The sequence below is a fragment of the Gymnoscopelus microlampas genome, assembly GCF_963454915.1.
Source record: "Gymnoscopelus microlampas genome assembly, chromosome: 15".
Taxonomy (NCBI): Eukaryota; Metazoa; Chordata; class Actinopteri; order Myctophiformes; family Myctophidae; genus Gymnoscopelus; species Gymnoscopelus microlampas.
The window spans coordinates 29,142,190-29,286,368 of NC_139952.1; the positions used below are offsets into that span (position 1 = coordinate 29,142,190).

General features: G+C 42.3%; 6 protein-coding genes across 8 annotated transcripts; 3 read left to right on the forward strand and 3 right to left on the reverse strand.

Annotated features, from left to right (window-relative positions):
• Positions 1-864: 864 nt before the first annotated feature.
• LOC311062040 (hippocalcin-like protein 1) lies at positions 865-45,695 on the forward strand. The gene is made up of 5 exons (XM_084080800.1): positions 865-1,207; positions 29,900-30,077; positions 41,857-42,138; positions 44,616-44,721; positions 45,059-45,695. Exons 2-5 carry the CDS (start codon positions 29,982-29,984, stop codon positions 45,154-45,156), a joined length of 582 nt encoding a protein of 193 aa, XP_083936926.1. The 5' UTR covers positions 865-1,207; positions 29,900-29,981; the 3' UTR covers positions 45,157-45,695.
• Positions 45,696-47,864: 2,169 nt separating this feature from the next.
• Positions 47,865-60,213, reverse strand: tmem54b (transmembrane protein 54b). The gene is made up of 6 exons (XM_084080741.1): positions 60,077-60,213; positions 57,974-58,164; positions 56,135-56,194; positions 54,525-54,716; positions 51,375-51,521; positions 47,865-49,084 (listed from the first exon to the last, which is right to left on the reverse strand). The coding sequence occupies exons 1-6, from the start codon at positions 60,087-60,089 to the stop codon at positions 48,854-48,856; spliced, it is 834 nt and encodes a 277-aa protein (XP_083936867.1). The 5' UTR covers positions 60,090-60,213; the 3' UTR covers positions 47,865-48,853.
• A 1,082-nt stretch (positions 60,214-61,295) lies between these two features.
• On the reverse strand, positions 61,296-63,550 carry LOC311062106 (gap junction beta-3 protein-like). Its single transcript, XM_084080912.1, has 2 exons — positions 63,449-63,550; positions 61,296-62,552 (listed from the first exon to the last, which is right to left on the reverse strand). Exon 2 carries the CDS (start codon positions 62,483-62,485, stop codon positions 61,802-61,804), a length of 684 nt encoding a protein of 227 aa, XP_083937038.1. The 5' UTR covers positions 62,486-62,552; positions 63,449-63,550; the 3' UTR covers positions 61,296-61,801.
• A 2,440-nt stretch (positions 63,551-65,990) lies between these two features.
• LOC311061725 (gap junction beta-4 protein-like) lies at positions 65,991-66,988 on the reverse strand (the record flags this gene model as incomplete). Its single annotated transcript, XM_084080415.1, has 2 exons — positions 65,991-66,273; positions 66,453-66,988. The coding sequence occupies 2 exons, from the start codon at positions 66,986-66,988 to the stop codon at positions 65,991-65,993; spliced, it is 819 nt and encodes a 272-aa protein (XP_083936541.1).
• A 3,266-nt stretch (positions 66,989-70,254) lies between these two features.
• On the forward strand, positions 70,255-81,642 carry LOC311061958 (homeobox-containing protein 1). Its single transcript, XM_084080683.1, has 10 exons — positions 70,255-70,748; positions 71,283-71,727; positions 72,628-72,713; positions 73,414-73,524; positions 75,019-75,267; positions 75,608-75,764; positions 77,804-77,886; positions 78,301-78,396; positions 78,643-78,755; positions 79,460-81,642. Exons 1-10 carry the CDS (start codon positions 70,664-70,666, stop codon positions 79,604-79,606), a joined length of 1,572 nt encoding a protein of 523 aa, XP_083936809.1. The 5' UTR covers positions 70,255-70,663; the 3' UTR covers positions 79,607-81,642.
• Positions 81,643-104,154: 22,512 nt separating this feature from the next.
• khdrbs1b (KH domain containing, RNA binding, signal transduction associated 1b) lies at positions 104,155-121,537 on the forward strand. Of its 3 annotated transcripts, XR_014602419.1 has the most exons (13): positions 104,155-104,623; positions 108,454-108,578; positions 110,572-110,688; positions 111,513-111,659; positions 113,659-113,792; positions 114,010-114,241; positions 114,681-114,748; positions 115,076-115,134; positions 115,822-116,008; positions 117,370-117,446; positions 117,551-117,659; positions 118,176-118,243; positions 119,460-121,537. XR_014602419.1 is itself a non-coding variant. In XM_084080548.1 (9 exons), exons 1-9 carry the CDS (start codon positions 104,515-104,517, stop codon positions 115,926-115,928), a joined length of 1,098 nt encoding a protein of 365 aa, XP_083936674.1. In that variant the 5' UTR covers positions 104,155-104,514; the 3' UTR covers positions 115,929-117,325. The 3 variants fall into 3 exon arrangements, 1 of the variants encoding a protein (XP_083936674.1); XR_014602420.1 differs by lacking the exons at positions 117,370-117,446; positions 117,551-117,659; XM_084080548.1 differs by lacking the exons at positions 117,370-117,446; positions 117,551-117,659; positions 118,176-118,243; positions 119,460-121,537 and having other exon boundaries at positions 115,822-117,325.
• Positions 121,538-144,179: the final 22,642 nt, after the last annotated feature.

Below are 144,179 nucleotides of genomic sequence, written 5' to 3' on the forward strand. Positions count from 1 at the left end.
ATTCTCTGATGATTGCCTCAGATCTTTTCTTGTGCTCAACAGGGAGTAACCTTCCATACAAGACTCTCATCCCCCCCATTACCACCAAGTGAAAAAGGGGATGTGCTGCGGTATATTTCAGAATAAAGAGATAATGGTGCTCATATAGCCTATTTTTTTCCTCTCCCATTATATCTAATGAGAGTGGACATTGCCTCTTGCCTCAGGACAGCTGTAGGGAGAGAGAGAGAGAGAGAGATAGAATAAGGGGAGGAGGCATGGTTGTGTCCCAATAGGCGACGCGCTATCTAGTCCCGGTGACAACGATCACCCCCCACCCTCCCCCCTTTAAACCAATGTTGCCATGTGGCGCATATTATAAGCGACTTTGGGCTTCTTTTTCTGTAAAGTTGCTTGTAAAAATTGGTAGTTGCGGGTTGCGGTTTTTAGGGCTTGTTTCTAAAGTGTACTTGTTTATTTAGGCTTGCTTCCATTTTTTTTAAATTATTATATAAACCAGTGGTTCTCAATTATTTTCACGAACATGTATTGTGCCCAGGGGAGCATTTGTGTTGTTAAAATGTAAACTGTAAATGTAAAATAATAAGTTAAAATCCAAATATCGCAGCGCATTGTGAGCTTATCGGCCATTTACAAATAGCCGGTCTAAAGAGCTCATGTGGCCTAGTTGCTTCTTTTGGCCTTGTTTTCATAGACCTGGTTGCTTGTTTCTCTCACAACGTATGGCAACACTGCCTGTTAAAACACACTCTCTCCTCTCCTCCTCCTCCAGCCCCTGCAGTTCCATTATCTCCTCTCCTCGTTCATTCGTATGTGTTCGTGTGCGGGCCGGGACAGACTGCACGGTAGTATCATCATGGTTTTCGGGGCTTTTCAGTAAAACAAAAAAAAAGCCCATTTCTTGGCTAGCAAGTCGGACGGACGGTCGGAGTGTCTAAACAAGAACGTATGACATAGATGTCAAGTTGGAGTGGTGACAGTAAAAAAAAAAAGCCCATTTATAGGCCAGCAAGTCGGACGGTCGGACTGTGTCTCCTATAGGCCAACATCGGGGGACGCAACGGAACGCAGGCATCCAGAAGAGAACATACACCGAGCATCTCTCTCTCCCATCTCTCTCTCCCCCCCAACCCAACACCAACAGCACTGCACATCACATCAGCCCCGGGTGGATCACACCGCAGCGGACCCTCTTCCCTTGGATCGGGTAAGATTCTAAAAGCAATCTGTCAACAGATAGCTTAAATATTTAGCAGAGCAGCGCTGAATTGTTAATAATAGGCTGGAGACGAGCGGATGGCTTTGACAGCGACGCTGCAGAGCCGGACTGTGGGGCACAATGTTGCTGCTGCTGCTGCCTGCAGTGTTGCCATGTCCGTTTATTATACGCGACTTTGGGCTTGTTTTTCCTGTAAAGTTGCTTGCAAATATTGGTAGTTGCGGGTTGCGTTTTTTTTGACTGTTTTTTAAGTGTAGTTGATTTTTTTTTATTATTGATTTAACAGTCCTCAAACATTTGCACGTCAGTATGTCTCCGCAGACCCCCATCAGAATGTTTTTCCGCCAAATATATATTCCAAATGTTATTTCACTTTTTCATTTCAAGAGCAGTTTTAAATGTGAGCTTGTAGATCGGCTATTTTCAAATAGCCAATGTATGTGGCCCTAGTAATACTGCATTAGGTTTAAAGTGCTCGTGTAGCCTAGAGTCGCTTCTCTTGGGCTTGTTTTCATAGACCTGGCTGCTTATTTCTCTCACAAAATCTGGCAACGGTGGCTGCCTGCTGCTGTAGTGCTATTGTTTATCAGGACACTAGTGTTTCCACGGCAATGTGTGTGTGTGTGTGGGGGGGAGAAGCGACTAAATAGGCTACGCCGGTCAGTATAGAGGTGACACACAACCTGCACCAATTCAGTAGGCAGGTATTAGGCCTAGGCTATTATAGCTACCGTTAGGACAGTTTGTGTAAATAGTAAATACTATCCATGGCTATCACTTGGTTTGGTGACAGCAATTTGCCCCGTGGACCGTGTCATTTTTTTGGGGCACAAAATGGACGATAGTCAAAATGCATTGATTATAAAGTAAATCATTTGTCTATCGCAGATAACGGTCTAGTCGGACAGATATACAGTAGGTGTTTTTTTTATGAATGAAGCATCATGGTGCGTATATCCCTATGTGGGACATCATGATGGGGTGACAGATGCGCTTGGTGCGATCGTGCTTCATTCAACTCTGCTGTTCCTTCTTTCCTGACAAATCGATGCTTGAAAGAAAGAAAGAGAGAAAGAAAGAAAGAAAGAAAGCACACAGTCTGTCTGATCATTTGTTATTGTCCGCCAGAGAGTAAAGTGAAACGATGTTCCTGTTTCACTAGTACTACTGTGTAATGACGTGACAGTGCTCAGAGCGCGTCACTGTGCTAGTGCTGCTGCACCAGAAAGATCTGCCCTTGTCCCACAGACTCACAGTCCCTCGTTCATCGTGTCTCTATTTCTCGTGTCATGTGTCAAATCAAATGTGTCATTTATCATTTCATGTTTACCAGTGCTTCTCAAATCTTTTCATGTCAAGGACCCCAAAATTGATATATTTTTGGCCGTGAACCCCCACCTGAAGTGCCAGGGACCCCCAGAATGTTAAAAAAATATATCAACATCAACATTTTCAAAAATAGCAGATGTACGCTCATAGCGTGTCACAAAGGTTGTATATCTGCTATTTTTTAATAGCCAAAAGTATAAAATATGGTTAAAGTGGTTGAAATGATTGTGACGCTATAGGCCTATTAACACATTTTGCTGGGGACCCCCTGGTATCCCCCCAAGGACCCCTGGGGGTGCCCGGACCCCACTTTGAGAACCAATGATGTATACTACTGAAGATAAAGGCAGTGGAGTATGAGACCCGTTATTTATTGAGCCGGTAGACGGCGGCATACTGTATTTCAGCCGTCCATCAGTGTTTCAAAGGGATCATACCTTGTGGCCACAAGCAGGGGTGCATTGGTCTTGGGACGTGGTAACACGCCATGCAACCCCTTTTTTGAGCACGAGCACGCACACGCATCGATTTAAAACAACCCTTAATTCACACCTCAACAAAGAATACAAAGGCTCCCGACTGCTGTCCATTGTGTGACCTGTAGTGTAGGTGACGTCATTAAAATAGCATCCCACCACTAACAAAATCACCAATACAACACTGGCCACAAGGGTACGCTATATTAATTATAAGACGCTATTAAGGCCTTAAACAAATGAAGACAGACCTTTGCCTAACTTTCATAGCTTTAAGATAAGATTTAAACTATTATGATCCACAAAATCCAGGTGACTTTAAGCAGCAACAGCAGTAAGGGTGAAACACATGAGAGCTACTGGTAAGAACAGACATATAAGAATAAACATTAATTAAATTAAATTATTAAATAAACAGATTAGTGTCTAACACTAGACATGTCCACTTGGTCTGATGAGCTAACATATGTAGCTATATTATATCAGTAAATGTAGAATCTGAATATGCATCGATCACCAGTATGAATTGATATACTGTATGTACAGATTATCAACAGTGAATATGATTCTGATATAGGTACAGTGTCAATCAGAAGTTAGCAGTGAGTAGCTGGATAATGTATGTACAGTCTATCATCAGTGAATATGAATAAAATGAGTACATAGTCTGTCAACAATGAATATATGAGTGAATATAATTCTCACACCCGTTATCCTTAACAGGCACCAGTCGCGGTCCTGTAGTGTACATGTCATCCTGGTAGTTCAGTTACTTCCCATGCCAGCGTTGGCATTAGCCACTGAGACGTATTGATTTAGTAAAATTCTAAAGTCATTTGGGAGCTAAATAGCAGTTATAGGTCTAAAGCCACTATGGTCATTCTCTGATTGTCATTAGTGGCCCCATAATGAACGTAATGATGAGCATGGCAGTGTCGTGGTCATTATTGGTTCCTTCTGACCTAAGGTTAATGGGATCTTGGTGCCTGAGGAAAGGTGCTACACATTGATTAATATTTCATGCTGATTTTTCTAAGGCAGAAACGCTCTCTGCTTGAGTCGTTTGTGGCATGTGGTCTCGGAATAAGTAGTTTCTGTTAGTTAGTGATGTTTAGTTCCAGTGCCAGTGTTTACTCTTGCTAATGCTACCCAGGTTGTTACGTAAGAAGATAAACGGATGGTCTGGCGGCACCATCACTCTCTAAGTAACTCAGACACAACATACACACACGTGCCTTAATTGTGCATAACATGCATAGATAGACACATAGATACATGAACACACACACACACACACACACACACACACACACACACACACACACACACACACACACACACACACACACACACACACACACACAGAGTTTATAAACAGGTAGTATTCAGTGTCATATGCCATTCAGTTCAGCTAAGGGCTGAGAGAGAGAGAGAGAGAGAGATTTGAAGACTCTTGATATTTTACAACTAAGCTTTTAATGCCAACAATGCAGTCAGACTCGGCTGTAGTTGTTATGGGGTGACGAGCAACTTGTCAAAGTCCTCTGTTATATGACATGACATGAAGGACCTGGACATGACATGAAGTCCCTCCAGGTCAAGTCCACCATTCCTTCCAGTCCTAGGATCTTGACTCAACTTTTAGCAACACTTAACCTGATCTACAAGCTCACACCGCATGGCGATGCGACGCGTTGTGCTCGCAGATCGGCTAGTTTTGCTATTCGTCCTACTACGAAGTATATAGGGCTTAAGTGGTTAAGTGCACAAAATGAGTTAGAGCAGACGAAAGTGCACGTGAGAGCGCATGCCAACAGACGCACAGCTTGACGACATAAATCCCAACATAGGTCTGTTCATCATTGGTGATTCATAAACAGAAAAAAACTAAACATTCATTTGATATTCTTTGACAACAATCATAGAATAATTTTATAACCTCCGGGTAGACACAATATAAAAAGAGTTTTCGATTAACTAAGTTATTAGTTCCGGATTTGACTGTGTACTGCAGTATTATGCCTTGCCAACACAGAATGCACATAGCAGTGACCTTTTTCCATTTGATATTCTTTTATAACAATCATAGAATAATGTTATAACCTCCGGGAAGGGCCTCCGGGTAGACACAATATAAAAAGAGATTTCGATTAACTAAGTTATTAGTTCCGGATTTGACTGTGTACTGCAGTAATATGCCTTTCCAACACAGAATGCACATGGCAGTGACCTTTTTCTGTTGTGATGCTGCTGATGTCTGTCCTCCTGACTGCATGTATAGACAGAATACATTAGCCATGCAAATGGCCTTCATGTCACTTTGAATTAGGGCTTCTGTACATTAACATGGATGCAGGAGAGCGATAGGTGTGGGAAGGTGAATTAGACTTGCAAAAACACCCACACACACGCACACACGCTTACACAGTGGCTCATCATCATTCAGCTTCTCTAAGTCAAGACACTGGTTCTCACAGTGGGGTCCGGGAACCCACAGGGGCCCTTCAGGTGGTTCCATGGGGTCCCCAGCAAAATGAGGAACAATTTACACACTTAAACCCCACGCTCTATTTTATTTCTCGGCTATTTGAAGCCGAGAATAGTTGATCTACATGCTCACAAAGCATCGCAATGCAATGTGTTGTGAGCTTGTAATAATGTTGAAATGTTTTAATTAGGGATGTCCGATATTATCGGCCTCCCGATATTATCGGCCGATATTAGCATAAAAATTGATATCGGGAAAATATCGGTATCGGTTTTTGAAAAAAACTGCTTTATAAATAAGTTACAGAAGTTCTTACTGTATATGGTGTGTGTGATATGAAATTTGAGCTTACCCTAATCACAATAATCCCCGCATATATCGGTATCGGTTGATATCGGTATCGGTAATTAAGAGTTGGACAATATCGGTATATCGGTTATCGGTAAAAAAGCCAATATCGGACAACCCTAGTTTTAATAACACAAATCTTCTCTTATGCGGGTCCCTGGCAGAAAAGCTTTTCAAATGGCGGTCCGCAGCAACATACACAACCTTGACAGTAAAATGTATGAGAACCACTGCTTTATCATAGACCTCCTCCTAGGGAGACAGGTGTGACCTTTGGGGCCCTTGGTGGGCTGAAGTGACAGGCAAGCAGGGCCACACCGGGGCGGGGATGACGCACCTCCCTCTACAGCTGTGGCCTGCTGTTTGTAAATCTTTTAATGGCATGATGGATACGGAGGGTCGTTTAAATAAAGAAGGACAAACTCTGAGGAGTTTATGGAAAAAGAGCGATAAGTCATTAAGCGGACAGCATCCGACACTTGGCTATAAACATTAGCCTTGGTTTTCAATGGCTTTTTGGCTTGGTATAAAACGGTAATATAGAGGAAATGGTGACGGTTATGCTTATCACATTATGGCTTTAGTGTTTTACAGTGCCATTAAAATGATCAGATACAATATTGTCTCTATCGGGCAGAAACCTTGTATCTCCATATTTCAACTTTAAAAATGTTCCACAAGTGAATACCCTATTTTGTCACACTGCGGTGTCACACAAAAGTAGCAAAATTAGCTATGTGTCACGTTGTGACTAGCTTGTAGATCTGCTATTTTTGATATTTTTGATTTTTTAAAAGTGAAAGTGCTTAAGTGTGTCTGTGGGTTTTATAAATATTGAACCAATGAAAGGTTTTAACAAGAGCTTGAGACTAAATAATAACTACATTGGATCCATTGAAACACAGGTGATTTATTTTTCCATTTCCTGAAATATGACATATGAGGTTCCCACCCGACACCGATGATATGCAGCTGCATAGCCATTAAATTACCTATCATAATTATCACCATGGTGACGATGGTTCATATTTCATTGTACAACAGATGTTAGAGCTGTGTCTACCTATCCGCTGTTTTTCTTAATTGTATTTCACTGTTATGAAATGGGTGGGTATGTAATATAAAACACCTGTAAAATTCCTAAACAATACTTTAGGTCAGACCCGATGAAGCTGTATGCAAAACGCAGTGTCGGCTGAGGCCTTTAACTTGCACTTGAAGCTGGAATAAAAGTCAGCCTTCTTGCGTGAGGCGAACTCCGTTTTAATTGCTCCTCTGATTTCTCCTGCCATCGCCTTCTACACCAAGAAGGAATAAGGGCCCTCAGCGCTGTGCAACCGGACATCAATTTGCTGAATGAGCCTAAAAGTGTGTATACTTTACAGTATGTGATTCCATATGGAAGGTGGGATGTGCTGTGCATATCATATGGAGCGTGGGGTGTGTATTCCTTATTCTACTGGGAGGGATATCTCCTGTTTGTCAGCAAACTTTGTGTATGCACATACATACACAAATAAATACTCTACAGAGTACATGGATAACCCATGTAGACACATATACCTATAGGCATTAATAAACATATATGACCCAGGAAGCTAGTTTTTCTACTTTACATGAACTGATGTAAAGGGCTTCCTAACCATGTTGTTGTTCTGACCAGTCTGAGGTGCTGCTGTCATGGGGTCAACAAATAAGTTGTTGGTAAGTTAAGATAAGAGTTGGTAAACATCTGAAAACATCTGATTGATCAAATATAGCCTATCATAAAATGTTATATAATGACCGGGCCAATCAGTGACTGCATTTCAACTGCTGTCTGTAAAACAGTGAATCTCATACTCTCTGCCTATGGGCCTAAGTCCAGACTGATACCGTGGAGGAACGTGTGAGTGAATCCACATCATCAGTCTGGCAATGCCAGGCTAGATCAATTAATAGTCATTGGGCTTGTTTGTTTTTGTTTGGCTACCCCCTCATGAGGAGGCCGAAGGCCAACTGATACATTTGCTCGCGGATCATTACAGACTTATCAGACAAAGATCGAGGGATATGAAAGATAAATTATAAATAAAACCGTCATTGTATGGGACGTTTCGGTTTAACCACTGTAAACCATGTCATATAGGCAAAAGTTTTCAGAAAATGTCAAGTTTAAAAAAAAAAAAGCAGATCTATAAGCTTGCGGTCCATTGTGAGCGTGTATATCTGCTATTTTCACTATTCGTCGTATGACAAAGTATATAGGGCTAATGTGATTGAAAGGCGTGTTCTCTTGTGAGAAAGGCAAACTTAGAATGCTAGTGTGGGTCTCCTCTCTCCTCCCCTCTACTCTCCTCTCTCCTCCAAGCTGAAAGGGAAGCCAATTACTCTCAGAACCCAGTGAGTTGTTGGGCTAATGAACTCAAGGGGAGCAAAGCATGTGTGTGTGTGTGTGTGTGTGTGTGTGTGTGTGTGTGTGTGTGTGTGTGTGTGTGTGTGTGTGTGTGTGTGTGTGTGTGTGTGTGTGTGTGTGTGTGTGTGTGTGTGTGTGTGTGTGTGTGTGTGTATACAAGACTTGTTGTTTTAGCATAAAGGCTCAACACCTCTCTACAGACAAGGCGGGGGAGCATGCTCTTTGTGCACTTCACTAATTAGCTCATTGTACATCATATCTCCTGCTTTTCCCCTCTTTTCATCGTGTCCGTCTCGTCTCTCTCTCTCTCTCTCTCTCTCTCTCTCTCTTTTGAAATAGGGCCTCTCTCCTCAGTGCACCCTCCATGGCGACGTTCTCCTTTGCTCCATTACTCTCACGACCATTAGATCTCCCCGGGCGTCCCTCCTCGATTTGTGCTCCACACACACACTTTACCGTACTTCCATCTTTCCTCATGCCATTTTATCCCCACTGCTCTCTCTCTCTCCTTCTTTCCATGCTTCCACCATAAAAGCTGGCTGAAGGAGAGAAGTGGCCATAATAACACACAACACCACCAAGCCCTTCACTCTAATAGTCTTGTATTATACTCTCAAGTCCCTGGGGATTCTCTCAATTTAGGTGCATCTGTTATTGCGTGAAGAGAATGCAGGCTTTTTCATGGAAGAATGGCCGGCAGCTATATCTATATTTTGGTGGTGTAAATGGAGTTTAGCGGTGGAGTACATTTTCTTCTTCTTTTTTCTAAGGATGGCCATGTCAATCACTTGCACTGCTCCATCACCTTCTGTCCCAAACAACATTTCTCTAAAACTATTGGCTGGATTGCTGTGGAATTTGCTGTACACATTGATTCAACTCTATTTGAGTGACCCCATAACCTTTCCTCTAGTCACGTGCATACTGCCTAGGGATGAGTTAGATTTTAAAAACCTTCATGACAGTGTTCAATATTGATTTTCATATTTCAAAATCGATCATCAACGTCATGCACACATACCCCCTAGCGCCTCACTCACCAAAATGTCAACTTTTCACACAAGATATCTCAACATCTAATGTTCAGATTGCATGGTGACCTGCATTTGTGACCCATGGTGATACTTTGTAGCTTTTTAATTATGGTTGTCTATTTTATTTAACTTTAAAGCTTATGCTGTTGTTTCACCCTTCAGGTGAATATTCAATATACTCCCCAGCTCTGGCACCGATAACAGTCTAAAACGTTTTCCACTTTTAGCCTCACTAGTGCGAGCACAGGGTTAAGTTCAAACCACTCTGGTCTGGTCGTTTGTAAGGAGCAGCACAGCCTCTAAGTGGTGCTAGTGAGGCTTTTAGACTCTTAGTCTTGTTCTTTTCTTGTCCCTTTCTGAAAGAGAAGAACAGCTGCGAGAACTGCAATGCCCTCAATAGCAGAGGCCCAATCAGAAATAGAAAAGTCGATCTGGTGCTGTGTGGCTCGGGTGCGTTTACAAGCAGCCGTGACAACTGCAGCCCTCGTTTCCCCTGCTGCTGCTGAAATCATACAGCAGCCTCTGGAGCAGCAATACACAATGGTCTTCAATCAAATCTGCCATCTGACTCTCCAGGGAAGGACATGATGTTGGTACGGCAAGAACCGCCACGGGTCTGGTGTGTTCTGTTTGATGCAGACTGTTGCGTTATTAGAGTATACATTTAGATACAGTATGACCCTTCCTTCAGTCCATATTTACCCAGGGAAAAAGTACACTGAAGGTAATTTAGATGATCTTTTCAGCAGCATTCTGCTTTTATGCACACAGTCCCCCGAGTGTTCCCTCTCGGTACTGGCCATTGAGCAGCTCTGCTGGATCATTTGTTGTTGGTGAGGTTCCTTGCTCAAGGGCACACTGAGGGAACGATGGGGGGGGGGGGGGGGGGTTCTCATTCATTTTCCCCACTTACAACCCTTCTGTTCACAAGCATGTATGCTTTCCTCACTGACTAATGCAGCAAACCAGAAACCACCCCCCCGATCATAGTCACTGGCTACGCTGTCCTACCTTCGGCTGGTTGGAAGTGACGTGCGCCCGCATGCATGTTTACCGTATGCTAGCTAGCTCGCCGCCCACAACAACAACTTGCCAACTCAGACACGGGTCGATGCACAAGCCCATCGGCTGATTGGTGAAGGCAAGGCACTCGCTCGCCCAGGGACTCGCTCGGTCTGCAGGCGTGCCCGACGAGTCTCAAGGCCTCGCTGTTGGTGTGCCTGCCTTGTTGTCAAGGGATCACAGTGAAAATCACAGCGATGTGGGGCGTGGTTTGCCGCATCTGTCAATGTTAAAAGCACTGACAGATGCTTGAGTACATTTGATAAGAGTTTTTACATGGCTCTAGTAGTGTTTTGATTGAAGGCTAGGTGAATGAAGGCGTCATTGCCTCGACAATCACCAGCAAACGTTTTTCTGCTAAATCCATCTGCCATGTGTTACAGCTCAACTACCACTCGTTTTTTTTTATCTTGCGCATTATGCAATATGAATGACAGAGAAAACAAAAGCAAGACATAACCTAAGAGAGAGGGAGTGAGGAACTGAAGGGAATTGGCGAGGAGGAGCGAGTCAGGAGACACAGAGAGAAAGAAAAGAGAGAGAGGTAGAAAGCGGTTGAGATAGTAGAAAGTAAGACGGAAGCAAAGTGAGTGGGCCGGGGGAAGGTAATGATCAGAGAGAATGTGTGAATCTCGCACCTCTTCACCAGGTTGATGTGTGAACTTTTACATGTGCGCCTGCACGATGCGAGGGGGAGGATGAGGGGGAGTGGGAGGAAGAGAAGTGAAGAGAAAATCGTCTGAAACGTGTGATGTGATTCAACTTAGCCCCAGAGGTAACCCTACCTACCAGCATGCACCGCACGAGCCGCAGCGTTGCATTGTGGGATTGAATCTGTCCCGACTGGCGGGGGGGGGGGGGGGGGGGGGGGGGGGTGCGACACGATCTGTATTAGTGAGTGAAGGGGAAATTCTTGCTGAGCTGGCCGCTGGCCTTCCTGACAGAAGTGGGGGTGCGCGTGTATTTTTAGACCCTTCCTCTCCCCTTTCGTCATCGGCACAGGAAATGGGAAAGCGAGACGTCTATAATGTGGCGAGTCGGCATGGCATACTTTTCCAATCATCCCTCTCTTTTTTACCCCCCCGTTTCCTGAGTCTTCAGAGTTAGGCTCATTCCCAAGCTTTTCCCTGCCTCCCACAATGTTGCTGGGTGGATGCCTCTGCCTTATTTGGGAATTTTGGGAGTTGTGAATGTATGCTTTAGACATAATGTCCCTCACACACACACACACACACACACACAGGAGTAACCACTGGACTGATCAGCGCCACATTTAGTGTGCATGCTGCCAGCACGCCATGTAAGTAGCTCCATGCATTTCAACTGTTTGAATACTTTTTGAAATGTTTATCTTCAGTTTTATAATGGATCAATGGCTGTCAGATCAGGCTGAAACCCAAATACAGAGTCATACCGCATAGATATGTCATAGGTGACTGACGTCATGGAATGGCCACAGGAAGTCAAGAGATCATTGGCAACCTCTTGATCCGGTCTCTCCCTTGAGCCGAATGCAGAGAGAACTGAACATGACATTAGATAAGCTAAATCTGAGTTAGATTATGGTTTTCAGAACACAAAGCGAAGGCACACATCCTTGTTGTGTAATTGCATTTCCATTTGCGAACAGTTTGGTTCGGAGCACTTTAATAACGTACAGTAGGTTGTATTCAATTATTGATTTTAGTCCCTGTGGGAAAGCAACACAAAAGAAAAGAAAATGAATGAATGAATATTTACTACTGCCAGACAGTTGAGGAGAGGCAACAATACATTTCTAAATCCACAACTATAGAAGTCTGCAGTCGCTGTCACCTACAATAGAAACTCAACTGCATGTTATCACATAGTTGATTACAGGCTATTCAGGTTAATAGCTCACCAGACGAAGGTTTGTTGTAAAATACAGACGAGAATCGGAACTCAGCAAAGCACCTTCATTCCAATGCGAAACAAGGTATCTGGTCAAGGCATATTTAACAAATGTCTAATGTCATTAGTGACATGCTACTGATTCCAGATACAGTGCAGTGGTAAACACAAATGATAACCGTTCAACCAACTGTGTCATGGATCAGTGCTGTGCAAACTCTTTTGGCCTCCGAACTGTCATCGAAAAGACTAATTACAGAGCATTGTCCTTTGCCTTATATTAATGCGAGGACTTTTCGACAAGGACTCCACTGCATCCATCCCCCATGCACACACACAAAACTGCAATGCAGAATGAACTGCAGTATCTTAACTTATTTATTTTCCTTTCACTCTCACCTTTGCCTCTGTGTTTCTAAGTCGTGCAGAGCTGTCTGCAATGAGACTTGAATTTCCCTCCAGGGATCGATAAAGGTTTATCTTATCTTAGAATCAGAGAAGTACTGAGTTTCAGCGTACTTTACAGGAGTGGTTCTCAAACATTTTCATGTGAAGGACCCCAAAAAGTATATGTATTAGGACCCCCATTTGAAAAAAGTTTGTGCCAGGCACCCCCATACGAGAAGATTTGCAAAAATAGCACATCTGTGAGCTTGTAGCTCGGCTACTTTTGAATAGCCTTAATATTATAAAATAGGGCTTTAACTGTTGCTCATTTTGCTGAGGACCCCTGGAACCCTCTTAGGACCCCTGGTGGACCCCAGACACCACTTTGAGAACCAGTGGCATACAGCACATCATGTACCCACACATTCAGTGCTGTACGAATAACAGGAACTCACATGAAGTGCAAAGAGGCACGCCACCCGAGACATGCTGGGGAAGAGAGATATACTACTCATTATATCACACTACATAGTACACACACTCTCTCAACATTCAGGATTCTATCGCTATATCGTCGCTGTCGGGTGGAAACCTCGTATTTACAAAACAGAAGGGCATTCGTTTATGAAGAAAATAAAACGTTGAAATATGGAGATACAGGGTTTCTGCCTGACCGCGACGACATGCAGTTCACATGCCCAGGCACACTCACGAACACACAAACACACACAATTACGAATGGCATAATCCCCCCTCCACCCCCACACACAAAGTCCTAATTATCATTACTATCATAATCAGTGGGGTAAAAAGTACTCAAATGTTTTACTTAAGTAAAAGTACCAAAAGTAGAAAGTACTCATTATGCAGTATGTCCCGTTTCACAAATTTTCAAATGTATAAAAACCTTTTGAAAATAGCAGATCTACAATTTCACAGTGCGTTGCATCGCATCGCGACGCACTGTGAGCTTGTAGATCGGCTATTTTCAAAAGGCCGAAATGTATAGGGCTGAAGTGGGTAATGTATGTGTTGTAATAATAATCAAAATCTACAAAGTAACTAGTAACTTAAGTTTTCAAATAATTGTAGTGGAGTAAAAGTACAATATTTGCCTCTGAGATGTAGTGGAGTTGGAAATACTCAAGTAAAGTACAAATACCTCAAAATTGTACTCAAGTACAGTACGTAAGTAAATGTACTTTCCACCACTGATCATAATCATTACTTCACAATTATCAAAGAAATGTGTGTGTGTGTGTGTGTGTGTGTGCGCGTGTGATAATATGTGAGGGCGAGAAGGCAGGCGGAACACGGTATCATCTCCTGCCAGAGCAGGTGGAAAAACAGAAATGGCCGCCGTGAGAGAGGTGGAGATCGACCGTGAAATAGGGGAAAAGCGAAAAAGGAAACGGAGAGGGATGAGAGGTGTGAGAGCCAGAGGGGTCGTACTGTAACCTTGTCATGAATGCATGTGCCAGCGAGCAGCTGGAACAGACCAAAGCGCCCTCAGAAGCGCCCACCCCTAACATCTCGCCTCCCGCATCCCCCATCTGCCCTTCAATCCACCACCACCACCTCTCCTTCACATGATAAGACCTCTGTCTCTCTCTCTTGCCGTCCGTCCATTGCACCCTGCATTCAGCAAGGTTATAATCTTGATAGGAGACTAGATATCGTCCGATATTTTCGATATTGTGATATGGCATTAATTTAAGCCCAATTTTATACTTTAAAAATGTTTCAATATTTTCCGAAAATAACCGATCTACAGTAGATCAGCTATTCTATTTCTTTTTTTTACCATTTGAAAATGTAGAAAATCAAAATACGATATTAACATCACAATATCGATATCGAGGTATTTGGTCAAAATATTGAATTATAAAATTGTGTCCATATTGCCAGCACCAATTTCCTCTTTCTGTTTTCGCTCTCGACTGCTCTCTCTCTCTCACTCTCTCCATCCATCCCTCTCCCCGATTGGTTTTTGTTTGCTTGGATTTTCTCTCCCCTTTTGTTGCCAGGTCCAATCTCTCTCATCAGTGTTCCGTTCGTTCTGTTCTGTCCTGGCTGTCCGTCCGACATGCTGGTGACGGTGCTTCTGTCTCTGCAACTACTCTCATCTCTCCGCCACTCAAGTTCTCCTTGACCTCAATAACTTCCATCGCCGCTGGCGGTGTGGGAAGGAAGTCGATGCTGTGAGAATAATTGCAAACTTCATCTGGGGAGGGATTTGTGTATGTGTGGCTGTGTGGCTGTGTGTGTGTGTGTGTGTGTGTGTGTGTGTGTGTGTGCACGTGCGCCTAACAATGCACACACATTGGTCTTTTAGGTTCTTGCCACTGTGCTAGTGTGGTCCCGATGCTCTGGGACGTGAGCTAAAATAATACGCTCTAATGCCTCGAAAGCCCTTCACCCAAGAGGCCTCTCACAATAAGGGATGTCCCGTTTTTAGAGTCCTCACAGACCTCAGAAAGCGGCACAATAACCCTTTCAGCGCTCCACTCGTGTGCGATCCAGTTCAAAGGCAACCGGATACTGTGGGCCAACTTGAAAGCTGAGAGTTTTTTTGATTCGGTGTCCTGTTTAACTTGTCCTTACACTATTGTTTTACTGACGTGTGCGTTCAAACTGGGGTACGGAATGGAGACACTGAGAAGTGTGAATTCTAAACATGAACTTCCTCGTGGATAACTGGATACCTCCAAGTGCATAATGCAAAACAGCCTCCACAGAGTGTTAACCACTTACATTATATCCTATACTTAGTTGACCATATTCCCAAAGGCTTTATACTATAGGCCCCCTCCTGTTTTCGCACTAACACATTGCTCTTAACTGAAATTGTGAGCTTGTAGATCTGCTATTTTCGCAGAATGTTAGCCCCAGAATAGAGATGCTAAAAGCCTGCATTCGTGCCAGAACTTGAGCACATCACGGAGACTCAAACACATTTGCACCAAGCAGTAATTGGCTCGTTCCTTCAAACGAGAGCACCGGGGATGTTCAAGAGTTGAACCTTGACCTGTCTGCACCGTGGTGACATACTTTCTTTTTATCAAGCGGATCAGACAGGCAGTGAAACCAGGACACCAGGACAGGACTCGCAGTGTCAGGCCAACACAGCGCGGGAACCTGAACCCACTTTTGGTAGTGGGTAATGAGGAACAGAGAGTGAGAGAGTCCAGAGGGAGAGCGAGTGAGTGAGAGCTTTGTGGACATCAGTGGTGGACACTGTATGGACAGTAATGAATTTACTTGAGTACTTAAGTCCATTTTTGTAGTATCTGTACTTGACTTTCACTCCATTACGTCTTTTTGTTGTTGCCCGTTATCCCTTTTTTCTCTCCAATTTAGTTGTTATGCCAATGTATTCCTCCCCACACACATTTATGTGTGTTGTCACTGCTGTTGTATCCAACTGACTCACCTGCCAGTGAGGAGCCCCCACCGGGAAGACGTAGAGCCTCTGTCCTACTCCTCCTGCCCAACACTCCCTGCTAAAACAGGTGCTCCCTGCCCCAGCCCGTAGGAATACATGATCACCCTCCCCGCCCGGCTTCCCTCCCCAGAACACGGGCCAATTGTGTTCTTATAGGCGGTCGACAAAGCAGGATGCACCGGGGTGGATTCGAACCCCCAGACTCCTTGGTCTCCATTACATTTCAGACAAATGCTTTTGACTCTCACTACATTTCTTGGAAGGGACCCTGGGACCCAAACGTACACCAATGATGAATTATGAATTAACCACTTAAGCACCATTTCACTGTTCCACAAGCTCACAACACACCACAATGTGAGCTTGTAGATCTGCTATTTTTGAATAACCAAAGTATAAAACAGGGCTTAAGTGGCCAATGTATGTTTTGTAATAACAATCTAAATCTGCAAAGTAACTAGTAACCAAAGTTTTCACATAATTGGAGTGGAGTCAAAAGTCACAATATTTGATGCTGAGATGTGGAGTAGAAGTAATCTTTTTTTTAAAGAAAAAAAAATGCAGTTACTGTAAGTACAGCACTTGAGTAAATGTACTTAGTTACCTTCCACCACTAAGAGAGAGAGAGAGAGAGAAAGAATGCAGTGGGAGACAGAGAGAGGAGGGAGGCATGGTTGTGTGCCAATCTAATCCCGGTGACGACGATCGAACCCCCCTCCCTATTTAAACCCGCTCCGCCAGACGAGAGAGAGAAAGAGCTTGCTGGCCAGAGGGCCATTAAACTATACAGGCCAGCGTTGCCAGTGTGTGGGTTGGCAGGTGCCGCGGCAAAGATCTGGAGCAGCGATACCAAGGGAGAGCGGGGCAAAAAGATGCAGCAGACAGAGCCCACAGCGTTTAGCAAAGATCACAACGGCTGTTTTCAAAAAAACGACGAGCTGACACCGGAGACGAGAGGCCGGGAGGAACAGAAAGTGATGGAAGGAGCAGGAGAGGAGAACAGAGAGGATAGGTTAAGATGGGCATTGCATGTCAGTGGATCGATTGCAGCTAAGGATAGAACAATATCAGGACTCTCCTCCCATCTTAGAATAGCCATGCCCCGACCGGCCCTGGGGAGAGTCTGTGGACAATATGGATTTAAGGGTCACTTTCAATGACATGGATTCAATTCATTGTTGTTTTTGTTTTATACAATGGAGACCTCGATCGAAAAATCATTTTAGTCCAGAAATAGTTGCGTGCCTGTCAAATGTTTCCCGAGAGACTTATCTAGTGAAGAAAAACACAAATGTCAAATATTGAGATTGAGCATATGTGGTGATCTCACCGATTTGCAACAATACTAATGTGAATATGCACCATTTAGATATGCAATTTACAATGCTACTCGCGTCCCTAATCTGGGGCTAACATTCAGTAGAAATCACGTTGCACGACGTTGCGACACATATTTATTGTAGACCTAAAACAGGATGGGCCTAGTATAGAGCCCTTGGGAATCCGGTCAACTAAGTATATGGTTCAAGTGGTTAATATAGGCTCCTTTGTGTACTAACATCTGTGCATGTATCATTTGAGAGAAGTGGTCTAATAATCTGGCTATAAGCTTTACTTTATCTACAGGATTATCTGCTGGCTTTACATTTGCCATAGCATTATGACAGGAAGCTAAATTAACTTACGTATGCATATTAAAGGTCGGATTATGAGTTTGTTTGGGTCAAAGATTGAAAGATTGTTTCTTTGTAACTACGGTGGGGTATTGATTTATTTATTCATTCCTGTGCCAGATATTTTTTTTACAATGCTCTCTCTATTTGCTGAATTATGCAAGTAAATTATTAGTTAAACCACAATGGGATGCAAAACTATTCTGAGGATTGCTTGTGCATATATGATGTAATTCTGTCTGCAAATCTGTCCACCAGAGGGTGTTGAGGCAGCTCAACTATGCACAGCTCTAGCTTGCCTCGTTTTTTGTGTAATAAGTAGTTGTATATAATACCAGTTATACATAACATCAATATGCACGCAATTAATTTCTTACCATACCACACCAGTCTGCCATGTTTAGCTTATTGACTATGACTCAAAGCATACTTGACATTTGGCTGGCCATTTTCCAAAGCAAAAAGGGGCTTCTCTTTGGTCTTCAGGAAGCCAATGTTTCCCTTTCATTTCAGTATGACATGAACATCAGCTTGCATGACTTGAAACTTGCTTCAAATAGTAAATGATATAAGTAATATAACTGTGACAGTTTTCAGTTAGTTTTTTATTTTATTTTATCAAAGTGACATTATTGTTGTGTTTGAATACATTTTAAAATGTAGATTGATTTGACAAATCTAGCTAAAAATAGTGCCTGGTTTGTAAACAAAATTGAAATGTCTGCACTCTGCAGCATAAATCAGTTTGTTTACAGAATGTAAACAAACTGATGACAACCGTGACATGAAACAAACTGTAGAACCTCTAACAATGAAACACTTAAAGACAAATGGTCTATGTTTATGCACAACATATGGTTGAGCTTGAGTCATATGGTTGAGCTTTGAGTCATATGGTTGAGCTTGAGTCATATGGTTGAGCTTGAGTCATATGGTTGAGCTTGAGTAAACAGTGATGTGTTTAGACTGGTATGGTCCTATAAGGAAATGCTAATAAGAGGAACGTTCCATGTTTCAATTTGACGCCTTCAAAGTTTTTTTAACAGACAGCCCTAGTACCCAATGTCCCATCTGCTCAGGGGATAATAAGCCTCCTGATTGAAGTTTCATGCAAGCAAGGCAGAAGAACGACATCATCTGTTGCAGCGTCGTGACTGTGGGTCGGATGCACTTGAATGCGAAGGAGTGGGAGTAGAAAATGACAGCTCTGGGTAGAAAGGATGTACAGATTAAAGGAATCTTTGCTCTTCAGCTGTGTCTCCCTCAGCGTCAGAGGTCAAGTTGCTTCTATGAGACAGAGAAGTTAACTCCCCTCCCGAGGGAAAGCTGGTTGGCTCGCTGCTACCTGGTAATGATAAGCCGTCTGAGTGCGAGGGCCGTGATTTGGCTTGTCAGCAGGCAAGCCCCCTGTCTTACTGTGCGCTCAGTATGGAGAAAACGGTATGGATTTTCATACATTATGAGCCTCAGAACGGCGCTAGGATTACAGACTCACAAAAGGTCACCGCACTAACAGACAGCAGATACTGGAACTAAATGGATGGAGGGTGGGAGAGAGAGGGAGGGAGAGAGGGAGGGGACATTAATTATCCATAACACTGTCCCTTGTTATTTTCGTTCCTTTTGCTTTTCCCGTTGAGCTGATCTACAGGATTCTGTTGGGCTTTCTCTTTCTGCTCCCATGTCCTTTCATCTTTATTTTCTTTGTTCTCTGTGTCCTCATGAAAAAATAAAAACCCTCATCCCTGCATTATACAACGCGCTGCGTAACCAACATTTTGAAAGAAGCACCTCTACCTCAGTGTCTCATACTTTGCAATCAACAAATGGCTCTGCCTTTGATGCTGCAACACACACACTTGAAGTCTATGCCTCTCCCACTCACCGTTCAACATGGCCTCAAAACAGAGGACTAAATATGTTTCCTGGGTTCATCGATTGAGTATTATTCTTGGCCTGGCCCCTAATTACATTTTTGAGTTATTATTACTTATATGAGCCTGTGTGCAGCCTGAGGTCCTCAGGCAGGAGCCTGCTGGTTGTTCCTGAGTCGAGGCTGAATGACAAAAGGGTGACTGTGCCTTTGATGTCTGGGCTCCTCGGCTCTGGAACCACCTGCCTGAGGAGCTCAGGCTTGATAGAGCCGTGTCTGCTTTTAAATAACTTCTTAGAAAGCACTGATATCGAAAGGCGTTTCCATCATTTAAAAGCTGTACGGTTTTACCATAATGTTTTCTTTCTCATTGCACTTTATATTTTATACAGTATCATATTTTCTTTAATTCCGTTTCTAATTTTATTTTATTTCTTCCGTTTTATGTAAATCACTTTGTAACCTTGTCTCGATAAGTGCTTTATAATTAACACATTAATCTGCTGCCTGTCTAAGCTATTAAACAAAATTAAGCGGAGAGATAGGCAATAAAATCACGATAGCTACAGCAGCATCACTCATACGTATTCTTAAATGCCCCCCCGCCGTCAATTTCACTCCTTGGTAGATTCTACCCTCACTGTGAAACAATGAGTATGTATGCAAATGTATGTGTACGTTGGGTGTGTGTGTGTGTGTGCCCGCGTGTTTGTTTGTGTGTTTTCTCACTGCTCAGTCACATGGCCTTGCTAAGTTTCCAATTCAATTGTGCTAAAGTTGTCAGATTGCTGTCCAATCATTTTAAGTGAAAGGAACAGAAGTGGTTCTTGGACAGATCCTAGCTGCCCCTGTCTTTCACTCAGCAGGAACAGGAGCAATGCTTCATTCATATGATAATTAGCCATACATTTACATATATATTTATATATTAAACGCAAATGTCCATGTGTGATTTGACACATCAATGCAATTATTGCTCATAACATGCAGAGGGGAAGATCCGCGGGGAAGCGAGCTGCTTGATGAAAAAAGGGTTCCCTGCTAGACATTGAATTTCATATTCTGACTGTGAAGATGAGCAATCCTGTGTAAATATTTCATGAGGTACAGCTCTGAACGCCCTCTACAAGTACGCCTGCCTGAAAACCATGTTCAAAATGAAATGGCATATTTTTCGTCATGGAATTTCACAGTCAAGTACAGTATAAATTTGCCCTCTCTGAAAGGCATATTAAAATACGCATGCAAGTGTGTGTGTGTGTGTGTGTGTGTGTGTGTGTGTGTGTGTGTGTGTGTGTGTGTGAGAGACCATGATCTTTTATTTCGATTGAAGTATTTAATAGCTAAAAAGGATTTTGAGGTAAACAAATCTACTTATCTACTAATTTTTCAGTTGAGACAAACTTCTAGGCTGATTGCATAGTAACTTTGAAGGTGTGCAGAATGCTTGGTGGTTTGAGAGATACGATCTTATGCGACCGACCAGATATATTCTTCAGGACATCTTTTTACATCTTTGCCAAGAGAATAAAATTCAGAGGGCTCCATGGCCACTAGGTCCTGACAGTCTTCAGAAATGATAGCACTGCTCAGTGCCAAGAAGGCTATTAGCTGTAACCGCCAACACTGTGTGGTGGTGCATTAGCTTTACCTTACTTCAACTTCAACTTTATTGTCACATCACAAGTTATTGAAACAATTTTCTGTACAAACTCCAATGATTTGGAGTTAGAAAATATAGTCATAAGACTATAAAGAAACAAGGGAAAAGTCAGAGAACAGGACCAAATATATAGGTTATAAGCTGTATGCAAAGAAATGAAGCAGTCACTTGTGCAAGTAAGAGAGGCTCTGTGTTGCATTGCATTGTAGTGCATTATCATTACCTTCCCTACCTTGCGCTCTGTGGTATCACTGTATTTGGGCTGTAATAGCTTTGTTTAAGTTGGTAATGTTTGTAGAAAATCAGACCTATATTGTGATTTATGATGGGATAAGAACGTTCCAAATAGCATTTGCCATCTACAAATCAAATTATTTCAGATTGTATGTGAATATAACCCTAATTTATGTTGAAAACTATCCCGTATTGGGCCTTTAAAGACAAATCAGTAGGCTACAATTAAGTGACTACAAATGGTGTACTAATACATATACATGACATATATCGCTCAACAGACATCGTATGGAATACACTGGGACATGACACTAGACTTAAGTCTATATTGTTGACTGTCAGGTAGGAAGCTATTAGATGCATAATTGTGCTATGTGTATTGGAAGTGTGACCTGTACATGAGTACAGATGTCCAAAGTAGTCATGTAGGCTACTGTATACAGTTAAGATATGATCTTAATACTGTACACAGCACCTTCTTCATACTTGGGACTAGGCCTGAACAATTCATCAACAACAAAACAAAGAAGTTGAACTATTGCGATATGCAATTCACAGAGGCTGCAATTCATTGTATATGAGAGAAGGCTCTTAAATGAACTTCTAAACCATCAAGTATTCTAGTGCTTTGGATAGCCTATTTCAGTGTTTCTTTAAGTGGGTGCCGTGACACAAGTCCAGGGGTGCCGCAGAATACTTTAATATTTGGAACTGATCAAAATCACTTCAGTTTAACCACTTTAACCATAACCCTCCATACTTGAGATGCTTGGTGCGCTCTTTTTCCATCTACACCAGATCTCTTCACCAAAAATAGCAGATCTACAAGCTCACAGCACGTCACAAAGTGATGCGTTGTGAGCTTGTAGATCGGCTATTTTTGGACGTTACCACAAGATTAGAGATGCTGGGGTTCAAGTGGATGTTTTCAATCTGTTTTCAATCTGTCCCGTAATATGACATAAATGTAAGGTGCCATAAAGTAACAATGTCATTCAGGGCTGCCGTGGATGAAAAAAATATATATTTACAGGGGTGCCGTGAGCCAAAAAGGTTTGACATTCATGAATCACTTAGAGTATGGTGAAACCTTTCATAATACAAAATTGCAATATTCTATAAAACAGTCGTTCCCAAACTTTGCCATGCCAAGGACCCCCAAATAGTCATTGACTCTGGCTGCGGCCTGCCTGTTGCAAAATGGCTGACCTACAAGTGCCTCTCAACTGCCACATGCTCACACGCTGCAGCCTGTTGAGTGCTTGTAAGTTGTTGTTTTCTCAAAAATCTATTTGAATAATAAAATATATAATTGTTTTTGTTTGTTTCAAGTGCTCCCCTCCTATAGAATGGAATACAAATAGATTTTTTTGTCATTATTGTTCAGTCCTACTTGAGAACTCATGACACCTGATGTCAGGCTATAAGACACTGGCAACGTGATGGCATTATGTGACAGCCAGCATCATGGCTTTGATCTTCCAGTCACGCTCACCTAATGATTGCTTTCAGCCTAGGAGGACGATATTCCCCGTCTGCGTGACCCAGATGAGAATAGCATGATGTTCCTAAAATGAGGTCGCTGTTCTGCGACCCTGACCCGCCGTCCTCCTAAATGGAGGGCTTGGCCTGGGTCCTTGTGTGTCCTTGTGTGTGTTCAAGTGTGTGTGTGTGTGTGTGTGTGTACCATTTAATTGGTCCTCGCAAAAGAAATGGTTGTTTTATGGTTAAAGAAAAAAGATTTGGGGAGTAAGGCTTACAATAAGGAAAAGGTTTAGGTTGGGGTTTAGGATTACACATTTAGAGTTTAGGTTTAGGGTTGGGGTTATGCCTGATTTATACTTGCATGCCGGTGCTGTGCAACACGTCACGACACATTGTGAGCTTGTAGATCTGCTATTTTCAGCTATTTTCACATTCTACAGGTGTGAAAAGTGGGTGACATTAGCTTTTGTGCCATCGTTTTTGTTAGAAAATAAAAAATGTGCAAGGGAAAAATTATTAAATCAGACACTTCAGGTACAGTATGTAGTGTGCATGAGGCACGAGGTGGCGACATATTCAGTAGGTCCACATTAGCAGCAGGTATGTACATGAGCTTTAGACATAATGTGCAAAAAGAGTATCAGCTCATTGCCGAGTTTACATAGGATGGTAGGCCACATAGGTTGATAACGTTCACAGGTAAAAATCTGCATGGTTGATCCAGAAGGAAAAGCAAAAGAAAGTCCATGGCCACATGGCCAGCCTGGTGACAGGCGGTGGTCTGAACTTTTTAAGCGCCATTCTAAAATGCAAATCTGTCTGCTGACAGTGGTGCGTGGTCCCGGACATTGTGGCTATTCAATGCACATTAGCCCTGGCATCCCTAAAATTCTCAAATAGCAGATCTACAAGCTCACAAGCTGTTCTTAGCTTAAGTGGTTAAAAATACATAGTCATGCACACACAAAATAGTACAGGTGTATCCTTTTGCAAATCCCACCCCTTGTGACAATCTCTACAATATCTTGTTTTCTCGAATTCATTGTATTTGCTCCATGTCAACAATCTCAACCTCACTTTAGCCAGCCGTACCACACCCCCTCTCTGAGTGAATACCACTAACCGTTTTGAACCTTTGCCTTATGCACTTACATAATTACACTTCTCTCTTTTATGTTTCATTTAGTTCCTTTCTCGCAACCACAGGCTTAAGGTCTTTGTACAGTAGTTTTCAACTGCTTTTCCACACCATACTGTGGCCAAACTGCTACTTGTGTGCATGTGTGTGTGTGTGCGTGTGCGTGTGCGTGTGTGTGTGTGTGTGTGTGTGTGTGTGTGTGTGTGTGTGTGTGTGTGTGTGTGTGTGTGTGTGTGTGTGTGTGTGTGTGTGTGTGTGTGTATGTATGTGTATAGAATTTATGCACAGTCACACACACTTGTGTATATCCGTGGATACGCACCTGTGTGTGTGTGTGTGTGTGTGTGTGTGTGTGTGTGTGTGTGTGTGTGTGTGTGTGTGTGTGCATGCACGCTTGCTTGCTTGCGTGCGTGCGTAAGTCAGCCCTTTTATGAGGTGTGTGCGTAGGTACGTGCTCCAACTATTTCACAACAACTGTGCGTATAGGTGCAAGTGCACCCATCCCTTTTTGTTTAGTTTTGTTCTCGTGACAGAGAGCTGAGCTCTATGACGCACTGTGACGCTTCTGGCTCCTGCAGGGGTTGCGGCCACACCAAGGACCAGACCTCATTCTTTATTTTTAAACACTCCTCCACAATCCTTCCTTTCCTACACTACACTGTAAGTCCTTGTCTCCTCCTCTTGCGTGCTACGCCCTCCTCATCAGTCATGCCACCGTCACCGCTACCGTCTCTGTTGCTCCATCACTGTCTCTCTCTCCGATGTCTCTCTCACTGTCTCTCTCCATTCCTCATATCGTGTTTTGCTGGTCAGGAGAAAAGGTCAGTAGGAAAATAGAGAAAGCAGAGGAAGGGTAGAGCAGCCACTCAATGATGGTGGTGGGGCGGCGAGGCAGAGAGACAGCGTCGACAGCTTTTGTTTTGCATAGGTGAAAGAATATAGCTAATTGCTGATCAGTGGTGGACACTGGACAGTAACAAAGTACATTTACTCGAGTACATTTTATGTACTTTACGTGAGTGTGTTTATTTGGACATTTTCACTCCACTACATTTCAAAGACAAATATTGTACTTTTGACTCTAGGATTTCTAGGAAGGGAAAGTTACATGAATTCTAGCCACTAAAGCTCTATTCCAAAAATAGTGAAAAAAATAGTGATCTACAAGCTCACAACACGTCGCATCGCTATGATATCCTGACAAATTTGACAACTTAGCCTAAAATAGGGTTGAGAGGGTTTATGTGGTTAACAATTTTTTTATTAAATTGTTAAACTATGATATTATCAATATCAAACATGTCAAAAATGCATCTATTTAAGTCAGTCTGACCAGAAGCAGGGATGCAACTTAGCCCCCCCCCCCCCCCCCCCCTCCACCCCCGCCATCCCCATGCCCCTCAGCAAATCCAGGAGTGGAGTGGAACAATGACAAACTGCATGGAAGGTGTGTGAGCCGTCGCAGGTGGCCGTCCGTCGCAGATTGCCACTCTTCCGTAAACAGCCGGGTGGGGGGGTAGGAGCACGACGACACTACAGTGAAGAGGCCAAATCAATACCGCCTGTCAGTCGTTTGATCCGTCGCTTTTTCTCATGGCTTGTTTGATTTCCTGAGTCATGCGGCTCACTAACTGCTCTCTCTTTCTCTCTCTGCTGACCCTTATCGCCAATCCTCCGCCCGCCTTCACGCCCACCCGCCCACCCACTCTCCTCTCTCTCTCGTTAATGAGTGGGCTGTTGGCATGGGAGATGAAGGAGGCACTTTCTCTCTTCCATACAGCACATGTAGTCACGATTTAAGGGGAAACGTGGGGTTTGACTCCTGGTTTCCATCCGTGAGTTTCTCTTCAACGCTTTCCACACGGTAGACATCAATGGACCCATTGGGGTTGATTTGGGTTCCTTTCTACACTTACACCAGTTAACCACTAACGGTAAGCCCTATACTACGTAGTACGACAAATTGCGCTATTTATTTGTCTATTTATTTTTTGCTTTTTTACCCCTTTTTCTCCCCAATTTAGTCATTATGCCAATTTATTCCTCCCCACACACATTTCTGTGTGTTGTCACTGCTGTTGTATCCTACTGGCTCACCTGCCAGTGAAGAGACCCCACTGGGAGGACATACATGTAGAGCCTTCGTGCTACTCCTCCCGCCCAACCAGCCCGTAGGAGTCCGTACAGTGACAAATACCGCCCTCCCCGTCCGGCTTCCCTTCCCCGAACACGGGCCAATTATGTTCGTATAGACGCTTGACAAAGCCGGATGCACCGCAGTGGATTTGAACCCCCAGTTGGTGGGCAGGCACTTTACCACTGCGCCACCCGAACGGCCTTTTTGACAATTTATGAAGATTTTCCGCCTATAATGACATGCCCAAAATGCACCAGGGTTAATTGGGGTTTTACTGTGCACCTGACTCAATTATTTCCTCCTTCCTCTGTATCAGTCTCGCTCTCTCTGGTTCTTTGTTGCGATATCATAACGTGTCATACTGTAGCATCTCTGTAGATCTCAGACCAACGCGGACCCTCCCGTCTCTAAAGAGCTCCGCTCCCGTCCTCCGTCAGCTCATTACAGTCCCTCGTTCCTCTTGCCCACAGCCTCCTCCAGGCCTTGCTTCTGCTCTTTTCCTCCACCAGTCGCTCCTCTCATCCTCTCCTGGTCCTCCTCTTGCTCCTTCCCGCTGTCATCTCACCCTTACCGCTGTGTCCTCGTCATCTCTCTTAGCTTTCATCTTATGGCACTGACTTCTGTCCGTGCCTCCACTGTGGGATGATTAGAAGCCCACATGTTGGTGGCTACAACAGATGTTCAAAGGGTGTTTTGGTAGCTAGAGAGAGTGTGTGTGTGTGTGTGTGTGTGTGTGTGTGTGTGTGTGTGTGTGTGTGTGTGTGTGTGTGTGTGTGTGTGTGTGTCTCCTTGCACATGAAAGATCTGGACATGAACAGACAACCAGGTTTTCAAAGTGGGGGCTACCAGGGGGGCCAAAGCCAATAATGAAAAATTTAAATTGAATTCGTAAGATTATTTTGCAAGTTTAACTAGTCAACCTGGCATGTCATTATTGGCAAGTTTGCATTGTAAAGTAACATTCAAAAATAATTATTGAATACAGCCAATCTACAAGCTCACAACGTGCAGCGCAACCAGAAGCTATGACTATTTGAGGGTCCTTGAAGCGGATAAATACACACACACACACACACACACAGACCCTTTCCTAGATGGCTCGGCCCCTAGGAAGTCGAGACATTTTTCTGTTTGTCAGACTGCTCCAGGGATGAAGTGGAGTGAGCGCTCACAGGTCACCGGCCCGGGCAAATAAAACAGAAAAAAGGAGCGGGGTGAACACAGCGAACGTTCGTTGAAAAGGTCACGCTGTTGGAAGTTGACAAAGTGGGCATTTGTTCTTTGGGTTGAAGCCGGAGAGTATTGTGACCTGGTCGGTTCTGTCCCTGCGCCACTCTGTTGGTATTTTGGGCTCTCAATCTTCGCTGTTGTGTTCCTTTTTTAATGATGGATATTTCGACATTTTCAACAATAGGCTACTATTGTTGAAAATCAATAAAATCTCATCAATAATAAACAAATATTGAACAACAATGACAAATCAATACTGCATCCAAATAACTAAATAATACAAGAAAATATGAATACAGGAACATTTATTTAACTTTTGTGTGTGTGTGTGGGGGGGGGGGGGGGGGGAGTGTAGATGCAGATGCTGGCAATATATGCACACAAGCATGCACACCCACCTTAAGCCAACCCACCCACCTCCAGCACTACAGTCAGTACCTGGCAACCACCACACACACACACACACGTATACTTATTGACTCATTTTCTTCCTCAAGCATGAGAAATGCACAAGTGAACAAACATGCTTTATTTAATCATTGCGCGTGAGAAGAGATTAGAGGTCAGATGGGCCGGCCAACTCTCATCAGGGAACGATCCGGCTGCACTGAAGCTGTAACTCATAACTCTGACAGAAACACACAACACCCAATACTGTGACCGAGAAAATGCCAATTAGTGGTCTTGAGCAAGCTAATTGTACCAAGGGGAAAAACATAGGTTTCTCTTTCTTCCATCCAGCGTATTCTATTTAATTTTTTACTTTCAATCTGTTGACTGACTGACTAAAATCCATTAATGCAGCGGTTCTCAACCTGTGGGCTAGGGACTACTGTTGGCCACGTGGGTATTGCAATTATTATTGCAATAATTGGCAGAACACTACGATTTTAATATATATATATATATATGTATATATATATACTGTATATATATATATATATATATATATATCGAATACATTACTATGAGCACTATGAGCTTGTAGATCTGCTATTTTTGAATAGCTAAAGAAATCTTAAATGACAGACGCGTTCCCAGTTTTAATGGGTTAATGCATTGGATCCCGTCCCTGGCCTACGACGCCGTGGCCAACACTCCAAACAACCTAGAATCTTCTACCTCGTCCTAGCTCCCAAGCTGTGCAATGACCTCCCGCCCTCAGTCAGGACTGCAGACTCACTCCCCATTTTACACCGCAGTATGTGGAGTACCTTAAGCCAACCCACCCACCTCCGACACTACCTGGCAAACTCCACACACACGTATACTTGTGCTATTATGTGTTTAATTCATATTTTATAATTTTATCAAATGTAAGAAAAGTATTGAATTAATAGGTGCAGTGTGGGATAAAAAACTTGAAATGAAATAATGACTGTTAAGGGACAATTGATATAATAAGGTTGCGCACAAAGATTGCAGATCTACTATTTTCGGTGAAGTTAAACAAGAAGTGAATGGAGCAGCAAATTTTCAAATCATATCTTGGGTTCTGAAAAAAATTTTCAAAAAAAAAACAACAACAATTTTATGACATCTTAGACGTCACGTGGCGCTCAGGGCTTAACAATGGCGATTTTTTTTAATGACGTTTTAAACGTCATGTGGCACTGAATGAGAATGGTAATGTTAAACATTAATTAACATTTTTATTTTTATGTTATACCTTCTTATATAATAAATACAATACAGTGTTGTGGGGTGCTGGAGTAGGGTCGTTCATGACGATTGTTCAAGATATGCTAGTGTCCAGTGCTCATAAAAGGTTGAGAAAAACTGCCAGTTAAAGTACTTTGTTCATTGTTTATCCTTGCGCTCTATTTATGTGACCATTTACTGTGTTGTTTGTTGACTAGGGTGGCTAAATTGTAAATTGGCTTCTCTCCATCATTGCATTACGTACTGTAGGGCGAGTGGGAGAACTTGTGTTTTATCCGTTCAGACAGGTCAGATGAGATGGGAGATTAGGGAATCTGGGCACTTGCAACCAGCCAACCGATCTGAACACAGCTGGCCAGATAAAACCCGTCAGAGGGGATCAAACTTGACGTCACAGGGCATGCGTTCGAGATTATTCATGTTTTCAAATTTTTTTTGCCGCATGCTACTGGATGCGATGCGACACTTTGGCGACTCGCCATATTGCATAACCCGCCATGTCACTGGGCTTGAACAGAGAGCCGTGACTGGGGTTTTGATTGGATTCTTCCAAAAAAAAAGGCAGAACATGGTCTTGATGACTGCCAGGTCAAGATGATGGTGTGTGATTGGCCAGGCGAGATAGGAGAATATTATGGAAAAGTTTGATTTCACTTGTCCTCGGTTCGCTGGGATTTGGTCACGACGTACCGTGCTATTATTATGAAAACCGTGTCATTTCTCACACTCTCCTCTTCTCTAATTGGCAGGTTTGAAAAGCGCCCTGGCTGGTGCCGTCACTGCTGTCGTTGCCGCCGTTGAGGAGACTGAGCCTCCTGTCCTGTTGTCGCCATGGGGAAACAGAACAGCAAGCTGCGGCCAGAGATGCTTCAAGACCTCCGGGAGAACACAGAGTTCTCTGACCACGAGCTGCAGGAGTGGTATAAGGTACAGCATATTCCGTACTCGGTTACCGTTAGCACACACACACACATATATCATGTTCTTTAGTTGAAAATCTGTTAATTTTAGCTACTGACCACATATAAATGAGGCTAGGGGTGTGAAACAGTTGCCAACCTTTTTGGGCACATTATTACTTTGCCGTTTGATAGTGATAACCACCATTGCTTTTACGTCTCATTATAGACAACTAATTAGAATAATAAAAGCACAGAATAAGTTAATAATTTTATAATAAAACCCCCAAAAATATTTAAAAAACAAAGAGTAAGTGATTCAATATGAATAACAAAGGTCAGATACATTCTATCTGAGAAGAAAGATCTTATGGACCTCAAACAATAATTGTTAATAATGGCAGTTTTTTATCAGCCCAATCTGATAACCTGGTACCACCCCTGACACCTGGTACCACCCCTGAATTAGGCTTTTCCCCTCAGACACACACACACAAAAGATTCTGCACCACCAGCCATCCTCCTCTATAAAAAAAAACGTTTATCGTCCTCACATCAACCCATGACATGGTTATACGACATGTCTTAAATGAGACAGTGTTTATCTCTCTCCAATGCAGCGTTCCGTTCAATCCCAGTCTGTTAATTCTAATGTTGAGACTGACACTGTGCCATATGCTCGTCATCGTTGAATTAACTTGGACACCGGGTTTGTTTTGCTATGGAGACTTTTCTGGACCAAATGTTGCCGTGATGAGGTGGCCCCTGAGCCACTTTCACCCTGACACCGTTAATTTGGGCAAGTGGGTGAAAATGTTTACATTTTTTCTAGATTTGTCCAAATTTTTTGGAAAATAGTCAAAGTATTTGTGATTGGCCAGTCTTCGCTTTGACTGGTAGTTCTGCCTTTGTGCCTTGGCAAATGCCAGGATGAAACTCATCGTCTCCCCTATACATAGTAATACAGTCAAGCCCCTAGCAGGGACCCCCCTGAGTCTATACATTTATGGAAGGATGATTGTTATTGCTTAAACATGTATAACTTTATAATTTTGTGGGACATAATATGCTATATAGTTGTAAAAAAGTTACGTAGTGCTTTAACCACATGAAACCTAGCATATCTTTTCTTGGCATGTCATAATAGGAGAGCATTCTGCAAAACTTGGAGAACATTCAGCGATAAATAGCTGATTTGCAAGCTCACAATGCTTGTGCTAGTAAGTAAGTAGCCTTGGGAAACAACAGTTCCTGAGCCATGTGGCCCATAGGTCAGGAGACTATCTTTGTGTTTTTGTAGCGTGAGGCAGGTTGATATGCACCCCCTGGACATAATGCTAGTGTGTCACAGGGACTTAACCCCAATCCAACCTGTGATGCTGAGTGCATGGGTACCATAGTATTTGGTACCTTCCAGTATCGGGGTGGAGTCAGACACTCAAACCACAAGGCCACGAGCTGGTGTTGTGAGCTTGTAGATCTGCTATTTTTGGCGAATAGATTTGGTGTAGATGCAAAAAAAGGAGGGGACCAAGTATAGACCCCTGGGGTTTAAGTTAATGGCAACATAAACATGTTTTTTTTGTGTGTGTGCGCTCGCGTGTGCGTGTACTGTATGAATGTGTGTAGTAGGATATGTGCATGTGTGTTTATGGATGTACGTGCATGTATGCATGTGTATCTGTCGGGGTGTGTGTGTATGTGTGAGTGTGTGTGTAATGCTTATAGGGCTTAATGAATGGATTAGAGCTATAGAACAGCTGGAGTTGCCGCATGTTGAACCATCACCTCTCTGACCGTTAACACTTAAGCTACTGGGTTGCAAGGTACAGTTCTTATCACACCGATAGTAATAACAGACCTACTGTAGATATGGATCACATGTTTGTAGACACTGTAGGTTTTCATACAGTACACAGCATAAAAGCGTACCTAACTTAAGTTGTTCACTTGAATATTTTCTTTTCGGCTCGAATACGCAATACAGTATGAATTAAGCTTTATCCAGAGCGACTTATGAAGTGCAAGGTCAGGGTAAGTGTCATGAACATTCGTCAAAACAACATCTGTTGTCTGAGCGTTCAAGGAATCAGAATGCTGGAAAACAAGGATATTCTTCAATGTAACTCTGTATCTCTCTATGTAACGATAGCAAGTACAATGACTTCCAGAGAGGGTAGACAGACAGTCGTGATTGAGGGACCATTGAATACTGTTCTGGTCAAAGTTCAGAGATGCCGCTAGCCTGGAAGAGAGGTGGAGATGTGGAGTCTGAAGAGATGGGTTAAAGGTGTGCCACAAATGGGTGCTTTGAATTGGTTGCCCACAAAATCAATTTTGGCTTGCCTATTAGCATATGTGCAAGAATGAAGGAGTCCTGCACGCTGCAGTAACTTCCAAACTTCTAGAATGTTTCCGTCATAGACCTTCATCAGAAATACAAAGGTCTAGCCTATAGCACATATCGATTTTAGCACATACTCGCACATACTCGTTTTTATACCAGTCAGCACCAATGTTGACCATCCCAACCTCTCTTGCAAGAGTCATTGTCATTTGAAAATCGAAATGTAATTTCCAGGCAAAGAATTTCAGCTCTCCTCTATGCACCTCAAGTCTTAGTAAATAATGAAGCCTGAAGGTACTGAAATCAGGTCAAAAACAGATCTGACTCATACCTTCTCTTTTCTCCTCACTTGGCACTTCATCGAAGTCTGGAATGCTTTCAAACGAGGCAGAGACTAGAACTGCTTTGAACTCAATTTTGTGCCCATGACCAAGTGCATTTTCAAAAGGTTCTTCAATCTTCTTGGGTTAAAGAGGCTGTAAGAATTACTGTATGTCATTTATTTATTTATTTTTAAGTTACATTTCTATATTCCGAGAGTAATCATTGTTATTGAGTGTTTGTTCAGTAACAGGGGTCTTCCCATCTCTACATCTCTTTAGTAAACAGAAAATGCATTTGTCAGACTGGGATACCAATTTCATCCAATCAAGACAAGAGAACCCCCCAAAGATAATTTATCAGCTTCGATTGTATTTTGTTCCAATATGTTCTGCTCAGTTTTGTTTTTGTTTAATCACTTATAATATCATCTGTTTTATCTATGAGTTCTCTCTCCTGATTGGATAAAATTGGTATTCCGACCTGAATATTAATTTTCCATTTACTAAAGAGCTGGAGATACCCCTGTTAATGAACAAACACTCGGAATATAGAGCTATTTAACACTTATTTTAATACAAAAAATATCAGTTACACCTCCGTTAACAAAACATATCAGTTACACCTCCGTTAACATCAACTATTTCTACCTAAATGGACTTGCCACATTTTGTCATGGAAATATGCTAAATCCCTCGTCAAGTCAGAGACTTAATTATCCCATCGTTGTAGATGTTGATGCACATTTTCATTCATAAAGCCACCAGTGGGCAACTAGCTATTTAAATTGCCTTTTAATTGGAAATCTAATTTACTATCCCTCGTCCGTCCACATAATTTGGGAGGATGGCTTTTAGTTTTCATGCTCCGTGGTCCTGGAATCGTCTCCAGAAAGACATTAAACTGGAACATTTCATCCCTTGATGATTTTAAAAGTTTACTTCAGATGTTAAAAACTGAAGGACAGCAGCTGTTTTTATAAATCAGTTTGTATCAATGAATTGTGTTATTGCTTTGTATAAAATCCCTGCTTTGCTTTCTCGGGACCCAAAAGAAGAAAAAATAAATAGAAAATATAGTTTGTTTGACTTTTTACCCCGTTTTCTCCCAAATGTATTCATTATGCCAATTAATTCCTCCCCACACACATTTCTATGTGTGTGGGGAGTACTACTGGCTCACTTGCCAGTGAGGAGCCCCACCAGGAGGATGTAGAGCATGTGTCCTACTCCCGCCCGACAGGTGCCACCCTAGCCCATAGGAGTACATGCAGTGACAAATATCACCCTCCCCGCCCGGCTTCCCTCCCCACAAAGATGGGCCAATTGTGTTCGTATAGACGCTCGACAAAGCCGGATGCACCACGGTGGATTTGAACCCCTAGACTCTGCAGTGGTGGGCAGGTACTTTACCACTGCGCCACCCAAGCGAAGCGCCTAGGTTTTGAGTCTTAATGATTTGGAAAGGCTTTACCAGGGTCGAGACAAGAACTGCCAACTAAAGTGGACACTTTCAAACAAAATGCTGAGCTGCAGGATAGAGAGTGGCTTATTTACTCTCAAAGACTGTTCAGATTACGGAGCATTTTCTGCACAAAAAGCCATTTCCTATGGAGGGACACAGTATCCGCATTCACTGCAGGCGGGCCGCACATTTTTCTGCAGTGTTCTTGATGGAAAGAGATATAATAGTTTGTCATAATCAGTGGCTAAACTCTTCACATCATTTCTCACTTTTCAAGAGACAACCAATTAAAATATGTAGGCCTGAACTTGGTGGACAAAGTACACAGCCCCATTACTTGAGTCGAAGTATAGATATAGTCAAATACTTTATTTAGTTTTAAGTACTGGAGTACTTTAACCTCGTAATTCTCTGAAAACACCTAAAGAATGCACTGACTTGCTTGTAGAACCACGAAAGCACACAAAGCCTATATAAATGCCTATAAAAACTTCAGCAAAGAAATCCATTCGAATCAACAACAATCGCTTCTAGCTTTAGATCTGCCCCAACAACACTGCTTTAAGCGTGACAAACTCAATAAAGATGTGTACGAATTCACAAGTAAGTTAAGCCTTCAAACAAGGAATTATTTATTTATTTATTTTCTTCTTCATTTTGAAGAAACTACCTCTCAGTTTTTAAAGGCAAAAAAGTGCACTTCTGCCCTTAATGTAAACAATTAGTTGGGAATGAATTGTACTGTACTGTCCATCTCAAATGAGGTGAAACTGGTCTCTGATGACAAGTGAGAATTCTGTGGCCAGTTGCATTTTAGGGGGGAAAAACATGAACTTTTACTACCCAAATAGGCTTGCCACGTTTCTTTTGCCTTGGAGACTTTTCTGGAGCAAATCTTTGTTAGTAGCTTTCATCTTTGTGTGTGTGTGTGTGTGTGTGTGTGTGTGTGTGTGTGTGTGTGTGTGTGTGTGTGTGTGTGTGTGTGTGTGTGTGTGTGTGTGTGTGTGTGTGTGTGGGGGGGGGGGGGGGGGGCTTATAGGGCTTTATGAATGGATTAGAGTTATTGGAACAGCTGGAGCTACCACATGTTGAACCAACACCTTTCTCAACTAGGACTTAAGGTATACTTCATCCCCAAAATTACTTTTTCTTCAATTACTCATTCTGTGAGCTTTGGATTAAAATTATGTCATGGATGAAGAATCTAAAAACAAAGCTAAAAACAGCTAATTAATGGCTCTTTAACAACAGCAAAACTATTATATTAAAAAAACTTAAAGTACTAGTGAGAATAGAAGCAGGCAATGGTGTGTGTGTGTGTGTGTGTGTGTGTGTGTGTGTGTGTGTGTGTGTGTGTGTGTGTGTGTGTGTGTGTGTGTGTGTGTGTGTGTGTGTGTGTGTGTGTGTGTGTGTGTGTGTGTGTGTGTGTGTAGAAACAGACCTTTGATATAGTTTTGCTGTTGTCAATTATTGTGGACTGCTATTTTTTAAAATTCATCAAGTATTCTCATTGGATTCTTCATTCACCGTGAAGGAATGTGACACAAACAAAACTTCTCCATCAATTCAAGGTTTCACGGGGTGAGTGGCGTAATTGATTGGAAAAATTTTGGGGTTGAAGTATTCCTTTAAGCATGGATTCCATCGGGCGTGAATCAATGACGTCGCGTCTGCAGCGCTGTTCTTTTCGGGGGTGGGTGATGATTACTTTTTCACCTCTCCTCCCTCTACCTCAAGTGTTTCTAAATAATAAAGCCTCTAGTGGTACTGACAGTCTTTTCTCTCGAGGCACAATTGCACTTCATCAGCTTCTGGACTGCTTTTAAAAGAGGCAGAGGCTAGAACGTCTTTGAATTTTGTGCCCATGCTCAAGTGCATTTTCAAAAGGTTCTTCTATCTTCTTGGGTTAACATGAATCTTTTCTGCCAAAATGGTAGCACATTTTGTCATGGAATTAGAAAATATAGGTTTAGATTCTTAAAGATTTGGAAAATCTTTACTCTGGTCGATTTTAATAAGGTTTCTGCTCTGTAGTCAGAGTGAGTTTGCCAATGCTTTTTATCTTCCACCTGAAAAATCAGAGGCCTGGGCCTTCAGCCAAAACGTTGATTGGGGCCAAGCATTATGGAAAAGTTATTAACGTTGATATTATTTTGAAAAGTTCAGTCAAAGAAAATTTGTGTTTGTTGTTGAAGGGCCACAGCAGTTCAGCTACGCTGTTCGACAGGAATAAACTAGCAGAATATTTCACCCAGAAAATGCCAGAACAAAATAATAGGGGATTATTAGTGCATCAGAGCATATTTACAGGGGAGACAAGAAACTCCACGCTTTTTCAGACGGATACAAAATGCTGAGCTGCAGGCTAGACAGGCTTATTTACTCTCAAAGGCAGTTCACATTAAAGAGCATTTTCTGCACCAGGAGTGTTTTATAATGAATGAGTGTTTTGTGTTTTATTTAGTTGAGAAAGAAAACGGTTAAAAAGCACATTTGAGAGGCCCTACTAGATGGCCTTTAAATCTCATTTAGATTAGGATAGGGACCTAAAGTAACAGTAATTTACATTATTGGCAGCACACTGTAACCCAAAACTCATTTTGGATCCGATGGGTACCTTGTCAGCTTGTGGTTACATGAGCCAATACATTTTATTCTCAATTAAAATAATCCAATCGATGATTCATTTAGTGGAGTTAAGATGTACCGTTTACTCCAAATGCTACACTGTTTGACATGTACAAACACAGCAACAGCTTTATCAGAAAATAATACTCCTGCAGTTATGTTATAAAATGCATTGGAGAAGGCGAGCCAAGGATGAACTTGACTGCCAGATCAAAACATCACCGCAACTGTAGATTCTGCAGATCTTGCTTTAACAAACATATAGGTGCAAGCTACCGAAATCATAGCCCTGCCAAACCATGACAGTCACAGAAGGTAATATTGTAATCATAAGCATAATGATAGGCTGTTAGGAGTTTGAGCCAGTGTCTTGCTCGAGGATGCTTGCCGTAAACCGGTTTGCCGGGATGCGAAAGGGTTCTTCTGACGGCCTCTCTACACACTCGCCCCATAACCTATAGCATATGCACAAGAATGAAGGAGTCCTCCACACTGCCGTAACTTGGCACATTTCCAGAATGTTAATTAATGTTTCAGTCATAGACCTTCATCAGACATATACAGTACAAAGGTCTGGCCTATACTGTAGCAAACATAGAGAACTAGTAATGATAGGGTATTTTTCTCTCCCCAACAGACAGCACCAATGTTGACCATCCCACCCTCCCTTGCAAGCTTCTTTGTTAGGATAATCAAAATGCAATTTCAAGCTTCAAAGCTCCCTCTACCTCAAGTGTTTTAAAAATAATGAAGGTACTGAAATTAGGTCAAAGACAGATGTGACTTGTTCCTTCTTTTCCCTTTCCTCCTCGGGCACAATGGCACTTTATAAATGTCTCGACTGCTTTTAAAAGAGGCAGAGGCTAGGACTGCTCCGAACTGAAATTGTGCCCATGACTAAGTGCATTCTCAAAAGGTTCTTCAATCTTCTTGGGTTCATATGTTCATTGGTGGTAGATGTATATTCATGCATATATTCACTGGTGATAGATTGCACACTGATAGAATATACATATCATTGCTCAACAGTTACTTTTCAGTAAATGGAAAAAATAACCCGAGTTCCAATGGATTCATTGGATCATCCAATGTAGTTATGCTCCATTGGATCATAACTACATTGGATCCGATCCAATGTAGTTATTTAGTCACAAGCTCTTATACTTTTTCATTGGTTCAACATTTATAAAAAAAACATTTTTGTTAAAAAATAGCAGACAATGCTATTCAATGTGTTGCATCGTGACTCGTTGTGAGCTTGTAGGTCGGCTATTTTTGCTACTTTTGTGTGACACTAGTATGAGGAAGTAGGACATTAAAAAAGAAAGAAGTGAAATATGTAGATACAAGGTTTCTGCCCGACAGCAACGAGATGTTAACTCAGTCAGACCAAGCATGGACGTCTAGTGTCAGTCTATTTTTATTATTTTTATTTTATCTTATTCTTATGTCTCTACTCTTACCTGTCCTGCACCTATCCTGTGTTTCATGTTGTATGCTACAAAACATGAATTTCCCCATGGGGATCATTAAAGGCCTATCTTACAGCATCTTAACATTAGCCTTTTCTACCAAAATGGGGTTGCCATGTTTTATCATGGAAATAGAGGTTTTGATTCTTAATGATTTGGAAAGGCTTTACTCGAGGTCGATCCTAATAAGGGTTCTGCTCTGGAGTCAGAATCAGTTTGTGAATTTCTTTGTCCCCTGCCCGAGAAGTCGGTGGAGGCCGACAAGGCCTGGGCTTGGGGCCAAAACTCTACATGGGGTCCAGAATTGGAAATGAAAAATATCATTATTCTTTTTAAATTCAGTCCAAGAAAATGTCACTCTGTCGTTGAAGGGATACAGGAGTGACCCTGTTCAATAGAAAGGAATGAACTAGCATTAGGGAACATTTCACCCAGAAAGTGCCAGACTAGAAGCCATTATTTCTGATTGAAGGACACACTGTCACAGTGTTATTCTGCAGCATTCCTGGTGGGAAGAGATGAGAATACATCAGTCGGTCGGCTCTTCACATCATGTATCACTTTTCAAGAGACAACCAATTCCAATATGAAGGCCTGAACTGAACTTGAAAAGAAAATGTACAGTAGGAAAAAACCTATAATTGCAGACAGTCTATGACTACCCTGAGCGTTATTCAGTAATCATTTATAATACAAAGCTTTAACCCATTAGGACCAGGAACGCATCTGCGTAATTTTTTAGATTTCTTTGGGCTATTCAAAAATAGCAGATATACAAGCTTGTATCGTGGCACCGAGTGCCGTGCTATGAGCTTATAGATCTGCTATTTTTGAAAAATTGTGAAAATGTGTGCAAATCTTTGAATATATATATTCTTTTAAAGCAAATATTTATAACTCAAATCTTTGCTTCTGGGGGGTCCCTGGAACAAAATATTTTCACATGGGGGTCCGTGGCCAAATACATATCATTTTGGGGGTCCTTGACATGAAAAAGTTTGAGCACCACTGATATATAGCAATTCTACATTTGTAGAATCCCCAGAAGCAATGAGATTTGAGTTACAAATGTTCGCTTTTATTCAAAGATTTGCACAAATATTCAAGATATTTCAAAAATAGCAGATCTACAAGCTCATAGCTCTACTTGGTGCTATGAGCTTTTATATCTGCTATTTTTTGAATAGCCAAAGAAATCAAAACAATTACACAGATGCTTTCCCCGGTCTTAATGGGTTAAACGAGCGCTGCCCGTTACCACCCTCGTTTCCACCACTTTGCTTTTTTGTAAAAATACATTGTAGGAAGACAGCTCACACAAAACGCTCCATGATGAGAACACTTCAGTCAGTAGCTCAAGAGGTAGAGCGGCTGTCTTGGAATAAGAAGGTTTGTGGTTCAATCCCCGGCTCCTCGAAATGTCCATGTGCAAGACATTTAACCACTTAAACCCTATATCCTTTATTGACTGGAGTCCCCCCAGGGGTCTAAACTATCTCCTTTTTCCCTCCTCACCAAATCTCTTGAATATTTTCCCCAGAATAGGAATGCTAGGATTCATGTGGTTAAGCACTTTGCTAAAATGTCCTATACAAATGCACCATTTACCATTTACAAGCTATTTGGCAAGAAATCAACTACCCTCACATCAGCATGCAATTAATTACTGGGGAAATATCACTTCCTTCGGTGTGAACACGAAAAATTCCCCATATCACCTCAAAATCTATTTTCTATGACAGATACAAATGCTAGAATTGATTGCGGTCTAGCTGACCAGGCAGAATGTGACAGATTATTGGAGACATTTTCTTAAGTGCAATGTCAGCAGCATTGTGCAATAGGTAAACTATTTAAGTTGACAAGTTTCTTTGCCAGAGCTGAGGACTTTAGTCACCTGATTCGGACTTGAGTCCGACTCAAGTCACAATTCTAGTAAGTTCCTATCGGACTTTACATGGGACTTGGCTTAGACTTGCATGTACTGTATCTGACTTGAGGTGGATGACTCAAAAAGCTTGTTTCCAAAAAAAATCCAAAAGGTTATGAGATGTACACACACAACTATCAAACAATACTCTAAATATCCTACTCTAATGGGAGATATTATGTTACTCAACCCTAACATTAGTTTAGTGTAACGCAAGAGCTAACATTAATCATGATTCTAAAAATAAAACCTCACAGATACAATATAGGGAGCCTACGCTCTTTGTGCTTGGCCCCCTAATGATCCCAAAAATGTTGAAAAAACTAAAACGGTCTGCAAAACATGTGCAACAAAAATATCAGACATGATTTCTACCAGGGGAGGTAGAGGAGGGAGGGGTGGTCTAGGGCCCACAAACAACAAGATCCGGCCCTAACAGGGAAAGAAACATGTCAGAGTGTTCATAAACGTTCTCTTATTTCACTTAAACATTTGAGGTCAGAAACAGGCAATGCAGTTTCATCATCTCGAGTCATATTTGATCTGCAATGCCAATATTTAACAAATGGAAACGTTACTTTGTTTCCCGTAAATAGCCCTAACCACAACAATGACCAAGAATAAATGGATCATTCTAATTTAGTTCCATTCACAACTGGATTAGCTAAATAAAGGCTATGTTAGAATCACCTTACTTGTTCAAAATAGTCTCACAGTATGATTGCTATCATGGATAGTTATCTCAACATCAGGGATCGTCCACAGTCCCCTTTTAGTTTTTGGAAAATGCTTGATTTTAAATGTGCTTTCAGAAATGTGCTTGAATTCTGAATATATTCCTGGAATTGCATTATTGGTGGTGGGGGACACGTGTTTACAATGTGCTTGTTTCAGAGCGTAACTTGTACAGTACATTCCTGTTATTAGCCGGCGACAGCCGTCATTCAAAGACAGGTCTAATAATGGTCTCTTCCCTGTGAATTTCTGACGTCGTATTGATGACACCATTCTTGGCCAAATATGGAGTTTGGTTCGGCCGATGCAAACCTTGCATGCATTTCCATCTTTGCATTGACTTTGCATGTAATTGAGGCACACACCTGTGAACCACTGATCCGACTGGTTCTTGAGATGTGTGGAGGACAGACATACTGTAGACACACACAGATGTGTGGGATTTATAGATAGATAAGGACTGATCTGCAACTATCAATTATTTTCTTAGCGATTATTCTATCAATAACTTGTGTTTTTTAAGTATGTATTCTTTTTACATAACAAATCGATTAACCACTTAAGCATATTTTTCTTATTAATGTTGGTCCCTTCCTTTCCTTATGTAAAGCTACTGTGGGTACTTAGAAAAGCGCTATATACATTTGAGCTATTATTATTATTATTCATTATTATTATTATTAGTTACACAACAAGCTCACAAGATATGTTGTGAGCTTGCAGATTTTAACTTTGTCAGTTTTTTTATTTATTTATTTTTTACATATTTTGAATGATAGATTATCAATAATGTTATTATAATTCGATTCAATCTTTGATTAATTGTTGATTAATTGTTGAACCCCAGACTGATCTTCATTTTCTGTCCTCCAACATTCCCTCCTATCCTCTCCTCCCCTCCTCCCCCCAGGGCTTCCTAAAGGATTGTCCAAGTGGAAACCTTAACGTGGAAGAGTTCAAAAAGATCTATGCCAACTTCTTCCCCTACGGCGATGCTTCCAAGTTCGCAGAGCACGTCTTCCGAACATTCGACACCAACGGCGACGGCACGATAGACTTCCGGGAGTTCATCATCGCCCTGAGTGTGACGTCGCGGGGGAAGTTGGAGCAGAAATTGAAATGGGCCTTCAGCATGTACGACCTGGACGGCAATGGATACATCAGCCGTGACGAGATGCTGGAAATTGTGCAGGTGAGAAGGTGGCTGATGGATAATTAAGGATTAATAATTAACTTCTGTAGGACAATGCCTGTTGGGAACGCGTTCCTCTCTGGTCATGCAGTACCCGTACTTCCTGTCAGAGTACTTGGTGCAGTACCTATTGGGTCGTCAGCGACACACAGGCCAAGTCTGAAGTCAATCGGTCGGACGGTGCCCGAGTCATGCCCGAGGCAGTCACACATACAGACAGGTTCATAGATTCTGGACAACCTCTTATCTGACCGACTTGCCACTTGGCAATGCAGGACACTCATGCCCAGACACACAGATATTCAGAGCATTAATAGTTGTTGGCCTTGGCCATGTCATTATTAAAAAATAAGACTTTCCAGAAATAGTGAAAATAGCTGATCTACAAGTTTACAATGCATCACATTGCTATAAGTTGTGAGCTTGTGGATCAGCTATTTTTGCTGTTCGCCATACAAAAAGTATATAGAGCTTAAAGGGTTAAGTTTGATAGTGCCCAAACTTAAAATTACATATTGTTTGCAAACCCACATGATTGCCTTGCAAATCATAACAAATATCAATTTGTTATGTCACAGGAACACAATCTGCATTGTAATTGTACACATTTAACATATGCAAACACACACTATACAATATATATACCATCCATAATATACATTGTTTTAAGCTACAAATTGCCAGATAGATACTAGATACAGCAGATATGACAGACAGATAGATATAATAGAGGCTGGCTTCCTTGTGACAGATTGGATTTCTCTTCATGTTGATTGAATCAAAGCCCAGGTCACAGGCTACAATTTCAAAGGGTTATTTCTAGGAAGTCCAAATGTTTAATTTTGAAAATGGGGATGGGGATTTGTACCATGCCATGTGTCCGGGAGAGAAAAGACCAAAAGCATAGTGCCAATTTACAGTATGTCCCCAAAAGGCCTATTTCACCAGATTGTATCACTGTTTTCGCAAACATACAGTAGCTTCACCGCATTTGCACAGATATTAGATTTACAGTTTAAGGTTTGGAAGTCTAAATATGTCATTCATTTAAGGTCAGAGTGCTTGCGGTCATTTGGTTACACAGCGCTGTCGTCATGCTATTTGATTTGCGGAACTAGCCTACTAAAAATTAACTGCAGCTGGTCACGGCAAGGCCAGCTAGCCAATCAAAAATGAGAATGTCCCCCATCTAAGTTCCAGCATAGGGAAAACATCTGGACATCAGCTCATTATTCATTTTCACTTTATTTCTCTTATCAAATGATAGATGGAATTATTATTATTATGTAATAATGTATGGATTACAGATATCTGCATGGAGGCTAAGCTGCTGGCATACAAAGGCATTAACTGGGTTAACACTAACCACAGTGCTGAGTCCATTGTTGAGTATGGGCATGTGAAGGCTACAGAGCACAATGCAAGTCTCTCGCCATCATCAAGCCAGTAATGAAACAAAATGTAAAGAGACCCACAGCCTCACAGACAAAGTATGTGAATAGATGCAACAGACTCCATGTATATGCCTCTGAATGTGTATGTGTGTTCTCTTGGATTAGTGAGTTAAATTTAACCAGAGTTTATCCCTGAGTGTGCAGAATACTGGGATTATCCTCAAGCTCGTTGAGGTTACGCACCGCTGGATGAAAGTAAAGGGAGCTATTGTATTATTGCATAGAGAGAGGGCAAGTGAGAGGGGGGGGGGGGTGAGAGAGAGCACAAAAGCAAGGTCTCCAATTTACTTCAATGATATTAGGCTGTGTGCAGACTTGTACGGTAACGAGGGGCACTTTCACATTCACACTACCGAGAGCTATTCATTGAGATCAGATGAGAAGCAAATGGTTTTCAAGGGCTGAAAGCCATTTGAAATCATTCCGCCTTGGTGTGCAGGCACCCGCTGCCTGTGATTTAGTCATAGCAGCGGAGCGATGGCGCAGAGGGCTCGTTTTATGTGAGCTAAGTTTCCCTCTGAGGAAGATGCTGTGAGAGTCCCAGACAATGATCTACAGTCAGCTTCACATCCCTCAACTCCTTCCGGAGAGGATTGAGTGGGCGCATAAGCTGCGCCTAAGACCGGCGAATACTTGGAGCTTCTCCGTTCACTCACAGAGGTTAATTTAGTACTATCAGGAGACAGAGGGAGGTCTTATCGGTCATAGATAAAGATATACGCGATCAATACGGTAAGCTCTGCTCGTAAACCCCCACCCCCTGCCACTCTGATCTCTGTCTGAGGCCAACTTTTGCTCGGTAGGAATTGTCTCATGTGGTCACTGACACGATTACTTGAAGACTTACCCAGGGAACGGCTCATGGCACAGGGAACACAAATGTCAAATGAACTAGATGAACATGCTAAAATCTGCATCCTAAAAGTATATGTAGCGTGGCTATTTTCTTTTCTTTTTCTGTCATTTGCATGCCACTGCCTGGCCTGAACTCAGCTTTTTTTCTCTATCGGCTCTCTCTCCCAGGCAATCTACAAGATGGTGTCAACTGTGATGAAGATGCCAGAGGATGAGTCCACACCGGAGAAGAGGACGGATAAGATATTCAGACAGATGGACCTCAACAACGATGGTGGGGGGAAGAGGAAACAATTATGTTAAAATGTTAAAGTTAAACTGAAATTCAATGTTGCATAGCTCAAGTTAAACTAAGTCAATGTCTAGCATTGGGCCCACTTTTTTATACCCATAGGGGGTTTTGCATAGTGTTACCTGATTTAGTTTAGAATGCTTATTAGCAAAAATGATGGAGTACCTTAAGAACAGGGCCATCAACTGTATTCCATTTGTATAACTGTTGCAATAAATGGTGAAATCTATTTATGTGATATTATTTTATGTATGTTCCTGACTGAAGTAATTTACTTAGTAACTGACCCTCCGTCTCTCCATCTTTCCCTCTCTTTCAGGTAAATTGTCTCTGGAAGAGTTCATCAAAGGTGCCAAAAGCGACCCTTCCATTGTGCGGCTACTTCAGTGCGACCCAAGCTCCGCCTCCCAGTTCTGAGGCTCTCGACTACCAACCCGCCCCCCTCGGCCCACCCCCTGTTGCTATGGAAAACAGTCACTCAAATCAATGCATGATGGTTCTCGTCTCTCTTATATTATCTTTTTTTTTGGCGTACAAAAATTTTGAGGGGAAAAAAGAAATTCACACATTGTATACACATAAAATTGTACTTTTTTGAAAGGGACACACGCATACTACGTAAGGTCAACTGAGATACAAACACACACAGTTGCCATGGCGTCCGCTACGTTCCCCCAATACCCGGGTTTCTGTCTCCGTGTGGCTGGCGGGATCCATGCAGCGAGCGCCTTGCTTCACCGGGTCGGGCCATTTTGACACAAGTCCGGATTTTCTTTTTTCTCTCTTTTATTATCATAGTTTTTGTGGGACGGGAACGTTTTCATCTTGAAAACCATGCATGGCTCCCGTTAAGTGTTCTGCACAGTCTCGTTCCAGTCTTCTCTTCCAAGGCACAGCTCCTCTTCCACTTTTATATCCATATATTTATGTGTATATATATATATAATGCTTATATATGTATATCATAAGATAAAATAGACAAGTATATTTGTTTTCATATACAGATTACACACTCTCTCGCGTTGAAAGGCAGTATTATGTAGCGTAGTTCTCTGAGATGGTTTGAATTCAGGATGGGGGCACACAGGGCAATCTAGATGAGGTCGTGTGTGTATGGGGGGGGGGGGGGGTCGGGATTTCACAAAGGGAACGAAGGCTGGTGATCCTGTTGGGTTTTTATTGATGTTGATACTTTTAATTTTTCATAATTTTTCTTTTGGTCATTATTTTTTCTTTTGTACATGGTATCGTTTTCCTCTTGATGTTGCTTTATTTATACATTTTTATTTTCTTTCTTTTTTTGTTTTAGTTATTAAATATGAACAGTGTGAAAGATACACTATTGAGACGGACCTCACTTGGATTTCAGAGAGTGTCGATATGAGGAGAATCGTCACCTTTCAGTATTGCAGGGGAAATTATTGATGGAGGGTAAATGTGTACCAGGTGAATCCATAATGCATTTGATCAATGACACCAGTAGTACATATCATTTGAGCCACCGTGTGTGTGCGTGTGTATGTGTGTGTGTGTGTGTGTGCGTGCGTGCGTGCTTGCGTGTGTGTGTGGGTGGGTGCGTGTGTAAAGCAAGGCTGCGTATTTGGTCTGAATGCACAGTAAGTGACAGTTTTGTGTGCATGTGAATATGCTGTGTCTGAGGCTACCTTTTACAGTATTATTATCATGATGTGTTTCTTAATTTGTAAGTATTTTAAAGTTCTCTCATTGGAGGAACAGTAAAGGCTTCAAGGCTCTTGTTGTTTTATCTCTCAGTGCGCTGCATGCTCCTGCAAAGACCACATAACCAAACCCAACAAATTAATAATAAATGCGCAGCAGCTGCTGTTCCATTTCGTAGCTCTGCATTTCCTCAGCATTGTACCAGACATACACACTGAAATAATAAAATATTGTCATGCTTTGGGATAAAACTGCCCCCCCCCTTCTCTCCCCCCTCCCTCCCTCTCTTCTTTCCTCTGGCAGACAGAGAACTCACTAAGGGCTCGTTCATCACTCTCTAGTCAAAATGCTTTTATAACCTCTTCAGTTTGTCTGCTCACCCAGCAGTTAAGATAAGATACATGAGATTTCCTTTAAGAGATGGAGACAAGTTACCACTAGTCAACGATTCCTGATCAGTGGCGTTTTTTGGCTTTCTGGGGAATACTAACCTGGTCAGAGATCAGTGACTTTTAGGCCAACTTCCACCAAACTAATAATGCAGGTAGCTTCCTAACCAGCTGCAACCTCTGCTTTGGGGATCTTATTATAGTGTCACTGCCCTCTGCTGGTAGGATATGGAACAACTGTTGCTACCCCACTGCTGATCTATATATAAAAATCCTTTTCTATTCTCACTGCCTCTGTTGGAACTGGTACCGTGCGTTGTATAAATTACTTCCTTTCTTTCTTCCTAACCTCACTTCCTTCTTTTCTGTTGCATGAAAACCTCGTGTGAGGATGTCATGTTTGTTAAGTTGGACCCGAAATCGATGACAAACAAAAATATACCTTATGTGTTTCAAACGCTGCACGTGTGGTGCCTTTTCTTAAAACAACTAGTCATATTATGACTGTTGAAGGATGTGGAAATGGAGACAATGTTTGTTCAGTGTTTACTCAGAAGAACTACCAGTACTTTTGAGGACAAGACTATTGTCTGTGTGTCTTTGGGATGACAGTATCCCATTACAGAAAAATACAAGTCTTTGTAATGTATCTGGTCAAGGTATTCCTCAGTTCTTCATTAAGCCTGATTTATACTACAGTGTCGCTCACAGAAAATAACCAATGTACAAGCTCACAATGTATTGCCAGATCTCCTATTTTCAATGAGCAAAAACATTGCAAGAGTATAAATTAAGCATTACCAAGAAGGTGGTTGGAAGTGTGTGTGAGTAAGAGAGAGAGAGAGAGAGAGAGAGAGAGAGAGAATAAGTCCTAGTCCTATCAGGTCACCGATTGCCAACATCATTGAGTATTAATTAAATTACAGAGTTACATTGATTTCATTATTAATTAAGGATTCAATTAAACATTGCAAGTTACACTGATTTGATAATTAATTACTAACTCAAATAAAAATGTCAAGTCAATGCCAAACACGGGGATAATAGATGTATCATCAATGTGATTTTTATTTAGAAATAAAATAAATATGCTCAAGCCAAGGCCATATCAAAGCACTAGTTCTAACTCAAAACGTATTTCTCTTGACCTTTACTCCGAAACAAAACACTCAAACATGATGGCAACCTTCTTTACACACGACATATTCAAACCAGAAAGAATGCCAGACAGGCTGGCTGAACCAGTTGAGACGCACGTACTGTACACAGTCACACACACAATATTTATGTGACTGGAATCCTGTGTGCTTGTTCAAACAACAATCTTGTCATTTAAGCTCCATAAATCACAGATTACCTCAAGTACTAGTTGTGCAAGTTGGCAAAAAAACTACAACAAAAAACAAGAACAGACATTTCCATTTGTAACGGTTTAGAGGCTGGTGGGTCACAGTTGACATAGAAATGGTAATGGGTATAATGTATGTGGAGCGGGGTTGTAGGTGCGATCCAAGCTCAATATTTACTTCATCGCAAGACAGTGTCACTTGCTGACAAGACCGGCTTTTCAAGCTAACGACACGTCGCATCAGTTCTTGTCGGCAAGAGAAACTATCACACTATGGAGGATAAATTAGGCTTTACTAATGTATGGTTAGACCATACATGTACGAGACAGATGTGTGATCTTAAGGGATAGTTCACCCCCAAAATGCCTTTTTTTCAAGCGATTAGACACCCCATGTTTTTGGTGCATTCCTAAGCCAAAGAGACAAAGAGTCTCCTTTGTGTCTCCTACCAGAACCGCTGCCTAACGGTCCGCTGGTCATCAAAGTATTGGCTTAGGAATGCGACAAAAACAAAATCCATGAATTCAAGTCTCCAAGGGATGACTAATCGATAGGAAAAAAAGTATATTTTTTGGGTGAACTATCCCTTTAAAGTCACGCATCCCTCTTCCTAATGTACGAGACACACACACGTGTGATTCTAATGTTATCTACTGTATATCCAGAAGACACATAAATGTGTGATCTTAACGTTATCTATACCCAGAAGCTGGACCTCTCCGTGGTACCTCTCTCCAGTAGTTGGTGATGCTCGGTGATGGTGGGTAAGGGCAAGGTGTTGCTTCCTCTGTGGGGCTGATTGAGAGGCTGCCTCTCAGACTGAGAATGACCATGGAACTGACGCTCCTGGTGATGGCGATGCTGCTGCATTGGAGGTGGAGCGTAGCGAGGAACTGCTGTGGTCTCCATGGGCTGCACTACGTTTACCTGGAGAGAGAGAGGGGGAAAAAAAAACGAGAGATGCGCATTGGAACCAGTTCACGTTTCACGATGTAAATGAAGCATCCAAGCTACAATGTGAGACTTACTTTAACCTATTAAGACCTGAAGCCGATTCTACATGTCTCCTAAATCCCAACAGTATTCTTAAAAACCTATGTTTCTATATCAGTGGTGCTCAATCTTTTTCATGTCAAAATTATATGTATTTGGCCGCGGACCCCCATCAAAATATGTTGTTCCAGGGACCCCCAGAAGCAACGATTTGAGTTAAAAATGTTCGCTATAAAAATATATATATTCAAAGATTTGCACACATTTTCACGATCTTTCAAAAATAGCAGATCTACAAGCTCGTAGCGCGGCACTCGGTGCCGCGCTATGAGCTTGTATATCTGCTATTTTTGAATAGCCCAAAGTGTAAAATAATGCTTTTTAGCTCAAATCTAAAAATGACACAGTTCCAGGTCTTAATGGGTTAATGAATAACCTTATTTTCATCAATCTGTATTAATAGTAGAGCATGTTAATACAATATAACTAATATACATGTGGTTGGAGATGGTCTTCCTACTCTTCCATTGAGCCATTAGACTAGGGTGTCAGCAGGTGCGTGCTTATGGATCCCACTGCCTTTCTAGGGAGACCTGCTGTGATTGGCCAGTAGTCGCTGTGATTGACAGTTCTTCCTTCCTAGCGTTTTTGCAACTATGCCTAAGCCTAACCTTAAAGGGATAGTTCACCCCCAAAATGACTTTTTTTCTATCGATTAGTCACCCCATGGAGACTTGAATTCATGGATATGTTTTAGTTTTTGTCGCATTCCTAAGGCAATAATTTGATGACCGGCAGTGGTTCCAGTAGGGGACACAAAGAGTCTCCTTTGTGTCTCTTACCGGAACCGCTGCCTACCGGTTCGATGGTCATCACATTATTGGCTTAGGAATGCCACAAAAACAAAAAAACTATCCCTTTAACCTCAGTAAAACTATGCCTGCCAGGACGCAGGTAAGGCGAGTCTATCCTATAACATTGGTGGAATCCATAATAACGTGTGTCAGGTAGGACACCTACTGGTTGACAATGTCAATAAAGTTATTTGAAGAAGACAGAGCACAGGATTGGACACTATATGCACCACCATCTTTATTGGACTTTAGATATCGCTGCAATTGCTTTCCTCCTTCAGGAGAGGGAGACAATGGACATAAACCTTAGGGAGCGTAGCTTCAAAAGGCTGATCCAGGAATTTATAAGGAAACACAGAAATTATTATCTGTATTGATCTAGAGCAGTGGTTCCCAAATTGGGGGTCGGGACCCCCAGGGGGGTCCCCAAAATATATTTTGGGGGGTCCCTAGATGATTAGCTTAAAGTGCAACATTGTTTTCTCACTCAACAGTAAATAAACCAACAGACAGTATAAGTGTACACAGGGGATCTGCGCATTTCTAACGTTACAATTTAATGACCTCTAAGACCTTTTTAATACCAAATTGGCCAAATTGTCATATACGACATAAGAAAGAGGCAAACATTGTGAAAATAGCCGATCTACAAGCTCACAACGCCTCGCGTTGCGAGGCGTTGTGAGCTTGTAGATCGGCTATTTTCACAATATTTATCTGTGGAACCGAGTCAAACTAAATGTAAATTCCTACAATTCCAAGTGCTTGTAAAGGTGGGGGGTCCCCAGTTCAATTATGATTATTTAGGGGGTCGCGGCCTGAAAAGTTAGGGAACCCTTGATGTAGACAGGGTGACAGAGACAGATACAGAACTGAAAAATGGGACATTATTTCACATTGTAACCTAATGATGAAAGATTTTTCTTTTATGTCTGCCGTCTCTCTCTCTCCCGATGGAGACAGGTAACTACAACACCACCAGTAGGTGTCCTACTAGTGTTGTCCTGGAGTACAGAGGCCACCTCCAACCACTGCAGACGTACTAGTTATATTGTATCAACATACTCTATCATACAGATTGGTTAAAGTCAAACTGCTGTGAGTCGAGTTTGAAAGGACACAGTACTTGTTGTTGCAGTCAGTCCAAAACATTTAGATTATAAATGTTACAGATCTAAAACAAATACCCAGTCTCCAATTTTGCACCTAAATCAAAAATAGTGAATATAGCAGATATACTGTACAAGCTTGTCTATTTGTGAAGACAATTTTAAAGGTTTTTAAACATTTTCGCCTATTGGCATGTCTAAAATAAAACCACACCAGGGTAAAAGTAGTTCATTACTCTGTGCATACTGGTCAACACTCACCACTGGCCTCCGACCTCTGGGCCTCTTGTGGCGATGACAGCAAGGGAGACCCAGGAATGTCAGACACACAGCGAAGCATCGTGTGGAAAACACCAGCTGGACGATGGATGTAACGATCAGAGGCACCCACAGGATCAGGGTGGTACTCTGGAGGTGAAGAGACAGGACAACAGACGTGTGAGCGAGTAGCCCAACCCTACCTGCCTGGACTGTGCAGAAATGCCATTACAGGCCAGAACACCCAACAGGCATTGCAGCAACTGGAGACACAGCACATCTGTGCCTGTGTGATGATACTAGAGTTTCAATTTTGGAGAGTGCCTGTGGAGTGTGAACAAAATGCATGTTTTGAAGCAAAAAGAAAAAAACGTGTGTTTTCATTTCCGCTGGGGAGCGGGCCAATGTCACGGGGAAAATTGAGGGGCAGAAAAAACTATTTAAAGAACCCCCAAAACAATTTCACAAGCAGGCTCTTCGGTTAGAAGATTCTGACTTCATGCAGGCCTCATGTGGAACGAAACATTATTCATGATGAAATACCCCAGGATACTGCAGAGGCAATATCTCACGCTGCGTTGCATTTTTATGTACTGAAATATGTTGCTGTGTTGGAAGTCTGTGTTTATGTGTTGACTGGGCTGTGAAAACAAATCCCCTCTGGGACAATAATGTCTAATACATAAGTATATCCTGTATACTGTATATTAGTGTTCATTTCGTCGACTAAAACTATGGCAAAAACTAAGCTATGATGACTGCACTGCCACCCAGGTTTGGAATGGTCTAACCCCATCCCTCAAAAAATGCAGTTCGCTGGGCTCATTTAAAAGAGCCTTAAAAAAATCACCTTTCAGGAGAGGAGGAGGTAGAGGAGGTAGTACCATTTTCCCGTTAGACAGCCGACCCCCCCCCTGTTCTTGTACATATCTTTCCCCCCTTTTTTATTCCTTTGGTTGTACATAGTGTTATATATATATATACTTTTTTTTGCTGTTTTATTTTTTATTTCTTTGTGTAATGATATTCGAACTGTGGTGCCACTATATATGTCTATGAATTGAATACCAAGGCCCTCATTGGAAACAAGTCCGCAAGGACTTTTATGAACGGACCTGTTAGACAAAGTATTTTAAATGTAAATGTGTTGTTTTACATTCTTTTGCCTAATAAAATATTCAATCAATCAATGACTGAGTAAATATGTTGACAATTTCGTCAACAAGACTAGTGGAGAAGAGATCCAGTAGAAGTCATTTTATGCTTTGTCGCGCGTGGGTGTGACACTACGAAAATAGCCGATCTACAAGCTCACAGCGCGACGCATTGGGAGCTTGTAGATCGACAATTTTTGGCATGCAGCTAAATATAAATCATGCATTGCAACGGCACTACGGACCGACAAAAATAAAACTAAAAAAATAAAGGTCATAAGCTGATGAGTGGATGGAGCAGAGAGAGAGAGAGAGAGAGAGAGAGAGAGAGAGAGAGAGAGAGAGAGAGAGAGAGAGAGAGAGAGAGAGAAGAGAGAGAGAGAGAGAGAGAGAGAGAGAGAGAGAGAGGAGAGAGAGAGAGAGAGAGAGAGAGAGAGAGAGAGAGAGAGAGAGAGAGAGAGAGAGATGAGAGAGAGAGAGAGAGAGAGAGAGAGAGAGAGAGAGAGAGAGAGAGAGAGAGAGAGAGAGAGAGATGAGAGAGAAGAGAGGAGAGAGAGAGAGAGAGAGAGAGAGAGAGAGAGAGAGAGAGGAGAGAGAGAGAGAGAGAGAGAGAGAGAGAGAGGAGAGAGAGAGAGAGAGAGAGAGAGAGAAAAAAAGGCTGTCGGGATCGGGACCCGAACCCACGACACGCTTTCAGGCTACACTGAGCCTAGGTCCAAGGCAAAGCAGGCTTGACCAGCCATCCGTTAGCCCACCTCTGACACAGTGGTTCTCAACCTTTTCAGGCTGTGACGCCCCCCAAAATAATCCTGTTTGAACTGGGGGAACCCCCCCCCCCCCCCCCCACCCTGACAAACATTTGGAATGAATATTGTGAAAATAGCAGGTAGATAGGCTATTTTAACAATTTGTGCCTCTTTCTTATATTATTTGACAATTTGGCCTAATGTTTGACCAGTTTTTATACTATAGTTTGTTTTGATGCAGTTATGGGTATTAAAAAGGTCTAAAGGACACAGTTATCTGGGGAGCCCCCCAAAATCACCCCCTGGGGGTTCCGACCCTCAGGTTGAGAACCACTGCTCTAACAGGACATACCCAGAGGTGGGGGTCAGCTGTCCTGCTCTCCACCAAGGTGCCTGCAATTAACTTTTTGTGTCCTATCCGCATAAGAGATGTTTACCGCTCATCCAAGAGGCAACCCCCGATTGGTCGGAGGAGATATTGCGCTAATGCACTTCAGGCAGATCTACTAGTCAACCAGTATGTGTCCTATACCCAAAAACCAGGGTCTACATTTCTCAATGGCAGAGCAGGGAGACCACCTCCATCCACTGTAGTAACACATTCTACCATACAGATTGATTAACATAACATTCTATTCATTAATCCATTAATACCGGGAAAGCATCTGTGTCATTTAAAGATTTCTTTGGCTATTCAAAAATAGAAGATATACAAGCTCATAGACGCGCTATGAGCTTATAGATCTGCTACTTTTTGAGATAAAGCAATTGTGCAAATCTTTGAATATATATACATTTTTAAAGGGAACATTTTTAACTCCAATATTTGGACCCTGGAACAAAATGTTTTGAGATGGGTCCGCAGCCAAATACATATCATTTTCAAAATATTTTGTTCCAGGGACGACCCCGGAAGCAAAGTTTGAGTTACAAATGTTCGCTTCAAAAGAATATATATAATCAAAGATTTTCAAAATGTTTCACAACTTTAAAAAAAATAGCAGATCTACAAGCTCGTATATCTGCTATTTTTGAATAGACATCCTACCCAGGATTCGAACCTGGTGCTCCCCCGCATAAGAGATGTTTACCACTCATCCAACAGGCAACCCTGATTGGTCGGGGGAGATATAGCCAATAAAATGGATATAGCTAAAATCTAAAATGACACAGATGCGTTCCAGGTCTTAATGGCTTAAAGTGAAATTGCAGCTTTAAGTCTCAATGTTATACACATACACACACAAACTTACATAGATGCGTGTAGGGTCGAACGGGCACTCATTGGTGATGCTGGAATAGCCAATGGCGTCGGGGAAACGACAGTGAGTAAGAAGACTGCGTCCGCCGTGCACGACGGCCCTCACCACGGCAACCATCAGACCAACGGCAGAGGCCGTGGCCATCAGTCCAGACACCAGGCTGACCAGGAAGAATGACCACGTCTGATCAACAAACAGAAGCAACACATACACATAATTAAATGAGTCACAGACCGGGAAAGCCTATACGTTGTTATACCTTGAAAACCGGAAAAGCATCGGTGTCATTTTAGATGTTGCTATGTATATTTTAATAGATTCTTTTCAATTTTTTTAAACTTAGATTAGGATTTAGAAGGCGTCAGGCCTCGGGTCTAAATGGGTTAACAACTTAAATCCTATATACTTAGTTGACTGGAGTCTCCCAGGACTCTACACAGCCTCTTTGCTGAAAGTAGCTAATATACAAGCGCACGTGTTTGCAGCACTATTTTCACCGGATGTTCGCCCAAGAATAGGGAATAGGGACGCTAGGGTTCAAGTACTATTAACTTACATGATTAATAAATCGGGAGATTAGATTACCTCGGGAAATCAACTCCTGATTAGAACACCGATACTCTAGATAAAAGTATTGTATGCAGCCAAGGGAGTGTGATAACAAAATGTGTCAGGGTTTCAGAAGGTGTGGTTCTCACTACTATAAGGTGGGATCAAGTTATTCACTCCCACTGACGTTTATAAGGTTACAACACTTATTTATTTATGCGAAAGTGCATGCACTTAACCACTTCAGCCCTACATACTTTGATGTACAACGAATAGTGAAAATAGCAGATCTGCAAGCTCACAACACATCGCAATACGTTGTGAGCTTGGAGATTGGCTATTTCTGCTATTATTGGTTTCTAATAGTCTTTTTGCCTGCTGAATAATTACATGCCCTAAATAGGGATGCCAGGTTTAAAGTGATTAAACTACTGCTAGTCCATTATTCAGCCCTGCCTTGGTTCTGTGGTCACAAACAAAGGCAATGGGAGTGGTGCTCCAGGTACTGTAAGTAAAGAGAAGCTCTGTGCAGCTCATTGACTCGCCGGTCTCGTCCGAGCAGCCCCGACAGCTGATTAAATAAACAGAGGAGGGCCGTGGTACGTGACCAGAGGCGATAAAACAACAAGGGGAAGATAGAAAGCGCACTCCAAGCTCAGATGGGACTCAAACTGTGACTGATGTGTTTCGGCGGTGCCCGCAGCCAGAAGTAGGACTTCAAAAAGGCTTCTGTCTAGTTCTGACTGGTGAGGCAGACAGCGGCTGAGAATAACGATCTGTAGTACACACGCGCATACAACTTTGAGTGCGAGCGGAACACAACCTGAACAGAATGGGAGTGGAGAGAGATCAAAATAGACGCGAGATGCCACTAGAAATGGCAACGGCGCACACAGTGCTGGTGCCTGTCATTTCATCAAGAGGCTGACATACGTAAGGAGAAAAGGAACAAATAAATAAATAACAGTGGGTAAAACCTTGGGGAGTAACTATTTCTGATATCTCTTGCTTTCTCCCCCCAGAACTTTTCATATTAAAAATGCAACACTCACCAGAGCTCTGTTTCGCTTGTTTTTAGACAGGACAATTGCTAGAATTCCAACGACGACACCCTGCAATAACAACACAGAGGACAGCGTGAAATTATACATAGATATAATAGCATTTCTTATTATTTTAATCAATCTATTGTGTATGTAATCTCTGAGTATGTTAATACTTTATTTATTATCCGGGACAGTGCACATTAATGAACATTTCAATCCATAAACATGATATAATGTAAATATGCCGGATTTTGCAACAAGCTCATTTCCATCCGTAAATACAACATAACTAGCACATTTGCAGTGGTTGGAGGGGATCTCCCTACTTTTCCATTGACAAATGTAGACCGTGGTGTCGGATAGGACACCTACTGGTTGACTAATGTCAATAAAGTCATTTGAAGCAGACGGCACAATGGATTGGACACTAGATGCGTTGCCATCTTTATTGTAGTTCATTCATTGTTTCAATTACCTCTCTCCATCGGACATACTACGCACAGATTGTAACTTTAAAATATTGCCGTTTTATTTTAATTTTTTATATTGGGTAAAAATATTGCTGTTTTTAAAACAGGGAATGTTTTTTATATGACAGCAGGACATCAAACAGTAACATAACTAAGGTTTGATAACATACAGAACAAAAGGCCCATTTATAAAGGAAAAGCAAACACTAGGCCACTTTTGTGAGTTTTCTGAGTGCCATCTAATGGTCTGGGTAGAGCTGATGTGAGCTACACAGCTCCAGTTAATAAAATGAATAATGGGTTTTAGATTTAGGTGCGCCGATACGCAAGCATTGACAAGTCAACAGTGATGCTAACACATGCACATTGGTGCACATGGCACACCTAAATCTAACACGCATTATTCATTTTATTGGCTATGTAGCCTACAGCTGTGTTACATCACACTTACATCACAGTGTACCAAGATCAGCCTAGTAGTGGTTAAAAACGCCGAGTGCTGGTCTTAGTGTAACACAAACTAGACTAGACCTAGAAAACAGACTATGTGCCTTTTAACCTCTAACCCATTTCGGGAAGAAACCTCGAATCTCCAAGTTTCAAACGTGTAAGTCTTTTTGAGAATTAAAGCCCTACACCATCATACGAGACTGCCTCACGATGCGAGGCGTTGTGCACTTGTAGATCGGCTGTTTTAACTATTTTAAAATGTTTTTAAAATAATAATAAAAAACTATAATAATTTGAATCAAAAATAGACGTTTTTCAGAAAACTTAAGTTAGGATTTAGAAGACATTTGTATAGGTCTTAATGGGTTAAAGGGGAATACCACTCATTTTCAACATTGAACCATGTCATAATATACCTTAGAGCTGGCCGTGTGTCACTGATCACATGACCCCAACAATCAATTCTCCAATTCTAGGCAACATCTTTTTTTCTTATTTCCACACAATAGCTCTAAGGTATATTATGACATGGTTCAATGTTGAAAATGAGTGGTATTCCCCTTTAAGATGGTAGCAAACAAAAGCAGGGGAGATGCATCGACAAACCAAATAAATGTATTGCTCATTTTATATTCATTAATCACATAAACCCTAGCATCCCTATTCTGGGCATGAAATAATAGGAGAACATTTGGCAAAAATAGCAGATCTGACACATTGAGAAATTGTAGATCGGCTATTTTCGGCAAAGAGATTTAGTGTAGAGAGAAAAAAGGAGCGGACCTAGTAGAGTAGAGCCCTGTGGGACTCTGGTCAACGGTTTAAGTGGTTAAAGATATTTTAATTCAATTCACGAGATGTCCCGAATGAAATGATGTATTTTTCATGTACTTGTCGCCTCTGTATCTATGCTGTGCCTGCTCACCAGCATTCCACACACCAGCGCCACTACATTGGAGATGGCGTACTCCATGGCCCGTTTGTGGAGATTGATGTGTCGCAGCACCGCCCCGTGCACTAGCGCCCCCAACAGGAAGTTGACATGGCCAATGACGAGCATGCTGAGCCCCATCTTCATCAGAGCCTTGGGCTCCTCCAGGCTGGCACAACACACACCTGACCAGAGGAGAGGAGAGGAGAGGAGAGGAGAGGAGAGGAGAGGAGAGGAGAGGAGAGGAGAATACAAGGAAATAAAATGAGGAGAGGAGAGGAGAATACAAAGAAATAAAATAAGAAAGGAAGGAAAGATGGGGAGGGGGAAATACATTTGGAAAGAGAAAACAAACACCATCAAGATGCTGATATACAAGCTCACAACGTGGAGCAAAGCAACACAATGCTGTGAGCTTGTAGATAGATACTACTACTAATCATTACAGGAGGCTGCTGTTACAGTACATCATCCCATGCTGCAGGTTCACAGTCCCAAGGCTATCCTTGTTCTATTGATCAGCTGCACAGCGGCCAGGTCAAAATCACAGCACACATGTCACCGGCATTAATGATTACCTGCTAAACACATACAGTAGACCAGACCAGACATAGACCCACTGCTGTCCAAACAACCACTACTGACTGCTATTCAGTCAGTCTCTGTCACAGTACAGTATGTGTGACAAGACAACTTTCTTACTGTACCTCTCTGCTGGGTTTACCCACTCACTTCATATATGAATGTAGATACACACCCATAAATGTTTGCTTGTACAACAATAGCTATTAGCCATTTCACAACCACTCAACAACATTTTCTCAATTCCTCATTGTAATCACTAGGAATGTTTTCCATGCAATGCATTACTCACACACAGATATTCCTGGTGACATGAGACAAGACACAGACACACAGTTTACCAAATTTGGGGTTTGGGGGGTAATATATCAACACAAGTACTGGATGCTATTATTCACCCTATACAATTATTACGTTTTAAGATCAACAAGTGCATGTTCATTAAATACCCCATATATCCTGCAATGGTCTCTCTTGTCAACCAGATCTAAGCTTAGCCCTAGAATGGCTGTGATATTACATACATTTCATGAAATGTATGCAGTGGTGGAAAGTAACTAAGTATATGTACTGTAGTTAAGTACAATTTTGAGGTACTTTTTACTTTACTAGAGTATTTCCAATTTGCAATACTTCAACTCCACTACATCTCGTAGGCAAATATTGTATTTTACTCCACTACACTATTTGAAAACTTTACCAGATACTTGTGCAGATATAAATTATGATATAAAACATACATTAACCACTTTAGCCCTATTGTATACATAGGCTATTTGAAAATAGCTAATCTACAAGCTTGTGAGCTAGATCTGCTATTTTCAAACAGTAGTACTTTTGATACTTAAGTATTTGATACCAATACTTTTGTACTTTGACTCAAGTAACATTTTGAACAGAGGCATTTTACTTGTAACAGCTAGTAGCCTATTTTTTATATTGTGGTATTACTACTTTTATTTTAGGTCAAATATGTGAGTACTTCTTCCACCACAGTACAATTATTATAAGATCAACACAAGTGGCATCAAAGCATGTTCATTAAACCAGGGGTCTTCAACGTTTTCAGGCCAAGGACCCCCCCCCCCCCTAGCTGAGAGAAAGATGAAGCAGGGACCCCCTCTATATTGTATAAAATTGTGTTTCAGATTTAACTTTTTTGTTTACTTGGTCTGCTCTTTTTTTCCTCTACACCAAACACCTATTTGCCAAAGTTCACCTCAGAAAAGGGATGTTAGGGTTCAAGTGGTTAAGGTAAAAAATATGTATATCATATCACACAAAGATTTGGCGTTCCCCCTGTAGTAACTCTAAGGACCCCCTAGGGGTCCCGGACCCCCTTGTTGAAGACCCCTGCATTAAACAACCCATCATCCTGCAATGGTCTCGCTTAATGCCAAACATATCTAAGCTCAACTGCGGCGCATTTGGAAACTTCTGAACCTCCTCTCAGTACAGTAACAGGCTACCACTACATTATGCAATGTCACAAAAGAAACATCTGAGGCCCTATACCTGTATGAGCCATTCCGTTGTTAAATCATCATCCGTGCACGTTGAGGAGGGTATTCAATTCATTCAATGTTCATGCGCTTCCTCCTGTCCACATGCACAGCAGATCAAACCTAATCAAACACACACAGGTGCATCTGTCTATCTGTTGACAGAGAAGAACCACCTCCCTGTCCTCTGGCGTTTAGCGTTTAGCGTTTAGCTACATAACATGTGACTTCCCATTTTGTGCATTTTACAAATAGTTGTCCTGTTTGTCAGTGTCTTCACGAGCTATGAACTTATACTTTGAACTATGAACTTATACTTGGTTGATTTTTTTTTTATTCACCCTCAATAAGTTGTTTATTAGCTTCAATTTTAGTCGAACGCCTCACTGTAAATTGCAGTAGTGGACCTTAAGCGCCATCCGGTGGATATAAGTCGTAACAGTGCTATCAGTAGCACAGGAACATACCACAGAAAGGCCATTTAATTTAAATTATATGAGTGGGATTTTTTTCAAAGAACATCACAAAAATGCTTGCAACTCTATCTGTTATTATTGCTGCCAATAAGTTCAAGTTTTATTTTTATTGTGCTCAAATTTGAGTCCAATTTTATGTTTATATGATGTTCTGCATAGTAGTGTATATCTGTCTGTCATTTAATGTCATTATGAATTGAGTACAAGAGGACCCCAATTGAAACAAGCCAGTGGCTTTCTTGGGCTTTTTTTTAAATCCTATTTAGTTTACCTTGTACTTGAACTGTACTTTCATGTGCTTTTTGTCTGTAAATAAAGTAATCAATGAATCAATCAGTCGAACTCCTTGCTGGCAGTAGTAGGCCTTTAGCGCCATCCAGGGGATAGAATTCTGAAACTACTATCAGTAGCACAGGAACATACCACAGAAATGCCATTTAATTTAAATCTGGCTAGTTTGATAGGGAATTTAAAAAAAGAACATCACAAAAATGCTTGCAACTCTATTATTGCTGACAACCCCTCCTGTAGCCTACAATATGTGGCCTATAATCTTTTCTTTTTTCTTTTCTAAATGACTCTAATAGACATCTACTGCCACCAAGTGGACAAATAAGCCTACAACACACTAGTGGAAATATCACTTTGATGCCATCTGCCATGTGTCAATGTAAAGGATTTTATTTCTTAGAATTCACACAAACATTTTCAGGAAACACAAAGTAAGCATTAAACACATGTTGATGTTCTGTAAACTTAAATAATTCAATTGTCATAAGAATGAAAGTATTTGCTCTGACACTGCTCAATTGTCCATTTCACCTAAATTGTATGTTCACAAATGACTTTGTATTGAGTAATTTAGATGGTTTCAAAAAAAGAAATTCAAAAATAAGTCTGGGTTCCAATTGTTCCGTGGTTTCCAAAGTGGGGACCAGGGACAGCCAGGGTTTGTTAATGGGATTCCGAGTTCACCAGACAAATAAAGAGTAGTTTAATTTCACTATAATTAAATTAACTTTATGACAGTACAAAGCATTTAAAAATGAGTAACCTTTCAATATCACCATCACCATTATGAATGTATTTCTCAAGTACAATTATGATATTTGAAACTACAACATAATTTCTGGGTCCCTAAGACAGAATCATTTGAAATGGGGGGTCCATGAAAGTCAATTTAGGGGTCTGTGATATGAAAACACTTGAAAGCCCTTGCATAGCCGTCACAGGCACTGCAGTCCCCTTCCAGGCCTTTCAGTTTAACTAGGGTGTGGAGCGTGGATGTGGCCTCGATGTTTGAGCCTCACCACTCGGACGGCGATCAGATAAAAGATCTCACAGAGGTTGAGGACCATGCACAAAATAGAGGTTCCCACCATAAAGTATGTGAAAACAGTCTTCTCGGTTGGACGGGATATGAAGCAGTCCACCATGTTGGGACAAGGTGCGAGATCACACTTCACACGTCTGGGTAGCTTGAAGCTGTCATAGATCATGTGGAGGAGGTACAGAAAAATCACCTCGATGGCCGTCTTGAAGAAGAGGCTCATGAGGTAGGTCCACCACAGACCTCCGTGCTTCTGGCCCGGGTTGTTATACAGGTGGCAGTTCTCGCCGTGCTTGGCCTGATACCTGCGTTCCCGTTCTTCTCGGTAGGCCACGTGCAGCACCACCATGAAGGAGGGGCAGGTGACAAAGATAAGCTGAAGAGCCCAGAGGCGAACATGTGAGATGGGGAAGAAGTAGTTGTAGCAGATGTTGGTGCAACCAGGCTGTCGGGTGTTGCAGTCGAAATGGCCCTGTTCGTCGCTCCACACACGCTCCGCCGCCACCACGAACACCATCACACGGAAGACAAACACCACAGACAGCCAGATCCGTCCAAAGGCGGTTGAGTACTTATTCACCCCGCTGAGCAGACCCTCCAAGCCCTTCCAATCCATTTGTCTGGCTTGGGGTCACCTTCCCTTGTGTCTGCGTTTTGATATCGAAGAAGTCTTCTGTTGGAACCTTGAAGGATACATTAGGAAACAATTGAAGAGTTACACTGAGACCAAACAATGTGTGTTGAGAATAGGGCTGGGCGTTATGTATATCGATATAGGCTACCATAATATCGATATTGTGATATGAGACAAGATATCGTCTGGGATTTGGTTGTAATAATATCGATACAGCTTAGATGTTGTATTTTCTTGTGTTTGTGTATGTCACAGTTTAAAATTCTAAAATAAAAGTAAAATCATAAAATCTCCGGAACTTATGACACTGTTCTAGTTGAGAGAAATGAACAACGATTGCCTCTACTTGTTTGGTCATCATATCCACATTACTAACGATAATTTCTATAAAGTGTAGTGTAAATATCTTCAAAAAACAACAGTCGGCATCTCCAATATGTTTTCACATGATCAATATTGAGGTATTAGGTAAAAAAATGCAGAATATTTGAATTTCTCAAAATCACCCACTGAGTGCTTGTTGAGAACATTGTGATGATGATGTGAGACATGCTAATATTTACAATTATCACAATCAATAAATAAATGAAATACTGTAACAAATAAACCTGATATTTTAGGTATTTTTGTTGTTGTATGTTTTAGGGGTTCAATGAATGTACAGTAGCCAAGACAAAATTGTGTCCTATTATCACACTACGTAGTTTAGCCTTACCGGCAGTTCAATAACTGAAGTGTGTTAATTTGTAATTGAGGCTATGAAAAAAGCTTCCTTTAATATTTGAGCAAACATTTATATTTGTGTTGCCTATAAAAATTCTCCTCCACCACGAATAATTCTGCCTATTTAATTCAATGACAAGTCTTTGTCGACCTCTGGAACCTGAGCAAGACAGATATTCAAGATATTCAATAACCAGATCATGGCTTAAATTGCATATTTACCTTTCAATCTGGTTTTATTTTAGGCCCATCTCGTCCCTTTTGTCCGTCAAATAAACCTGATGTGACTTCACGACGTTAGTTTGACAAACTTCTCATGTACAACTGTTTCCTCATATGACTGGGCAGGGCAAGAAACCGCTGGCCATACTCTGGGGGTGTGGTCAACGGATTCTGGAATCCAGCCAAGAAATGTCCTTAAAACAGCTAAAAAGATTTTATGCTATAGATTATTTTTTCTTTTTTTTTGCTGAAGTCATCCTTCATATCTTCCCTCTTGTCACAATGAATTTACATCAGAAATGACAGTGAACCATGCCCTTAAAATTAGAGTCACTAGAGACACATTAAAGGACCAGGTATCACCCTGTTGAGTGACAAGAAGCTTTGTCAACAGCAACCTGCTATCAGGTGCTGCAGTTCTTATCTTAGGTTTAAATCTATGTCCTTTGTCCACCCTTGATTGGTAAGGCTAAAGCAAAGCCACTACCTTAGCATGTGTTTGTTCAAGAGCTCTGGGACCATTGGTACTGGCATGAGAATGATATATGGAGTCCAAATATTTCAATAACAGATAGAACATACCTGTACATATTGCAAATGTTGACCATTTCTTGATAATTTGATTCTACTGCCACTGCCCAGTTGTACAACATTTGTGGGAAGTGTTCTTTAATTCTTAATCAAGTATTAACTTCCTATCACTTAATCAGGTATGTACTACTATGGAATTCAGGATGTGGTTAATAGCTGTCATCGACTCGTCATTAGTTGTAATTAGGAGTGGTAATTTTTTCAGCCCTGATTCAGTATCACCACTCCCATTCTATCACTGGACCAACTGGACTCAATCTTTTTGTTCCCAAACCTGTGTGACACATTGTGATTCATTTTCACTTCTGGTTATTCTTTTTTTTTAATTTTGTCAAATACATTTCAAAATAAACTCCTCCTTGTATTCAGTACCTGTTAGATTTGTACCTGATGAGATCGCTTTACTCTCATTTCAGTAATCGGATCGCATAGATTTGTTTCTCAAAATCATTGCAGAACATGTACAGTATGTGTATAAGTTCTTCAAAAAGTCCTGTGTATACTGTGTGTATGATTCCTTAACTACTTAAACCCATATACTGTTGACTGGAGTCCCCAGGGCTCTATATTAGGCCCCCTCATGTTTAATATAGTCAATCTACAAGCTCACGATGCGTAACAATGTTCGCCCCAGACGCTAGGGTTCATGTGTTCAAATAAGTCCTATGCTTGATATATTAAAGATGTCACTTTCTGTTCATGTTCACTTGTTAATCTGTAGAAGATGGCAAGGTTGAAACGTTTTGTTTGCTGCTGTTTCGAATAAAGTGGAGTGTCTTAAAAGTGAGTTGGGGGCCATTCTTTCCTTTAAACTAATTCCTAGCCATTGAACTAAGTGCATCAATTCAGGCTTTTACAGGCGCATGCACACACTGAATAAATGTGATCGCCTGGGTTACGATTATTATTAATAGCTTATTTTTGTCTCTTTATTTCATGTTCTTCTTATTTCTTCCCTCGTTTGTGTAAACTTACTGAGGCAAATTAACTGATTCAGATTCTAATCAGAATTTTGATACTGAGCTGTGAATGGATTCAGAAATCCTCCTTATGGGAAAGTGCTCGGATATGCACCATGGGAGATTTCAGAGTAAGGTTTGTCATTTTAATAATGATGATAATAATAATAAACTGTATATATCACCATCTGGTTTGCTGACACCACACACACACGCACGCACGCACGCACGCACGCACGCACGCACGCACACACACACACACACACACACACACACACACACACACACACACAATCACACACAATGCACTTCCGTTCCTGCCCCACGAATAACCCTCTGGTGTAATATGTACATAACTTAGGGTAAATGTTTTAATACTTTGTTGTGAATTTTATAAGGCACCAACCTCACCAAAGTCAACTTCCTTACAGTATGTGTGCAAATATACTTGCTGAAAAAGATATTCTGATAACGTTTTTTTTTATTGTACATTTCATACAGAGAATGTTGCAAAGTGCTCTGAAGTATTGATTTAGGAATATCTAATTTTCATAACTCTTCCTTTTAGGACTAATGGTCATGACTTACTCATATTTAGCTCTGTTGAGAAATCTACTATTCTCATGCAAGTGAAAATAGTAGATAGAATAGAGAATGATAAAGAGTGATTAAAATGTATTATGTGTAGTTATAAAAATAAACAATGTTCAATACACACCAACTATATCAAAAGCACATACAAAAACCTTTACACACATTTTCATCTCATCATCAGTGGACCAGAAAATTACTGAACATGGTCTTGAAATTGTATGGATAAAAAAAAGACTTGATGTTGACTTTGTAAACAACATTTTCTTTTTCAGGCTTAAACTGTTTCAGGTAGATCAGGTCAGCAACAAAGATGCTACCTAAAAAGACAGGGGTTCTGTGCATATACAGTACATCCAGTCCTATTCTCTCAAGTCAAACATGACGTGATGTTAAGTCTCTCAGGAGATGGGCAGACTGTAGGCCGGGGCAGAAATTGCTTTGGCTTCTTCTGCCTTGCCGTCGGCAAACTTCATCTTCTCCAGCTCAACCTCATTATCTTTGGCAAGCAGAGCTGTCTTGGGCATGGCAAATGAGTTCTGTGGCACGCGGTGGTGTTTTCTCCCGCCGCAACACTCCAAGCACCTCTTCCCGAACAGGTAGAAGACCTCACACAGGGTAAGCAGGATGCAGACGAAGCTTGTCGACACCATGAAGACAGTGAAGATCTTCTTCTCTGTGGGCCTGCAGAGCACATGGAGGTCAGAGATAACAGTGAGATAGTATGACACAGATGTTTATCAGGAAATTAAACCATATCAAATTTGTTATACAGTAGGACTGAAACTTAAACTTGAGTAGTAACATGATAGTAAATCCAGGATTGAATTCATTAGGAATGTTAGGCATTTATTTACCCTTACCTGGCAATGTAGCAGTCCACAACATTTGGACAAGGATCTTCGTGGCATTTCACCAACGGTGGGATGAAGGTGGCCTCGTAAATGTAGAACAACAGGAAGGTGAACAAGGCCTCCACGACTATCTTAAACAGCAGACTGAGGAAGTAGGTCCACCAAAGACCCCCGCGCTTCTTCCCCGTGTTGCTATAGATCGGGGCACAGTTTTCGCCGTGCTTAAGCCTGTGTTTCCGTTCACGCTCCTCACGGTACGCCACATGCAGCACCACAAGGAGAGAGGGGCAGGTGACGAAGATGAGCTGGAGAGCCCAAAGTCGGGTGTAAGAGATGGGGTAGAAATGGTCGTAGCACACGTTGTAACAACCGGGCTGCCGGGTGTTGCAGTCAAAGTCCTTCTGCTCATCACCCCAGACCTTCTCTGCGGCCACCAAGAAAACCATGAGCCTGAATATTAACACCACGGAGAGCCAGATGCGTCCAAACGCAGTGGAGTATTTGTTCACTCCGCTCAGGAGACCCTGGAGAAACGCCCAATTCATGTTGCCGTCTCAGACTCTACGCGACAACCAAGGGCCGAGAACTCCACTGCACGTCTGAATGTCCTGAAGTGTGCTACAGTAAGACAGGGTGCTCAAACACTCGAGACACATGCCGCTCAGTGCCTGGTGGTATAATATGGTACTTATTAGGTACTCCTGCCTTTCTTGACACAAGCAAGCACAGGGGAGGGAGAAATACTGTACCAAAGATAAGCAAACTTAAAGGGAGTGGTGTGGCAGAGAGAGAAAGAGAGAGACTTCCTGTCACCTGTACCAAGTCATAAGGGACACATAATTCCCACAGATTACAAACACCCACAAATGTTTCGAGAACATGACTACAAATATTTCAAAAACATGACTAATAATAACAGAACTTCCATATCTCAGGGTGAGGTACTGTGATGTGGACACAGCTGCAAGATGTGTGAGCTATTGTGACAGGAAAAGGACATCCAATGGAATACAACCAAAGTAAAGACTGTCAATCATCTGTGTATTCATGCACTATCTGCACCGTGCTGAGCTCGGAAATACTGTATATACAAACAAGATACCTTTAATAAAATACATGTTTAAAGAATTGTTGTCATTTTTGTTTTTGTTATCTTCACATATCTCTGTCTCTCTGTGTGTGTGTGTGTGTGTGTGTGTGTGTGTGTGTGTGTGTGTGTGTGTGTGTGTGTGTGTGTGTGTGTGTGTGTGTGTGTGTGTGTGTGTTTCTTTTTTTCTTTTACAGAAAAAGCTTTTTTTTGTATGTTTACAATATCATATTGCAATGTTACACAGCTCTGCATGACTAGGCGTGGTTACCTAGCTGTGATTGGGTGGCTGCAGTGTACCATGGCAGCAGATGCATCAGCAGAGCTCTGCCTGCCTCAGGCTGGGTTGGGGTTGAGGTTGGTGTTTGGGTTGGAGCGGATGTTGGTGAGGCTGGCACTTGACCCAGCACCCGTTCCGTCTCTGTCTCTGTCCCGTGCCCTGAGAGAGAAAGAGAGACTATTTCTCTCACACACAGACGCACGCACGCACGCACGCACGCACGCACGCACGCACGCACGCACGCACGCACGCACGCACGCACGCACGCACGCACGCACGCACGCACGCACGCACGCACACACACACACACACACACACACACACACACACAGACAGCTGGAGCATAAAACCAATTCAGGGCTGTCAATTCTGGGTGGTAGCACACGCACGCACGCACGCACGCACGCACGCACGCACGCACGCACGCACGCACGCACACACACACACACACACACACACACACACACACACACACACACACACACACACACACACACACACACAGTATGCATTCTGTCATTACATTATAATACATTCGCATAAGCTAGAGGAAGTATATCAGTATATGCTCGCATTCGGGTATATATATATGTGTATAACAGTATGATATCTGAATGGGTGTATATTAGTATATGCTCGCATCCAGATATATATATGTGTATAACGACGGTATGAGATTTGAATGGGCGTATATCAGTATATGCTCGCATTCAGGCATATATATGTGTATAAGAACGAAGACATGGGTGTATTGTATATTTTTGAGTGTTTGATTACAATGATCAATGTAACATCTTGACTGTAATTACGAAGAATTTGAGTGTTCAGAAAATATGAACTTTATAAATTATGTAAATAAGTAAAAAAAAAAAAAAAAAACATGTAGGAAGGATAGGCACAAATAAGCTTTGAGCTTCAGCCTATGCCTTTTTGATCAATCAGCATGAACTGTTGGATTATAGTGTGGTACGTTTGGTGAAATTGTTGATGTGGATCAAAATAAAATAAACTAAAGGTAACTACAGTGACATGACAAAACTTGAAAGGGAGTAAAACACTTTCAAGAGGAAACAACATTTAGATTTCAATTTCAAAGGGGCTTTATTGGCATGAGAAAACATACGTTCACATTTTGGCCAAAGCAAACATGAAACAAAATAAGCATAAATCAAGACAAGTAAATGTATATAAATAAAATAGAATAAAATTACATGAAAGGGAATAAAGAGATGTGTGTAAACAGTGAACAGAGCTGTGGTGTCACATTGCATGTTCCCCTGTCATTCATAAAAACCTTCCTGAATCGTCACTGTGTCAGGTCAGGGGTCTCTCTCTTGTTTTGTTTTGAAGAAATAGCCTACAAGTAAAAGTCTGTTACAAGTAAAAGTCTGTTAAAGTTAAAGTCCAGAATTCAAAGTAAAGTAAAAGTATAAAAGTATTGGTATCAAACAAAAGTAAAAGTACTCATTATGCAGGATGTCCCATTTCACAAGTTTTCAAATGTACAAAATGTATAGAAGTCTTTTGAAAATAGATGCGATGCATTGGGAGCTTCTATCTAGACCGGCTATTTTCAAATGGCCGAAATGTATGGGCTGAAGTGGGTAATATGTTTTGTAATCATAATGAAAATTAAAGTACAACATGCATCTGAGATGTAGTGGAGTAGAAGTAAAAGTATTGAAATTTGGAAATACTGAGTACATGTACTTAGTTACTTTCCACCCTCCATCATTCACTGCATCATCATCATCACCTGGACCACTATGGACAAAGTGACCCTGCAGAGTTCAGTTCCCCCGCTGCCTCTGCTCTGCTAGTTGGGAAACAGCACACGGACGGAGGTGCTGCTCTATTGGGTGGGCCAGCCATCGACTCCGGGACGTTTACATCCACGGGACCAGCACTTTTTTTTAGGCGGCGAACCAATCGCATCGCCTGCTGCACTCCTCGTCCTGCCGGGGCTGCAGCTTGGTAACCGGAAGACTCGCCCCAAAACACGCTCGCCTCGAAGTTTAGGGTTATGCATAGTTTTACTGAGGTTAAGTTTAGGAATAAGGTTAGGTTTTGGCATAGTTAACTGAGGTTACGTTTAGGAATAAGTTTAGGGTTAGTTGAGGCATAGTTTAATGAGGTTACCTTTAGGAATAAAGTTAGGCTTTGGCGTAGTTTACTGAGGTTACGGTTTAGGAATAAGGTTAGGTTTAGCCCATAGTTTACTGAGGTTACGTTTAGCAATAAGGTTAGGTTTAGCCCATAGTTTACTGAGGTTACGTTTATGAATAAGGTTAGGTTTAGCCCATAGTTTACTGAGGTTACGTTTAGGAATTCTATGTGGCGACCGTTGGTCGCCGGATTTACCCCGGGGCGACTGTGTTTTGGGGCGAGCGTTTCTGCAGCCTGCCTGGTGCCTGCAGCCTGCCCCTCCACACAGACACACACACATACAGACACAGAGGGGGGCGCTGCTGCTGCGGGACAGCGCCACCACCAGCTAGTTAAGTTAGCCAGCAAGCTAATTAGCAGCACCCCGGACCGTGGATTCCTCCTCTACCTCCAACCTAACCATAACAACCAGCCTTATGTCGATGTCGATCCAGGCTACCGCTCGAAGTTAAAGCTCAAGGACAAAGCGGGTCTGGTTGTCGGTCGGATCGCAGCAGCGATCCTGGGAGAGAAGTGTTGTTAGCTTAGCCACGTAGCCTAGCACCAGATCATAAGTGAGCTTGTTGGGGGAAACAGCTAAACGAGTCGCGTTTAAACCGCAACGCACTGCAGCGCGTCTCCCCGCGTCCCCCATCATCTCGCCCTCAGCAGAGCAGCGCTGCCAGCTGAGCGGTGGTCCGCCGAGCCATGCGACAGTGGTGTCTCACTGCGACCCCACGCACTGAACCACTCCCCACGGGGCGCCTGTCAGTGTCGCCCCCTCTACCATCAGGTAACAGCGGGCGGGGGGGATTGATTGGGAACATTTTGTTTCTAGACAACTTTCAGCTGGTTGTTGATGTTTAGAGAGTAGCTGCATGGTTTCTTTCTACAGATAATAGGTGATAACATGTTAATTTAAGGCTGACCACCGGGGCCTGATGTGTGTGCACGTTATGGATCGGTGATCATGCGTTAGTTATTATAGCCCTGGGTAAATGGAGCAAGCAAGGATAAATGGAGCAAGTCTCTGCTGTCTGTGCCAAGCCGTAGAATTTGTGCCAAAGTTTTTGAATGACCCAGAGGTACTTCAGAGGAGAATGCAGTCAGTTTTTTGTTTTTTTCCTGTACCTGATAATGGCTAAGTTCAATTTTGTAAATGGCTTCTTGTACAGTGGCGGCGTTGCTTTTAGTTTTTTTTAATGCGAATGAACAAAAGTCTGAGTGACCTTTATATTAACAGTAACGCTATACTTGATAAAGTTTGCTCAGAAACCTGGCAGCATTGTGATGTACCACCTCCTGTTCCTCCATGTGACCGTACCAGATGCCAGGATGGAGTGCTGCGAGGTGGAGCCCCGCTACACCATAGAACAGATAGACCTCCTCCAGCGCCTGCGTCTGTCGGGCATGACCAAACCCCAGATCATCCACGCCTTGGAGTCCCTGGAGAGGCTCGACCCGGACAACCGCCCGTCATACTGTGAACCCCACGCCGCCGCCCCAGCCAACGACGCCTCCTCGACCCCGGCCGCCCCGGCGCCGGCCCCGGCCCCTTCGTCTTCCTCGTCCTCCTCTTCCTCGCTCTCTCTGGCCTCCGCCACCACGCAGACCTCCGGCCTGGACGGCCCCGCGCTGTCTCCTAGCAACAGCTACGAGGCCTCGCCCCCGCCGCTCTACCCGCCCGGCGTGGCGGTTCAGAGGTCATTCAGCTACGACATGATGGGAGAGGAGGAGTGGGACCTCGAGGAGAAGGTGGAGGAATACATGAGGTGAGGCGCACATGTGGAGCACATGTGTGATTTATTGAATCTCAGCAAGAAGTGGATTGAAATGGGGCTACATGAGGACAGGTTGAAAATGGAGAATAGTGGAGAGGATGGGAGACTATTATAACATCAGATAATGACAAGTGAATGGTCCCCAGAGGTAAAGGCTTATTCTCACAGAATATTCAGTAGCACTAATTCGGGTCAGGTGTGCAGGGATACCAGAAACAAGATCACTGACTGATGATGGCCATCACTGAATAATGTTAGACTGAACAATGGATGTTGCCTTAACCGTGGTGTGATGCTGTGGCCTTAAAGGAGCTACACCATGAATTTAAAAAATAATAATAATATTTGATATCATATTGTTTATGTCCCTCAAACGTTTTTCAAAAGGTTTCAGCCTAAATCAAGCCTCAGATATACTCATTCCAACTAACTTCTCTCTGGCTTATAAAGCACTTTCACCTGCAATACCACATTGTCCTGTTTGGCACGGGGCGCTATTGAGCCAGTTTGTATGCATGTCATGTCCTGGTTCTGTGTGGAAAAAGTAAAAAAAAAAAATAAGAAAAAAATTTAAAAAAATTAAAAATGAAAAAAAAATAAAATAAAAAAAATTTGATTTTTTTTTTTTGGTTTGAACTGAAAAATGGCAGGAATTGTTCCCAGACGTGACGTAGGGTGGGGGAACAAATCTGACGGACTGTTTTCAGACCAATTTACATGAAAACCACAGATAGCCTATGAAAGCCTGCATGCTCGAAGTCGGGTATTTGTTGGAACAGAAGAGAGGTGGGGGAGACCAAAAATGAAGAAAAAGTTAAAATTCATGGTGTAGACCCTTTAACACTGTTGCCCGGTTGTTGTTGTTTTTCTTTTCTTTTGCTGTTGTCACAGGAGAGACAGCAACCTTGTGAAAGAGGAGATCAAAACTTTCCTCAATAACCGCAGGATCTCTCAGGCCATCGTAGGCCAAGTAACAGGTACTCTATTTGCCTCTACTGTTGTAAAACAGTTTTCAAATTATTATTACAACCCACTTGGCTGTTTCAAGGATACTGGTACAATGTCAGTTGATGATTAAAAAATAAAATAAAGTCATGAAAGTGTTGGAATAAATAGTTGGTCTCTACAATGGACCTTTTTCACAAACACAGCCTATACTTCTGCTTTGACTTTGAGTTGCGTATACATTGTTCGTCCCCATTCAAGGCAATAATAATAAGAAGCCAACTGTCTGTCGCCTCCGATTCTGTCTGTAATCAATTCTATTGTGTTTCAGTAGAGGATAACACTGTACAGATGTTGTCATTAACATATGTTTTCGTTTCTATTGTCAGACGACTGCCCAACTCATAAAAAAATTATTTGATCGAGGGTAACAAAATACTTACTGGCTAGCCGAGGTTAATGGTAATTCCTGTGGGCTGTTGGCATTATCGATCAAATCCCTTATTATAGTCGTGCAGCCGTCTGGCAACAGGCGTCAGTCAGTGCCAACATCTGCACCGTGTTTCACGCTATATCGAAACACAAATAAGTGATCACAGACGGAATAAATGGCGACAGAAAGTTGGCTCCTTGACATTGGGGCGGGGAAAATGTATACGCTTCTAAGTCAAATCGGTCGTACATCAGCAGCATATGTCAAAAAGGTCCATTCCCCCCTGTCTCACGTCTCAGGCATCAGTCAGAGTTACATATCCCAGTGGCTGCTACAGCAGGGTCTCGAGATGAGCGACTCAAAACGCAGGGCCTTCTACCGCTGGTACCTGCTGGAGAGGAACAACCCAGGTGAGCAGCATGGCAGAGCTATATAGAGTTGGGTCGTATGGAGGAGTGGGTTTAGGTGATATTAAGATACCAATTTGGGCATTTAGCAGAGAGACTTGGAGACCTAGTCAACAAACGACAGTGTGTAAATGGTCACATAGGGTGCAAGAAAAAAAAGAAAACAATTTAGTGCTTCAAAGAAACTAGAATGCCAGGTAAACATCAGCAGTGTTATAGTAGGAACTGAAGGGGTTTTCACATACAACGACTCAAAGCACAGATATATATTTATATTTGTAGATAGTAAGGCTGCAAGAAAGCTGCGGGTGCATTTTTGCCCATTATGTTGGTATTGACACCTGCATGTCAAGCCTCTCCTCTGCCCGTCCCCTCTATCCTTTGCTTGTCGACGTGTTTTGCATGGTAAACCCAACCCCCACCCTCCCCACCACCCCTGCCACCCTGGTCTTTGAGAACCATAAGTTCAAGGAAGGACAAGGGACAAAATCTATAAAAATAAAAAAAAAAGAATCAAGAGGAAAGACAAAGGATAGAAGTAATCCTGACACGTGAGATGGTAATCAATAATGTTAAGTCATCTGGTTGGAGATGAAACTTTAGTGGGTGAATGTGGTTTGTCTGAACAGGGTAGAGTAACAGCTTGGATTGGCGTCGACCTCTCGGTGTCCTAGGAGGATGCAGGGACGTGGCATTTGCACAAGTTCTGCATTAGACAGTAATAACTTGCAACTAACCAGATTTCTGCTGATATGACAAAGTGTTTTAAACATTCACGTTAAATCAAGTCACGTCCGAGAATAGATGTTTACATTATAGTGTCTCTTAATCATGTAAGCTCGATTTATACTTCTCTGTATGATGGTGTCGCATGTCAAAAATAGCTGATCTACAAGCTCACAACGTGTTGCAGGCAGTGCGACGAATTGTAAGCTTGTACAGCAGATCAGCTATTTTCACCACGCCACACCGGTGTATGATGGATTTTGCCTAACACGGTCAAAAAAGGGACGCCACGTTTAAAGTGTTTAAACATGCTACCTCCTCCTACCACGTTACTTCCCTCCATTTTCCATTCCCAAACCAATCCCGGCTTTGCTATAGCTACTGCAGTGTTCTCAGACCTGAACCTGGTGGTACTCCGGTGCTGGTTTTCATTCCTACACGGCTAACAAACAGGCTATTAACAATAATGATACTAACAATAACACATTATCTGTGCAATGTTTCCAATCAGAGCTGGGCACATTCTTTCACCAATTACGTATCTGTACTGTTATCAGTCAAATTGACTCATGTGGCATATCTTGGACTGAGGACTGGATTGCATTTTAAGCAAACACAGGTTTGAATCTGAACTGATTGTGAATAGAATTTGACAGGCATAGTTTGTGTAGGGCCAAAATGGCGCCATTGAAATCAGCAGCCAGTCACATTTGTCTATAAATCAATAAATCTATGGCTATGGCCTGACCAGTGGTTCTGTCCTAACTGAAGGGCTGAGATGGAGTGAAAGCCAGCACGCCCTAGGTTCCATGCCCAGGGCCAGGGGAGGGGACAGAGACAGAGACGGGACGGGCGCTGGGTCAAGTGCCAGCCTCACCAACATCCTCCCCAACCCCAACACCAACCTGAACCCCAACACCAACCTGAACCCCAACCCAGCCTGGGGCAGGCAGAGAGAGCTGCTGATGCATCTGCTGCCATGGTACACTGCGGCCGCTGCAGCCGCCCAGTCACAGCCAGGTAACCATGCCTAGCCCCCTCTTGAAGATGGGGGGACGGGGGTCTCAGCAGCCAGCCTCGGAATACAGTGTCTATATGTAGTCACTCCTTTGTGGGCCATGGATGTATCTCCAATAGTTTTAGGTGGCATCCCCTCAGCAGGAGATCTGAATTGGGGGGTCAGCCCCTCATAAAGAAAAAAGGAAGCCATTCTATACTATTGAGACAGACGGGTTCCCCTGACATTTGTTAAAATCACGACAGTTCAAATTTGGTCATTGTTTTGTTTGTGCACAACAACTTTAGATGAATAAACTCTCTCTCTCTCTCTCTCTCTCTCTCTTTCTCTCCATCTCAACAGGTGCCACTCTGTCGATGCGTTCGCTAGTAAAGGAGGAACCTGACTGGAGGTCAGGGATCATGGCGGGGGAAAGGGCTGGGATAGTGGGCGGGCCTCTGCGGCTGCGTAGAGGTAGCAGGTTCACCTGGAGGAAGGAGTGCCAGTCAATCATGGAGAGGTGAGACAACGTTATTAGCACCAGAACAATTACAACGACAGAGGTCGTTATATGACGTAATATTTGATGATCAGAAACATTTACATCTGTATGATATTTGGCCAGGTTAGATATAGACCTGGATCTTGAATTCTTATTTTTCAACGTGACACAATATGCACTTCCTGCATGCTTTTTCTAGTTGGATCCAAGTGCAATTTTCTTTAGTTCCTTCACATTTGCAGAACATTTTTGCTGCTTATTTTTTTCCCCCATTAATGCGGCTAAATGCTTCTTTGACCATCTCCAGAGGTGGTTTGAATGATGGATAGAACTTCCACGCGACTTGGGGGCATTTGCTCCTGGATTTAAAGTAGGCTATCACTCTGCGCGTTCACCCTGGATGACAGGTCCTCCTTAAAGGTTGGCTGTCCCAGTTTCCAATAGCTTATTGCACCTCTAATGATAACTTTTTTGTCCCGAACACTGTGATTACCCATGACACAGAGGATGTTGGGAGAGAAGAAAGGGCATTTTTTTCCACAGCATCTAACCATTCATGTGTCATTGATTTCTGTATTATGTGGTTGCTGTAAGTATAGGGTGCAGTCGGGGCACTCTCAGTAATAGGACCACACTGGCACGCAGACCACACTCACCAGCGCTGCTCCCAGATTACACAATTCTACTGCAGTGCTGATCTTTATGAGCTAGTTAAGACTGAAGGACGAACGCGGAGGTTAAGATGAGGGGAGAGCTTGAGGGAGTGTGTGTGTGTGTGTGTGTGTGTGTGTGTGTGTGAGAGGGAGAGTGTGTGTGTGTGAGGGAGTGTGTGTGAGGGAGAGTGTGTGTGTGTGTGTGTGTGTGTGTGTGTGTGTGTGTGTGTGTGTGTGTGTGTGTGTGTGTGTGTGTGTGTGTGTGTGTGCGTGTGCGTGCACGTGCAGGGCAGAATGGGCGGGATAGGGCAAGTGGGAACCGTGGAGGGCAAAGCAGAGGAGTAAGGGGTTAGGAGAAATTGATCCATGCGCATTTTGTAAAGTGAGATAATTATTCATTTTCAGCCATGGCAGAGATAAAAACCCATGGAGTCCAGAGCAAGAGCAGGTTGGAGAGGAAATGGATGAAACCCAGGAGGGGCAGGAGTCAGTAATCCTCTCAAGGCGATTTTTTTTTTATTAGATGGATACTGTAACTGTGCTATAAAGGGCTGCCTCGTATTCATGGGCCTATAGGAAGAGATTTCCATGCGCAGTAACAAAGTACAGAATGTTATCCACCTAATGTGCTCATGAATATGCCCCTTTGCTGTCAGAAGACCATGCAGATTGGATTATGGATTATGATCACAGCCCTCTCATGTCGCTGCTCTTTCATGGGATACATGCTGTGTCCTACCTCTCTACTGACAACAGTACAAGGACTCTAAATTGATGAGGTGTAAAATTTCGGGACTGATGTCCGCTGCATTCAGTTTGAAGCTGCCTTGCAGTAAAACGGAGAGCCATTGGTCGATGGGAGACTGTTTAGAAGCGGTGCACTCACACCGAGTAGGTGACTGGATAGTAGTGCATGGCGATGCAGACAAAATCAAATATCACAATATGTTAGACCAAATGCCTCAATATCGATATTGTGACAATATTGTGGTGATGACCATTGATGCTATTGAGCAAATAGAACAGCTTGAACAGTCAGAAGATTATAGCACTTTTCTGTAATGCAGCCTTTAAACCAGGAAAAGACATATCACAACATGATAGCCAAAATCCTAGACGATTATCTAGCCTCATATCAAGATACTGCATAGATATAATATTTGATATGTTACACAGCCCTACTGGATAATACGTCAACTACATAGAACTTTGGTTCATTCGTCTGGAGACCACTTGTGTTGCATACCATTCCTGTTTCCCTTTGTCTGCATGCAGCTGCCTCGCTATTTACACTTTCCTGTGTAAATAAAGTAAAACTGCCAAAAGATATATATTTAAAAAAAAATGAACACAAAACATGATGACATAGCAGTGTTCATTATGCTGGGTGTTTATGTTTTCCAGTTTCTTCATGGAGAACCAGTATCCAGATGAGGCAAAAAGAGAGGAGATTGCCAATGCCTGCAATTCTGTCATCCAGAAACCAGGTATGACCATTCACTGTATTTAGTGCTGCTACTTAACTCTTGTTTTCACTGTTCTACAAAACAGGCGTTTGTTGATTTTATGTAATAAAATGAACTTAATGTCTAGCACAAAAGTATGAATGCAAGGCACCAAAAATCTATCCTTGAAACGAACTGTGCAGAATGCATAATTGCAGCAGATTGAAGGTGTATTTCTCTGCAAATTGGTAAGAAAATGTACTTATGGAAGACATAGTGCATAGCCAATTTCCTTGGGGGCACCTTGGGAATGTCTCTTGCTTCTTAGATTTTTCACACGCACTGGTGGATATGAAAGATTCCAAAAGGTTTTAGTTTTTTCATCACAAGGTTTCATTTAGCTGAGGTTAGGTGATGGAATGGTAAGATAAGGGCCTCCTAATTGTGTGCTTCCAGGATGCAAGCTGTCTGAGTTTGAGCGTGTGACAGCGTTGAAGGTGTACAACTGGTTTGCCAACCGTCGGAAGGAGATGAAACGAAGGGCCAACATAGGTGAGTTCTAACTACTTCAGCTCTATACGCTTCGTGGTATGACAAATAGCAAAAGTAGCTGATCTACAAGCTCACAACGGGTTGCGTCACCACACAACGGCCTCCCTTAGGCCAACATTTCAGCCAGCAGCCCAGCATCACACATTGGACTGAGCAACCTGTTGAACTGAGATATTCACATCACAGCTCATCTGTCCCCATTTGTCTCTGTATCTCACCACCCCCTCCCCTTTGTAACGCTGCCAGAGGCTGCCATTTTGGAAAGCCACGGGATTGAGGTGCCAAGTCCCAGCTGCCACTCAAACGGGGAGGACGCAGAGACACAGGAGTTTGTCGAGAATCAGCGCTTCTCTGAGCAAGTGAGTAATAAACTCTGAGGAGCCACTCGACCAAAAACGGGACTCTTATAACCGTTGTTATAACAACCTTTAATCTTCATTTATGGAGAACTTTTGATGTTACAGTGATTTCTAACAGTTATTAGCGGTGAAATAACTGAGTAATCGATCAGCAGTAAATTAAGTGAATTATATTTTAGTACTTGAATAATCGCTGTTGTTATGACAAGCGGACCAGTGTGACGAGCAGCTAAGCTTTGTTCTATAAGCGAGCCAATAAGTTTGTAAGATGTTACTCTTTACTCAACCACAGGCTATCAGAGGCGCTTCTTTTCCAGTCCTTCTGGCATTTAAATTGCATAATAATTCACAGTTCCATCCCATAAACAACTTTGAAGTTCACAAAATTACAGTGGTGAAAAAAAACGACTTGCTGTCCACTGTTTCAGCTGATCTGACGCATGTGTATTTACATTACATAACACATGGAGTGCACACTGCAGTTAAGAGCAACAAACAAACGATTCCAGCAATTTCATAAACATTTCAAATCAATCTGTTAGACAAATCTCATTTCATGGGTTCATGGGGTTATATAGTACAGCCTACTGAACCCCCCCCCCACACACACACACACACACACACACACACACACACACACACACACACACACACACACACTAGAAAATAATGGTTAGTTACAGTTATATGTGCTTTTGTCACAGGAAGAGACATCTTCCCAGAAGAACATGGATCCACAAGACCCGTCCTTACTGGCTGCAGCGGAGCTCGCACCTCTTCCGAGCCCGAGCCCTCAGGTGTTGGAGCAGAAAGCTGATGAAACAAAAAGGGAGACTGTGGATGAGGAGTGACCAAAGCCCAGAGGAGCTTGGATAATCACATATTTGAATCCTAAGTAGAAAAAGAAAATAGGGGGGAAAAAAGTCTGAGTATCTCCTACTTCCCTGGTGGCCTTTGGGGACTGTGGCACTCAGCAACCAAAGGGAAGAAGGGTGCTAAATGCTCGCTGCGGTGCCCCAAGTGGTAAGGAGGCCACTGTATGTATCAACAGTAATCCTGCTTATAGTAAAGGCAATATCTATCTCTCTCTATATATAGTGCATTCCAAGACAGTCTTAAGAAGCCTAAATTCCTTAGAGGGAGAGGAGTGTAAAAGGAATAACTCTCCCTCTTTAAGCTAAGCCTTTCCTCCTTTTCTTTGCAACATGCCTCCTTTTTAAACATGTTTGACGAACGTTTGTTTGGTGGACTGTGGTGAACTTAAATGTGTAGAACCTGCAGGTCAGGTGTGTTTTGGTTGACAGGAGAGTGTGACTTGCTCTTTGGTGTGATGATGATGATGATGACGACATTAAGCGTGATATTATTGGTTCGAGCTTGTTGTGATGAGGAATGCCTTCAGCCTGCCTGAGTGTCTTTGACCCCCACCTAGTGGCGAGACTATGACCTCAATCAAGTCGATTGATTAAATCAATCGGTCAATCAACCTGTAGTCTTGATATCAAAACGAGTACAGCCCTGAGGGAGAAAAGGAATCTCAGGTAATCCAAAGACAGTGGATCAAAACAGTAAAGGATTGTTTTTGTTTTTATATTATTATTATTATTATTTCTTGTGACATAAGCTTTGTTTCCTTCAAATGAATGTCTTTGACTATGTTCAGCCAAAATAGGACATATTACTTGTACCTTTTTGTACTAGCCAAGCTAGCTATCTATCATCCATATAATCAATGGATCAATTGAACAGTATTTTCTTTGTTCTTTTTGTTTTTGTAATCTACTGTACTTCTATCCGTTTGAACCCTCCACCCAGCCAGTGAAACTAGACTAGTTATGTACAGTAAAGTATACCGTTAGATTTTAATTTTCCTTTTTTAATGTTTTAAAACAATGCTAAAAACAAATGTTATTATTATCAGTAATCATAACGTACTGACCTACTCGCTAGAAGCACCTTTTCTCGCGTTTGGAATAAGCTAAGCTCATATAAGTTTGTATAATTGCAAAGCAGCACTTCAAAAGTGGATTCCACTCTAATTAAAAGAAGGGAACAATCGAGACTTGAGTCATGCGTTTGGGCCTAGATGTGTACACGCATCGCTGAAAATATCTATTTCAATGGGTGCTTCTTCAGTCTTCAACTTTTGGCACTATTTAGAAAGTATAAACTGTCAAAATTTGAAATATCAATACACGACTAACAAACAAATGAGGCTTTCCTCTCTCTGTATTACGTAATATCCCGTACTTGATGACCCACAAGGACTTATGGGGTCATCATTCCCCCAAATGGTCATTAAATGAACCAAGCTGCTTCTCCTCAAATCGCCCACAGCGGGGCGCTAACCTGTTTTACCTCCTAATGCCAAAGCTATGTCAAGGTAGAGGCGAGCACCGATGTAAACTGTGCTCACATAGGAAACAGCAGATCATCACGACATCCACAGGTCATGTCAAGTGATTTGACACGGTCATGACACCATATAGACGTAGATGTTCATTTTTGCTCAGTACAACACTAGCCAACCCTAGCTTACCTCAGAATACTAATGTGTCATGAACGTGTCAAGCCCGATTTATATACTTAGTTGCGCGACACGCGCGCGCAACCGTGAGCTAGTTGTCAAAGACCGACAGTAGCTGTTCACACCATGACTGTTTTCTCACACAGACAGTGTTATGTAGCATCCATGACGATGGGGGGGTTTTGCCCTGTGCTGTAGTGTACTGATTTCAGACAGTTCTGTTGTCTGGCTTTGGACAGGAGGAACCCTCCGCTCTTCCTCCCCAAAGCTGCACGCTGTTTCTGATTAGTAAGCTTCTCTACTCTATCTGCTTTTATCTGACAACAACAGAACAATAACAGTAATAAATCATATATTGAATGGTTGTGACACGTCTGGATTTATTGGGAGTTATCTCTTAGATGAATGTTGCTGAGATATGAGAGACTTTGTTATTAGAGAGACTTGTGGATAGATTATTTCATCATTCATTAAAACATATTGTCTGAAACTATTTTCTACTATCTTGTAAAGTCTAATCTGTAGTCACTGGTTTGAAAAATTGAAATGCCAATCTACATTATGCACAATCAGTTGTATTGACACAAGCCATGCTAAACAAAAATGTTAAATGGCACTAAAAGTGGTTCTTTAACTCCTAAAATCATGCTATATCCAGTATAGCAGCATTAGACTAAGCCGAAGAGGCCTAAACTAAGCCGAAGAACCAGTAGAGAGAACCTCTAAAGGCTTAGGACTTAACAAAGGCCTTACCAACTATAACCACAAAGGAAACCAGCCGCACTCACAAAGTTTAAAATGTCTTCAATATGCTGCAGCAACCATCACAAATGGACACATTTTGACCTTTTCAGCATTCACTCTGAAGAAGGCTAGAAGCTCAAAACGCATCCGTTTGTGATTGCTCTTGCGGCATTTCAACGGGTTCTTTGTATGCCAGCGGTGATATATACCAGTGGTTCTCAACCTTTTCAGGCCGCGACCCCCCAAAATAATCATATTTGAAATGGGGACCCACCGCCCTGACAAGCACTCAATTTAGTTTAACTCGGTTCCACAGATAAATACTGTGAAAATAGCAGATCTACAAGCTCACAACGCAATTTGGCCAATGTTTTACCAGTTTTTATAGTATAGTTTGATGATAACTTTTGATGCAGTAATGGTCTTTTTTGTTGTTTTTGTTTTAGCTATTAAAAAGGTCTTAAAAGTCCTTAAATTGCCACTTCACTGTTATCTAGGGACCCCCCCCAAAATCATGTGGGAACCCCCTGGGGTCCGGACCCACAGCTTAAGAAACACTGATTTATACAGCAACTCAACCTCCCCAAAGAACTACTGAAGAACCACATTTGTTTTGTGTGATACAGATAGAAGTCTAAAGTTGAACAACCCAAATTGTTATGGGTCTATTATTCTACACTGAGAACATATCAACTGTGTTTCCACCACAAGAAAAGTTAACACTGCTATTTACTCAACATGTTTCTTCATTTCCAGGTTCTATCAATGCAGTACTGTTGGAGCCGTCTGTCTACCATGAGAGGGTAATATTGTTACTCATGTGAAACTAATTGGTGCGCAGACTGAAGCCAGATCGTTGGTCCTAGACCACCAATTACATTTGTTTTGACCAATATTTTCTCCTATAATAACAAATAGGGATGCCAGGTTGAATGTGGCTAAAAAAGACTCATTGACTGCATAATTGCCAATGCCAATGTCATAGAGAAGTCAAATAATAGCCGATATATTGGCCAAACCGATATATCAGTCTGTCTCTAAAACAAATGTAAGCATGATACTGTGCTCAGATGGAGTCCTGACGGTGATTTGATCTCTGGAGCTGACAGCAGGCTCACTTTATCACAATCTTTAACCACTTTCAATCTACAGTAGCGTTATTATTTTTAGCATGTCATCATAGGTCAAATAGCCGATCTACAAGCTCACAGCGCGTCGACGTGTTGTGAACTTGTAGATCGGCTATTCATTGTACAATGACATGCAGTATATAGGGGTTTAGCTGTCCACACTACTACAACTATAACTCAAGTGGATGCAGAGTCCATACCACAACTATAATGACAACAGTGATAAACAATATACTGTAGTTATAGTGGTTGGTCTGGGTTAATGTGGTTGAAAGAGACAGCCAGGCACCACAATCCACCATTATGCAGCAACCAAATATAACCAAGAATTTCAATTCAACGCATTATTAATCATCTATCTGCTGATTTGCTACAGTCATAAGATATGTGAGTCACTGTCTGTCTGCCTTTCAGAGATCAGAGACTGTGATAAGTCTTCTTCTTCTTCTGAACGGGGTGAGCTGGCATAGTTACCATACACATACATGATAAGCCATCAGGTAGAGCTTTTTCTTAGAGGGAATAGGGCCATAGTGTATTGACAAAGATATGCCTTTACACGTGAAGACAATCTACAGTATCATTAATGACCATTTTGACTTTTTCCACTCATCTTTGTGATGTCTGTATGTGTGTAATATAATATCTAATAAGTGGCTGTTAGTTAGAAAATGTCTGACAAGGACTTTTATTTGTAGTATGGGTCTGTTTGTGTATGAGGCTGTTATTATATTTGACTTCCAGAGTACACTGGAAGAAATAAAGACCAATTAGAGGTCAGTCTTGTTCTCTTATTGTTTTACTTAGGCCATTTTGCGAATGAATCAAATAAAAGATAATACATTTATTAAATTTTTTTGCAACTTGATCAATACAAAATAATGTATTCAAATTTGTCAGATAATATACAATGTAGTTGCCTATTTGTTGCAAAAATCATTATTCATTTACTCTCAATTCACATCTAAACCACTTGGGGGAGACATTGTCTAACGTAAGTTCACAGTGGGGGGGAAAACAACCATTAAGTCTGATTCCTTGAAAATGTGAAGCCACCACTATTTTAGTGACATCTTTTTAGAAGTACTGTATAATGACCACACATTGTGACCATTTCAGTTCATTTACTTTAACGTGAATTGCAGTACATCATAATGGAGGCATCAGACTCAGATCATCAATCAAACATGATTGTGAATCATTCTTAGCTTTTGATTTAACTTGGTTGAAGTTTTATTTGGGATGAGTTTCCCACATTGGAGACTACACTGAGATGCAGGAAGCAGCGACAATCAACTTCCAAGTCAAAATAGTAAAACCGTACTGTGATTCACAACTTACTAACATCTGGCACTTCTAGTACTAAACCCTACAGTAGTCTACCCATATAGTTGAAACTGAAAAATGAAACAATTAAAAGTTTTAAACTATTGCTCCCAGGAGTGAACATGATAAAGTTCTACTGTTTCATAATGTTTGTCAGTGTAAGAACACCTTTATGTTTTAAACATAGTTATTTTAAATTAATGTCAGCAAGTCATTAATCATCATATCACTGTTGTGAGTTGAGAACATGCACTGTACAGCCTACAGTATAGTATTTTTCATATACAGTAGTACTAGCTACTGATAGTGGTTACTACTATCAGCAAGCATGAGCAGACGAGCTTAACATCATATTGAGATGATGGCATACGTTTCCATCATTGAGCTATATATTTACACAGCTTATAGGGTGACCAAACTTTTTTCAAAGCTGGCCATATTTGAAATATGAAAATCCCTTGGGCCGACTGCATCTCCTGTCATACTGTACCTTTGGACCATAACAAAGTCACATACACATAACCACATACAAATGCATCACATCACAACAATTGTATTTAACTATAGTGCATAGTTAATTTGTTGGCAGTCTTTTGTTGGCAGTGTAGCCAAATGTAAGCCACTCATCTGGGCTGTGAATGAAACAATTCTGCCTTTTTCAGCCTTTTCTTTCACATGTGAAACAAATTGGTTTTGTGAAACAAAAATGTTTTGTCTACCATCAAATCATTTTCACAGACAAATGTTACAGAAAATGGGTGATTGCAATTTCGGACATTGGTGAGTATTTTTCGCATAGTCCACAATACTAAAACGACTCAAAGTAAATGTAAACAATAGCTTAGCTACTTTGCCATACTGTAGATGTCATGCATCCTTTTATCAGGAGAATGCACAAGCAGCAGAGCAGAGTCAAGAGACACAGGTGAGAGGTATTTTAATGGAGTGTGGAGGTTGGACAGTAGAGTTTTATGCTCGAGTTTTAAAATGGTTTATTTTGAGGTTCAGTGCCATTAGCTTCATCGTACATCAATGTATATATTTTATAGGTCAGTGCTGATACATTTGTGGAGGAATTATTGTGTTTCACAGTGTTCTCTGTTTTAATGATAACATCTACAGTACAGTAAGTGTACTGTTAATGCGTTAACCACATGAACCCTAGCATCCCTATTCTAGGCATGCCATAATAGGCGAACGTTCAGAGAAAATAGTCAATCTCTAAGCTCGCAATGCTTTGAAACGTGACTTGAGACCTTGTAGATTAGCTATTTTTGCGGGCATCATTTCGTTGCTCCTAGTGCTCTGTCAGGCATACGTGTGGTTGTGTGACATTGTGGTGGGAGGTAAGGGGTGTAGTAGAGGCTTTTTTGTTTTTTGGGGGACCAAATGTTTCTCTTTCAACTTGACTCCTAAAACTTGAAGTTGACTTCTTCAACTCAAGTTTATTTCTACTTCACAAGTTTGTAAAAGAGTGAGTGAAATCCTAAGCTCCCAATGATTTGCGGTTGCAAATAGTCATGAGAATAGAGGAAGAAAGAAGGGAAAAGATAGGACAACAATATCAAATATAGCTGCAAGCAGCGATAATATGGGGCCAGGAGAGAGAAAGAGAAATGATAATTCCTTTAACAGGTCAGTTCATGAAAGTCCTTGCGGTCTTGTTTCCAATGAGGGCCTGTGAGCAATTAGGGGTTAAGAGTCTTGCTCAGGGACAAATTTCGTTTCATCGACACATTTGCTGACCTGGCCTGGAATCGTACCTGGGTCAACCAGAGCCTCTGGCTCCCTAGGCGGGCTCACTAACCACTCAGCTATGGCCGACCCTCAGAGAGAGAGAGAGAGAGAGAGAGAGAGACAGAGAGAGAGAGAGAGAGAGAGAGAGAGAGAGAGAGAGAGAGAGAGAGAGAGAGAGAGAGAGAGAGAGAGAGAGAGAGAGAGAGAGAGAGAGAGAGAGAGAGAGAGAGAGAGAGAGAGAGAGAGAGAGAGAGAGAGAGAGATTGAAGAGACAGAGACATTGAAACGGAATAGATTGAAGATAGAAACGGAATAGATTGAAGAGAGAGAGAGAGCCATGGAAACGGAATAGATTGAAGATAGAAACGGAATAGATTGAAGAGAGAGAGAGAGCCATGGAAACGGAATAGATTGTGTCATGTTTTTTGCAATTCAACTTAAATGAGTCTGCATCAAGTGAGGCTTGAACCGGCAACCTTGCGATCATGAGGCACTCTTAGGTAGCTGCAACACTACCTATAGTGCTATAGCTTTGTCCAGGCTGATATCGTCTGTTGAGGATCACAAACTCTTGCCTTCTGTCATGACCCAAGCCCCTGTTTCACTAACACAAAGATCACTCGTTCACAAACCATTTACCAATGAAGAAATTGTACATCTCCTCAGAACCAAAACTAGTGAAAGTAGCCGATCTACAAGCTCACAAACCATTAAAAGTTGTCAGATTGTACATCGGCTATTTTCACAATGAAGTATGTTATACATTGAAAAAACATACTCTCATTGCTATCTGAAAAGTTGTGAGATTGTAGATCAGCTATTTTCACAATGAAGTATGTAAAAAACACTCAATTAAGTATTTCATGTTATCTTTAACAATTGCAAATGTATTCATTGATAGTCATGTTGTGTGAAATGCAACTTAGATGAAGTCTGCACCAAGTGAGGCTTGAACCTGTGACCTTGAGGTTGTGAGACATACACTTAAGCGGGACGCTATTGGACCAAGAGACAAACCTCTGAAAAAAGAGATCACACTGATCATACAGTTTCACGCAAATAGCTGAAAAATCCTGGGTTTAAGTGTTTTTCAAACTGCTCAAGATTGCGGACAACCTAAGGGCGGTGCTTACTGGTCAACGTGATAGATGTGTTCCTCATTAGTCAAGGCACATGTGTAAGCAGGTCTAATGGCTGTCGGCCAAACGAGGCATGACTTTTGCCTGTTTAAAGTTTCAATTTTCAAAAAATTGCTATAGCGCCCCCGTTTGACCAATTGGAGTAAGATTGGTTTCAGTGATATTTGGAATGGCCCTTTACATTTCTGCAAAGTTTCAAAGAATGGTAAGTCTGCATGTATGAGTTAGGGGCAGATGAATAATTGTCATAAAACTGCAATATTCATTGGCTCATTAAAGCTTCATTTTTTCACTTATGGAAGATATTTTGCAAACGTTTTTTGGTATAGGTCCAAAGTTCATGTGTAAAAAGTTTCGTGCAGATTACTCAAAAATCCCAGGAGGAGATAGGTTTTAACTGTTTTTCATATAATTCAAAATGGTGGGAGATTTAAAGGTCAGAGGTCAAAAGTCAGAGTGTGAAAGTTGTTCAGCATGAGGAGACGCATGTGTGCATCGAAGTTTCATGGCTGTAGGTGAAACAGGGCATGAGTTGTACCTGATCAAAGTTGGCATTTTTCAATTGAGTGCTATAGCGCCACCTTTTGACGAAAGATTGTGAGAATTATTTCTTGATCGTTTTTCATGACCATCTATCATATGGCCGAGTTTCATAAAAAGCGACTGCACGGTTCAGCCAGAACTGCCAAAAGTGGCAGAAGAAGAAGAAACGGAATAATGCCAATAACAATATGGGTCCATGCTGGAAGCCTGGCCCCATAAATATACATGTGTGTGCTCAATAAAAATGAGCCAGAATATTAGTCTCTTGTACAAGTAAGAGACATCCCTTAGCAGAAGATATATATAGCAGCAGATATAGAACCACAGTCCCTTGTGGTGAGAGAGACAACATACTGTATAGCAGCAGATACCAAACATGTATATTTATACATAGCGACTGTGCAGTGGAGTGTATTCATAGTACATGTACATATAGCGCCTTCTATGTCACAAAGTGGGAGCGTAGATCAGCACAAAGTCAGTAAAAATCATGACAATTTGAAAAAATAAATGGACCAGGAGGCAGACTTGCAGAAACATTTCTAATTGGATCCAGGCCAGGACAACAAAAATTGCAAAAACTTAACAAATCAAACAACGTAAGTGGAGCGGCAGCATGACAACCTCTCCCTATGGCAGCCTATTTAACTACTGAGCTGTTTCCCTCATATACTCTGCAGACTTCGATTTCTAATCAACCAACCACAGTATGATAACAATCCACCCAAAACGCTCCCCATGTTCTAATCAATAAGGTAACAGGATTAACCCCTCAATCAGATCTCCATGGCACTAATCACCCAACTACGCAGCAAGGCTTCAAAAAGCTGCTCCCCCATAACAGCATCTTCCTGTGCAGATAAACACAAAAATATTAAAGAGATTCCAGTCACTACAGAATGTACACCTTCTGTGTGACTGGGATTCTACAAGTGACAAGCAATTTTTAAATTAAACATATGTGGAAAATCAGTCTACAAGAGGTTGCTCTGTGACTGTGACAGTGATATATTTAATAAATACAACATGTGTGTATTCAATATCCATTCCTAGCATTATTAAGGTGCGTACAGGGAATGCAGGCTGCCCCAATGTCAAACACTCCTACAGTACGCCCTGGATCTGAGAGCCAACTGAATTAGAATCTGCATTTGGTTTGACATTTCAAAGCAACTATGGGTTTCTCTTGCAGGCCCACCCGAACATCAAAGGGAGCGTGGAAACGTGCTCGGAGCCTCAGCACGGTGAGCTAAATAATGATGTTGAGGTTCTTGGACTGAGATATTATTGGAGACGATCATTTGGAACGCGACATTACATCGTTGTTTGTGATCTGTACATGTATAGGCCCTGCCAACAAGTGGGGGAGTTTCAAAGTGTGATTCAGCTTGTGGTTTTTATTTTATTTTTTCTTTCAAATAGTTTTTTGGTTCCGTCCCTTTGTGTATTCTCTCCTCATCAGTACTGTATCTCGCAGGCTGCCAAACAGATGATGTACAGGATGTCATTGCTGTTAACTTATTACACACAAACGTAAATAAAAGGCATACTTGTTCTCACTAGAATGCACACACATCTACAAGTTCATACAAAACATACAAATACCACAGACACTATGCACACACACACAGATACTTTTTTTTTGCCAGTGTAAGGCTTTGAGGCCAACCTGGCTTGCTCTATCATTCATCGCCTCAGAAGGGTTTTTCATTCGTTTCCTCCCTCTACGGAAAAAAGAATTCATGACCTGTCACCTTTTTTGCTGACTGCATGGACCATCCACTGCCTTAGTAAACGATTTCCCTGCTATTTTAGTCGCCTCACAAAACACTTGATGACACAACAGGCATGAAAAGCGTGCGATTCAATTTGTCAGTGGTTATTACTTTGTGGCACCGACAGTTATGTTTTGATTAGGGGCATTTTCTGTCGAGTTGGCTGTCATCGCAACCGTTTTGTAAGTAGAAAAGTGTTTAACCCAACCCCACCACCATTGGCCATCTATCAGACACTGCTCTTGTCTGATTAAATTTCATGTTATTGTAGCCTCATCTTTTAGTGATGTGTCCTTTTGTAGGCGGCAGAGAACGGATTGGAGGAGAAAGTGTGTGACAAAGATAAAAAGAGAGGATAAAAAAGGTTACCTTCAGAGTGCATGGCCAGCTGCATGGCGAATAGATTGTAGATTGTGTGTGTGTGTGTGTGTGTGTGTGTGTGTGTGTGTGTGTGTGTGTGTGTGTGTGTGTGTGTGTGTGTGTGTGTGTGTGTGTGTGTGTGTGTGTGTGTGTGTGTGTGTGTGTGTGTGTGCGCGCGCGCGTGTGTGTGCGCGCGCGTGTGTGTGTGGTCACTGTGCATGACGTGCTCACAGGCATGTGTACTGTGTGTGTGTGTGTGTGTGTGTGTGTGTGTGTGTGTGTGTGTGTGTGGTCACTGTGCATGGCATGCTCACAGGCATGTATATGTGTGTGTGTGTGTGTGTGTGTGTGTGTGTGTGTGTGTGTGTGTGTGTGTGTGTGTGTGTGTGTGTGTGTGTGTGTGTGTGTGTGTGTGTGCGCGTGCCTGCGTGCGTGCGTGCGTGTGTGCGTGCATGTGTGTGTGTTTTAAATAAGGGCCAGGCACCAGCCACATAGGTATTTTGCCCTTGAAAGAGTGACAGGAGAGTGGATGAGTAGGAACCTTTTCTATGTCCCATTTCACCAGACAAATAAAGACACACACACACACACACACACACACACACACACACACACACACACACACACACACACACACACACACACACACACACACACACACACACACACACACACACACACACACACACACACACTATGCCCCGATTCTGTCAGGGCCTTGGTCCCCGTTTCTGCCATCAGATAAGACTTTTCACCAAGGACTTGCAATCTTTGCTTTCGTTTTCTTACCTTGGCTCCATACCTTACATTTCTTTGCCATAATTCAGAGCATCTGTGCAGCACCTAGCAACCTCTCAATAAAAAGAACAAAACCTCTCTCTCCCTGGAGGCTTCTCCTGTGAGCCAGGTATGTATTCTCTCTCTCTCTCTCTCTCTCTCTCTCTCTCTCTCTCTCTCTCTCTCTCTCTCTCTCTCTCTCTCTCTCTCTCTCTCTCTCTCTCTCTCTCTCTCTCTCTCTCTCTCTCTCTCTCTCTCTCTCTCTCTCTCTCTCTCTCTCTCTCACACACTATTTCCTGTCCTCTCTTTCTCCTTTACTCTGCACTTGCTCTTCCATATCATTGCAGTGAGAAAATCAAAGACAGAAAGCAAATGTACAAGTTCGGGGAGTCCTTTTGTTATAGAAACACTATCACAGTCTATACTGTGAGGATGATCTAGTGACTAAACCATCCAACGGTGAAAATTACAGTGTATTAAACAATAACTACATTTCAAGTCATTTCTGGTCCATATTTATCCATGGAACAGGCATGCATTTCCTTTTCACCAATGTTCTGCTGCACTGCCAGGCAGCATAACGTTGGCCTATTAGAGGGCCGTGCTTGTGGTCAGAAGGTTGCCGGTACAGGCGCTAAGTACCTGTCCACCATCATGGACTCTAGGGGTTCAAATCCAGTATGATGCATTTGGCTTGTGGAGTGTCTAAACGAACACAGTTGACTGTGTTGACCTTTGTCTCTGCGCTTGTAGCCTCGATCTCCAGGCTTTTATTTTTTAGTTTTGCTCAAAAATAAAAGCCTGGACCAGCGTGTTGATGTTCCTGACATAGGAAGTGTTTCATTTCCCCAACCAACCAGAGTGCAGTGGGCGTCGCTTCAAATGTTGCGACGTCAGGGCTCTCATGCTGCACAATGGGGGAGGAGGCGGGGCGGGGGCTGAGGGACAGATCGGTGAACCAATAGGATCTCACGTAATTTCTCACCAGAGATTTTGAACCCGCCCCTCTAGTCTAGATATCAGACACGCTAGGGCAGTCTACTGCGCTAGTGACTCCTGTGGGCTGGTGTGGCGCCTCTCAGTTGTGAGTGCGGAGAGGAGCCCTCATCCTCCCGGTGAGGGCTCCTCACTGGCAGGTGAGCCAGTAGAAGAGCAGTATAGGCATAACACAAAACTTGAGTTTAAGTCTCATTATGTGTATGTGCAGTGAATTGTTGGAGCAACAGACTCCGCCAGACTGTGCTACAAGCATCCCAAGATATACAGAATATACAATATACTGTATATGCACTTATTGAGGTATATACAGTATGTTATATATCTTGCATATACAGTGAGTACGGTATATATGTTGCAGCCAAAAACATTATTATACAAAATCAGAATATAAATGGATGAATAATTTAGTGACTGCAGGCACAGAATATACATTCATGCAACAGAAGGATGAATAAGTTATCAGCCAAGTAGCAGTCAGTATTATGTGGTGAACTGTAATTCTTCGTTAGGTAAAAATCCATAAGGGGCGAACTAGCTTACTCAATAAAACAGTTGCTTGTGGAGATGTTGACTTGTGGAGAGAGCATTTTAAATTTGCACTCCAGATTTTCTGTCTGGATTCTGATGCTGGACCCGAGTGCAGGAATGAGCAGGCAGGAGTTGTTCGGCAAAACAAGTTTACCGGACAGGATAGGAGTACAGGAACTGGACAGGACATGGTTGACCGTTGAAGAGGCTAACACAAGACTGGTAGGCACAGGTTATATAGGCAGGCTGGGGGAGGGGTACAAGTCCACAGGGAAACCAGTTGGGAAAACAGAGTACCGTAGGCTACACCAACAACAAATGACAACTTTCGAGAGAAATCTCTTTTCATTAACCTCTGTTCCTACTGTATACTACTATCAGTCGTTCGCAAACCTTTTCAGCTTGAGAACCAGAATCAATTACATACAAAAATACATCATGGATTTCCACAATATTATAAACTACTGTAGGTGGCGCTGTTCTACCTGGAAATACAGAGTCCCTATGAGAAAACATCCTTCAAAAGACATTTTTATATTGCATATTAATATTTTATTATCTAGATGGGATGGAAAATATGTTGTAGTCCAGGCATTATGAGCCTTACTTGAACCTATATAACCAAGAGACACCTGCCTCACAGCTGACATGCAGTCTCATATCATTTAATGTTCCAGACCGCAGCAGACATCCCGCTGTTTCATTAGGGGTCTGGGATGACAGGTGGAGGCCTTTATACTGTATAAAACACCTGATCTTCACCTGATCTTCAAGAGAGTCTCACCTGCCCTGCATGTCAAAGTTACGACCCTGTAGCGGCCATCTCCCCCGATGCTGGACACTTGTCCCTCTGTGAAATGAAATATGGAACATGGAAATGCCTAAAGAAGCAGACAGGGCCAACAGCTTTTCATTTCACTTCTCAGCAGCCTCCTCACGGCAAATGTTGATGCCTTATTTATGAAGATCTCTGCCCATCTGTGCGAGCGAGAGAGTGTATGAGTGTCAGTCCCTGAATACTCATTCTCATCTCTGTGTGTGCATGTGTGTTCACATGCAATATGTCCTTGCACAAGAGTGTGTGTGTGTGTGTGTGTGTGTGTGTGTGTGTGTGTGTGTGTGTGTGTGTGTGTGTGTGTGTGTGTGTGTGTGTGTGTGTGTGTGTGTGTGTGTGTGTGTGTTGTGCGTGCGTGCGTGCGTGCGTGCGTGCGTGCGTGCGTGCGTGCGTGCGTGCGTGCGTGCGTGCGTGCGTGCGTGCGTGCGTGCGTGCGTGCGTGCGTGCGTGCTGGGTGAGAAATGAAATGTGTTATTTGGTGTATTGGAGTGTAAAAGATCGCTGAATGCTGTCATTCACTTGAGTGATGATATGTGCACGCAAGCACGCACGCACTAACACACAAACACACACACACACACACACACACACAGGCTCATATACAACACGCTCTTTCGACAGATTATGAATATATGCAAACGGTACATTATTGCTTAAAAAAACGACGATGACATTGCCTTCAAATCAATGTCACTTTTGTATTTGGAGTTCTGCACATGCAAATGAGAATGGGACTATACAGGCACACATGCACACATGCAAGCACACATTATGCCCACACATGCATACGGTATACATGCAAATGTTCGTTTCCTATAGAAGTAGCTGTGAAAAAACATCCAGGGGGCGAGTCTGTGGCTGAATGTGCTCCTCATCTTCAATTTCTTTACACTTGAGTAAGGGCTGTAACCATCAGAGACAGATCCTGTTCAGTACCTCATTGCAGTGCTCCTCATCAGGTCATATAAGCCATTTAAACCCTATACTTTGTTGACTGGGGTCCGTCAGGGCTCTATACTTAGCCCCCTCCTTTTTTAGCCCTATACCAAATCTTTTACCAAAAACAGCTTGATCTACAAGCTCACAATGTGTCACAACATTATGCATTTGTGAGCCGAATGTTCACCCCAGAATAGAGACGCTAGGGTTCATGTTGGTGATAAGAGGGGTTTATCAGATGTCCAGTTTCCTCCTCATCCTCCCCTCTGTAGCCACCTCCACATTGTCCAGTCTTACTCCAACTACAGAGCTATTCTTCCTCACTCGCTTGTTCAGTTTGTTGGAATACCTTGTTTCTGTGTACTTCCAGGAACCTGTAGGTGTCCACCATCTCCACCTCCTCCCATTGGATGGTGGTGGGAGCAGAGCCTTCTATTGGAGAGTTACGTCAATGAGGGGGCAGAAACATTGACGGTCTCGTGGTTCATGTAAACTCGAAATAGTGACAAACGCTCAAAGACTCCAGTGCATTCCGTACTTCCGGTTCAGGGCTTTGTCACTATTCGCCAATAGAAGGCTATGTAGAAGACCTGGCCCGATGAAGTGAACGGAGGTGATGCAACTCTCTTATATGGCTCTGAGTTGGAGGCCTCTTCTTAATCCAGCGGTCGTCCATGTATAGCTGGAGGAAATTGTTGTCACACCATCGTACAACTCTCTCCCCCAGGCCTCTGTATCCTTGTTGTCATCTGTGATGCAGCTGACAATGGAGGAGTCATCAGAGATATGTAGGTGGTACAGTAGGTTACACATATACCCAAGCTGAAGCAGAAGTTTGAGGTGCACAGTATGAGGGTGAACAGGAAAGGTGACAGTATGGCTCCTTGGGGAGTGCACATCTGACAGGCAGCCCTGCTGGTCTGCTGTTGAAGCAGGCATGCACACATGTGCCTATAAGACATGTGCATATAAACGAAAATGCACATGCGTCTCCAATTGAGCTAGCTGTGAAAAGACATTCATGCTCTGGCAAGTTTTTGGCATCAGATAATTAGGCTACATATTGAAACCAGTATTATTCATATTATTATGGTGTGTGTGTGTGTGTGTGTGTGTGTGTGTGTGTGTGTGTGTGTGTGTGTGTGTGTGTGTGTGTGTGTGTGTGTGTGTGTGTGTACGTCACGTGCAACATATTTGTACGTGACATCACAGCAAGTGAATGTGTGCGTGCGTTTCATCTTTTGTTGTTTTGCTTTGTTTTCACAACGACTGCTAGGCAGGCTGAAGAACCTGCTTTGTGAGCAGCCTGTCAACACGTCCACTGTGCACATCACCTGCACTCTCCCATTCTATTGTCCACTCACCACCCCCACCCACTATTGAAAAATGTTGCCAAGTTTGGAAAGCAATTGTGAAATTGGACCATTCTTCATAATGAGTACTGCAAGTAAATTCTGATGGCAAGACTTTACATTTTGAATATAGGCCTTTTACCAGAGTATGGTTCTGCATTGTGGTAATGCTACTTAAACATAAGTAACAAATATCTCTCTCTCTCTCTCTCTCTCTCTCTCTCTCTCTCTCTCTCTCTCTCTCTCTCTCTCTCTCTCTCTCTCTCTCTCTCTCTCTCTCTCTCTCTCTCTCTCTCTCTCTCTCTCTCTCTCTCTCTCTCTCTCTCGTCCTGCTTGACCTTGTATTATTCTAATTATTCTCATTACTGTTTGACTTCAGACCCACTCCCAGGGCAGCTACTCTACTAACGCAGAAGCTGGAGCTGACCTTGGAGACAGCCAGATGATGAGAGCTCATTTCAACGGGCGGTGGCGGTGGCAGGGCCCCTCCATTGGCGAGAACGGGGAAAGGGGGAAAAAATAAATAATATTCCATCTCTCTCAGGGAGCCTGGCTTTGTCTCCTACACAGGTAATTAATACGCCTATTAACTCCTCAGCTCATATCATAATCAGGACCCACGGCAGGGGAGTGGGGTGAATACCTTAATGTGAATCCATGCAGATGTATTATGCGGGGGTGAGCTCAATGTGAAAAACGTTAAAGTTTGGAGGTGACTGAAACGTCAAGTTTGTTTCTGGGTTGGAGTGGTGAAAAAGAAAAAGTCTATTTAGACTATTCAAGATGGCTTTATTTGTCATTTTCTCTCCTTCTGCGAGCAGCATCAGAAATAAACCAAATTATGTTTAAATGAATGAAAATTCTCAATCTAAATAAATAAATCCTAAAACGAAATGAATTCACATTAAAAAACCAAGCATAACCAGCTAAAACAGTATAAAAGCTCATTCCAACTGCTCTTCATAGAAATGCATAGAGTTCATAGAGTTCATCTCATCTAATGCATAGGGGGAATGCATACTTCCCAAGTTCATATACTACCTATAATACCTATAGGATCCAAGGGGAATTAATGAGAGAGGGCAGGATTTTTCCTATTGGAAACTGACTTAAACTTACATTATGTCCTCAGACAGGCACTGATGCTGTCCGGACTGTTTGCCTCACCATGATGCTGTAGGAACTGAGAGTCCAGTGAGAACGCAGCGTTTCAGATGCCGAGGCCACATCAGACCTCATCAGACCACCTGTCTACATACAGGTGTTGTCTGAGTCAGGGGGCTTAACTCTTTGCTTCGCCCACAGCGGGTGTGAGGTTATATTCGGTTATGTGTGTGTGTGTGTGTGTGTGTGGATGTCTGCATATAATTGGTATCTGTGTGTGTGTGTGTGTGTGTGTGTGTGTGTGTGTGTGTGTGTGTGTGTGTGTGTGTGTGTGTGTGTGTGTGGTGTGTGTGTGTGTGTGTGTGTTTCTGCGTGCACATGCTCTGCACTGAAGCCAAACCAGACTTTAATCTGAGCAGACACTCTAGAGAAGGACCTTGTAACCCTGGTGTAAAGGGGGCTGGGGGCAGAGCTAGTCAGCCAATGGGACCACGGGACAATCAGAGAGAGCGGTGAGTCTCTTTATATATGGAGACACGGAACTCTGCAGGGCTTTGATTGATGGTCGTGTTTTTTAGCCTGCGCAAGCTAGATGCTGGCAAAAAAAAAGAAAATAAAAGGAAGAAACTCTCATAAAGTGTGAGACAGAGTTTTGTTTTATAACTGCCTAGCAAGCTGAGCGCTGAGGTGAGAAAACAAAACATTGTGTTTTAAATTAGCAGGTGTGATACGATTTGCAGCTGCAGGGCAAGCGTGCTGCATGCAAAACGGAGAGAGGACATAGCTTAGCGTGCAGCCACACAGCCTCACTGCTGTGCTGGGAGGAGGGAAAGATATATAGAACCTAATAGAACCATAAAACTCTGAAAATGCAAAAATGTTAATGTCTAGTGAACAAGCCAAAATGTCACACGCCTCAGCCTCTCTTCTATGAAGGACTGCAAAAGGATGTGACAGAACATGAATATTGTTTTTTCACGAATGAGCAGGAAAATGTATCCCCCTACACATAATTATGAATTTCGCTGAATTATTTCCAGTGATATGCAAAGCGAGGAGGTGATGAATTACATTCTTGTGTATTTTGTTACGTGTGTGAAGACGAGTAATGAGTCTCGGATGATGATGATAGCATGCAGCAGCAGCAATTTTCCTTCTCCTGTGCATTCAGTCTAGTGTGGGATGTCTATCATCACGTTTACTTATAGACACACATACATGCATAAACACGTGCTCACACGCTTGCTTACACATTCATACACCCACATTCATTCACACATACACCAACACCCACACACATGCACTCGCACTCGCACACGCACACGCACACACACACAAACAAACGAATACAACCTTAAATGTAAACACACGATCACAAACACATTTTCACATTCAAGAATACTGCGATCAAAGGTGAGACTAACAGCAGCTCAAAAGGAGGATTTTGCTGTTGTTCTTCACCCTTCGATCTATTTGATCACTGTAAGGAAATAAAACCTTTGAAGATGCTCTGTGGAAATGTATACATTTACGATCATTCAAATTGGAATGTGGGACGAGTTATAGCTGCATTCCACTTTAATGACCCATAGAATGCTGGAGAAGGCAGGGAGGTCTCATAACTGATGACATTTTTATGGTCCTTTGCACCTGACAATGTCCTTTGATCTCAATCTGCATCTCTAACTGATACCCGAGGCCTTCGATGTTAAAGATAAATATATTTCTAATCTAATCCTGGATCCCTTTTTACAGCATGGCTCCTTAGAAGCGACGAGTGTAGAAGACGGTCTGTGTGTCTGAGAAATGTGCTGCTTGTGTCTGTGTCTGTGTCTGCTTGTGTCTGTCTGGGGCTATTCTCGCGAAATACTCGACCGATCAAATTCTGTTTTTTACATAATTGTGGTTATTGTTTTATTTTATAGCACTTTAATTTTATACTGGAAGTCAATGGAGGTCGGATTGGACTGAAACTTGGCCAAACTTTGGAGATGACAGACATCATAGTACTGACATCATAGGCTGGCCATATGAAGTCTGAGATCCACATGGATGGAAGCCACACAGTTATTAGACCCTGTCTTGTTTAAGATCTTCATAGTATGTCTTGTCATGTCGGGTTTCGACTCTTCAGAGGTGAGATATGGAGATGATGAGAGAGCTGGGGGTGGACTGGAGGGGAGGGGCAGTATGTATACAACCACAGGCCTTCTCTGATACACATGCAGTCACCAGGCAGACACGTCTTCTCAACTGACAGTGAGGAATTTCACTGCCGTGTTTGCCTATTTTCACAATGTGTCCACCTATTATGACATGGCCAGGGATAGGGATGCTATTGTCAAGTGGCTGACATGTTGCTACTTGGATCTTGTACTAAATTAGTGTGTCCATTTTGATTCCATCTTTAGTAAAATGTATTGATATGCAGCATATTAAAAAATCAGCAAATTGAATTAAACATGGCCTAATGTTGTGACTCATATACTGTACATTGAAAGCCAAATAGAGCACATTTTCACTACTTAAAATATTAATAAATAGTTCTACTACCTCTTATACAATGTAGTAATTGGACCCACAGAGAATTCAGGCTCAAGAGTTAGCTGTTAGTTGGAATGACGAGTCGCTAATTTGCGAATATGATGCTAAAAATGTGTGTGTAACATACACACATACTACATACAGGCTCCACAGGGGAGTTATGAGCCTGGATTCTCTGTTGGACCATACAACAGAGAATCTGTTCCCCCTTACAATGTGAAACACAAATTATTTATAGATTTATCGCTGAACTTAACCTTTAAATAATATCACAGCTACAGTATAGCTCATGTGCCCCCAGAACTTCTCCCATATCATCAAACAAGAAAAGACAAGAGGACACATCACACACCAAAGGACATAGTGAAATATTTATCAAGATGTACAGTAGCCTATGTGCAGCTTTAATTTCTCCCTCAGCGATCTAATGTTTGTTCACCGATGTGCAACATCCAGGTTGTAACCTTACACACATCTCCAGAGGTAACACACGGCATAAAAATTTTACGAGCCAGACATTATGAGAAAATGTATATGTCTCTATAAAGACTGTATTGGCTTTTCATTTGGGTTCACTGAATACAGCTGTGCAGCATAAATCAATAGTGCGATAGGATCTGTGTAGGAGAACACACTGCACTAAGAGTATCAAGGAGAGAGGGTAAGCCTGTGGGTGCTAGACATATATGTACATAAATCACACATGCACATAAATCTCACATGCATGCACACGCACACGCACACACACACACACACACACACACACACACACACACACACACACACACACACACACACACACACAGCAAATCATTGAAGTCATTGACAACGAATGTAATCCTTGAGTGTGCGCAAACACAAACTCTTTTACAGCAGCTACACCTTTCTGAAGATCAGCGATTTTCAGGATGTCACACCATGCAATAAAGTATAAATCAGGTTTAAATGTTTAGTGGTCAGTATGGTGACCACTGGCATGAGACATTTATCGAAAACTGATATAAATTAGTTCAAATTATTATTCTCGAATCTGGTAGATGCTTCTTGGATGTATGATGCATTCCCAGGGCAGGGACATTGATTGCCAACAAATCACCTTGAAGGGAAGTCAGGGACGATGGAGAGAGAGATGAAGTCATCAAGATGAAGAGAGAGTTTGTTTGCATAGCGGGAGGGGAGGAATGAGAGACAGGCAGCGTTGGGACTCACAGACCTAAGCAGGTGTGACAATTCTGAGAGCTTTCAAGGGAATAAAAGGTTCTTCTGGCCTTGTAGCGATGCTAAACTGAGCATGACCCTGACTCTAACCAGCCACCTCTCTCCTTCCTCTCTCTCTCTCTTCCTTTTTCAATCTTCTCTCTTTCTTTCTTTCTTTCCCTGGCCTAAGCTGCTGCCCAAAGGACTGGAAAGCTGTCCACTGTTGGCAAGGTTAGCCATAGAATGTAGGATTTAAGGCCTACTCCTCTCTCTCTCTCCTCCCCCCTCTCTCCCCCTCCTCCCCCCTCTCTCTCTCTCTCTCTCTCTCTCTCTCTCTCTCTCTCTCTCTCTCTCTCTCTCTCTCTCTCTCTCTCTCTCTCTCTCTCTCTCTCTCTCTCTCTCTTCTCTCTCTCTCTCTCTCTCTCTCTCTCTCTCTCTCTCTCTCTCTCTCACACTAAGAAATTCACTGAACAGATGTTTATATTTTTCCTCATGGGAAAAAAAGAAGAAAACGGTTGACAGCTGCATTTCCTCTTTGGTCAAGCAAAGTTGGCAATTTATTTAAGTAGGGAAAAAATGGTTAGAGCACAAATATTGTTCGAATATGTAAATAAGATGGATTTGGACGCGTTTCAAAATGTGTGGGATTATGTAAATTCTGTAAATTAGTTGTAGATGTGTTTCTCTAACTCAATTTATTTGTAGTGGTGTATTGTAGCCTGTGATTGTCTTTGACATAAACTAGTGTAAATGTAGGATAATTGTCTATGTGACAAAACATCTCTCTCACTCACTCCCTCTCTCTATCATCTTCTTCCTTTTCCACCACCACTTACCATTTCTATCCATCTATAGTGTTTACCCTCTCCATCTGCCTTTGTTTACCCCAGCATGTGGCTCTGTATGTTAGGGGAGAGGAAAGTCCACACAAGCAGAAGGCTAGGGAGCAAGCTATCAGATTGGAACTCTACCACCTGCCAAGCCAAGCAATTCTTCCTTTTATGAGCCAATTGATATTCAGCTCACAGGCGATCCATTTTGTCAATGACAAGAGAAGCCAGGACAACCTTGCAACCTCCAACGCTAATAACATTGTAATGGTCAAAGATAGATCAAATTGAGTGCTGATAGCTGGAGAGGGTACGCGGCCTCCCATAACTATTTATGGCGTACAATATTTGCCTTCATTTGTTTTGAGCAGATGCATGCTTGGGTAGGCTACACCTGCGGTCGATCGTAATAGTTTTTCGCACTGGTGGCCGATTGACAAATGGTTCACCGTTTTGATGTTTGTTCAAAGAGCATCCACCTGCGTACAACGCATACCACGCGCCCTGACCCTGTGGTGCTCCGCTAGGCACTATGACAGCTTCACTGCCACCACCATTTGACTTTCAGGAACTAGTCCATGAGTGGTTTTCCAACTTGGTGTGTCCAGGCACACCAATAAAGGGCAAGTCATGATGGAGGCACACCTGTAGGCCTATTCAGAAGAATGGCCTAGCCTCTATATAACACAACACGTGTTATCACTCTTATCATAAATGTTATTTTCTTTACTAATGCCAACTAAAAAGTTTAACCACATATTTCATACATTCATTCATTTTCAAAAAATGCAAAAATAGATGATCTACTGGCTCAAAATGCATCCCATCGCAATGCGTTGTGTAGGCTATAGCTTGTATCTGCTATTTTTGAAACATTTTGCACAAAAATGTTGAAACCTTTCCCCTATAATGACGTGTCCAATGCCAAGTTGAAAGTGGTTAAAATATATATATTTTTTAATTTGCCTCTGCATTGGGATAATAGTGCGCACAATGGCCACTGACATAGTAAATTAAAAACAATTCATAGCTTTTTGTATAGTTGTAGGTCTATAACATATTGCAATGTGTAGTTGTGTCACAAAATCCCAAGGTACACCTGGACTTCGTCCCACGTGTGTGCCTCCCTTGGCAGTTGGCAGTTGGCACACCTTGGGAACCACTGCCCTAGACGCTGTGTTGCACTCTCCGCTTGTACATATCGTCCCTAAATGTTTTCTAATCCATTAATGTCAGCAGGAACGGGGGGAGAGAGGACAAAGGAAGGGTTTCAGCCAGGTCGGCAGTTACACCTGCATCATGTGCTCTGGTCCACTCCCAGTGTATTTTATCAGATCCACTAAGGGGCAGTAGATAGCCTAGAATTAAAACAGCTCAGATGCTGGCTGCCCATAGCTCAGTGCAGAGGGATTAAACTGATTACACACTAGTGGAACATTACTTTATTCATATTAATTGCAATAATACTGATGCAATAAATTAATTTTACAGCTGCATTAAAGGTCTACCCTTTCCTAACATCCTGCTTCCTAATATTCAGTCTCTTAATGTCATTGTTTTTAGACTAAAGGATTTAATACACGCTTAGGATGACAGAATCATTGCCCAATTTATTGGACACATCATGCATCCAGGGTTAGGCAATCAGTGATGTCATCATGAATTAATCATTTGAGAAACAACAGATGCAAAGACCCCAGAGAAAGCACCATGAGACTTCAGGCCTCTCTTTATAAAATTGAAATTAAATAATTGAAATTAAAATAAAGAAAAAGGGGGGGGGGGGGGAACTCTGACAGTGTGGACACTGGACACACCCACAGCAGTGCCGAGAAAACACCACAGGATCGCTTGCCAAAAAGAACATATAGGCTAGATCTACTAGCCCAACTTGCAGTAGATCTTTTCTTTTTGGCAAGCGACACCGGCATTGTGCTGCCAGGCAGAAACCTTGTATTTCCAGATTTCAACTTTTTATGTTTCTTTCCCCCGCAAATTATTGCCTTTCTACTTCATCATTCTAATCTACAGTATCACAAAAAATAGCCCAAAATAGCCCAAAAATAGCCCAAATACAAGCTCACAAAGCATTGCAATGCTACATGCTGTGTTAGCTGTGAGCTTGTAGATCTGCTATTTCTGAACACAAATAGGCCTAATATTAAGTGTAAGTGGTAAGTGTGTCTGTGCTGGCATTATATATTAATATTCAACCACTGAAATGTATTAACAAGAGCTGTTGTGAAAACATTTATTTATTTATTTTTTGGAAAGTTTTTTTTTTTTTTTTTTTTGCATACAAGGTTTCTACCTGACAGATATAAATGAGGCTGCGGTGGGCGGGGTCAGTTCAGCAATAAGCTGTGTGCTTCTCTGAGCTCACTTCCGCTGGTTGAGTCCAAATCAGCGTTGCCATGTCTGCTTATTATAAGCGACTTTGGGCTTATTTTTTTCTGTAAAATTGCTGGTAAATATTGGTGGTTGCAGTTTTATTGGTCTTGTTGTTTCTAAAGTGTACTTCCTTATTTAGGCTTGCTGCCAATTTTTTTAAATTATTGTTTAAACCAGTGGTTCTCAAATATTTCCATGAAAATGTTTTGTGCCAGGGAGCATTTGTGTTGTTAGAATGTTTCAAAGAAATATTCCAAATATTCCACATTTTATTGAAAATAAAGTTTTTGAAAATAGCACATCTACAAACTCACAACGCGTCGCAAAGCGACACATTGTGAGCTTGTAGATTGGCTATTTTCAAATAGCCAACGTATAGGTTTAAAGTGCTCATTTGAACTGTACTTTCCTGAGCTGTTTTTTTTTTGCTAACTGCTAATAAAGTATTCAATCAATCAATGTGGCCTATAGTTTCTTCTTTTGGGCTTGTTTTCGTAAACCTGGTTGCGTGTTTCTCTGGCAACACCGCAAGACCTGGCAACACCGGTCCAAATCATCCTCCAGTCACCAGCTTTTGTTCTTCCATTTCCACAGAGCGCTGCTGCTGCAAGGAGACAGCACACACTCTCACACACACACTCTCTCTCTCTCTCTCTCTCACACACACACACACACACACACACACACACACACACGCACACACGCACACACACACGCACACACGCACACACTGAAACACACCCAGACAGCACTGCTCTGTGCTGTCCAAACGCACACCAGCTCACATGCAAGACGCAATCTGCTGCGAAGTGGATACGCGCTCCATAGTTGCATTATAACTGGATCTACTCTTTTAACATTGGTGGTGGTGGCTTTTCGTTTTTACGCGTTTTACGCATCGATCCATCTCCCCATCATCACAAACAGATTTTTGTCCCCTTTTTTTCCATTTATTTATAATTGACAGATTTTTTATTTTTTTATGTTATATAAAATGGAGAGCGATCACGGCAAATATCTCCCCGAGCTGCTGGCGGAGAAGGACAGCCTGGACGCGTCTTTTACGCACGCCATGAAACTTTTATCTGCAGGTAAAGAGTGTTTATTCTGTGGCAGAGCGTCCCACGCGCTGTTGTTACCATACTGTTATTACGCTGCTATGTGTTGTGTTAAACAACTCGCACCCGATCGGCGCTGTGTGTGTGTGTGTGTGTGTGTGTGTGTGTGTGTGTGTGTGTGTGTGTGTGTGTGTGTGTGTGTGTGTGTGTGTGTGTGTGTGTGTGTGTGTGCAAGCGCGCGCTGCGTGCACGCTGGACGAGACACAGACCTCCCTATTACAATAATCGCTTACAATAAATCCTCTCACACCACCCAACAACACGTGTTGGGTGTTTATATATATATGAATAATATATATTTTTTTAATATATATATATTCTATAATAATCGTGTTTAAAGAAAGGATAATATTCAACATAAATACTTGGTAGTACCGTTAGTATCTGATTTATTTCCGGTGGGATATAAAGCTTCCTCTGCGGCTACGACGTGTCTTTATCAGAAGGCTCTCGTTATATGTGTCCCGATCGCTGCGTAATTACAACCAGTGTTGCCAGATTGTGTGAGATAATGTTCAAATAAGCAACTACACTTTAGAAACAAGCCCAAAAAAACTCAACCCGCAACTAACCAATATTTACACGCAACTTTACAGAAAAACAAGACCAATGTCGCTTAGAATAAGTGGACATGGCAACGCTGCTTATAAATGTAATTATACTGCGTAGTGTAGCCTTACTAGCCTACAACTTTGTCGCTTGCCGACAAGACTTTGATCTACAAGCCGATGAACTGCTGGGTCCCTTCCGCTCTGGTCGGCAAGCGACGCTGTCGTGCGATTGTGTACAAATTAACATTAAAGCCCCCCAAAAGAGACCCCATCCATGCCTCTTGTGAATGATGACATGATTGTAAAAGTTGGCTTGCTTATATAGGAGGACACATTTTGGCAAAAGCCACAGTTTCTGTAGAATTGTCTGTTAGAAATGTTGCACACCATTCAATGTGCGACAATATTGTGACAGGGTCACCTCGATACTTTGCAGCCAGCGTTGCCATATTTTGTGAAAGAAATAAGCAACCAGGTCTAGGAAAACAAGCTCAAAAGAAGCCACTAGAGCCACATGAGCACTTTATTGGCTATTTGAAAATAGCTGCTCTACAAGCTCACAACGCATCGCATCGTAGATCTGCTATTTTCAAAAACTCTTGCAATAAAATGTGGAATATTTGGAATGCGTTTGAAACATTCTAACAACACAAATGCTGACTGTGGCACAAAACATTTTCATGAAAATATTTGAGAACCAGTGGTTTAAATAATAATATTTATTTTGGACGCAAGCCTAAATAAGCAGCTTCACTTTAGAAACAAGCCAAAAAAACAGCAACCTGCAACTAACCAATATTTACAACTTGTACATATTGGTTAGTTGCAGCTTGCTTTTCTGTAATGTTGCTTGTAAATTACAAGCAACATTACAGAAAAGCAAGCCCAAAGTCGCTTATAATAAGCGGACATGGCAACTCTGGTCCAACGAGGTAAACATCAGTTAGTCTGCAGGCTATAATAACGGTGTCTCAGCATTCCTGTTCACTGATCCATCCTGGAGGATGAATGAAAAGCATTATTGTTACAGATGGTTAAATGGAAATGGTTGGACACGGCACTTCTGTATCTGTGTGTCTGTGTCATCAAAGCTTGTGTTTTAAAATCTGTGTGACCTGCCTGCCTGGTCCATTATTAAAACCATCAGCTCCACACTGTCCCATGTGCTTTTCAAATGGTTGGTGGCACAAGCTGCTATACTGCTGCAATGTGCTTGCTTTTGTTGCTGCCAAGTCGATGACTACATTTATAATGGAATGGTAATGAATAATTGGCTGACACTGACAGAAGCATAGTCTGCAGACTGGATATTTAATGTATTACCACCAAAGCAGATGCTTGAAGCATCACCTTTTTGGTGGGTAATATATTAAGTGTCCATGGTTGCATGATCCAGTGTGCAGACTCTATTTTTATGTTTTTATGTGTTCTTCTGTGTCTAGCACTAGCACCTATAGATAGAAATTTAGTCATTTGGATGTGTGTGCGTTTATAAACTTTTTTAATTAATAATTGGCTGGCATAGTTTATTTGTCCAGGATGCTCACAGAGGTACACCTATTATGTTTTGCACTGAGGTAATGGCTCTCCTCTTTAAGCCTCAGTTATACTTGTTTGCGGGCTGGTGTTGTGCTCAGTAAATAGCAGATCTATAAGCTCACAACGTGTCACATTCGTGACGCGTTGTATATCTGCTATTTACGGCATGCAACACCAGTGTATAACTAAGTGTAACTGAGGCATTAGTGTGTCGGTCAGTGTGTGTGTGTGTGTCCTCGGCTCCCTCAGTAAGGAGAGGAGACAGACATCTCCAGTAGCTCTCCTCCCCCTGCCTGCTGTGCAGCCGGTAGACAGTGCGGTAGCTGACACGTCTGCACATCGCAGTTTTAGCACTTGTCATGGTCAGAGGTGAGGAGGCGGCTGTGATGGAACTGTGTGGGTATATGTGGGCCCTAGAGGCTGGGTACCCTGGCTGCCACTGAGGAAGAGGTGATGCAAGGCACAGCTTCAGCTCAGCCCGATGCTGTGTGAAAGGCACTGGAGTGTGGGGATTCATGGCTGTAGAAGATTTGACTGTGTGTATAAAAATATACACACAGTCAAATCTATTGTTAATTTGACTCTGAGAATGTACAAATGTAACCAAATGGACCCGTAAAGGTCCATTTTGTTACATTTGCACATTCTCTGACTTACAAATGAATATTAATGCTGAGGATATCATATAGATCAAATAATCCTAACCCTCAAGTAGGCCTGAATGATTTGCGGAAAATGTGTAATTGCGTTTTTCAGTACAATAATGCAAATTCAAGTCATTTTATGAATGTTTTGTTTCTGTTTACAGTATAGCCACCACCACATTAGATACTGTCAACATATAAACTGCTATTTAAAGGATCACACCGGTGTTATTGCATGTTTACTAGATCCCCCCTTTTTTATTAATATTTTCACATGATAAACCCACCTTAAAATGATCTGCTAATCTGGCTAATATTCACCTTGCCTTTGCTGAAGTCATGGATGGATGTTTGAAGTTTGTTCATAAAATAATCTTTTCTCCTGTCGGCTTTGTAGACTTTTCAGATTAATCTGTGCCTTAAGCTGCTTTAAAATGTAATGATAATGTAACTTTGATAAAAAATAAAGGTGGCATAAAGTTCCCTGTGTTTGATTACCAATCTCTGAAAGTTCAAATGAATTGGAACCAATGGCTTCCTGGAGGGGCTAGGAATAACACAAAACAATAAATAATATGGTATGCTAATGTTTTGGAAAGTTGTCAGCAGTAATGTAAAGTATGGCATCTAATCAACGGGAAAAATATGCAAAACACCTGTTTGGTCTTTTAACATGTGAGGGTGAAATTAATTAACTTGTTTTATAGACCAAATATTAGCCACATGACTAGAATACCTTGTTTACAGGTACATTTTGAACCCCCTCCCTCATGCAGTTAACTGTAGCCTCTGTGACTTTTTTTTATTTTTTTATTTCTTATATTAAGTGTGTAGCTCTGCCTTCATGACAGGGAGGCTGACATGGCACAGAAGATACTAATTTTAGAACAAAACCGTTCTCATGTGACAAAATACTTCTTATAGCCAGAATTTCTCTCCACGTCTGATATAATGCCATGCCACCCAAAGCACTGTTTGATGTCTTGATTGATTGAAGCTGCGAGTATATGTATCAAGTTTTTGCATCCAAAACAATATGCCTGAAACAGATACCTTTTCCTTTTTATAGAGGTCGATAGAATCCAGAAAGGAGAGCCCAAAAAGGAAGGAGGAGAAACCTATCTGGACCTTTTCACAACAAAGAACATCAAACTTAAGGAGCGAGTGCTCATACCTGTAAAACAGTACCCAAAGGTGAGCTTAGTCCCTTTACCCCCCCCCCCCCATCTTTTCTAATAGAGCCAGACCTGTATATTGCCAGATATCGGCCATTATTTGACTTTGTTGACAGCATTGGTATATACAATTATGCTGCCGATGTGTCTATATTTTTAATTAATTTACTATTAACTTGCCGTCCTTATTTTGGGCATGTCATTATAGGCAGAATTTTTCAAAAGTCTTCAGTTATCAAAAATGTAAAAAGAATAGCTGATCTAACAAGCTCATGAAGCATTGTGATCATATAGATGAGCTATTTTGTAACACTTTGAGTAAGTGGTTAAATCTATCAAAACGTGTTTATTTGTTTACTTATGAGTTAAATGTTCTCATAAATTGGTATTGGCATCGGACCCAAAAATCTGGCATGTCTAATTTTCCAACCCTATCCTCTCTAACCCCTGTCTTCTTTAGCCCCTCTTGATTTAATTCATTCTGCAGCTGAGTTTCAATTACACAAAGCCATTGGGTCAAATTACTCCTCTCAACCTTGATCTATTAGCTCAGGTGTATAATTACCCTGGCCTGGATACAACTGCATCTTTAAAACGCCAGCATAAAAGATCAAAATGTTAATAATAATGTTATGGTAAAGGACATTGCTCTGCAGACTGTGTCGTGTGCTGTGTTCACGTTTCAGTAAGCGTTAGTTATTCTATTCTGAGATGCCTTCTGGCTTGATTGCCTAACCTCAGCTGGCTTCATCTGTATGTATTTGATCTAAATATGGCTCAGACATATGGTGACATTGATTGCAGACACATGTTATGTTGCCGTGTTGGTGGCACAAGATGTTCAGGCATAACCTGTCTCAATGTAAGACATTTATATCGCTAGCTATATATATACACCATTATATAATATGGGTTGTCTTGTTTCTGTCAGCCCAGGTTGACTCTGTTACATTGGCTCCTGTCATACACCGGCAGTGTGGTTTGGATTAGATGAACTTGCTGTGGTTTTCAAAGTGGATAGCATATGGTTCCCAGATAGATAGGATACTTATTTTTGCATCAGGGGAGGAAAAAAAGCGATGTAAAGCTCAGTTCTAACAAGAAGATCCCTAGATGTCGCCCTGTCTGTCTCCAGCAATCAATATGATGTAGGAGTACTGTCTGTACAGCTGGACAGTCCTCAGTCCTGCTCCGTTTTTACATCATAAACCACAACATTCGGATTGGAACTTCAAAGCTAATGAGTGATGTTTTTTATCCTCAAATTTGCATAACGTTGCTGTCAGGCAGGATACTCGTATCTCCATATTTCAATTTTTCATTCACTTCCGTAAGTTAATGCCCAAAAACAAGATCTGCAAGCTCAAGCTTGTATATCTGCTATTTGAGCTATTTTAGACACACTTTGAAACTGAAAGTGGTGAAGATTGTATGGGTTTTATAAATATTTAACAAATGAAAAGTTTTAACAAGAGCGACTAAAGAGTGACTAAACTACATTAGATCGATCCATTGGTAAACAGGTTCTCTTTTACATGTCCTAAATACTAATGGTTTTGGACATAGGTTTCCAACAGCAACTATCATTTACCACAACATTTGAATTGGAACTGCAAAGCTAATGAGTGATCCTTTTTTTTGTGGGGGGGGGGTCCTCAAATTTGCATAAGCAACCTTCCTGAACCCGTCCCAGGGACCCAACCGTCTAGGTTAAAACGTCTCCATTAAGAACCTGTCTGCTGGCAAATAGCTTTGACCTTAATAATTTGTCTGTAATCATATTTTCACAGAGGTTATACTGCATTGCATAAAATTGCATAGCAGTCTACACAGATTTCACTCTATGCTTAGATGATTATAGTGAACATTTACCGGTAGTATCATTGGTCTTGGGGCTTTGTATCGACCCTCCGTGGTAAATATACCACTGAAGGCTGCACTGCACTCTTGCCAAAAATGCCATCTTTCGGTTATCACCCGCCTAATTTAGTTTTGTTCTGCTTGGGTTTCAGTTCAATTTTGTGGGGAAGATTCTGGGACCTCAGGGCAACACAATCAAACGTCTGCAGGAGGAGACTGGGGCCAAGATCTCCGTGCTGGGCAAGGGATCCATGAGAGACAAAACAAAGGTAATGCACTGTGTTTTTTATGCACACCTGTGGGATCTGGGTTACCGGTAGCCATCAAACATCTGTCCTCTATTCGAGATGGACGCCGGGCCTTGTGGGTTCCCAGCTGTTGTGGATGTGGAGGATAATTAAGGCATGCATAAATGTAAACTCAAGGGCAGCCGCTTGCTGTGCATCTGTCATAGATACCTTTAGGATAGCCCTGTAGTAAACTTGTTATCTACCAGTTAATTGTGATTATCAAACCATGGTTTGGAGCCCTACAGGCGTCTTAGAGTACTTAAAAAGTACTAAAAGTATGTATACAAGTAAGTATAAAAGTAAATTATATGAAAATAAAACAAAATTAGTGGAGGCACTTTTTGTGGCCTACTGTCAGTGTGCCCACGAAATTTGGAGCTGATTAGCTCTAGACACACAGACTGACAGACAGACTGTCCCTCTTTTAGACATCTAGACTCCTGCAGCCACGCTTTGGTTTGCTATTATTATTAATAGCACACCAATGCTTGATGCTGTGGAAGGTAGATTAAATGCAGCTCTCTAATGCATAATTTGCTTGAATTTGAGCTGCTTCTGAGCCACTTAGGAACTATATTTAGTTGACCAATTTCCCAAGGGCTCCGTACTAGGCCCCCTCCTGTTTCCCCTCTACACTAAATATCTTAGCCAAAAAATTGCCGATTTACACGCTCCAGCGTGAGCTTGTCGATGGTCTATTTTTGCAGAATGTTAGCCCCAGAATAGGGACACTAGCGTACCAAGTGGTTTGACTGGGTGCAGAATGAGATGTGTCTTTATTTGTGTGCCTGACTGCATTTCAGGAGGAGGGACTGAGGAAAGGCGGTGAGCCCAAGTATGCCCACTTGTCCATGGAGCTGCACGTCTTCATCGAGGTGTTTGCCCCTGTGCCAGACGCCTACTTGCGCATGGCCCACGCCATGGAGGAAGTCAAGAAGTTCCTATTTCCCGTAAGTGGGTCAAGCCCTTCTTGGCTATTGTTGTCATGCTCCGTGTTCCTGCATTAACTGTGTCAAGTGGTCACGGACTCAACCGGCATGTAAATCACGATTTTTGCTATGCTCAATGTCCACAAAAACACAAGCCTTTATACACACAGAGGCCAGGCCTGAAAGCTTCTCCAATAACGGCCCAAGGGGTTCTTTAATAATTGACTTAAGATATGCCTTTCAAAAAGGGCTGGGTGGTTTGCAGGATGCGTGTTGGGGAGAGGGGAATCTAAAGTGGGCCCAGCAGGATGGCAAGAGCAGATGAAGTGAGTATTTACCAGGAGCAAACAGACCTTATGGCATAGTCGAGTCGAGGCACGTAAAGCAATCAGCTTAAGCAGAGGAATTGGGTTGTTTTTCACCGTGTCAGCACAGTGAACCGTGCCCTATCTGTTTGTCTGCTTACAAGTCTTTCGTGTTGATCTGTATGCATCCAAAGCATCCAGTTTTATAATGACATAAGGAGAATAAAAGTTTGACTGCTCTATGGTAAATCTTGCCTTGCGTGGCCTGTGTCTGGCTTATATTTGTTTTATTTTGAGAGGTTGTGGGGTTGGTTTAGGCCAGCTGGGCCTGCCCTGCTGTAGAGCCAAGGCTTGCCCATGTGTATTCTAACTATGCCTTGTGCCATGAGTTGGCCAATGGGCCAGGTAATGTGTGTAATGGCCTTTTGGTTTTCCAGTTAGCGCTCAGTGGCAGGAGAAGTAATGTGATTTGGATCAGAAGAGAAATAAATGAGCTGATGTACAGGCTGATGTATTATATGTCAAATTGCTGAGTTGCATAAAAGGACATCCCCTGCAGATTACTAAGATTCAGAAAGGGGAAAATAAAAAAGCATTCTAATAAACAACTGGCTTCCTTTGCTAAAATGAGACTTGTTTGCAAATTGATTTCCCTCAAATATATATTGTGCCTATAAAAGAAAGTCACAGCTTTGTTTCATTTCATCTATGTGTCGATGGATGAAGGCGTGGTTGTAATTACTCCCTCTTTTACATTAGATCCTTCAATTATTTTCAATAAATTCCACACACTGTTTCATCACAATTGCTAGAAAAACAAAATTCCTGTCCATTAGCTAGATTGAGACAGGTTGGCGTGCCAGGGCGTGGTAAAACCACCGACCGGTTAACCACGCGAGCAGAGTCCCACTGCTCCGAGCCAGGGATGAATTTGTAATCAGACAAATGTGTTTGTCTTGTTTGCCTCCCTCTGATGCAGATAAATTGAACTCTCCTTTCCGTGCTGCATATTATAGTAATAGCTATCTGGGTTTCTTTTCTTCTCGACCATCACATCATTAGAGGGCCTTCACCATCCCTGAGTGATTTATGAAAAATAATCGATTGGGTCACAGTTCCGTTTCCCCCCACCGCCGCCACGCCGGGAGGAAGGTGGCGGATTGTGTCGCAGGATTTGTGCCGCTCAAACAGGCGGCATCTATAATCCGTGCCACCTTATTGTTTTCCACAGCGGAAATGGGTTAGCCGCTCATGTGACCCACAAAGGGCCTGCCAAGCCTGCAAAGTCAAGTCGCTCACCTCATGTGCAGAGGTTCCTAGGCTGACGCACGAGTGCAGGCAGGGAGCTCTCCTTCTTTATCACTTCCTCTCCCCTCTAGCACTCTCTGCCGACTCACAGAGACTTTGTTGTGCTGTATTCTGCTTGCTCCGTTAGGCATTAGGGGGGACGCCGGGTATCGAGCGGCTCGGTAATTGCCTTCTGCTCTTTTATTCATGGCTCCTTTCTCCTGCTTTGTCCTAAACTCTGTCCTCCTCTCTTTTCTCTCTCTTACTTTCTCCTCTCCCATGTCCTACACTGTTTCTCACTCTCTCCCCCCCCTTTTTGGTTTTCTTCCACTGTGTGTGTGTGTGTGTGTGTGTGTGTGTGTGTGTGTGTGTGTGTGTGTGTGTGTGTGTGTGTGTGTGTGTGTGTGTGTGTGTGTGTGCGCATGCAGGATTTGATGGATGATATCTGCCAAGAGCAGTTCATGGAGATGAGCTACCTGAACGGTGGCCAGGAGCATGGAGCCAGAGGCAGAGGGGGCCTGCCTGTCAGAGGCCGCGGGGGACCTCCTGCTGGGGCACCCAGGTGAGCAGAAGCATTGTGCACGCACGCACGCACGCACGCACGCACGCACGCACGCACGCACGCACACACACTATAGCTGCAGTTAGATAATTGTCTTAATAGATATTCATTGCATCTCACCACTATCAATGAATCCATGCAATATATATATATTATATATAAAAAAAAGCTTCATCGCATTTCTTATCAGCCAATCAACCCTCCTCCTCTCTTCCAGGGGTAGGGGTATGCCCCCTCGTGGCGGTGCTGTCAGAGGAGGCGCGCCCCGAGGTGGCCCAGCCAGGGGCGGAGCAGTGAGGGGTGCACCGTCAGGTCGAGGAGGACCCCCAGCCGCCCCCGCCAGGGGTGCCGCGGCACCCCGGGCCAGGCCCCCCGCCGCCGGACCCCCGCAGAGGATGGCTCCGCCGCCCCCCCATACCCCCGCTGCAGCAGAGTCCTACGATGAATACGTGAGTTCATGCCGGGACATTTTCGGGAAACTAAGTGCATGACTTTGCCATCAATCGTAATATGCATGACTTCTCAGCTCTCCAGCACGCAGACTTTCATAAATGAATGAATGTTTTTTTTGACTAGAAGTGCACAGTGTGAGGGAGAGAGATAGTTCTGATGCCAGCAATGGAATTTGGGGGGAGTATGTCTGCTTTAGCAGGAGTGCAGTATTTTGGGGAAAGTTTGACATTCATGATTCTTGATTTTAAGACTCTCTCTCTCTCTCTCTCTCTCTCTCTCTCTCTCTCTCTCTCTCTCTCTCTCTCTCTCTCTCTCTCTCTCTCTCTCTCTCTCTCTCTCTCTCTCTCTCTCTCTCTCTCTCTCTCTCTCTCTCTCTCTCTCTCTCTCTCTCTCTCTCTCTCTCTCTCTCTCTCTCTCTCTCTCTCTCTCTTGTAGACGTATGATGAGAGCTACACAGAGACGGCCTACGACTCATACGACAGCTACTACAGTCAGCCCCAGGCGTAAGTCAAGCATCCATCTCACTTTCAGCTACTTGTCACCAATTTGACACATAATGGTATTTTGTAACAGAAATACACTTTTGGCAAAGAAATACAGTTGCAAGTGCTTCATTATTTTTTTTTGTCTGCAGAATTTTAGTAGATTGCTAGTTATTTGCCAGGCCTGAGATGTTTCATGCTTTAAAAAGAAAAGAAAAACAGAGAGAGATGAAAAAAGAAACTGGCTTTGATCTTGGGATCTAATCATCCTCCCTCAGCAGCTAAAGAGAAGTAGCTAGCCAACGTTTTCAAAGAGTGTCTTTTTTCTCTTTCATTTCTACCAACCAGAGAACCAGAATACTATGACTATGGTCACGGAGAGACAACAGACTCGTACGATTCCTACGGTAAGAATAACTATCAGTGTAAAGCCTGATTCATACTTAGTTGCACGCTGGTGATGCATGCCGTAAATGGCAGATCGCGTTCGTGACACATTGTAAGCTTGTAGATCTGCTATTAACCCAGCATTAACCCAGTGTCCTACGTACTGTAGATATGTGGTTTTCAACCAGTGGTCCGGGGACCACCAGTGGTCCGTGAGGGGGTTCCAGGTGGTCCCCAGATAAAAGATGGATAGTTAGGGAACCAAATGGACCCTTATAGATCTGTAACTGATGAGAGTGTAAAATGAAACCAAATGGACCCATAAGGGTCCATTTGGTTTGTTTAACAAATTATTGTTAAACATCTGCATTACTTACTTAATTAAGAAGTTTATACAATTAGAGAATATAGAAGAATCGTAACTTTGATCAAGGTTTGCCTGTTATCTCTCTACCACAACAATACCACATTGATGGAATTGTGGAGATAATCTTATCCAACAATAACAAAATATACTAAGTTTTAGGTCTGAGAGGCTAAATGTCATCAACTGGTGGTCCGTGAGTCTAATGGCAACTAAATAATGGTCCTTGATATGAAAGAGGTTGAAACCCACTGCTGTAGATCATAACGCGACTCTCTTGGTGTGACATGGATCTCATATATTTGTGTGTGTCTCTGTCCTTGTCTCTGTGTGTTTGTCCCAGGCCAAGATGACTGGAATGGCACCCAGAGACAGGCTCCAGGGAAGGCCCCTCCTCCCCCCAGAGTTGCCAAGACGCCTTACAGGGAGCATCCCTATAGGCAATACTGAACTGGACTCACCTTAATGCGCAACTCCCGACTACCGCCTGTCTACCCACGGCAGCTCGCGCTTTAAGCAGCCCGACAAAAGTAATTGTCTGTTTTGTCTTTGGTTTGGTCCTTTTTTTTTTCTTTCTTTTTTTTTTTTTTTTTACCTACACTGGACTAATTTTTATGAGAACGAGAACTGGTCGAACTGGTTTTGAGGTCTGAGACCGCACCTCCCCAAAGCGGCTTTTAGATGGGTTTAGAGAAGGAAACCGTGCAACGTTTTTATTTATTTATTTTCTTTACTTTTATTTTGCTGTATTTTCTTTCCTCTCTGACCCCATTACCCCCCTGGCTTTTTTTGCATTGTTGACCTTTTTATTTTTTACTCTTTGGGATTACATCAAGTTTCTAGAGGAGTATTTAGCGGCTCCTTATCAACGTGTTAGTGTCTAAGGAAACCATTTTAATTGTCTATTATAAAAAGAAAATGTTGAGGGTCAGTTGCAGATTCCCATTTAGGCTACATTTCAAAATTCTGTTTTAATAATAGCCAAATAAAATACCTTTCTAAACTTTCAATTATGTAATCTAGAAAAAAACAAAACAATATATATCTATATACGTACGTAAATCAAGTGAAGGAAAAATCAGTGTTAATGGAATTAAGTATGATTCATTCTTGATTATGCTTCCCATTTGTTTTTAAATAGTTCTAAAAGTTGTCAATTTAGACTTTAGGCAGCAATATTTGTCATTGTACTTAGAGTTTTGAAATATAGCCCTAATAGACACTGTTGAGATGGACTGTCCTCATATCCTTAATTTGTTTTTTAAGTGTTAAACTTTAATTTTAAGCCTCTGAAGACAAAATGTCCTTTTTTGTTAACTTACGAGAACATGGCCAGGATTTGGCCCTTTTTGTTATGCTATAAAAAGGTTCAGGTCTTCATTGTGTGATCTGACAATAAACTGCATGCGGATTGGGACAGAAATCTCCACATGGGTCTTCTCTTTCTGTAGAGAAAGGGATCCTGCAGCTTAATCCGAACTATTGTACATATTTTAAAACGTTCCAAACTGTACTTATTCTGCCACTAGTATCTGTACCCTCTCCATAAAATGCATTATGCTACATGTGTAAGCTTGCCTAAATAGGTAACTAAATCTGTCAAAAAAAGATGTTTTGCAGCAGTTTGTCAATAAAGCTTAGTTTGTTTTTTATGAAACTTAACTTGGTTTATTTGTTTCCTGTCCTAGTAAAATTTGAAATGGCCTTTTTTAAACAACCTTCGAGCAGTCAGTCATAGGTGTTTTGCTTTGTTTCCTCATTCAAAACCGCATTTTAAATCTAAATGAATGTATTGACGTCTGACGACTTTAACCTTCCTAAATGATGTCTTGATTGATTATCAAAAGAGCACAACTTATTCTTTCTCTCTCTTTCTATACTTTTTAAAAAGGACCCCGAGGTAAGACCTCTAAAATAACCTGGATAGCTTCCTAATGTGTATAGAGTTCTAAAGCATTGAATGCCTGGGTATGTATCAGACTTTTTCAATCCTCTTACCTGTGGTCGTAATCGTTAATGAGAATTGCATTGATTAGCACCTGAAAATTAACTGAATTCAAACCACCATTCAGGTCTAGGCTTCATGTCACGGTTGACGCCTACGCGATGGCTACGTTTATTAAAGAGTAATGGCCGTGCAATGGAGAGGATGGTTATAACCTAGAACACTCCTCTGTAAAGGTAACCTAACCCTAAATGTTTAATTTGGTAGTGGTGTTTATCAATTGACATAAACTTGCTGGTAAATGCGTGCAATTTCTTAAAACATTATTGCAGTCATGGCAAAAAAAGGGGGGGAAAAGAAAAAAAAAAGAAATCAACTCAAAAGTAAGAAAAATGTAACTTCCAATATTATGTAATAGTGAATTTTATGTACTAAAATAACTCTTGTGTACTAACAAAATATCCCACAATAGTGTTAATGCAACTCTTGCTAAAATGAACCAAGCCGAATCCATCTGTCAATATCTTATGTACAGTTCAGCTGCTGCTACTTTTTTCTTTGCAATATGTGTGTAAAGGTTGTATACAGTAACGTAAACAAAATAAAACGTTTCTACCTATACAAAGTTATCCAAATGAAAGCTGGAGTTGCATGACTACCTACTCCTTATAGACGTTGCATGACTTTTGCCTATAAAGTTTCTCCTAGTGTTTTGAGACCTGGTATTGATTTGATGTTTATCCTTCTCCCAGGCAGCGATATGGGCCACAGAGCACCCCGAGATGGACAGTCCGCTGAAGTGAGACCCTCCAAACCTCAGGTAGGTTCAGAACTACAGTACATGTCTTGTATGCTTAACTGAACTTTGTTTTTCCCTGAGGGGGAGTTCCTGCAAGTTTTTTTTTTTGTTGTGAAAAACGAAAAGAAACTTTCTGCAGTAGATTTCCTACAGTATCACAGGGATCAGTACAAACTCGCGCACTTCCATTTTCTACCGCTCTGCATTATGTGAGCTCATGTGCTCCCGATGATTTTCACAGCCTTTTAAGGGTTGGTTGATTCCGATGATTAGCCGGCGCCAGGGAGTTGCGTCGCCTTCCTGACAGTGCTAGTGAATTGGTGTGTAGCGGCGCTAGCCTTGAGCGCAAATGCAGATGTCAACATGATCCAGCTGGGAAAAGTGGCTAATGAGGATCCATAGCTCATGCTTCTGACAGGAGAGAAGCCAGGAGAGAACGACTGGCGAGTCTTAAAATGGAACCAGTGAGTGGGGGGCTGGTGAGGGGGTTTCTCCTTAAAGGGACAATATCATGATTTTCAACATTATCTACTAGGGCTGGCCAATATATCGATATTATATTGATATTGTGATATGAGAATGAATAGATGATATTGAGACGTATTTTCCTGGTTCTGATCACTTAAGCCCCATTTTATACTTAAAAAAATGTTGTACAATTGTGGATATAGTCGATCTACAAGCTTTCGTAGATCTGCTGGTAGATTTGCTATTTTAGATTTGCTAAAAGTTGAAACTATTACCCCAGTGATGTCTGGGGGTCAAATCCAAGAATGTGAAAACGACGAACCTTACCCGTTTTTTAGACGCTACCCTCGATGGCCATGGCATAGACCCACTTTGCTGTGTTTACAGCAAACTAGCAATCATTACTTCAGAACATATGAAGGGGGTTACTGTAATTGCAACCATAAACCATATGGGCATGACAGGCTGGGTAATGCTGGTCCGTAAAATGCACCATGGGAAATGCTCCAACACCAGGAGAGACTGAAATGAGTAGATGGGAAATTTCACTGTCAATATGGATTGTATCGTAAATATTGTTGTTTATATAGACTATGATGACATGCAACAAATGCTCAAATGCACAGGTACATGAATGCCACATTTTACAACAATGCTGATCAAGATTTAGTGTTGGTGCTGCAGGGGTTGTAATGAATACAGTCTATTTAGTGATAACATTCCGTGGCAGCTAACCCGGTGTGTCGTTGTCATGTGTCTGTCTGTGCAGTTAGGCTGTGTACTGGAGCAGTCCTGCGTGAGGATAATGGTCAAAACGAAGACCTCGGGTCTCCCCCGGTGAAAGGAGGTTTTACCAACAAGGCCCCAGCTCCTGTTTCTGGTGGGGCTGGGGAGTCTGGAAAAGCGAGGCCCGCTGCCAGGACAGCGATGGGACACAGATGATGGGCTGTGGGGAGATGAAGCCAGCCCCGACTCCCTTTGGAAAAGGACAAAGACTGCAACTGTTGGGCTCGTCCCTGGGAATCGAGGATGGCCAAGAGAGAATTTAATGAACGGCAAGAACGGACATCCTCAAACTCTTGATCTTTTTTTATATGAACTATGTCATTAATTTGCGAAAATCTACAATATTGCATTGCTTCTAATTAATGTTTTACGTTTCGGAAAATAAAAAGGCACTTGGAACCTTGAATTATACGCTGCTACGAACAATTTTCCTCTTGAACCGTTCCCTCTCCTAAAAAAACTAATTGTTCCATAAAATGAGCACTGCTGTTATAGTTGCCAGTGAAATGGTTTTAATTTCTCTTAACCCTTTCCTAGATGTGAAATTAACTCTCCAACGCATGGGAATATTCTCATGTTTCGTGTGCCCAAGAAAAATCACACACACATCTGTGTTTAAAGCGTTGTATTGATGTACATTGTACTTGTGTGTAGTAACCCATGGGTTTATGGCCATGTGAAAATTAGAATGCGCCTGTGTGAGTAAAAGATGCCTGGAGAGTGAGTATTTGTATCTTGTTATGGTTGGGTTCTCTGCTTCGTTACACTTGCGCACACGCAAACACGCGCGCGCACACACACACACACACACACACACACACACACACACACACACACACACACACACACACACACACACACACACACACACACACACACACACACACACACACACACACACACACACACACACACACACACACGCAGCTAGCCTATGTAGCCCTGAGGACATCTAATGCTAATGTTGAGCCTATTTGCATGTATGCACATGTAGTCTTCCTACGGATCCACAAAGCTCTCGCAACAAATGTTGGGTTGTTCCCCCCGGTTCAGCATCCAAATATGGTAATCGACTGAGACGGAAGCCAAGTGTGCTTGTGTGAGGGAGTGAGAGAAGGTGAAGACAAATCCTACCATCTTACCCCTTCACTCCAATCTGTCCTATTCTACATACCTCCAGGGCTGGGCGATATGACTTCAAATCAGTATTATTTCAAACTTTTGCCCTAATTACAATTAATGAACAATTATTAAAATAATATATTATTATGTTATATATTATATAGATGATAAGAAATGTATTAAAAAAAATTATACTTCTCCATTAATCAATTAAACTACATGAGCAAGAGAAGTCGGTTATTGGTTCTAAATAGCGGTTTTGATATATTTTCGGTTAATTGCCCAGCCCTCCTCCCTCTCATCCGTCCTCCTATCCCACCTCCCTCCCATCTGTCCCAACCTATCTCCCTCAGATCGTACCTTCCTCCCATTCATCCTAGCCTCCTTCCTCTCATCTGTCCTATCCTACCTCCCTATCATCCGTCCTATCCTACCTCCTTCCAATCCATCCTATCTTATCTCTCTCCCATTCGTCCTATTCTCCCTCCCATACCTCCATCCCATCTCCGCTGATGTGATTCACACACAGCTATTTTCTCCCATTACCACTGATGACATTATGGTCGGTCTGTGGTTTTCGGTTACATTTGGAGGTCAGGACTCTCCTTTCCTGAATTAAAATCAAGTACTTCTGCCCTGATCTGCCTATTATACTTAACATTAGCCAACTCACAGGCTCCATTTATTTTATTGCCAAAAAATAATAGTAAAGAAAAATGCCTGGGGCTCAAAAGGCACAGGGCAGAAACATCAGAGATGAAACTTTATTGGGCCATATTCCAAATGGAGATCATCTTTCAGTCTTTATTTGTCCCGAATGTCTCAAGTAATGATTTCTTTGTCTACTGGTAATCTAATGAGGGAGATATTATGAATGGCAGAGAGGAAGCCATCTGCTTTGTTTGAATTGATAAACTGTCAACAGCATGAGGATGGAGAACGAGGTAAATGGTACTTTTGCTGATCAATAAAGATATTGTTGAAGATGAGCAAGCTGTGCTTCAGTCGTCTGTGACAGCCCCTCCAGGCTATGCCAGGTCTTTGACATAATTCCGCTCTCTCCGCCCACCTCCGAGCTGTCGTTGGGCATCATGTATATGTACAGTATAGTGTGTGTGTGGGCATGAAGGTGTGGATGGCATGGGTGAGCGACAGGTTATCGGTTTCTTTCTTTTGGAAGAACATGCGTGTGTGTGTGTGTGTGGGCGAGCTACAGAACAAGTGGGAGGATGTGTTAAAAACTGCTTCGGAATGTGTGCCCAAGAGAGAGAGGTGAAGATCACGTAGGTGGATGTTAGAGTGAGTGTGGGCATCTGGATCGAGTCTTCTGGTCTTAATGTATCCGCACTTATCACATAGCAATAACCCCCCCCCCACACACACACACACACACACACACACACACACACACACACACACACACACACACACACACACACACACACACACACACAGTCACTGTACAATTTCTTTGTGGCTCCAGGGGTCAAAGCTATCTGTCACACTCTGGCTCAGTGCGCATAACTGTACTGTAGTTATCTACAAGCTCACAACACGTCGCTGCGCAACGCGTTGTGAGCTTGTAGATTGTCTTTCTACAAAAGTTTCCCTAGAATACTGATGCTGGGGTTAAAACAGCAGTGTATAGTAACTGATGTATGCGCCATAAGGTGCATAGTACTGCAGTTTAAAGAACAATAGCAACATATATGTATAAGTCCCTTGTCCCTATAGTCTCATGTGGAAGTGAAGCATTATTTAGCGGTGATGAGTGATGCTATATTGATGGTAATTACAGTATGTAATTTAAGTCGATATGTATGTTGTTTACTTGTTGGCAAATGCTAATTGTTATTTAAATAGATGCCAGAGTTGATGTCTAATTGTTCTCCTAGTTTGTAGAACATGCTTTTTTATACTCTGGATAGGAGCATCGGCTAAATACCTAAATGTAAATTGTAAGAGTAATCTCTCCTGTCTTTATGGAGGGAATCTACAGCTCGGTGGGTAGAGCATACCGCTAACATAGTCTGGCTTGGGGATATGATTCTCCACTGGGACCACACATGCTGCTGAAACATGGCATGAATAAAAGTGTCTCCCAAATGGCCTGCTTAAGGCTGCAGCATACTCCAAAAGGAGTAAAACTTTTTTCGGCTTCTGCAGGTCAATAAGAACAAAATGACGTCATTATGAGCATACGGTCAAACGCATTGCCTGGCCCAAGTTTGTTTCGGCAGTTTTTGCTCATCCAAGATTTTCAAACTAGCCGAACGTCACCACAGTGAACATTGTGTGTGTTTGGTCAGACACGCAATGCGCTCATGATTTATATTGTTTTATTTCCACACTACGCCAGCAATGTACCATGGATAGTATTGAAGAACGGTTGGTTGAAGAGGTTAGGGGGTACAAACCTCTATAATCTCTATCCGAGGGACTACAAACACAACCAGATGGCAGTTAATTCATGGAGAGGAAACGCACACACGTTGTCCATTGTGTCTGTCACCAGAAATGGTGACATCTCAGAGATTTATTCAATGTACTAATTATTATTCAAAGCACACAGGAGCATGGTGTAAACAAATAACAGATCTGTGGTAAAATCGCCGTTCCAGCCCTGTATATAGTGGGCGGGGCCCAATGTTCCGAACTCGTGGATCCTGAAAGAACTTTGTTCATTTCAGCAAGTGCTGCTGAAGTGGACATTTTTATTTGTACTTTGTTTGGTGTACGTTGGCAGCTTTATTCTAGTAATTGACCTTCATCCCTCGATAGCGCGGAGAAATCCGTATCGCACGCCATGTTTGTTGCACCTTCATATCCCCATCTCTCGATGAGTCGCTGAACTTGAAAAGTTAGATCTTTTTTTAAATTATCCCCATCAATCACGGAGTTGTCCCCAGCAAATCTCAAAGTATGTGTCACAACTTTGCCCTCCCGTACTTTCCCATCACTCACACGCAAGCTGACTGCCACACAGATAGAAATGCGCTGCCGCTGGGGTCGACTTGGGGCTATGCAAACAGCACATGTCACACTGGAATGTTCTAACCCTAAAGGTTCTCGAGGCGGTGGTTTCTAATCTACTGTAGGCTGTGGTTTATTTCAAAAAGCCCAGCAAGCCAGTCTTTTACTAAATATGAGCCCATCCCTGGAACTACACTCACACACAGAAACAAAAGCTGCTCTATAAATCACTGTCTCTGCAAAACACAAGGGGAACAGACTGCTTTCTTTCCTCAATGGAGCCGTTGTTGCCTGTCACCATCTTTATTATCTGCCACTGTCAAATAGGAATGCTGCATGGGCGACTAGCGTGTTTTGTGATTCTAATCAACACTATGAAGAGTGTTTGGAGGCCATTGTGTTTCTAACGTGATTGATAGGTGTCATTTACTGTATGCACACGGAGCAACACCCAAACAACTATAAACAAGAGGTGACTGAGTATTGAAAGAATTCCGAATGACGTCAAACTCATTCATTAACCTTATAGCTGGTGTCACTTAATTTTTTTTTTTATTATTATAGTTGTTTATATTAAATGGTTGTGGCTAATGAACCTGTTTCCCATCTGCAATTGTATAACTATGTTCCCAACAGCAGTGTCATTTCAAGTTTCCCACAGTCACAGTGCTCGTAGCCAAGAATAAACTATAAACGTGTGACCAAAAAAACCCCTCTCTCGTTAGGTTGGTTGGTCTTGTCAAAGTTTCCCTTCTGTGGGAGAGAACTTTGAAGATGGAGCGCCGGAGCCCGCATTAGAATGCTGTCCTATTTGAAGGTGCCCCCCTCCTGCTCCTGTGTAGAGTAACGTTAGTGTGGAACACGGACCGGGCCTCAGCGCCGCTGGCAGCCTCTACGGGGGCTGGAGGAGACAAACTAGGTCAGCTATATAAAGTTGATGAATCTTAGTTCAAAATGGTTGCCATGGAGGACTTCATCGACGCCGCACTGCAACGTGGGATTCTCTGGAGTGTGTGTGCGTGTGCGTGTGCGTGTGCGTGTGCGTGTGTGCGTGCGCGTGTGCGTGTGTGTGTGTGCGTGTGTGTGTGTGTGTGTGTGTGTGTGTGTGGTGTGCATGCACGGAAGCCAGGCAGAGGGGAAGCACAGCTTGGGTTGTTTATTAATGAAAGATGGAGCAAGGCAGGCGAGAACACTGAGTGCCTGTGCATGTGTCTGTGTGTGTGTGTGTGTGTGTGTGTGTGTGTGTGTGTGTGTGTGTGTGTGTGTGTGTGTGTGTGTGTGTGTGTGTGTGTGTGTGTGTGTGTGTGTGTGTGTGTGATCGCGCGCGAGTGTCTGTGCGAGAAAAATGTAAAGAAAGAGTGAGAGAAGGCACAAAGAAGAAAAGTCTCTCTGTGAATGTGCGGGGGAGGATATTGCTAGAAAATGCCATACCTGTCGTGTTTCCTAAATAACATTTATCAAATCGCACAATCACATTTAAAGAGCAACGTCTTTTAGTGTAGTTTGTGATCTGACAGCTCCCGACAGGCAGACCTTTCACAAATCCCGTTGATATTCACTACTGCGTGTGTGTGTGTGTGTGTGTGTGTGTGTGTGTGTGTGTGTGTGTGTGTGTGTGTGTGTGTGTGTGTGTGTGTGTGTGTGTGTGTGTGTGTGTGTGTGTGTGTGTGTGTGTGTGTGTCTGTGTGTGTGTGTGCGTGTGTGTGTGTGTGTGTGTGTGTGTCTGCTCTCATATCCCAAAGTGGCACACACAGATCAATAGACTCCAGCCTACTGCAGACAGCTCAGGTACATATAGAGCTCATTTACACCTTGCGTTAAAGGATATCGTCCGTGTTTTTCCTCCATAGATATTCATCACTGTCAAAACATGGTCAAATTAAATAATAAACAACACTTTTTGATGGCGAAAAAAGGCTAATATTGCACTGCATTAAAGTAGATAGTGGTAGTAGATACTTCTATGATGTCTGTGGTGGAAATTCTACTGCACACGTCTAATATTTGTCACGAACACTGGAGAGATGTCATGGCAGTGGCATGTGGTGCAGTGGCATGTAGTAGTGCCAGCTATTTCCAGGTGTCGTGCAGACCCTTGTATTGGCTCTTTTCGACTACAATAACTAAGTGAACAGTGATGTATAATGTATTTAACAGGTTCTGGATTTGTTTCCATGCACTACGGCACGGTTTCATAAGGTTCTGAGAATGTCATTGGGGCCCTGCTAGTTAGCATCATGAAAAATGGTTAGTATCATGTCAGTATCATGGCTAGTATCGTGATCAGTATCATGTCTGTATCGTGATCAGTATCATGTCTGTACTGTCTTGGCCCAAAGTATACAGTACAACAGGAGGCGTGCAGTCAAGACTTTCACCTAGCCACACACCATCTGTACTGTCTTGGACTGTCTGGGTTAGAATAGTGTTTTTCAATGATCTATTGCATCCACTTTTGTATATCGTCGCTGTCGGGCAGAAACCTCTTATCTCCATATTCTAACTTTTGGGGTATTTTCGTAAATTAATGCCCTACTTAATCATACTACAGCGTCACACAAAAGCATCAAAAGTAGCAGATCCACAAGCTCGAAACAAGGCGGGAAGTGACGCGTTTTGAGCTTGTAGATCTACTACTTTTGTTGTTTTTTAATTTGAATCCTGAAAAATGACAGTTTTGGACATATGAGGTTTCCATCCACCATGCAGGGACGATATGCTGTATGAACTACAAGCTCACATCGCGTTGCGTTGTGATGCGAATCGATGTCACCTTGTTGATCAACTTTTAAAAATTGAAAATAGAAAATCCACCCAAGATGCACAACAGGATTAACAGGCACCCCTCAATCAGATCTTCAGGCACCAATCACCCAACTACAATGGCCCATAACAGAATGTGCACCTTCTGTGTGACTGGGAATCTACAAGTGACAAGCGCAACATACATTTCAATATGCATGTATACTGACATAATGGGGAAAATTTGTCTACAAGAGGCTGCTCCGTGACAGTGACACATGTTAATGTAACAAATTGACCAGATTTCTCATCTACCATGAAGAGGAAATGTTTTTACGTGTCGGAAGTACCAAAGGTGGAGTTGCAGCAAGCTGTGTGTTTAAATGTGTAAAACGTTCTTCTGCCTCTGGAGGTCATATTATAATGTGCCACGTCCTCCAATGGCTGTTCGGTTTTAACAACAATCTGAGGGGGTGGACCACCTTCACTGGTATTTTCTATCTTTTCTTTTTGATAGGTGTTGGCATGTTTTAAAGAAACGCGCTTCTATCCTGTCAGAGCCTAAAGTTATACCTTTCTGAGAGATGCCTACTGTAGATGACGAGCTTCTCTTTATACCTGCAATTTCAGCAGGCTGGTTTTATGGCTGTTTGTCTGCCAGAGGGTCTAGCAGTGCCAGAATGTCAGCCAGACACGTCTGCCCCATCTAACAGGTCATCTACATACTGTGCTGCTTCCCGAGTAGTCGAACGTGGCTAAATTCTCTTTTAGTGCCATGGAATAAATTGCTGGAAATCCCGTGGTGCCCATGTGCATTGCTTCCATTTGAAGGTGAATGCGATCCATAACTGATTCCTTTACAACTTACAGAGAAACACTGCACATTACCTGGGATTTAGAAGGTAGGGTGGTGGTGGGATTTGGAACAATCTGAGTTTGCAGATTAACTATCATTTATTATGGCTTACATTTTGTAAGTAAATAAAATGCCTAAATTGTAAATTGTATTTAAACACCATGATTGACCATCTGCTTTTCTTGGAAGGTAATATTGGTGTATTTGCAGGGAGAGTATAAAAGGGGTTATTCATGCTTCAAACTCTGGACAGAGAGGGTAATGTGCTTTACATGGTCTGTGGGTCGTTTTTGAGGCCACAATCCCACAACGACATGTCACATTATTGTTCAAACCCATGTCATTTTGACCCCACCCATAATGGACACACACACACACACACACACACACACACACACACACACACACACACACACACACACACACACACACACACACACACACACACACACACACACACACACACACACACACACACACACACACACACACACACACACACACATTTATTTGTTTTATTCAGTTCAACTAAATGAATTTGATGCATACCCACAAACACACAGGAGAACAAGCAACAGGAACAAGGCACTCGTAGTGTAGTGTTCATCAGTTCACGCTGGAGGAGTATGCAGAGCCATCAGGCTGGTTCTGCCCGTCTGAGGTCTCTCTGCATCTCAACACCCACAGCCCCACCTGCTGCCAGCTCTTATCTGGTGTTTTACAGAGAGACACTTGGGGTGAACTTTCACAAATAGAAAAAAAAAGCAAAAGGCACTGCTGTAGCAGGCAGGCTTACAGACAATACCGTACATAATAATCCTCAGAGATGAGCATGCTGACTTTCTGCAATAAGTCCTTTCACTTTATTTAAATCGGCAAGCTGGAACTTATTTGATCGTTACTTTAACTTCATGGCAGAGTATTGTTAATACAATATAATCACCACACCTGCTGTGGTTGGAGGACGGAGGTGGTCTACCCTACTGTTCCACTGAGAAAAGTAGACCCCGTGGTGTCAGGTATCGGACACCTACTGGTTGACAAGTAGCACTGCCTGAAACTACTCACACACACGTCTCCCCTGACCTCACCTTAAGAGCCAGCCTCTGTTCACCGTTGTTCAACAAAGCCCCTGACCAAGCGGTAGAAATTTGGTCTCCTGCGAGAGACCTGGGTTCAAACCGAGCAGGACATACGTTACAGATTGCAGCTTTAAACCATTTCTTTTTCAAATTCTGCACCTAGGGGCACAATCACCTTCAAGTTCCCGTAGGTTTGCCTTGTCCTTAGATATTGATCTAGGACCTTGACAAAAAGTCACATGAATAATAAATGGGCTGGCCAGGGCCATATTTTACCATTTGGGGTTGGGCGGGGATGGGGGGACAAAAGAGTCAAGACCTGGATCATTATTTTGTCAGTGTGCGGAGTGAAGAGAACACAGGTGAAGGCAGCAGTGGGCAGAGCTGATTCTAATGGTGAATTTATTAAGAAAACCGTTGCAGGGGCATGGTTTACGTTTGTAAGTTAGGCAGGGTCAAACACTGGCTTGGCAGTCCAAACAGCAAACACATCCAAAGAGGAAGCAGGCAATAATCAAAAGCTAAAACGGGCAACAAGGTCAAAACACAAGAGCAAATCTGGCATGGGATCCAGACACACAAAACACTAGGAACAGAAGGCTAGAGCCAAAATGGGACACACCCAACACCCTTCATACTTTTATGAACTGGCAGATAATAACAGGGAAATAGAGGAGTACACACACACACACACACACACACACACACACACACACACACACACACACACACACACACACACACACACACACACACACACACACACACACACACACACACACAGGTATGCAACTAGACAACATGCCACAAAGAATGCTCTGACGTTCTGAGGGCTGTATTGTATTGTTCCAGACCTACCCAAACGTCTCACATTTTCAGCAATCCAAACGAATGAAATAACATAGACCATTGTTGGCACAGTACACCATGATGTAAGCAGCAAGCATTGTGTAATCACTAATCAGCCATGCCTTTAATGGATAGCCATTGTCCCCCAAAAGCCACTTCTCCAGGGGGTATATCCCCCTGGAAGATTGCAGGTCAGTATATATGACTTGATTCAAGATTATATGTAAATACATGTGTAACCTTATACTGTATGTTGCATTGCAAGTCACCTGGATGTTGATGGAATGGGTTCCCCTATAGTTCACATACAGTACATCAGAGCATTCCCTGATGGCGCACAAAGTTGCACGTGCTTGCAATCTATTGCACCCAGGGAACTACAATTTCACATGTAGGTGTCATTGGGAATGCCATGAAAAGTGGCATGTCGTTCTAAGCTTGATGTAACCATGCCTCCAGTAACTCAGGGGATGTTGGAATGACCCACTTGCAAAGAAATGCATCACAGAAGACTTGAAAGCAATGGGTGGTGCATAGGGACAGCTGGCATTAGTGTCCAAATCATCTGACAGGGTATTACAGATGTCTGTTAAAGTCTGGCAGTTAAAGCAAGAAAATCTAAGTTTGTTTACATTTTCGCTTAGGGACAGGTATATAGCAGATTTACATTCAGGCATTTAGTAAACCCTCTTATCCAGAGCAACTTACAAGGGTGAAATCCGAGTAAGTGGCATGAAGTTGAACCCTAGTCAACAAACAGCGTGAATAAATAGTCCCATGGAAGAGACCATTGTAGTGCTTCAAAGGAACTAGGACATTTATACACACAAAATACGCTCAGGCAGATATGTACAAATGTTAATGTTTATGCAATTTTGTCAAAAACTATCAGATACAAGGGAAACATCAAACCTAGCATCTGTTTAGCTAACTAAGTTACACTTAATAATAACATTCATACCTGCTAGTACCGATATGAGACAAAACAAAAGTTGAATGAAAAGGAGCACCAATGCCGTCTTTAGCCTGAGAGGAGATATTTAGTAGAAAAGGCAAGTTAGTGCTCATTACCAAAAAATCCACTGCACGGCTTTATACGTATGTCTTGATGAATTGCATACACAGGACCACAATGGAAACAAGCCCTCAGGGCTTTTTGTGTTATCCTTTTAGTATTATTGTATAGCCTAACTGTACCTCTGTACTTTGCAAACTGTTAATAAAGTACTCAATCAATCAATAATATTTGTCACCAACACTGGTGAGATAAATTAATACACATATCACTCTTGGTATTGTTTAATGTCTGCAGCATTGGAGAACACATACTGTACGACGTGTGCGAGTCTCAGTGTCTCTCCATACATTAAGAAGTAAAATTCATTAGACAGGCCTGCCATTATCTTGTCTTCATAAACACCTGACTTCACCAGAATATCCTAATACCATATAATGCTTGATGCTATATAATCTTGACCTTGGTTGCACAATATAGCCTCAGTAGAACGGAATGCTCTGCCACAATGTGCAGACAATATAAAGGAGAACTAACTAGACAAAGGCTTCTATCTTCTTCTGCACAGATACTTTGAGGTGGGGCATGGAAACAGATTAAATTATGTAAAGGCTCTTATTTTTTCATGGCTTTCTTTTTTGAGACACACCACACCACACCACATTCCAAGCCAGGTAAGATTTTACTGTACACTGGTAGATGGCACACACAACAGAATACAACCACAATCTACCATACTTAGTCAGCTATAATTAGATGGCATTAGGCTGACAAAGAATTTAGAAAACCGTGCCTCTTCACTCTTCTCCTCCCAAGGTAAACCAACCTGACAACAAGGGCATCTCCTGAATGAATGTGCCATTTAGCCTTTTAAACCCTGTGCCAACAAACACCACCCTTAATTAAAACAAGGAGCACCTGTTTAATCACACACTGCACTAGTAATAGGTCCACCACACCTGGTTACAATATACAGTACATTTATCACAAAACTATGTAGAAGAGCAGGCAGTGATTGATTGTGTTACCAGCTAATTCTGGTAACACAAACAATTTCCGCCTCTTCATTTTTAACATGTCGGAAGCTATTATATAACGGTCTCATGCTGACTATCATAGTAGCACCAGCCACACTTCACGAACATGGCACAATATTTCTGACACTGCCAGAACTACATTGCCTACGATGGTGTGGATTGGCTCGTATATGGCCGTCCTTGACCCTGTCACATCACATGAATGACCCAAGACGTCTTTTTCTCATATGGGACATTACTAGACGGCCAATATCATACAGGGTTTGGTCTGTATCATGCAGATCTGATACACGTACCTGAATCAAATCATGACTTCCCTTGGGGGTAATTTCTCCATTCCGACATCTCGCCACTCCGACTAGTGGCTTCCGCGTGCGGTTAGGGTTAGGGTTAGGGTTAGGTATAGGGTTCGTTAACGTCGGAAAGGCGACATGCACCCCTTCCCTTGTGCCTCAGTAGCTGAGCTCATTTGGAAATGTGAAACATCATTCCAAAACTATTTCCCAGATATTTTAACCTCTTAAATTTGTTGATCAGGGTATCCCAGGGGGTTACATGTAGCCTTTCCGACATGTCGCCTTTCCGACGTTAACTAACCCTATACCTAACCCTAACCCTAACCCTAACTGCACGCGGAAGCCACTAGTCGGAGTAGTGAGATGTCGGAATGCAGACATTACCCCATCCCAGGGGTCTAATGTTGGTCCGCTCCTTTTCCCTTCTACACCAAATCTCTTCGCTAAATATAGCCAACTGCGACGTGCTGTGAGCCTTAAGATCTGCTATTTTCACAGTGTCCAAAAGTTGGAAGCAATGCAGTTGTTGAGATGTAATGAGAGAATCCCCCGGACCTGACAAACCAAAGCGCTACAAAGCCGGGATGGGGAGCTAATCCTCCCTCCTCCCTGCTTTGATCAGTCGAGGCTCCGTAATTAAACCTTCACGTTGACCCCTTCCAACTGGTTCAGATGTCCCTATGCATACAGTTGAGGGGACGCCTGCTCTGGTAGGGGGGCTGCCGCATGGCTCGGGATGGGGGCGCGTGTTCATCAGAGCACATGGCAATGGGAGCTGGCAAGAGCAGTGGGTATTAGCTTTGATGATGCACCGGATCACGTTGAGGGAAGAGTGTGTGATTAAGTCGTTACTTAAGTGGGGAGGCTGAGGATTATGGGGCTTTTGTGAAGAGCCAGACACATAGGTTTAGGTGTCAGACTTTCATATTCTAATTCTGGGCTATAGATACTGGCTCGCAGGGATGAAACTGTAACCACGGACTCACAGACTCCACACAACTAGTGAGAGCGTGAGCACTCACAGACGCACATACGCAGCAAAACGATGTAGCATATCACGCACGCACGCGCGCACACACACACACACACACACACACACACACACACACTTCTTCACTGTCAAAAAATATTCCCGGTATTCAGTGCGAATGCAAAATTCCCTTCTCCCTTATTTCTCGCCAACTCCCCTGTACCCCCCTCCCCTCCCCATTTCCATCCCCTCATTGCAGCCTCTCCTCTCCCATTTCATGGTGGACTCTCTCTCTCTCTCTCCCTCGTTAGCTGTGCCTAGGTGTCTCACCTCTCATTAGCTTCTCCTCTGCTGACTGGAGGCACCTGTCCTCTGGTCCCACTGTGGATATCTCAGCTCCTGTGTAAATCAATTTCCATGTTAAATAGCTACTGCAGGGTGGGAGAAGGGGGTCGGGTGGTGGTGGTGGGAGTGGGCTGGGAGGAAGGGGGGCTAAGTTGGCGACAGAAAGAGACAGATAGAAAGAGAGAGAGAGAGGTTGAGACACTACATTGAATCACAGCTTTTTTTCCACATCGCTGACCCCCCCAGGGTGATCTTATACAGTCAGCCTTCCTCCTCTCTCACTCTATCGTTCCATCTCCGCCTCTCACTCATAGACTCTCTCCCCCCACCCTCCCTTCTCTCTCCTGCTCTGGCCTTTTATCACTCTGTTCTTGCCCTTTGGCTCTTCCCTTTCATTGTATTTCTCTCCCTGTCGTCCACCTCTTTCTCTTTCTCTCTCTTTCTGTCTGACTTCCATTCTCCCAGCCCGGCCCAGGGCATGTTCTCCTTTCAGATGGGAGCTAAAAACAGTTGTGACATGGTGGTGTGTGCGTGCATGCTTGAGTGCATGTGTGCGTGTGTCTATGAACGATTGAACGCTGTGCATGTATGAAAGCATTTTTATTTGTGTGTGTGTGTGTGTGTGTGTGTGTGTGTGTGTGTGTGTGTGTGTGTGTGTGTGTGTGTGAGAGTCTCAACAGTATTTCTCACATCCTAATTACTACTAGTCTCCATGGAGCCAAGGTCACCATGACTGAGTGAACGAAACACCATTTAATGGTCTAACCAAAGTCAGTGTGTGTGTGTGTGTGTGTGTGTGTGTGTGTGTGTGTGTGTGTGTGTGTGTGTGTGTGTGTGTGTGTGTGTGTGTGTAACCATAATATAATAATACTAACATATTATGTAATTAGAAATAGAGCATCCCAATGCATGCTGATACTGTGTGTGTGTGTGTGTGTGTGTGTGTGTGTGTGTGTGTGTGTGTGTGTGTGTGTGTGTGTGTGTGTGTGTGTGTGTGTGTGTGTGTGTGTGTGTGTGTGTGTGTGGCGTGCGTGCATGTGGCACTGTCATCTAGCTTTTGATGTGACTCGGCTACCGAATACTCTATCTGATGAGATTAAAGATTAATTGCTCGCTCCTAATCACCATAGAGGAAATTAACTTGATGACGGATAAACTGTTCACCTCTCCTGTGATCAGATTATGAATAAGCTCTAGTAATACCTTACACTGGATTTGACTGAATGTGTGAGCACCCACCCACCCTCAAAGACAATGCATATTGTATAGAACACACACACACACACACACACACACACACACACACACACACACACACACACACACACACACACACACACACACACACACACACACACACACACACACACACACACACACACACACACACGCACAATTAAATGTTCGAAAGTTTTGAAACATAATACTAGGAATTAGAAATGCCCTTAAGGAACATCACTATCATTTCATTTAATTTATTATGTATTTTTCTAAATTTAGATTAGCCAATTATAATTATTTTACCCCTCTTTCTCTCCAAATTCAGTCATTATACCAATTAATTCTCCACACACAGCCATATCTCCATATTGTGCCCTACTGGCTCACGCGCCAGTGAGGAGCCCCCACCGGGAGGACATAGCGCCTTCGTCCTACTCCTCCTGTTCAACACCCCCTGCTGAAAGGCACTGCTCCGGCTCATACGAGACTCTAGAGGAGTGAACATGGCCAAGAGTGTTTATAGATGCTGGGCCAAACCAGATGCACCACAGTGAATTCGAACCCCTAGAACCTGGGGTTTGAATTCTCTGCCGGTGGTGAACAAGTATATTACCCCTGCACCACCTGAGTGCCATTTCATTTAATATTTCAGTGTACATGTGTGTTCATTAAGCTTTCATTGGAAGAATTTATTCTAACTCACTCCAGCTGAAATTAATTCGGAATCCCTCACGCTCAAACAGATAATCGGTTTTGCTTTTCATCCACACTTGGCGTGTTGATTAATATTCACACACAGAGATAGTGTGTGAATATTAACAATAACCTCATTTGAATGAGCTTTTTAATCCGAAAGCTGATCTCGAGTTGGATCAAACGGTCGTTTCACTCACATTAGTCATCGCTTAAAGAGACGGCATTATAATTAGATCACGCGGTTTCGGCGTTGTGGACTTTGTACATAGTAAATTCGTCAGTGTTAATTGAACTCTGATTATGAAAAGGCACCACTCTCAGGCTGAAATTAACACTGAGGATTTGACTGTGCAAGGAAGGAGACAAACAGAACACTATACGCAGACCACAGCCTACTTTAGTTTTCGGAAGCATGCAGGGTCCTAAGCTGTATGAGTCATACAGCTTGAGGTACATACATGGTCTGCATCCCCATTAGCTGCTGCATAACAGCAGCTAATCTTCCTGGGGTCCACACATAACATAAAAACATCACATCAACCCAGACAATTAGACATTGACATTGAGACCATATGTTCCTTACAACTGAACCTCCATTTCCTCAGTTCTCAGAAAAATAATCATTGGAGAAATAATAATACAACAGAATGAAAATAAATTGAAATCTGCCATGAGTATAATTCGTACCATACGAAACAAAAATAAGCGAGACCTAATCACCATCGGTGTGTGTGTGTGTGTGTGTGTGTGTGTGTGTGTGTGTGTCTAAGTGTGTGTGTATAACTGTATGCGCCCTCAATGCATGTATGTCTACAACAGGTGCCTTACTACCTTTGGGCCGCTAAGTGACTTTTCATTTGCCTTTCAGTATCTTGCTCAAGGACACTGACACAAAGGCCAGGAGGAGCTGGGGATCGAACCAGGGTTCCCAGACCAGTTGCTCTTGCTCCAACAACCCAACACAGATGTGGCCATAGACCCAAACAAGTGGTACCCACTTCATGTAAACACTGAGCAGAGACAGTCTGTTGGCCACCCTGTCTTATCTCAGTCCTGTCAGGCACAGTAGAGTCACATCTGTTCCCCTTATATCCTTCAAGTCATGGGGACAGCACTGGCAAAGCTACCAGCTGCTGGCCACAATGTGAGAGTGAGCAACGTGCACAGCGGAGGGCTGTCTGTGTGTGCGTGTGCGTGTGTGTGACATATGTGAATGTACCTATATGCGTGTGCATGTGTGTGTGTGTGTGTGTGTGTGTGTGTGTGTGTGTGTGTGTGTGTGTGCACTGCACTGAGTGTGTTGTTAACGTGTGAGTGTATGTCTGCATGCATGTGACGAGTGTGCATGCGGATGTGTATTAACCATTCCCTGTTGTATGTGTGTGTGCAGTACATGTGTGTTCACGTGTGCATGTGGAGGGATCGTAAGCCAGCTCCTGTCACAAGGGACATCATTAAGCATCGCTCTGCAGAAACCAGGATAAAAAGATGGAGGAAGAACTAAATTAGAACATGATCTCAGCTGCTGCCTTATTCCAATAACCATCAACCGTCTTCTACCGTGTGTGTGCTTCTGTTTGTTTGTGCTGATGCTTTTGCATGTATTTACAGTATGTGCATTGGCTTGTGTATGCGTATGTGACGTGTGTGTTGTCCATTAATGTATCTGTGTGTTGTTTGAGTCCATGTGTGTTGTTGTTATCCTGTGCATGATTTTCTTTAGTTTTTACATGTTTCAGTGCATGCAATGTGTATCAGGGAGTTTATGCATGTGTATGCAGTGAGTTTGTGTTTCTTTGTGAATATACACATACTGTATACGTGTGCTGTGTAAGTGTGTACACGTATTGACCCTCATTTATCAAACTTGTGCACCCAAAATAAATGGGTGTACGGCGTACGGTCATCTCAACGCACATTTCAGCATTTTCAGTCGTCAATTTGCCGCAAGTGTAGCCAGCGATCAAGTCTCACATCAGGTCTCAGCTCGTGTATGCGAACGTTTTTCATCATAGATGAAAAACATATAATAACCCCATGCATCCATCTCCTCCTCCATTGATCTACTCCCACACCCCTAGCATTACCGTGGCAACAGATTACAAGTTCCCAACCATGTTCTACAGCAGCTACACCCCTTAATCTTCCCTCTCCCCGTCCTCATTTAAGAGAGAGAGGAGAGAAGAGAGAAAAAGGGAGGCAAGCACACTGATATAGAGAGAAAGAGGGAGAAGGAATGGCCACCTCAACTTCAGGGATCCTTAGGCGTGTATTTCATCTCAGGAGAGCAAAGCTTGATTTGTACTTTGCAGACGGAAAATAGCCGATCTATGAGCTCACAACTGTGAGCTGTGGGCTTATAGATCGGCTATTCTCCGTCTGCTATGCCGTCGTACGACGGAGCATAAATTAGGCAAAAGATTGGGAGGTGGGAACAGAGGAGGAAGGATGGGGGTATGGCAACACATTAGTCTTTGCTGGTAGACACGGCAACTCTCAGGTGTGGTGTTCGCAGATAGGCAACATCACTTAATGTACTTAATGTTATGTGACAAAACCTTTCAAATGTGTTCCCACCTAGACTAATTTCCCCCTCCCCAAGACATTTATTCACATAGGAGAGCTTGGGGCTGAGAACATGTGCTATTTTTCACCAGTGGCCTGATTCCCATTAAAGCCGTTCCAATGCTGCTCATATAAAAACACATTATACCAACATTGACTATTCTCTCACAGTGAAAACATAGTTTCACCTATAGATGTCAAAACTAAAGCTTTATTTATGCTTCAGTGACGTTGTCGCAAGACATTTGTTAAAGCCATACTGTGTAAATGTTTCAAATAAACAAAATGTATTTTTGATATAATCTTTCACTTATATAGGCTATAGTTATATTTTTTCACACTAACCATTCCACACAAATGTGTTTTTGGCACCTTGCTAAACACAACTTTAGAAGTGTGACACTTGTGCCAAAATGATGCAGGCATCTGCTCATTATTTGTGTCATCACTTTTTTTTCACGTTTACGTTTATCCTGTATAATGTATACTGTATTAGTTCTCTCTCCTGATTGGATAAAATTACCGGGGTCACGTACAGGTACATGCTGACTTTTGTGAGGTCGCAGACGCTGTCATACGTGTAACACAGAATGATTGGATGACTGAAACAAAGCAAAAAAAGGCTGCTGTGGTAACGATATAGTTTTTAGGTTTAGATTGTTTTTATGACCAAAAACACTGGTCTTAAAAGTCTGAGAAAGAAGCTAATAAACAGCTAAGAGACACGCATCCCAGACCTACTGGGCTGGGTACTGGATCAAAAAAATCAAACAGTATATAAGAATAAAAATCTGCACACCAGTATTGCTGCTCCCATATTTCGAGCAACCAGGCTCATCCTCAGACCTGATGGACAAAAACACTGCTATATTCAGGGAATGTAAACAAACCTCTGTTGGGCTTATAGTGTCTAATTGCTACAGTAACAGTGCGCAACAATGTGCGCTGTTGTTAGGCACTCCGCTCTGCGCCGCCCCTTAGCTGTTCTAAATCACTGTAAACCTCTTGGGGCTTATTGCTTTAATCTACACTGTGTGGGGGGTCTCTAAAATAACTGTGTGTGTGTGTGTGTGTGTGTGTGTGTGTGTGTGTGTGTGAGAGAGAGAGAAAGAAATGTGGTTCAGAATCAGCACTTATACACACACACACACGCACACACACGCACACATACACATGGTTGTATGTATGCACGCACGCACATGCACACACGCAGCGGTGCTCTACTTGCAACAATTGTATCAAGAAGATTGCAACAACCAGAAACTGCACGAGATGTCTACGATATTGCAACAACAAAGTTTCATGCTTGAAATATGCCAACCCAGCCATAATTGAATTTGAGTTGTCTGCTGTTTTTTTTACTAGCCAGACTTGTACACCCCCGGCAGCAGTGGCAGCAAGGTAACTAGTCTAAACTAGTACTATACTACTTTCTATCAATATATTATACAGAAAAATAATGTTGAATGACACATGCTGTGGCTTCTTCTTTGCGCTCTCAACAGACATTGTTTGTGCAATATTCTACTGCACTCCATGGTGGCTTGGTGGTGAAGCAACCTCTGGAATTTGAACCCAGGACTCCCACATGGGAGACCAAACTTCTACTGCTCTTCCAAGAAGGCATCCCTGCTTGGACAGGGGAGATATTGTGGTAATGAGCTTCAGGTAGGGCTTCAACCAGTAGGCATCCTACCCGACACCATGGAGAGTAGGGAGACCACCACCAACCACTGCAGAAGTGCTAGTTATATGTTGAAATGTTTTATTCATTGAAATAAGTTCCGGATTGCAGCTTTAACAGCATGCATGCAGCTCCTTTCCCTCCCCAAACATTGTTTTTCAGTCTCACTGTTTGTAGCAGGGTTCCAACGCATTGCATTTTCATCCCTTACAATGGAGAAGGAATGAGGCTTTGAGTTATGGCAGCACAGTGCAGATGAATATTGCTTAAGCACGTGTGCATGCGCGCACGCACGCGCACACACGCGTTTGCACGCACACACGCGCACGCACGCACACACGCACACCCCATAATAAATCTGACCCATCTTTTACTTCACAGAAGTAGTTAAAGGAGGAGAAAGATGGAAGAAGGGAAGGTGAGAGTACCAAAATAAGACAGTTAGAGGTGGAGGACACTTCAGAGACATTGCATCAACTTAAAGGGCAAGGCCAGTTTGCTAATGAGATTCTCTCTCTCTCTCTCTCTCTCTCTCTCTCTCTCTCTCTCTCTCTCTCTCTCTCTCTCTCTCTCTCTCTCTCTCTCTCTCTCTCTCTCTCTCTCTCTCTCTCTCTCTCTCTCTCTCTCTCTCTCTCTCTCTCTCTCTCTCTCTCTCTCTCTCTCTCTCTCTCTCTCTCTCTCTCTCTCTCTCTCTCTCTCTCTCCATATTTCTTCACTCTTCTCCCTCACCTCTCCCCAAGTTTGGATCTGACTACGCTGAAACTTATCCTACCCTTCCTGCGAGACATAGCTGGGATTAGGAGGCAGATAGGTGCCTATTTGCATATCATGTATGCTTGCATTATTCTGCTGAGACGACACCATGCACACCGCTACCACATGCTGATAGGAAGACCCCCCTGTGTGTGTGTGTGTGTGTGTGTGTGTGTGTGTGTGTGTGTGTGTGTGTGTGTGTGTGTGTGTGTGTGTGTGTGTGTGTGTGTGTGTGTGTCCCTCTCTCAGTGTATTACAGCAAATGGATAAAAGCAAGGACAAGAGAAGGGACTGCAGGACAGTCAATACGTCAAATATTTTTGAAATATTTTGAAATAGATATGATATTCCTCCATATGAGTATATTATATAAAATATAAAACTAGGTGGTGCTCGGGTGCTGCAGAGGTAAGTTTGAATCCATGATGCAGAGCGTCTTCTATATACGAACGCATTTGGCCCGTGGGGAGGGAAGCCGTGAAGGGAGAGCGATCTTTGTCGCTTCACGTACTCTTACAGGCCGGGGCGGCGTCTGTCAGCAGGGGATGTTGAATGGGAGGAGTCAGACAATGGGGGCTTTCTCACTGGCAGGTGAGCCAAACACTAGCAGCGGCAACACAGAGATGCAAATCACTTTGAATTGACTTGCTGTTGAAATGTGCTACACAAATGAATTCGCTTTACATTGCCGAACCATTTGTGTGACCCCATGACCTTTCCCCTACCGCCGCCCGGGTGGCGCAGTGGTAAAGTGCCTGCCCACCACCACGGAGGTTGTGGGTTCGAATCCGCCGTGGTGCATCCGGCTTGGTCGGACGTCTATGCGAACATGATTGCCCGTGTTCGGGGGTAGGGAAGCCGGGCAGGGAGGGTGATTTTGATCATTGCACGTACTCCTACGGGCTGGGGTGGCACCTGTCAGCAAGGAGTGTTGCGGCGGGAGGAGTAGGACGAAGGCCTTACGTCCTACCTGTGGTGGCTCCTCACTGGCAGGTGAGTCAGTAGGATACAACAGCAGTGACAACACAGAAATGTGTGTGGGGAGGAATTAATTGGCATAACGACTACATCTGGGAGAAAAAGGGGTAAAAAAGTAATTAAAAGAGAAAAAAAAGAAAGGAGAAAAAAAAGAAATGTGCTAGACAAATAATTGCTTTACCTTGCCGAACCCCATGACCTTTCCCCTGGCACCACCCTCAGGCCAAAATGTCAACTTTGCATTATCTCATTCCAGCCTAGACCCTCCCTCTGTCCACTCCGCCTGTTTGTGTGCTTAAGAAAAGGGTTCTCCATAACTAAAGGCTGTTCTAAACCAATTAGCAGGGAGTGGAATTGGACTATAAAACCCTCCGACAGCGAGTCTGCATCAATGCCAAAGCACACATAGTGGAGGATGGATGAAACATCACACAAATGCAAGTTTCGTTTTGCTACTATGACAAATATTATTAAATATTATTAGTGTGTGTGTGTGTGTGTGTGTGTGTGTGTGTGTGTGTGTGTGTGTGTGTGTGTGTGTGTGTGTGTGTGTGCGCGCGCGCGCGCACACACACGTGCGTGCGTGGGTGCATGTGGACGTGAGACACAAGAGGGTACATTCAGTTCTGTCCTCAGTCAACAACTTTTCTTTTAGGATGATTTTGGAACCATCATCACAGACTTGCTTTTAAGTTTTGAATCCAAGAAGTCTCTGTCCAGAACCACTCTACTCACTGTTCCCTGAGTTATTACAAAACATGGTGAATTATTATGCCACACATAGTTGGAACAAACTTCCAGAAGTTCTGAGACTCGCATCAACTTAGACTACTTTTAAATCCAAAACCTTTATATTCATCACTGACTTTTATTAACACATTTCATTTGTCTTGAAATTCCTTTTTATGCGAAATGTCAAGCACTTTGAATTGCCTTTGTGTATGAATTGTACTATATACAAATAAACTTTGCCTTGTCGAAGGCAAAGTTGGAGGTTTTTGAGGATGAGGTCCCTCAAAAACTGCATAGAAGACCCTGCAGGGAAAGAGAACCTAGACAGAAGGCCAGACTATAGACTACCAGGAAGGTCAAGGAGAAGGATACACTGGGATGAAAAGAATAGACAAGTGTTTCCCAAAACTTTTCATGTCAAGGACACCAAACTTATATGTCCGCAGACCAATATTTTAATTTAATTCTTTCACAACACAACACACTGTTATTTAAAGTGCAACTTGCAGGTTGCATTTGTGTTCAATAAACAATGTGGACAAGGCCAAAAATGACTGAGGAGTAGGTTTTAACCTGCAAGTTCAGCTTTAATCTGTTCCGAAGTTGTGTGGATTTTTGTGTCAGATCACGCCTACTGCCACATCCCCTTTTAGCCAATAGGCGTGAAGAATTATTCATGGCCCAGGACCAGTTTTCTGCAAATCCATAATTGCTGCTAATAATATACTAATAAAGACAAACAGACAGACAGATGGGGTGAAAACATGACCTCTCTGGCGGAGGTAATGATTCAGCTGTACAGACAGTACAGAGCAGAGCAGGACAAATGGAGGACTTGGAGTCATTTGAGAATTATTAATAGAGAATCTTATATATGGATTAAACAAGTGCTTTTTTTGCTAATGTATTCTAATATCTTGGTCCTCCAGTAAATGTTCTCTTGTTTTGTAGGAAGATACAAAGACACCAGAGCCTGTATGCAGTGGTGTAAAGTACAACAGTACTCAAGTACGTACTTAAGTACACTTTTGAGGTATTTTTACTTTACTGGTGTATTTCCAAATTTCTGTACTTTTACTTCTACTCCACTACATCTCAGAGACAAATATTGTACTTTTTACTCCACTACAATTATTAGAAAACTTAAGTTACTAGTAACTTTGTATGTTTTGAATATTATTACAAAACATACATAATCATATTATTCACTTCAGCCTTACAATATATACTTTGGCTATTTGAAAATAGCCGATCTACAAGCTCACAACGTGCCGCGATGCGACGCGTTGTGAGCTTGTAGATCTGCTATTTTCAGAAGATTTTTATACATCGGAAAACTTGTTAAATGGGACATTTTGCATAATGAGTGCTTTTACTTTTGGTACTTTAACCCATTAAGACCTGGAACTGTGTAATTTTTTGATTTGAGCTAAAAAGCATTATTTTACACTTTGGGCTATTCAAAAATAGCAGATATACAAGCTCATAGCGCGGCACCGCGAGCTTGTCGACCTGCTATTTTTGAAAAATCGTGAAAATGTGTGCAAATCTTTGAATATATATATTTTTAAAGCAAACATTTTTAACTCAAATCTTTGCTTCTGGGGGGTCCCTGGAACAATATGTTTTGATGGGGGTCCGCGGCCAAATACATATAATTGTGGGGGTCCTTGACATGAAAAAGATTGAGCACCACTGATTTAGAAACATAGGTTTTTCAGAATACTGTTGAGATTTAGGAGACATGTCGAATCGGCTTCAGGTCTCAATGGGTTAAGTACATTTTGATGCCAATACTTTTGTACTTTTACTCAAAGCAAAATTTGGAATACCGAACTCGTAACAGATTTCTACAATAGGGTATTGATACTTTTACTTAAGAAACAAATGTGAGCACTTCATCCATCACACTGCCTGTATGTCTTTCTGAACGGAGCACACTGTCACGCTCTGCTCACCGCCTCTGTCTTTGGTGTTGTACAGTACAACTTGTACTGTACAGAGTGAGTCTGTTTGAGTGGGTTTGTCTGGAGCTAATCTCACAAACTGCTGGACCGATCAGTGCCACATCTCTTGTGCACTACGCTGCCAGTAGGTCAACGAAATATGTCATATATTATGACTATTTTCTTTTCACATAATATGTGAAAAAAATAGGATATACAGTATATCTTTTGAAATAGTTAACCCAAAATTTGGAATGGAAGTCAATGGCAGTCGGGTAGGGCTAAAACCTTGGGCAACAAATGGGTTTAGGTGAAGATCTACAGTATATGGGAGCCAAGCCGTTATTAATCCCAGTCTTGTTCTATGGCAATTACTGATAAAATACTTACTTCTTAAAGACCTATTACAAGTGCCATACAAAAAAAGAGAGGCTCATGGGCTACATGCATAGTGTTTCAGTGTTACATGTCTCTAGTAGTGACTGCAGCCGTAGGATGCTTGCACTGAATAATATTTTCACTAACTCCTTTATACTTGACACTAAAGATGAGTTTGACTGTGAGCAACTACACCCCAATCTATATGGTTCCATATGGATTCTTGTCATCTGATCTATATTTGTTATTAGCCTACTTACTGTTTTTTTTTATGTCTTACGTCCAACGAAGTACAGGGACAGTTCAAGATGAGGATTATAATTGGTGTGGTCATTCTATTTGCTAAAATGTCATTAGCACTATTCTATAATTCATCGTACGATGGTGTTGCACTGCAAAAAATAGCTGCTCTACAAATCTATGACAAATTTTACAATATATATTTTTTGTTGCCAATAATCAC

Coding starts and splice junctions, on each gene's coding strand:
- LOC311062040 (XM_084080800.1), top strand. CDS start 29,982: ATGGGGAAACAGAACAGCAAGCTGCGGCCAGAGATGCTTCAAGACCTC. Junction 30,078..41,856: donor AGCTGCAGGAGTGGTATAAG/GTACAGCATATT, acceptor TCCTCCCCCCAG/GGCTTCCTAAAGGATTGTCC. Junction 42,139..44,615: donor AGATGCTGGAAATTGTGCAG/GTGAGAAGGTGG, acceptor TCTCTCTCCCAG/GCAATCTACAAGATGGTGTC.
- tmem54b (XM_084080741.1), bottom strand. Junction 56,195..57,973: donor CGCTGGTGTGTGGAATGCTG/GTGAGCAGGCAC, acceptor TTGTTATTGCAG/GGTGTCGTCGTTGGAATTCT. Junction 54,717..56,134: donor ACAAGCGAAACAGAGCTCTG/GTGAGTGTTGCA, acceptor TTTGTTGATCAG/ACGTGGTCATTCTTCCTGGT.
- LOC311062106 (XM_084080912.1), bottom strand. CDS start 62,485: ATGGATTGGAAGGGCTTGGAGGGTCTGCTCAGCGGGGTGAATAAGTAC.
- LOC311061958 (XM_084080683.1), top strand. CDS start 70,664: ATGCGACAGTGGTGTCTCACTGCGACCCCACGCACTGAACCACTCCCC. Junction 70,749..71,282: donor GTCGCCCCCTCTACCATCAG/GTAACAGCGGGC, acceptor TGACCGTACCAG/ATGCCAGGATGGAGTGCTGC. Junction 78,756..79,459: donor ATCAGCGCTTCTCTGAGCAA/GTGAGTAATAAA, acceptor CTTTTGTCACAG/GAAGAGACATCTTCCCAGAA.
- khdrbs1b (XM_084080548.1), top strand. CDS start 104,515: ATGTTATATAAAATGGAGAGCGATCACGGCAAATATCTCCCCGAGCTG. Junction 110,689..111,512: donor CCATGAGAGACAAAACAAAG/GTAATGCACTGT, acceptor ACTGCATTTCAG/GAGGAGGGACTGAGGAAAGG. Junction 114,749..115,075: donor TACTACAGTCAGCCCCAGGC/GTAAGTCAAGCA, acceptor TCTACCAACCAG/AGAACCAGAATACTATGACT.